General features: G+C 34.6%; 4 protein-coding genes across 5 annotated transcripts; 2 read left to right on the plus strand and 2 right to left on the minus strand.

Annotated features, from left to right (window-relative positions):
- Nucleotides 1–24,865: 24,865 nt before the first annotated feature.
- On the minus strand, nt 24,866–41,811 carry LOC128994797 (transcription factor MafK). 2 transcript variants are annotated; one of them, XM_054419575.1, is made up of 4 exons: nt 41,616–41,811; nt 39,623–39,789; nt 28,752–28,971; nt 24,866–26,685 (listed from the first exon to the last, which is right to left on the minus strand). In XM_054419575.1, exons 1-3 carry the CDS (start codon nt 41,655–41,657, stop codon nt 28,770–28,772), a joined length of 411 nt encoding a protein of 136 aa, XP_054275550.1. In that variant the 5' UTR covers nt 41,658–41,811; the 3' UTR covers nt 24,866–26,685; nt 28,752–28,769. The 2 variants fall into 2 exon arrangements, with proteins under 2 accessions (XP_054275550.1, XP_054275551.1); XM_054419576.1 differs by lacking the exon at nt 28,752–28,971.
- A 3,667-nt stretch (nt 41,812–45,478) lies between these two features.
- LOC128995867 (alpha-tocopherol transfer protein-like) lies at nt 45,479–62,086 on the plus strand. Its single transcript, XM_054420891.1, has 7 exons — nt 45,479–45,513; nt 52,412–52,484; nt 57,929–58,088; nt 58,632–58,887; nt 59,501–59,611; nt 61,109–61,214; nt 61,698–62,086. The coding sequence occupies exons 2-7, from the start codon at nt 52,412–52,414 to the stop codon at nt 61,835–61,837; spliced, it is 846 nt and encodes a 281-aa protein (XP_054276866.1). The 5' UTR covers nt 45,479–45,513; the 3' UTR covers nt 61,838–62,086.
- An 840-nt stretch (nt 62,087–62,926) lies between these two features.
- On the minus strand, nt 62,927–97,112 carry LOC128994377 (valine--tRNA ligase). The gene is made up of 22 exons (XM_054418913.1): nt 96,900–97,112; nt 94,957–95,133; nt 83,724–83,851; nt 83,266–83,430; nt 82,792–82,993; nt 82,173–82,289; nt 81,531–81,702; nt 79,471–79,595; nt 76,850–76,995; nt 74,521–74,637; nt 73,878–73,968; nt 73,368–73,544; nt 73,057–73,178; nt 72,493–72,749; nt 71,701–71,822; nt 69,759–69,914; nt 68,982–69,037; nt 68,360–68,507; nt 67,090–67,210; nt 66,387–66,553; nt 64,160–64,285; nt 62,927–63,769 (listed from the first exon to the last, which is right to left on the minus strand). Exons 1-22 carry the CDS (start codon nt 97,047–97,049, stop codon nt 63,674–63,676), a joined length of 3,138 nt encoding a protein of 1,045 aa, XP_054274888.1. The 5' UTR covers nt 97,050–97,112; the 3' UTR covers nt 62,927–63,673.
- A 1,016-nt stretch (nt 97,113–98,128) lies between these two features.
- LOC128995372 (methyltransferase-like protein 17, mitochondrial) lies at nt 98,129–118,035 on the plus strand. Its single transcript, XM_054420379.1, has 10 exons — nt 98,129–98,365; nt 100,381–100,540; nt 101,107–101,238; nt 102,093–102,363; nt 110,566–110,725; nt 111,849–111,992; nt 113,803–113,874; nt 116,174–116,312; nt 117,094–117,235; nt 117,873–118,035. Exons 1-10 carry the CDS (start codon nt 98,195–98,197, stop codon nt 117,982–117,984), a joined length of 1,503 nt encoding a protein of 500 aa, XP_054276354.1. The 5' UTR covers nt 98,129–98,194; the 3' UTR covers nt 117,985–118,035.
- Nucleotides 118,036–128,142: the final 10,107 nt, after the last annotated feature.

Here is a 128,142-nt window from a genome sequence, read left to right on the forward strand (position 1 = left end):
AATAACTGTTTAACTGGTTTGTAAACAGATCAAATAAATATCATGTTACGCCAAACGTTTGAATTAGTTTATTTATAATTTCATTGTAGATCTTCTCCCCCTCATATGTAACTAATTAATAATTTTATTTGATGTCCACTAGTCCTTACCGAAAAAAAAATGTTTTCTTGGTAGGTCCCCTTTCTAAAGGGTCTAAATTTATCTCTTTGTTTTCTACATTGGCTCTAGTGTGACAGATTTCGTCGTGCTGCAATGCTGGGTTATATTTCCAAACCAGAAATAAACTTTCCTGATATCATGTCGTTGTGTCGAATTGGAGCTCCACTCAAAACTTTTAACTCGTTGTGTTTCCGTTGTAATAAACTGTATGTGTATTTTCCTTTATTGTAATTTTGTATACAATAAATTTATTGTATTACTAAGGTGAAAAGGTAATACTCATACAGTGTACCAACATTGAATTGGCATGTAATCTAGTATTCAAGCCAGCTGGATATAATCAACTGCCACTACCTCACTAGTGCTGGCTGTATCTAGTCAGGACCATAGTAAATCATCTGTCTGAATTATTCAATATCTGTCATTTATATATTCCTACCTCATCTATTGTATATTCAGTAGCCAGCTAGATATAATCAACTGTCACTACCTCACTAATGCTGGCTGTATCTAGTTAGGACCGTAGTAGATCATCTGTCTGAATTATTCAATATCTGTCATTTATATATTCCTGCCTCATCTATTGTGTATTCAGTAGCCAGCTAGATATAATCAACTGTCACTACCTCACTAGTGCTGGCTGTATCTAGTTAGGACCATAGTAAATCATCTGTCTGAATTATTCAATATCTGTCATTTATATATTCATACCTCATCCATTGTATATTCAGTAGCCAGCTAGATATAATCAACTGCCACCACTCTAGGTACAAATTAGAATTTCCAGTCTGATAAATATTTATAAAATATACCAAAACAATAAGCTCTGTTTACTTGCAATGATGTGTTTCTAAAATATTCGTAAGGAAAACAGAGAGAGAGTGTCTTGTCAGATTTGTAAGCCTGAGTGCGATGTAAGTTAAATTCCTGGAGTGACATTTCTTAAATGCCACCCTTATACGTCCCACCTGCGCTTTATCCGGGAATAGTATCTCAACCATATAATACTATGTCAATCCTGTAAATAATACTATCACGATTCTGTAATGACACTAACACAATATTTTAACTATGGCACTATTGCTATTATGGTGACACCATTGAGCTAATACCGCAATTACAATTATGAAACAACAATAGCAATCATGAAAATACACTTTCACTATCATAATTCTACGCTTTATTCTGCGAGTCATTATACTTGTAACTTCTTAAGAGGAACTCAAGAATCACTTCTTCATTTTTAAAGATTCTTAAACGTAAACTTCATTTTATTATTGAAGCAAACTTTAACACGATTAGCTTGGGACATGGTTTTATTTTTTCCTACAACACTATAAAATTGAACAAAGATAACCCAAAAAAGTAAATAAGAAATATTTAATTCTCCATATTAGTAAACCTTGCTTTTTTACTGTAGAACTTTGATGTATCTAGAAATAAACCAGTTTGGATTTATCAATCGATGTTTATCTTTTCATTTCAATAAAGCAACAAAGGTTTGCATACCACTAATCAAACCATGTAAAGGAGTAAACATATCAGTAGATAAAGTATGGTAGAGGTAGTGTAGAGTAAACGCATCACAGAAATTATGTTAAGAGCACAGCTAACTTTTCGACATCTTTGGAGGGTCAAGAGGCAAACAATATTTTGTACCTTTGAAGATAAAGTATGACCTAACTCTAGCCATACATTTACAGTCATGTTGTGTCAACATTTTAAATGTTTTTATGAATATTTTATTTAATTACCATTTAAAAGCTGTTTGACCTTTAAACACAAGACCCGTTAATCACAAAAATTTAAGTACAACCCTTGTTTTCTAAGAAGCACAGAGATTCCTGTACAAAGATATCCTGTATCTCAAGGGTCTTGGCAAGCACAAAGCAGCGTTAATTATAAAGCAGTGTCAGATTAAACAGTTTAACAGTATAATGTGATCAACTTTATGGATGTAATTGAATGAAGAAAATGAAAATCAACACGTTGAAAACCGATTGTTAAATAAGGAATTCAACTATTAAATCTACGAAATCTTGCATTTTCATTTTCAAAGCTAAAAATAAATTAAATTTAAGTTGTATTAGGAATTCCTACATAGGTTCAATTTCCATTTCCAAATATGTTTTGCAAATGGAAAATGCGAAATTATCAACTTTAATAATTCTTTCTCGATTCAAGATAATATTTGTAAGGTGATAAATACATTAATACTTTGAATAACGTTAGAGGAGAAATGTTGAAAGTACTAGGCTATTAACCAGTATTTTTTTTATTAAGGGATTTTTAGTCTTTATATAGGACTCGAGTTAGGTTCACCGTCAAAAATAAATAGAATATTATAATTTTGCAACTTTATTTATTCAGGAGAATTGTTATCAATATTCTTTTTAGTTTGAGATTATTGTATTTTATATCCATTGAGACTCGCCCATCAATTTGATCGGATCATATTACAGTTGACCAATCAGTATGATAACAGGTGACAGACCTCACCATGGACTTGACAGTTTAATCAAGGGAGTGACTTAATCAAGTGATTAAGACTGTCAAACCCGATTACCCTTGTCACTGGGCAGGACTAGGTTAGTCAGAAACACAGTAAACAACTTAATGAGGGTTATTTGCTGATATTGGGTCGTATGCTTAAAGAAGAAAAATAATAATTAAGAATGAAATGTGTTATAGATAGTTATTTTCCCTGGAGATCTGATCTTAGCTTTTTCCATTGTTGGGTTAATTCACATTGTATATTTAGTAATCAGGAGGTCACAAATTTTTTTCTGAATTATTATTGTTTTATTATACCAAAAATATCTTACAAGAAAACACTTTCGTCTTCTATTTGTATGCCCGTTTAGTAAAGGTAAAACCAAAGTAAAAGGACGAATTTTGATTAGGGTTGTATATTTACTCTAGAATTTTCTTTTAAACATCCAGTGCTTAAATATTCCAAACCATAGCCATGCGTTTGCCTTGATAACAAGTCTAATTCATTAGCCTGTAGATCATTGCTGTCACGGTTCCACTGTATGTGCGTTCCAACTTTCTTTTTGCGATTAAATAAAGAGACAATTTTAAAACTTTACAATTACTAACCTATCACTTAACTATTATAGCAATGCAATTTAAACATGTTAAGCCTCTCTGGTCGTATGGTAGACCCAATAACACCACAAGTTGTCTGTTATTGGTTTGATGAGTTACAGACAGAGTTTAAACTTGTTATTACATCACTTCTCCGTCAATCTATAAAATTAATCACAACTGCTAACTGTTGAATATTGCTCTCACCCAGGAAGTTGTGATTTCATAAACAAAATTATATTCAACATACAATGTACTCTGTACAACATACTTTGTAAATTTGTATAGGTAAAGAGACCACATAGGATTGAATTTTATTTGCTAATTGGTATTTTTGTTAAACAAACTCATTGTTACATAAATGTTATAACAACTTGAAAAAAAAAATTAATTTGATTAAATCATTTCATGGTGCAATTTTCAACAAAATTTCAATTATTTGAAAAAAAATTGCGATTTCGAAATAAATTACACGTTTTGATTAAAATAATCTATAATTTTATAGTTAGCCTTTTCACTTACCAACTACAGAAGCTGTTATAGTTATAAAACATTTTACTGTTGTTTCTTTACATTTCATGAACTGTTGTTCACCGGTCGCTTCTGGGATTCGTGTATTAATTTTACCATGTTCTATGTTCTGCACTTAAACAATACGGTATGCAGTTTTTTTAATTCAGTTTCTCTCAACTTGTATAAAACCTGCGTTTTACTAATAAGATAGAGAGATCATATACATGTTTACAGTTATTGTATCTGGTCATTGTAATGTCTAATCACTAAATATTCTTCAAAAATAAAAAGAGCATGCAAGTATGTTGTTTTGTTTTTATTTTTTCAAGTTACAGGGGGTAAAATGCTTTAATACGCTTAGATAGCCGAATATGTGATTATGTAGAATCGTAGAATACAGTTAACTTACATAAAATAAACGTAGGGTTAGCGTTAGTTACTTTTTTAAGTTTTCGTGTGAAATTCTTCTTCATACATTTTTTTTATTTAACGTGTAAACTAAAAAAGTTAAGCTTTTCCTGACATTTTTATTTAAGTTTGTCTACAAAACATTCAGGTGAGGTCAGGTAAAGTTATGATGGAGTGGAGTCCATGAACTATACAAAGTTGGGGAATGTCACTTGAGGCTATCTAACAAGTTGTGCTTAACTGTTGCAAACTATTTGCTTTACTGGACCATCCACGTTTCAATTCAAACAATGGTAACTCCATTGATCAATATTGTTTATTCCATAACTTATTGAACGTTTTGGTACATAGTTTGTTATGGTGTTATACAACCTAAACCATTCAATGTGTAATAGTGTTTCCTATAATATAGGCCCTACCATTCTTGTAATGACAATTCAGTTGTTTAAACAGGTATTCCATAAATTGAATGCTTGGAAACTAACAACATTCGTTTGACAGTGATTTTACAGCTCTAGTCTTCATAGTAAAAACATTTAAAACAGTATATTACGTTCTAACTATGAAGTCAAACTACCAACAAATCCTGGCGTTTAACGTTTATTGGAAATCCATCAAGAGATACTAAAAAGTTTCTGGTTCTCCTGAATATAGTGGTGAAACAAATCTTTTACTTAGATCTTGTCCGCAACTCTCTGGCATATCTTGTTTAACGTTATATTGTGTAGAATTCACGGAGGAAGTGTTTAAAATAGAATTAATGATTGGTATAATTATTTGTAATTGTGAGTAAACGTTTATGTTTTGTCGCCAACTCTTTAGCTTAAAAAAGACTATATTGGTGACATGATTTTTTTTTTTACACAAAAAATGTTGTATTTATAACATACTTTGTAGGTACTTTAAAATGAATAGCATAGCTCTGCTGTGCAAATAAATAGTTTATTCTAACCAATCCAAAGAAACACGAATCTATAATTTATACGTAACATAAAGGCTATATTATTCTTCAATATTAAACAACATAACCAATTCCACTCATTCTTATTATTGGAAGAGAAAGAACAAATTCAAAACATTTACCTCTGTGAAATGAATCTGGGCAATAAATCGTTTAGTTGGAGCCTGCTGTGTATTTCTCCGCTGTTCAGGAGAATTCTTGTTCCATTACATTGGGATAATTTTCTAAAAGATTGAAGTTTTCACCATGACACATTATTGCTAAATGTCATCTAAATTGTTTTTCCTAGATTTATTACTCATGTTTCTGATTTCAAATCATCTAACTCTATTTTACATTCAGGTCAGGTCAGGTAAAGTTTTGATTAAGTGTAGTCCATGAACTATATGGAACGTCATAGTTAAGGAATGTCACTTTAGGTTATCCTATCTAACAAGTTGTGTTTAACTGTTACAATTTATATGATTTATAACTAAACAAATCTTTCTCATACCCTTTGAGAGGCAATGTAATATTATTCAATTAAATCGAAGCGTTTTGCCAATACGGGTTCCCTCCGAAAATAACAGTCAGTATAATTTGTTCAAACACTGTTTGAGGATATTTCTGGACAAACGTCAAAGCTACGAGTTTAATTCAAAATATGTTTTAGTTATATTTAATAACTGTTTAACTGGTTTGTAAACAGATCAAATAAACATCATGTTACGCCAAACGTTTGAATTAGTTTATTTATAATTTCATTGTAGATCTTCTCCCCCTCATATGTAACTAATTAATAATTTTATTTGATGTCCACTAGTCCTTACCGAAAAAAAAATGTTTTCTTGGTAGGTCCCCTTTCTAAAGGGTCTAAATTTATCTCTTTGTTTTCTACATTGGCTCTAGTGTGACAGATTTCGTCGTGCTGCAATGCTGGGTTATATTTCCAAACCAGAAATAAACTTTCCTGATATCATGTCGTTGTGTCGAATTGGAGCTCCACTCAAAACTTTTAACTCGTTGTGTTTCCGTTGTAATAATCTGTGTGTGTATTTTCCTTTTTTGTAATTTTGTATACAATAAATTTATGTATTACTAAGGTGAAAAGGTAATACTCATACAGTGTACCAACATTGAATTGGCATGTAATCTAGTATTCAAGCCAGCTAAATATAATAAACTGCCACTACCTCACTAGTGCTGGCTGTATCTAGTCAGGACCATAGTAAATCATCTGTCTGAATTATTCAATATCTGTCATTTATATATTCCTACCTCATCTATTGTATATTCAGTAGCCAGCTAGATATAATCAACTGTCACTACCTCACTAATGCTGGCTGTATCTAGTTAGGACCGTAGTAGATCATCTGTCAGAATTATTCAATATCTGTCATTTATATATTCCTACCTCATCTATTGGGTATTCAGTAGCCAGCTAGATATAATCAACTGTCACAACCTCACTCGCTGGCTGTATCTAGTTAGGACCATAGTAGATCATCTGTAGTAGATCATCTGTTCTGTTCAGATATTGAATTATTCAATATCTGTCATTTATTATATTCCTACCTCATCTGTTGCATATTCATTTGCCAGCTAGATATTCCCAAATACTAAATAATTAATCAACTGTTTAGTAGTTTAGTTGCAATCCCTATTTTAGTAGTTTTAGTTGCATAGTAAACCGTCACAACTCTAGGTACAAATTAGAATTTCCAGTCTGAATAATATTTATAAAAATACCAAAACAATAAGCTTTATTTACTTTCGCAAATGCTTTTCTAAAATATCCGTAACGAAAACAGGGAGATAGAGTCTTGTCAGATTTGTAAGCCAGAGTGTGATGTAAGTTAAATTCCAGGAGTGACATTTCTTAAATGCCACCCTTATACGTCCCACCAGCGCTTTATCCGTGAATAGTATCACAACCATATAATACTATGTCAATCCTGTAAATAATACTATCACGATCCTGTAACGACACTAACACAATATTATTTTCATTATAGTGACACCATTGAGCTATAACGCAATTGCAATGAAGTAACAATAGCAATCATAAATACCCCCGCCGCAGCAAACCTGCAGACTAAGCGAATTTCAACTCGTCTGATTACATTTTTACTAAAATATTTCCATAAATAAGACATATTATTCCCTATTTAAATAACATTAGATTTAACGAGTGCTTAGGTTTGCTGCTACGGGGAAGGTAAAGTGTTTTTTGACCATACGTCAATAGTATAGGATGAAATAAATAAATTTGCCAAATTTTATCAATATATACAACCATAAACAAGTAAACTACAACAATTTTCATTTTCTCCATAAGAATAACATGGGAATTTTTAATTACACAATTTTTGAATTTTCTCCGTGACCGTTAGGCATACAACAGCGCTTCAATATACTAAATTATTTCTTTTTTTAAGCTCTACAAAACGGTTTAGAAAGAAATCGCAAAATTTTTTGTTTTTAGGTTCAAAAATGGGAAAAACCCATTTTTACCCCATAAAACCCCCCATAAACCCCCGTTCCCATGGTCCGATTATGCTGGATCGCGAACTCGTTCAAATAAACGTAGGTTTACACGTTTGTACCAAATTTCATCAAAATCGGATCATTTTTGCTCGAGTTATCGCGCTAACGGACACACATATATATATAAATATATATATAAATATATATATAAATATATATATAAATATATATATATATAAATATATATATATATGAATTTGAACGGATGGTGTTTTTGGCCTCTAGGGACCTCAAAATCAAAAATTAAATCGGTCTCGTGTCCAGGTCTTACCATGAGTACTACGGTAATAGCTTATTCCCTATATGGGAAATTCGCTAAAAACACTTTCATTATCGCAATTCTACGCTTTATTCTACGAGTCATTATACTTGTAACTTCTTAAGAAGAACTCAAGAATCGCTTCTTCATTTGCAAAGATCCTTAAACGTAAACTTAATATTACTGAATCAAACTGTAACACGATTAGCTTGGGACTTGTTTTATTTTTTCCTACGACACTATAAAATTGAACAAAGATAACCTAAAAAAGTAAATAAGAAATATTTAAACTTCTCATATTATTAAAGTTTGCGTTTTTTACTGTAGAACCTTGATGTATCTAGAAATAAATCAGTTTGGATTTATCCATAGATTTTTTTCTTATTTCATTCCAAAAAAACGACAAAGGTTTGCATATCACTAATCAAACCATGGAAACGAGTGAACATATCAGTAGATAAAGTATGGTAGAGGTAGTGTAGAGTAAACGCATCACAGAAGTTATGTTAAGAGCACATCTAAGTTTTAGATATCTTTGGAGGGTCAAGAGGCAAATAATATTTTGTACCTTTGAAGATATAGTATGACCTAACTCTAACCATACATTTACAGTCATGTTGTATCAACATTTTAACTGTTTTTATGATTATTTTATTTAATTAACATTTAAAAGCTTTCTGACCTCTAAACACAAGACCCGTTAATCACAAAAATTTAAGTACAGCCCTTGTTTTCTAAGAAGCACAGAGATTCCTGTACAAAGATATCCTGTATCTCAAGGGTCTTGGCAAGCACAAAGCGGCGTTAATTATAAAGCGCTGTCAGATTAAACAGTTTAACAGTATAATGAGATCAACTTTATGGATGTAATTGAATGAAGAAAATTAAAATCAACACGTTGAAAACAGTTTTGTTAAATAAGGAATTCAATTATTAAATCTACGAAATCTTGCCTTTCCATTTCAAAGCTAATAAATTTAATTAAAGTTGTATTAGGAATTCCTACATAACTTCAATTTTTATTTCCAAATAGGTTTAGCAAAAAGAAAAAGGTGAAATTATCAACTTCAATAATTCTTTCACGATTCAAGATAATATTTGGAAGATGGTAAATAAATGTATACTTTGAATAATATTTAGAGGAGAAATGTTGACAGTACTAGGCTATTAACAAGTTTTTTTATTAAAAGTTTTTTTTATTACTAAGATAACTCTTTATATAGGGGTCAAGTTAGGTTCATCATCAAAAATAAATAGGTATTTTTCTAATTTTATTCAGTCAGGAGCATTAATATCAATATTCGTTTTAGTTTGAGATTATTGTATTTTATTTCCACTGAGACTCACCCACTAATTTGATCTGATCATATTACAATTTACCAATCAGTATGATAACACGTGACAGACCTCACCATGGACTTGACAGTTTAATCATGGGAGTGACTTAATTAAGTGATTAAGACTGTCAAACCTGATTACCCTTGTCACTTGACTAGGTTAGTCAGAAACACAGTAAACAACTTAATGAGGGTTATTTGCTAACATTAGGTCGCATGCTTTATGAAGAAATGAAAAATAATAGAAATGAATCTATTAAGAAAGAACTGCGTTGAAGACAGTTATTTTCTCTGGGGATCTGTCATTACCTTTTTTTGATGGATGAATTAAATAGCTTAAGTAGGCCTAGTAAAAACATTGAATTTTTTTTTAATGTTCAACACACTCGTCATTATGACGTTTTTATGTTATTATTATAAAAAAACACACATTAAAAAAAAACATTATTATTATTAGAAAACACTTTCGTCTTCTATATGTATGCCCGTTTAGTAAAAAAATGTAAAGGACGAATTTTGATAAGGATTGTATATTTACTACAGAATTTTCCTATTTAAACACCTAGTGCTTAAATATTCCCAACCATAGCCATACGCCTTGGTAACAAGTATAATTCATTAGCCTGTAGATCATTGCTATCACTGTTTCACTGTATGTGCATTCCAACTTTCTTTTTGTGAAGTAAACTGACAATTAAATAAAGATAGAGTGGTCCAACCATTTACCAATTCAGTATAATATGAATTACTCCCTACCTAATATAAATTGATTACGGAGAAAATTTAAAAACTTTGAAATTTACAATTACCAACCTATCACTCAACTATTATAGCAATGCAATTTAAACATGTTAAGCCTCTCTGGTCGTATGGTAGACCCAATAACACCACAAGTTGTCTGTTATTGGTTTGATGAGTTACAGAGAGAGTTTAAACTTGTTATTACATCACTCCTCCGCCCATCTATCAAATTAATCACGACTGCTAACTGTTGAATATTGCTCTTGCCCAGGAAGTTGTGCTTTCATAAACAATGTAATACGCAACAAATTTGTAAATTTGTTTGAGTAAAGATGAGATAGGTTTGAATTGTATTTGTTAATTGATATTTTCGTTATACTAATGCATTTTTACCATCGACAAAAAGTGATATAATAACTTAAAATTTAAAAATAATAATGAGAATATTAAATTAAATTTTATTAGTTTGTTTTATGGGAAATTTTACTAAATATTAAAAATGTTTAAATAAACTACGATATTTTAGCAAATTAAACACACATTTTGTTTTATATACACACATATACTTTTATAGCAAGCCTTTATACTTATCAACTAAAAAAAATGTATTAATACAACAATGAGAAAGTTATCATTAAAGTTTATTTAACTTTGTTACCATGTCATAGGTTTTGTGAATGTTTCCGTCCATTTTATTTTACTTTTGTTAAATTTTCTATTTTATGAACTTAACTGTTAACTGTTTTCTGGCGCTTCCGGGTTCGTGTATTAAATTTGCTATGGTCTATGTTTTCCACTAAGGATTAGTTGTATCAAATTCATGTTACTCCTAACTTTTAGAACCTAAATTTTACTAATCACAGTGAGAATATATACATTTTTACAGTAATTGTAGCTGGATTGTAATGTCCAATGAATATTTTAGAACGGTAAATGGGTGTTATTGAACGGTAAAAATAGCATGCAAGTATGGTGTTTTATTTACTTTTCCTACAGTTACCTAACAATGTACATGTTCTATCACTGATTTGAGAAAGCAAAGTGGCCGATTCGCTCATCAGTGAGACAATGTTAACATTGTCTCACTCTAATTACTTTGTCTCACTCCAGATTTGCAACGTGAAGGCACGAAATAGTGAGCGCGTAACCTGCAGGCAACGTCGTATGCGCGCGAAATACGTTGGCAGCACTGGCTGTAAATCAGCTGGTCAGCTGTTGTACTGTTGTATTTGTCACTTCACAATAAATGTTATATTAAAAGTTCACTTTTGTGTAAAAATAGGTTATGTTTCTTCACAAATTTATTTGTTTTATGGTAACAGTAGGAAAAGTATAATGTGCAACTCGAGTTCAAAGTACAATTGCCTCACTCGAGAAACCATTCCTCACTCGCCTACGGCTCGTGAGTAAGGATTTCTCTCGAGTGAGTCAATTGTTCACTTTTCTCACTAGTTGCACAAATAACTATTTCTGTTTCCAACTGTTAAGAGAGGAAATGTTTTGACATGAACAGGTGGGCGAGTATGCGAGTATGTAGTTGTTATTTTTTAGTTTTCGTTTAATATGCTTCTTCATACAAATTTTATATTTAACGTGTAAACTAAAAAAGTAAAGCTTTTCCTAATAGTTTTATCTAAGTTTGTCTACATTCAGGTCAGGTCAGGTAAGTTATGATGGAGTCCATGAACTATACAAAGTTGGGGAATGTCACTGAGGCTATCTAACAAGTTGTGCTTAACTGTTGCAAACTATCTGCTTTACTGGACCATCGATGTTTCAATTCAAACAATGTTAACCCCATTGATCAATATTGTTTGTTCCATAACTTATTGAACGTTTAAAAACATAGTTTGTTATTGTGTTATAAAACCTAACTCATTAAATGTGTACTAGTGTTTCCTATAATATACCATTCTCGTAAGATGACAACAGTTGTTTAAACAGGTATTCCATGAATTGAATGCTAGCTAACAGCATGCATTTGACAGTGATTTAAAAACTCTAGTCTTCGTAGTAAAAAGATTTAAAACAGTATATCATGTTCCAACTGTCTAAAGTGAAACTACCAACAAATCCTGGCGTTTATTGTTTATTGCAAATCCATCAATAGATACTAAACAAGTTTCTGGTTCTCCTGAATATAGTGGTGAAACAAATCTTTTACTTAGATCTTGTCCGCAACTCTCTGGCATATCTTGTTTAACGTTAAATTGTGTTGAATTCACGGAGGAAGTGTTTAAAATAGAATTAATGATTGGTATAATTGTTTGTAATTGTGTGTATGTTTTGTCGTCTAACTCTTTAGCAACAAAAAGACTATATTGGTGACATGACTTTTTTAAACACAAAAATGTTGTATTTATAACATACTTTGTAGGTACTTTAAAATGAATAGCATAGCTCTGCTGTGCAAATAAATAGTTTATTCTAACCAATCCAAAGAAACACGAATCTATCATTTTTACGTAACATAAAGGCTATATTATTCTTCAATATTAAACAACATAACCAATCCATTCATTCTTATTATTGCAAGAGAAAGAACAAATTCAAAACATTTACCTCTGTGAAATGAATCTAGGCAATAAATCGTTTAGTTGGAGCCTGCTGTGTATTTCTCCGCTGTTTCGGACATTTCTTGTTCCATTACATTGAGATAATTTTCTAAAAGATTGAATGTTCCTGTAAAATATAGCTTGATTTTAGGATTTTGAGGAAATTGAAAATCATGAGTGAAGAGTTTTTAAGGTGTATAGGCTTTTATGATATTTGTATGGTATTGTAAAATCCAATGGTCAAATCCTTGGAGTCTAGACGTTCTAACTCATGAAACAATTAAAAACCAACAAAGAAAATTTCTAATCCCACAGTATACTAGATGTTTAAAATACAACCACTTTGGTATTTGAAAAAATATTATGAGTTGGGTAAATAACTCTTCAGCGACTGTTTAAAATAACAAAACTAACATTGATAGGCAAATCCAAGATGGCCGTTGGCTTCCATGGACTCTCTTGAAATACATTCATAATAACAAACATCATTTATAATATCACATTATATTTACATTATGATCACTTTGGTGTTTGTAAAGTATTTTTGGATGATAATTAACTCTTCAGCAGCTGTTTGAAATCATCCAAGATGGCCACTCCATTTCAAGGACTCTTTTGGATCCATTTGTGATTACTAGGTGGCGTTCGCAGATGCATCCACAAAATTGAGCGGAGTCATCAAGGGTTCATATTATATTGTTTTTGTCATACTGCAGTAAACACAGTCGTCATTGATGCATGCGTTGCCGGTCTAAAGTAGCATTTTTACTCTTTAAGGAATAAAATTCGTTTATAGCCTCTATGGAGTAAAACTCAGCTTTTGTCAACTCAGTTGTAAATTTATATTGTAAACGATTAAATACGTATCGAAATATGTAACGATTCGTGCTTCATAATCATTTTAACCAGTCTCTTCCCATAGCATTCTAGCATTGCAGATACATTTATCCATTCCCACACTCAACACTGCCCACCTTTACTACTTCCTTCACCACACCCTACGTCGTGGACCTGTTTCCCCCTCTTCCCATAGCATTTTAGGATTGCAGATACATTAATGTAATTGCCAAAGACAGTTCCCACACTCTGCACTGCAAGCCTTACTACTTCCTTCACCATTCCCTACGTCATAGACCTGTTTCCTTCCCTTATCATAGCATTTTAAGTATTAGATACATTTATCTAACTGCCCAAACGGTTCACTCACTCTGCACTGCCAGCCTTTAATACTCCCTTCACCACATCCTACGTCGTGGGGCCTGTTTCCTTCCCTTCTCATAGCATTTTAGGATTGAAGATACATTATTCTAACTGCCACAGACGGTTCTCACAATATGTTCATACTTTATTACTTCCTAAGCCACTTCCTACATCGTGGACCTGTTTTCATCACTTTCCATAGCATTTTAGTATTTTAGAAACGTTAATCTAATTGCCACAAACATTGCCCACACTCCGCACTGCTAGCCTTTACTACTTCTTTCACCATTTTCTATGTCGTGGGCATGCTTCCATCCCTTCTCATAGCATTTCAGCATTGCAGATACATTAATCTAACTGCTACAAACGGTTTCCAGTTCCCTAACCCAACACTGCTCACCTTACCTAACCTTCACCTTACCTTGCTCCTTCACCTCTTCTTACGTCGCAGACCTGTTTCCCTCTCTTCCCATAGAATTTTAAGATTGTAGATACCAAGATACCTTAATCTAATCGTCATAAACAGTTCCCACACTCCCAAAAACTCGCCTGTACTACTTCCTTCATCTCTTCCTACGTCACGGACCTGTTTACCTCCCTTCCCTTAGCATTATTGGATTGCAAATACCTTAATCTATTGGTCATAAACAGATCCCACACTCCGGACAACTCGCCTTTACTACTTCCTTCGCCACTTCCTACGTCACGGACCTGTTTCCCTCCCTTTCCATAGCATTTTAGGATTGCAGATACCTTAAATCTAATCGTCATAAACAGTTCCCACACTCCGAAAAACTCGCCTTTACTGCTCCCTTCATCACTTCCTACGTCATGGACCTGTTTACTTCCCTTCCCTTAGCATTATTGGATTGCAAATACCTTAATCTATTGGTCATAAAAAAATCCCACACTCCGGACAACTCGCCTTTACTACTTCCTTCACCACTTCCCACGTCATGGACCTGATTCCCTCCCTTTCCATAGGATTTAAGGATTGCAGATACCTTAATCTAATCATCATAAACAGTTCCCACACTCCGGACAGCTCGCCTTGACTACTTCCTTCACCACTTCGTACATCGCGGACCTGTTTTCCTCCTTTTCCATAGCATTTTAAGATTGTAGATACCTTAAATCTAATAGTCATAAACAGTTTCCACACTCCGGACAGCTCACCTTAACTATTTCCTTCACCACTTCCTACGTCGCGGACCTGTTTTCCTCCCTTCCCATAGCATTTTAGGATTGCAAATACCTTAATCTAATGGTCATAAACAGATCCCATACTCCGAACAGCTCGCCCTTGATACTTCCTTCACCACTTCCTACGTCACGGACCTGTTTCCTTCCCTTCCAATAGCATTTTAGGATTGCAGATACCTTAATCTAATTGTCATAAACAGTTCCCACACCCCGGACAGCTCGCCTTGACTATTTCCTTCACCACTTCCTACGTCGCGGACCCGTTTTCCTCCCTTCTCATAGAATTTTAGGAATGCAGATACCTAAATCTAATCGTCATAAACAGTTTCCACACTCCGGACAGCTCGCCTTGACTACTTCCTTCACCACTTCCTACGTCGCGGACCTGTTTCCCTCCCTTCCCATAGAATTTTAGGAATGCAGATACCTTAATCTAATCGTCGTAAATCGTTCCCACACTCCGGACAGCTCACCTTGACTACTTTTTCACCACTTCCTACGTCGCGGACCTGTTTTCCTCCCTTCCCATAGTTTTTTAGGAATGCAGATGCCTAAATCTAATCGTCATAAACAGTTTCCACACTCCGGACAGCTCACCTTGACTACTTCCTTCACCACTTCCTACGTCGCGGGCCTGTGTCCCTCCCTTCCCATAGAATTTTAGGAATGCAGATAAATTAATCTAATCGTCATAAACAGTTCCCACACTCCGCACAGCTCGCCTTGACTACTTCCTTCACCACTTCCTACGTCACGGACGTGTTTCCCTCCCTTCCCATAGAATTTTAGGAATGCAGATACCTTAATCTAATCGTCATAAACAGTTCCCACACTCCGGACAGCTCGCCTTGACTACTTCCTTCACCACTTCCTACGTCACGGACCCGTTTTCCTCCCTTCCCATGGAATTTTAGGAATGCAGATACCTAAATCTAATGGTCTTAAACAGTTTCCACACTCCAGACTGCTCACCTTTACTACTTCCTTCACCACTTCCTACGTCACGGACCTCAAGCTAGTGTCGTCATTTGTTTATATTAATGATCCATACCACCGTTTATGTTCTAATATCTGTGGCATAATGCTATCAGCTATTTATTTATCTACTGCATTCAAAAGTCAACAGCTGATCATATGTCTTTGTTTATTATGTGTCAAATACTGCTTCCATAAGGATTACATTGAAACTTTGAGACCCAGTGGGGCGGATTCCTGAGAGACTTTTTTAACGCCATATAGATGTTGGCACTCACCGGTATGGTCTTTATCACCATGCAAAATTTTAAAACGATTGATTCAGCCGTCTAGGAGGAGTTTGCGTATTACGAAATGCATAAAAGTCGACGTATAAGAGCTTCGCTCGCTTCGCTCGCTCCGCTCAAAAAATATCCTAAGCGCGTTGTTTATATTAAAACACCGGTGTGTCAATTTTAAGGTGAAATTAAATGATTATGTTGAATGACGTATGATATGATAGCATTGTTACCAGCTGGTTATTTGGTCAGGACCACTCATTAAAATCACCTGGGTAAATGTAAAATACCAAACTGTGTAAAAACTACAGGCAGATATACAGATACCTTCGTAAGTGAGTTCTAAAACCACCCAGGTACCCAGCTATTTCTGTAATTGAATTGAAAGAACGAATCCATGTCTCAATCGATTTTTTTATCTTATAAATGCCTTTTACGAGATAACATATGAATATAAATAAATAAACATTGTAAGATATCTGACACATATTTTCTCCCATTAGCTTGTTATCGTGGGTTAGGGGTTGGAGTAACTCTGATATTTTATGACGAGAATCACACAAGCTATAATAACTTTTGAACTATGTATTTACAGCAATGGAGCACTGTTTACTTTAGTAAGAAATGTCATTGTATTTTTATTTATTTATATTTAAGTTTGTCAGGTTAAGTGTAAGAGAGGGCCATGTGGCCCTAACTTTGCCTGGTAAAATAAAGAATTTTTCATTTCATTTCATTTCATTTCAAAAGGGCCGTAACGTAAAAATCAACCAAAATTGAACCACATGTGTGGGTCTGTAGCTCTGTACACATCCACACGCAAATCACTTCACATAACCAATTTTTGGGGGTTCAGGGGAATCCAAAACGGATATTTCTACCTAAAACTCAAACTCGAAAATTTTGACGAGAACAATACTTTCTCCATATATAAAATGTATATGAGAAGAAAGTAAAAAACTAAAAAGAAATTCAATTGGCTTAGACGGGTTTTTATCAGAGTTTCCATTGTCAAATAAGATCTAGATTTGTCGAGCCTTCGTTCACTTAAAACACGTTTTCATTGACTTTATGCAGACAATAACATGTTTTTAAACCAACCCAAGCCAGTCAACGGAGATAGGGAAAGGCAATACAGGAAATTAACTTCTCTGATATCTCGTCACTACACAAAATGAAACCCTTCCCTCAACTCATCAAAACTTGTTTACTTGTTGAGTTTGGCATGACTGCACATGACCCAAATGTTTTAAACTTCCATTTCGAAAGGAAAACTCTTTATTTCATAGCGAAGCTTGGAAAATATTTTTTTTATCCAAGTAGTAATATACCAGTTGTTTTGCCCAATCTTCGCACGGATTAACTTTTAAAAATCTAAATTAAAATAAATAGTGGCCTGTACTTGTTTAGCATTTTTATTAAATTTTGTTTCAAGTTTATTAAAGATTGTATCACAAATAGATAGTAGACTAGCTGTGTACCCGTTCTACGCACGGGGATCTTAAAGTATTGAGTTGAAAGCTGATATAAAGAACAGCAGTTGGTTTGCATATTCTAAGATATGCTCGCCAAACTATTATACATAACTTCATTTTATGTTGTTTGTTGTTATTAGAACTATTTTTTTTTTATTAAATTAGTTTATGCTTAGGGATATTATTTATCATATTCCTGAATGTATTATTGTGTTATCATAAAAGTTTTAATTTGTCAAATATGAATTGGTAGACAAATCGATTTTGTCATGGCATTGGGGATGGGAATAAGACATTGGTTATTCTACTAGTTGTGTTTTAAAAACACCTACACAAAGTTTAATAAATATTTTATGAAAACTCTGTTTTAAACGAAAGCTAGATTTTAGATAATTAGTGTACTGGTGGACATATAAACCAATACAGAAAATACCAGACTCTCCTAAATAATTTATACATTTTATAATTATTATTTTCTAATACATAGAACCCATCTACCCATACAATATCAATACTTAGAACCAAAGTGCGTATAAACTACATTTTATCTTTAAATGCAACTTTTCCCTCACAACATTTTCGTATTTTTAAATCTATAATAACTAAGCTTAATAATTTAGATACAATACATATCAATACAGGTGTCACAATATTAACTACGATGAAATCGAACTACTACGATCGAAACTACGATGATTAATTGATTAGACCTTGGGAATTTAATGTGTAAACTACATCCAACTTTTCCATTAACAAGAATAATAGTTTTGTTTTTAAATAATGAACGTCATAGTATATTGAATGGACATTCCATTTCCTGTATAGCTTTGTTCATCACATTGAATAGAGTAGTGGAGGGAGGGGAGGGAGGAAAAGAGGGGAGAAAGAGGAATGGAGCAGACAATGTGGGACAAATCCTAGTGAATACCTGCATTGTTAAAATATGGGTTAGGTAAAAGTCTTACAGCTTAAAAGTTTTTTTTTATAAATCAAGTATAATGTTCAGTCATCCACTCTAAAAATAATCCAAAAAGTGCAACACTTTTTTAATTTGCTAAACTGGAATAAAATAATGAAAATTTTATTTAAAAATGTAGAGTCTATTTTAATTTTACTTCTACTTTTCTTAGTTTTCTAAAATGCTTTCCGTGACATCGAATGAAACTAAGCTAAATTATTCTACTACCATACTTCAAAAACTTATACAGAAATTACCCCCGCCGCAGCAAAACTGCAAACTAAGCGAATTTCCATATGCCTGATTGGATTTACACTAAAATGTATCCTTAAAAATAACACATTTATTGTCTATCTTATAGAATTAGTTTAACGAGCACTTAGGTTCGCTGCAACAACAGGGAGGGTCACATTAAAAACAAAACACTTTCAAACATTTCAAAGCCACTAGTTTAAAGGCTACTATTATTTTAATAATTTAATAGCTGTTAATTGTATTGTCCAGCTGGTTATCATTTTACTAATCCCGTAAACTTTGAATGCATAAAAGGCGGAACCATTAGGAAAGACCTGTGGGGCAGAGCCCTTAGGAGTTTTTTCATATCAATACTTTTTGACAAATCTGCACACTCTAAGCTTCATTTTGATGTGCCATATATGTCAATTTGTGTTATGGCCTTAAATGATGACCACAAAATCGACCTTATCGCTTTAATAATGGACCTTCTTTATAACGATAGGTCATCTGAAGACTAAAGATATTTTCTAGCTCGGTGAATTCATTCTAACAATTTACAATTCTTTAACTCTAGCTAAATATATGTTAGAACACACTTCAATCTGTATGTCTTCCATTGGTTTCTTTTTTTATTTAGAGGATGAGGAAAACATTATAAACTTTATAAATAACCAATCCAATTAAATACTCAGTGTAGATGTAAGGTTTAAAAATCCTATATTTGCTTTCTCTTTCAGGACTCCTCTAAGAATAAAACAATTTTTTTATAACTTGTTGGAAAACAACAGAAAGCTGTAAGTGCTTTATTTGGATACAAGATGAAAACACCCATTGGTATTCTATTGAGAAACCCCATTTATAAATCTTGTCTGAGCTTTATATTCAAGAGAGACTTTGAAAGTAGACAAAAATAAACAGCGAGTGGAAAACGATTTATTACATCAATTCATTAAGCTAAATTAAAAGTCAAAATTTATCTTGTGTTTCCAAATGCAAAACTCATAAAGGGGTAAATATTCTTTATACTATTTGTCAAAGTCATTAGGTAGTATGCCATGATATTATTTATTTAATTATCATTTATTAATAAATTACATTAATTACTGCAGTTAATAAATAATTAATTTATTAATTAATTATTAGTTATTTATTAATATTACTATTCAATTCTTGAATTGTGAACAAATTTATTACTTCACTATTTTTTAAGTTTTGAACTGCATGGAATACTTAGAAAATTAATAAACCATTGGTTTTTATAAACGTGTTCCAAGTGGATGGTGTTGAACTACCTTTTTAACACGTTTATTATGTTTCCATTTGTATATCTTTTCAATTGGCTATTATAAACATTCATTGCTTTTGCTTTTGCTGAATTTTTTTTCAATATAGTTATATACCTATTTCCACCTGAATAGTAAATATGTTTTAGGTTGAGATGACTAATTATCCAAAAGATTCCTTACATACTTGCAAAGCAATTGATAACACAAGGCAACTACTGTAATTACCAAAGTTGCCAGCTCGCTCAGAATTGCTTTAGCTATCTGATAACTTAAAGCTTGAGCTTGATACTCAATTTTCCTGAAAATATAGCTCTCTCCCCATAATTATCTCCATCATAATTGTAATAATGATAGCTAAAAGTTATTTGTTTTTGTTAAATCTCCAAAAGTCATTTAACACGTTCGCTACTGCAATAGTAGGTACGCAATTTTTCATTCACATGGACCAGCGACGAACATATGCGACGGCCGGTTTCCACCCGCGACGGCTAGTCACATTAAAATAGACTGCCGTCGCATATTTGCGTCGGGGTTCTAATGTTATTAAATCATTTTCACTATTGTCTTCGCTGTAGACCGGGCGTCGCGAATATGCGACATTACAAAAGGTTATAAAAAATATAAAAAAACAAGAATAAATTATTTACAAACACAATTTTAGCGCATTATAATGTAAATGATCACTGTTTTACAGGTTTTTGCCCGTGGTCTGTAAGTGTACTTTTAACCAAGTGACAGCCGGTCTATGTGTAGGATTCAAATGTATACCTCGGTCTGTGGCAATGACCGCGGCGTCTCATATATGTGACGCTCAGTAGCGAACGTGTTAAGCCATGGAGAGAATAATTTCTAAACTATTTTACCAACCCCTAACATTCTTGAAGAGGGCAACATAGTTGAGTTTGAGATCCATTGTTCAATAAAGTAAAAGTAATGAAAGTTCCTTCCGTCACATAGTCTGTAAAGAATTTTTATTTCATTTAATTTATCTACTATTACCACAGCCACCTCTATTACCCAATGTGAACCATAGTACCTCGCTGAAAAATTTATAAATTAACTTAGATCATCTGACACGTGACACGTGGCAAATAAAATGAGTACTGAATAATAAAATATATCTTTTAAGTAAAGATGGGGAAAAAAAGAAGACAGTTTTAACTAATAGATCTACAAGTTCATTACTAATGATTAAAAAGATATTTGTGAATATTTTGTTACAAATCATTAAAATTTAGAAAAACTGGGTGTAACTGTATAGCCAACAAAAGAATAAGTTTACAGGGTTCTCTCGATTAAAAGTCACATTACATTTTTAATTTATTATCACATATGAAAGGAATGAGTCATCTGGAAAATAAAACGTGAGAACATCTATAACTTTATTTAAGAATTGATGACATATTAATTGCAAGTCTGCTTTTCTTAAAAGAGGGCTTGTAAAATATTCTAGCAGATGTTAAGAATTATTTAATAAATAAGGAGTGATGTAATAACATGTTGAAACTCTCTCTGTAAATCTTTAAATCCATTACAGACAACTGGTAACGGACAACTGTGGTGATATTGGCTCTACCTTAACACCAGCATACTTAGGGGCTTAACTTGGTCAATGGAACAAGGTGAAAAATTTGTATAAATAGTTACCTTATAAAGCAGTTTTTAAAATTTTGTACATATTTGTCCTGTTTAGAATAAATTTAAAAGGTGCACACAAAAAAGGAAGAAAAAAATAAAAAGGTGCAGTATAAAAAGTTCTAAACAATCTCTCTCTTTATGCGCTTTTGTAGCACGGACAAAAATTGGTTTTGGACGTCAGGAATAAAGTTCCTTAACATCCAATCAGTTGATTGTCACCAAAAGGGTATTTTCCCAGGGCCTCTCTAGAAAAACAGGCCATGCAGCAGCACAGCTCTACGTCACAGTGGTGGATAGCTGTGCTAAAGCTGCCAAACGTAAAATCTGACTATCAGCCTCAGCCAGCTTATTTGTCGAAACATATAGGATATGTGTTGCAGTGAATCTATCCACAAGCGTGACATGGATCCTGCAGCATGGCCTGTTTTTCTAGTGGGGCCTTGATTTTCCCCCTCACAAAATACAATTTACAATTACTGCTACAATATTTTTAATAGCAGCTCACTCTATATAAAAGAAAGACTTATTTAACCTATATCTGTTTGAGTTCATGCATCTGAACTAGAACTACTCTGTTGTTATAAGCTGTTAATATTTGACTGGGTAGCTGAGTATAGTGCTCGTCTAACAATTATTAAAAGATTGCCGGTTCGATCCTGAGAAAAGTCAGTTGGTTTTTGATGGTTTGAAACTAGTCCCAGCTGTTCCTGATCATTAGGCTTTTAATACATGATCCTGGCATATGAAACAGCTGATCTTAGTCAGTAACAGCGGTTACACAGGTCATCTCACAACATTCTACCTACACTAATCCTTCACTCTTAGTTGGGTTAAAAGATGCACATAGGTGGTGTCCCCATCTAAATGATAAATAATGAGCTTAGAAGTATAAAATTATAAAAAAAGTTTATTTTTTATTTTCTGACTGGAGCCAGAACATGCAATTTAGGATAGATATTGTTCATAACTGTTGAAACATTTAAAAAATCACAAGACCCACCCTTAAAGTTGAGCCTTTTATTACCAACTAGCTGTACCCGCGGGCTTTGCCCTGTTTAACTTCTTAATTTTCAAGATGAGCTCGTACGCATGGCTCAACTTGTTTAATTGAAACAGCTGTTAAGATTCATTAATTCCTTTTAAATATGAAACATCATAAGGTTAACATGGGAAACTCCAGAGCCACTGGGGCGGAGCCGGAAAGCCCGATCAGAATAAAAACTACTTAGTTGTCCTATTTAATGCCCAAAGAATCGGTGTACCGAATTTCAGCCTCCTAGGTAAATGGGAAGTGGGAGAATTAGTGATGAGTGAGTGAGTCAGTCAGTGAGTCAGTGAGGGCTTTGCCTTTTATATATATAGATGACTCATAATGCAGCACATAGAAAATTAATTTAATATCATGCTATTAGTCAAAGGTTCAGCTTACAGCCATTAAAACTAAATCCAAGAATTTATGATTCTGAGATTTTCTTAATTACAATACCGGTCGGTACCAATAAAAGCTGTTCTCTGTTAAACAATTATTGACCGTTTAAAGATAGTTCCAATGACATTTATTTTAACAGATCTAGAGTATTACCATTGACTATTGGATACTAAAGGTATTACCTTGTTATTTATCAACAACAAAGGATGTAAAGAAAAGGAGACTAAAAATAAATCCAGCTATCATCCAATCTTCAGATAATGAAAAGCAAACAATGAAGGTATTGACTAGCAAGATTAAACTCTAACTGACAGGATTTAATTCAATTTCTGTTGCTCCATTGGTTATTTTCCGGTTTATAATTTACTATTTTAAAATGAAAATGTATGTTCAAATATTGTAGGTGAAAAATCAATTATTACTATTCAATCAATTCAAATATTTGAGACAGCAACACACTCTGGGTGCATGTTTAGAGCTCAATTAGTGCAATCAAGGCCACACTAATTTAGTGTAGCCTTGGTGCAATGGGAGTAGAATAGTGAGTGAATCCATGTAACTTTGTTACTGGCTAAGATTAGGTGTTTCTTTAGCTATCAATAGCATAGATAAAACATACTCCCTTATTAGATTTGTCATCATTATGGAACAGCTGAATCCAATTTTATTGTTAGTCCTGCACCGCACTGTAGAGTTTGTGGCTACTAGTAGCACTTGTAGCACTAGTGAGTCGGTGGCTCAGTCAGTAGCGTCGTGGACTTCGGGCCCAAGGCAGCGATGTCGTGGGTTCGGATCCTGGTCACTGCCAATAACATTTTATCAGTACAGTTCACCTTTGTACTGTACCGGCTCACTCCTTGCTTTGCTGTAAACGATCCACGCACGGGCGCTTAGTCTATGTGGACGGGCAAATGCAAGGTTAAAAGAGGCCGCCAACCTCTTTTTTTTTTATAAAAAAAAATAAATAAATAAAAATGTGTTTTTTTTACAATTTGTTTCTTGTTATTTAATTTAAAACCTCGTCAAACCAAATAAAATTATCTAATCATAAAGAATAAAAATGGTCTCCTAGTTATATAACCAAACATAGAGCACAAATCATGAAAATAACCCTGAAATGATATAAACAAAATTTTATCTACACTAGCGATCAGTGACATACATGAACTAGACACAAAAAACAAGCTACAAAATTTACAATGGGATGAGTACTCTACTTGTGTTGCTTACTCTATGTTAATGTCAACAAAGTTGAGTAACATTGAGATGCAGATGATGATGAAATAACTATGTTTAATTTTGAATGAATAATCTTAAGGCGAGTTATAGGAAAAAACCTTCGGCAAGTAATGATTCTAAAAACTACAAAACATTCCTGCAAATTAAATTATACCGTTAGAAGAATTAAACAGCTAAAGGATCAAAATGTCTAAAGATTGTTCATGTTTATGCTATAATGGGATAAATTAACTTTGGTGATAAAATTAAAACCAAAATACAAATTACTGACTTTTTTGGTTGAAATTCAAAAACACTAACTGACCCCATACAGTTCCCAAAAAACATTCCTCCATCTCCTTCATCCTATTTCAATTGAATTTTGCATTGGTACTTAGGTAATAATTGAAAAAACTTACTAAATGTAAAATATTTATTGTAAGGAACAAAAACCAAGTATAAAAATATATTTCAAATGAGTCTTAACCAAAGTTAAAGTATATAAATATTGTATTAACAACCAAACCATAATACTAAATTCTTACAATTAAAAAATAATTTGAAAATTCAAAGGGTTAAAAATTTTTTATTGACCGAGGTAAGATGCAAAACAACCTTGCACTTTAGTTCTCTTTTGACATTGATAATTTTACATCCCTGGTACACGTTTTAACGCCAGCTACAACCAAACAAATAATTTAAAATCATACATTATGAAGTAGGTACAATTCTTTTTTCCTACAGTTACCTAACAATGTACATGTTCTCTCACTGATTTGAGAAAGCAAAGTGGCCAATTCGCTCATCAGTGAGACAATGTTAACATTGTCTCACTCTAATTACTTTGTCTCACTCCAGATTTGCAACGTGAAGGCACGAAATAGTGAGCGTGTAACATGCAGGCAACGTCGTATGCGCGCGAAATACGTTGGCAGCACTGGCTGTAAATCAGCTGGTCAGCTGTTGTACTGTTGTATTTGTCACTTCACATTAAATTTTATATTAAAAGTTCACTTCTGTGTAAAAATAGGTTATGTTTCTTCACAAATTTATTTGTTTTATGGTAACTGTAGGAAAAGTATAATGTGCAACTCGAGTTTAAAGTACAATTGCCTCACTCGAGAAACCATTCCTCACTCGCCTACGGCTCGTGAGTAAGGATTTCTCTCGAGTGAGTCAATTGCTCACTTTTCTCACTAGTTGCACAAATAACTATTAAGAACAGTTTAATATTACATTAATATTTAGATAAAAACTGTACTTACAGCAGGAAAAGTGAAGTTTGTCTACAGTATCTAACATTTACATGATTTAGAATCGATGTTGTATGCCAATAATGTGCAAATATCAGTCTTAGGCATATGTCATATGCATACTAGCCTAAGGCAAATGTCATATGCATATATTGGTCTTAGACATGTCATACCACATAATGACAACAAATGTTTTGTAAAAAAGGCATAGAATAATTTTATTGCATGCGACAAATTATTCAACTGTTTCGTATATTCCAAACTTGCTTCACTTCAAGAAAGCCATCATAAACCACCGTCATCAACGGAAAAAAATTATTAAAGGCTAACATAGCCATGACTTATTAAAAATCATATTTTTATGTTTTCTATACTACACCATTCCCAAGTCCATTACAGTCACCTACATAGGCAGGAAAACATACTTTACGGATACTTAAAAAGCTGTCTTTTAAATAAATAGCTTCACTACAATGTTATCAAGTGACCCGTGATCAAAGGTTATAATCGCAAGATGGCTGTCTATCTTTTATCCATGTACTTTTCATTTAACAAGAGCATATTTGAGCAATCAAAACCACCAACACTTTCACTGAAAACTAAGGACATTGAGTTAACAAACTATCAAAAGGAATGTGTATTTTTTTAAATCTCCGCTTGCTTCTAAAACAATCTCAAAATTTAAATTATTTTAATAAAAAATCAAATAAATCCTTTGCCGGGTGCCCAAATAATCTTTGTAAACTATTATTACAAGTTATGTCAGATAGACAGCCACTATGCCACGTGTCTCTCAATCTAGTTCGGGAGGTATTGGGATGTTACGCAGCAAAGCGAACTTCTTGAGCGCAGCATAGCGAGCTTGCAAGTCCTGCAGCTGAAGTCTCAGTGAGTTGTTCTCGTCCTCCATGACTTCCATGTCTCGGTACTCCGCAGACTTCTCCGTCTCCAGTTCATCTATCTGCTCGATCCTCTTGATGCGGCAACTGGAACCACAGGATGACGATGTGAGGGAAAATGGATTGAAGAACATTTCAACTCTTTAAAGGCAATACGTCACAAAAATCAGCTTAGTTGTGTTTTCACTGAGTCACAATATCTTGAGGTTTTGTATTATAGCATTATTGAAGTAGCGGTAGTGCAATGTGATTTTCTGTACAAGGAGAGTCATTTTAGTATAAGATATGTTATCATTATTATGTGCCAATAATTTTAAAACGGCAACCTATTTGGGTGTTTTATGTTGAATAAAATTTGAAGCAAAAATTTAAAAATATACAACTAATAAGTTGTCAAAATACAACAGAAAGACTAACTACAAAACCAGATCAATTAGTCAAAGACAACCACACACACCTGGTTACATATTTTAAGCTGAATATGAATACAAAATGGTGTGGAGAATGAAGTGAGATGATCCATGTAACTCTATTATTGTTATTACTGAGTAAGATTCGCTGTTTCTTCCCTTAGGAGCGTTTATCAAAAATTTCCAAATGTCAAATGGGCCCAGTTTTAGAACCATCAAATAGTTGGAACAGATGACCTTATAATTGTCAGGAGAGCTTTATGGCCATTCAGGTAAGATTGTCAGGGAAGCACGATGGCCATTCAGGTAAACAAATATGTTTTGAGTCTGTAGAGTAGGCCTATTGTAAATAAAGCCATTCTGTAATTTAGTTCAGTGTAAATTGACAAATAGTTAAAAGAAATTGGTAAATTTACATACTCTAAATCGAAAAGGTAAATGTTGAAACAAAGCAATTTTTACTAGGATAGGCTACTTCCTCAAAACTCTCCTAACAGCTTTTTTGACTTTTGTGACTTGAAATACTTGCTCTCTGAACAAGCTATTCTACTTATCTGTTTTCAACCATGCTGTGGCACCTGGACTTCTCTTTCAATAGCAATATACCAAACATAAAAATAAAATATACCTTACTAAATAGTGTTAACATCTAAATGATTTTAGAAAATAAGTTAAACAAAAATAATGGAACCTAGGTTATTTAAGGACTTGACTCTACATTCAAGAATGTTTATTAGGATGGAAACGCAAAACAATTTATAACTTAACATCACAAGATCAGTCTACCCAATTTCTGTTAATTATTGTTTTATTCCTCGACCTACTTGTTACAGGACAGGGGTCTCCAACCATTATTTCCTCGAGGGCCACATTGTACATTTTTGGAGGGAAGGCATGTTTCAGTTTAATGCAGAAATTTAAATTTAACTCCTTCTAGCACAAACACACTGAGCCGCTAACCAAAATTCCAGATAAGCCTAATAAATTTCTTCTATGTACTAAAATTAACCCCAAGAGTTTTTTATGGTAATGGGGCAGAGAAAACTTCACAACAAGTGTATTTAAAGCGTAAAAAGAACCATAAATTATTAGTGAGAATATATAATTCGCCAACTAAACTTTCAGCTCATTTAGGGCTGCAATGCAATTTGTAGATCTGATGATTAGGATTAGGATTGACTTAAAACGTATAACTAACACAGCAGATCTGTACTTTGATGACTAGGACACTACGTTTCCTGCTAATTTTTCCATATTGAGTAAAAAAATCTCAAGTGAGAGAAATGTACTATACTCATATTTTAACACGGTAGCCGCCAGCCGACCTGCAGACTGGGAACTGTACGTGAATTTTTGTTGATTGGAAAAGACAGTGAGTCGCACTTGAATTTGGTATAAGCCGCAATTGCGGGACAAGATAAGCTGGTATTGCTAAGACCAATAACAACTTATAGTCACGAGTATTGCCACGCCCACAATCAAGGGGGACGATCACGATATCGCTGAGACCGCAATATATATATATGTCAATGAGTTTTACAGCGATCGTGGGACACAATCATGGTATTGCCAAGACTGCAAAGACTCGGGTATTCACTCAATATTTTCAATAGCCTATGCTGACTTTTTGCGGGCTGGAAAAATGAAAAAACTCTGCACGTGGGATATTACTTGCGGGCCATAGGTTGGAGACCCCTATTTATAGAACATGCACAAGGTTATTGACATTAATTTTGTTCTAACCTGTAATTTGCTCTTAAGTTAGACTGTGGCTAGCAGATCGTGGGGCAAAGCAATATTCTTAGAGATGGCAAACTGTTTCATTGCTGAGAACTGGGCTTGCAGATTCTCTAGATCTTTACGCATTACATCGTTGTCAACAGCCATCATTTCTAACTCTTGATACTCGTGTGTTTTTTCAACCTCTAGTTCATCTTTCTGTTCTATCCTTTTTTCACGGCAACTGAAATCAAATTGTACAACCCTTTGTTAGAGTTTAAAAGAGTTTTCTTTTTAAAATGATTGCTTCATGGTTTTTTTAATCTTTCAAAAAAAAACTTTTAAATTTGATGACACAGACTTTTTTCTGAACCATACAAAGAGCCTAATAAAGAGCAAAATGGTAGAATGATTTGTAGTTTTTAAGTCAAATAGTACAATCACCAATCACTAAAAATATACTTCAGCTTGAAACCTAAGCATAATAAATCACAACACATATATTAATTAACCCGGGCATGAAAACACTGATCTTAAAGAGTTGTTATTGAGATCAGAGCGACCAGCAAATTTTCTCAATAAGTTTACTTGAAAAGAAAACATATTCATTAAACATGGTCCAATGCTTTGAATCCTGAATGAAAACCTCGCCTGTGAATATCCATTGGTCTGTTATCCAGTTATAGTTATTAGTCTAAGTTAAACCATTGACTATTGGATGTTAAACGCAATACGAAGGATGTAATATAAATTTGCTCAGTTTTTAAGGATGGATAAACAAGACCAACCAACAAGCCATAGGCTAACTTATTATGTCACCAAGAAATATTTTTTAACTTAAAGTGCATAATGCTAAAAATATAAATTTAATAATCAAAATGTTGTTCTATGGAAAAAAGTGTTTTATTTCAAGCAGTTGAATGTACTTTTTTTATTATTTGCGCATCAGTAGAGTATTGATTTTTTACTTTGTACAAAATTGATTTCAGTTGCAAACAGAAGACAATATGCAATTTTATTTGAGATTATGAAATTTAATGCATCAAGCTCAAACTGGTATACAATGAAACTATATAGTCACGTGTTACAGACCTAAATTCAGTTATCTTAAAATATTCTTGCCTCGGTTTGTTCAGGTCGGAGGAGGGGGGGGGGGAGTAAGAGAAAACAAAGGTTAGGTTGGATACAATGTATAATATGCAGTTTGAGATTATAAACCCTACAAAATAATTAAATAAAATACCCTTGGAACAATTTATAAAGTTATATCCGACTACCACAGAGAAAACTTAATTAAAATTTATAATATACAAAAGTTCTCCGGCTGTACTGTAGACACCTATTTACACAATTTACTCCACAAAATCCAATAGTCTGTGGCACTATGCAGGGACGCTGAAGTGAGATCGCACAGCAATAAATAAAAGTATAAGTCTGTCTACCTTGGTTTGATGATCTAGGAAGTCCTTGGGTTAACTCGTTACCAGTTTGGGTTATAATTATTGAATCCAACTCGTATTAGTGCATTTCAGCTTCATTTACATGAATAGAGCGAGACATGAGATCCTTTGTAGGCTATACTGTACATAAGAAGCCTGAAATAACCCATGATATAAATAACAAGTGTCTTATTATTGATTATTTCATTGTAGATAAGCATTTTAATCAAATATTTTTTTGATAAGTAAACAATGCAACTCAAGAGCTTTTTGTGAATAACATTTGAGACATTTCATTACTTTATTTTAATGAGACCTTATTTACTTTTAAACATAAATCAAGAATTCATTATACTTTTTTTTTTTATGGATGACCTTACAAAATAGCTCTTTTTTTTTAGAAAGGAATATATACAGCTTTACAACAAAAAGGTATTACCGCCTAATTAAAAATACAAGTTTACAAGGTTAATCAATTTTCAAGGATAAATATACAACAATTAAATAATACCGGTAATACAACATTAAATTGAACCATACAATGTACATACCTGATCAATGTGCCTGGTAAAATAAACAAATTAATTTTTACTGTACAAAACAATTAAACACATGATAAAACAATTAAACACTAGAATTAATTTATACATTTTTGTCTTTGAAAAAAGAAGAGCAAATTATTCATTGCAAAATCAACTTTCAGGATATATACCTTTGTTTCTAAACAATCAAGTAAATATAATTTCTCAAGTTACAAAAACAATTTATGAAAATGTTGTAACTTCATACTTGTAACTTTACCAACAGGTTTTAGTTTGTCCAAATCTAACATGTCTGTACAGTTCAATTTGGCAGTTTGAAATCAAATTTACAAATTATTTAAATCACTTGAAACTACAAATTTCTTGAAAACACCTTAAATCTAATAAAATAATACATGGAATAAACTTACCCTAAGGCTTCAGCAATATTTTTTTATGTTATTCAGTAAGTTAAGATAATCCTGTATGAAAATGATTGTAACAAAACTCAGATTTTGTCAATTATAATATTAATAGACAAATTTAACTGCACTGTACTCCGAACCAAAATATGTGAACTAATACTGACTAAATAACAAATCTTCAATAATTATTGGACATAAATCCCCACAACGGGCAAGTAAAACTATGATCCAACAAGTAAATATCCTGCTACTCAGAATTCAGAGTTAGAACTAGACACAGAATGGAAGAGTACAGAAGGGGTTTGGGGGGAGGGGAAAGGGGAGAGGTATTGTAGCTGATCGGACATGAAAGAGATAAGGAATGCACCTGAAATCCAAGGTCTCTTTGTCTATCTTTCCTGTTTCCAACATATTTTCCTAAATTCAAGCTGGTTGAAATTTCTCTCCAAATAATACGTAGCTAAATAAATATATTTTTGTATTTTTCTTGTTTATATATTTTTTTTTGTATTTTCTTCCAATAAAATAAAATGTCACAATCCCACCCTTCCTTAAAAGACGAAGGCGCCTCTCTATGGTGATCTTCATGTCTAGGGTTCGTCAGGTGGTCTATCGGTGCTAACGTAGGGTCTCAAGTCTTCGATGTGCCATCTTCCAACACTCTGCCCATTTGTGTCAGCTAGTTCATAAATCAGAGATGATATTTTCCGGTTGATCACATAAGGTCCGCAATATCTAGGGGCAAATTTTTCAATGATCTCCTTTTCTTTGTTTGACTGGGTAAATTTTCTTTTCCAAACGACGTCTCCTTCCTGAAACTCCATGTGTCGTCTCCTCAGGTTGTATTGGCGGGCACTCCTCACATAAGCCATGGCTAATCTCTGTTTAACTTTTTCATGGACGTTCTTTAGTTCTCTAAGACGGCTCTGATCTTGAAGTGTCTCTGGGTTTGCAGATTCTAAATTTTCTTCTAGTGGCTGCGTTATTTCTCGTCCAAAAACTAGACTGGCTGGAGTGTATCCTGTGACTTCACTTTTAGCAGTGCGAAGGGCAAATGCAAGTTTTGGAAGACAATCATCCCATTTCTTGTGAAAATCTCCAACATAAGAACGGATCATTGTGATTAATGTCCTGTTGTACCTTTCAGTCGGGTTCGCTTGAGCGTGTCTCCTAGCATTGAAGAACATTTTAACCTGGTAAGAAGCACAAAGGTTTCTTGTTGATGCTCCTATAAACTCAGGTCCGTTGTCTGAAATAAGAGCACGGGGTATTCCAAATATTAGAAAAACTCCTTCTTCCAGATGCTGGGCGATTAATTTTGATGATAGAGATCTTAATGGAAAGAGTAGTGTAAACTTAGAAAACAGATCGGTCACAACTAAAATGTACTTGAATCCTCTTGACGTACGTGGAAGTGGTCCGATGACATCTGCAGATAGGATTTCAAATGGTGATGAGGGGAGACGGGGGTTCCCCTTAGTCCTACAGGTTTCTTCTGTTCAGGTTTTGAGACTTGACATGTAAGGCAGTTCCTCACATACGATGCCACGTCAGCTTTCATCTTCGGCCAATAATACAATTGTGATGCACGATTATATGTTTTATAGAACCCAAGATGGCCTGCACATTGGTCATCATGACATTCTCGATACACTTCATGTCGAGAATCCTTTGGAACAACAAGTTTCCACTCAAAGCGGCGATCAATTTCCGGTTGTCTTGGCCTAATGTATTTGTAGAGGTTATTTCCTTTAACCTGCCATGAAGGGTACTTTTCGGGATAATTTAAAACACTATCAAACATTTTCTGGAACCAACGATCTTTAGTATCTTGCTTTACTTCAATCAAAGCTAAGTCAATTTCTTCTTCTTGAGCTTCCTTTGTTGCAGTTCTTGAGAGTAGGTCAGCTACTGCGTTATCTTTGCCTTTCCGGTGTTTTAATTCAAAATCAAAAGCTTGCAGACGAACTGCCCACCGGGCTAAACGTCCTCTGGGATCCTTAAGGTTTGCTAACCAGATAAGACTATGATGGTCGGTATATACAGTAAACTTGGCTCCTTCCAAATATGATCTATAATGTTCAATTCCCCATATAACTGCCAAACACTCTTTTTCAGTTGTGCTGTAGTGTTTTTCAGCTCGGTTTAGAGTTCGGCTTGCATAAGAGACTACGTGTTCCCCATCCTCATAGTGTTGTGTAAGAACACATCCAATTCCTACGTCTGACGCATCACAATGTAGCTCGAATGGTAAATCAAATTTAGGGCAAGACAAAATTGGTGCATCTATAAGAAGTTGTTTGATTATGCGAAAGGATTGTTCAGCCTCGTCATTCCATTTGAACACAACATTCTTGTGCAATAATTTGGTCAATGGTGCAATTTTTGTTGCATAATCTGGTATGAATCTTCGGTACCAGGATGTGGCTCCAATAAAACTTCTAACTTCCTTCTTTGTAGTCGGTGAAGAGATGTCAGCTAAGGCAGAAACTTTATCTGGGTCAACATGAAGTCCTCTGTAGTCAACTTTGTATCCTAAATATTTCAACTCCGATCTACACAATTGAGTCTTTTCTTTGTTTATGGTTAGACCTGCAGCTATTAAACGTTCAAAAACTTCACAAAGAACATTGATATGTTCAGAAAAGGTTGAGGTGACAATGATTATGTCATCGAGAAAAACAAAAACTGAGGGCTCTAATTTCGGTCCTAATATTTGGTCGATTAATCGCTGCCAAGTAGCAGGAGCATTGGTAAGACCAAAGGGCATTCGTTTAAATTGATAAAGACCCCTGTTGGGTATGGTGAATGCAGTCTTCTCCCGGGAATCTTCTGCGATTTTGATCTGCCAATAAGCAGATTTTATGTCAATGCTGCTTAAATATCTTGCATCTCTCAGTTGGTTCAGTATCTGGTTGACATAAGGAATAGGATATGCATCTTTCCTTGTGAGAGAGTTCAGGCGACGATAATCAACACAAAAGCGGTAAGTGTTGTCAGGTTTTCTTACCAAGACCACCGGTGATGACCATGCACTAGTACTAGGCTCTATGATGTCATGTTTTAGCATTTCGTCCAATTCTTGATCAATATGCCGTTGAACATTTGGCGAAACTGGATAATATCGCTGCTTCACTGGTGCAGCGTCACTGGTATCAATACGATGCTCCACGAGTGATGTACAGCCATACTTAGTTGTCATTTGAGGGTAATACTTGTTTGTGAGCTCCAATAGTTGACCATTTTGTTCTTCTGTTAAGTGTTCTCTTGAACATATTGCTCGGTCATGACTTTGTAGTCTATTCGTTTCACAGCTAGCCACAGCACAATCCCTAAATTCCCTTATATGAACACTGTCGGAAAAGTACCATCTACCCCTAGATAGATCGAGCATAATACCAAAAAGTTTTTGAAAATCTGCACCAAGAATTAATGATACAGTAGTGTGGGGAAGATATAAAACTTCCATGATAGCGGTCCTTCCATCTACTTCTATCGGAACATCCATTGCTCCTCCAATAGTGCATGTTGATCCATCAGCAGTAGTAGCACGAGTAACACTAGAACATCTGACCCTATGTCCCAATATTTCTAACATTCTTCGAGTTTTATCTCCTATCAAAGTCCTATTAGCTCCTGAATCCAATAAACCCATTATATTTGAACCACCAATATTCACATGAAGATATGGCCTGACATCTCCTTCTTTGAAGGTTAATAAGGAGGTAATATTTACAGAACCATTGCCTAACATTCTATCCGGACTTAATCGATCTTGGTTTTGACTTTTGCGGAACGGTTGCCGGACACATGACGTTCCGCATGAGAGTTTTCCGACTCAGACGGGGTTGTTTTTGGTTGGCAGGAAGGGCATTTTGATTTTATAGTGTTTTCTTTGCCACAACCATAGCAAAATATTGTCTTTGGCTTAAAGCAATCAGCAAAAACGTGTCCTGGTTTTCGACAATTCCAGCAGGTGTATGAAGATTTTGACCGACTTGATTGATGCTTGGTTTTGTTCGGAGAGACGTTGGATGACTCCACAGTTGATATTTTTATATTATCTTTCCTCACTCTAGGCTTATATGCAAGGTCAGGTTCGAGAAGACTTCGTTGTGGTTTCATGTCATAGCGTTGAGCTCTAAGTCGACCTTTCTCAAGACTACGTAGAACAATCTCTAACTCATCAATATTTTTAACATTTTGCAAACAAAGTGCAGACTGATATTCTGGAAGTACGTTTTCTTCAATAATATCCAACATGTCTCCCTCAGATTTTGGCCTAGTCAAGCGACCAAACAAGCTACGCATCTTGGCAATGTAGACTGTCACAGTTTCTTCGGATCCTTGTTTTCTATTTTCAATTTCTCGCATTAGTCTTCTGTCATAGTCAGGATCTTGAAATGCATATAATAATTTTGTTTCAAGACCTTGCCAGTCCTCAATTCTTCCTCTACAAGACCTATAGACTGCTAAGGCAGAACCAGTAAAAAGTTCACCGGCAGCATTGAATAGTTCTCTGAAAGTCATATGATTTGCAACACGTTTATCCTCAACATCAGCCAGGAATGCACCAACACTATTGTTGTCATCTCCTGAAAATTTTAAGTTCCACAACCTAACAGGAGTTCTCTTTAGCATGATTTTTCTTGAATTAAAAGCATGATCTTCATCTGAAATTTCAGTAGACGATGATGACGAAGATGATTCTTTGTAGTGGCGAGACTTCTTCTTCTTCTTCTTCTTACTCTTCTTAGTTTTGTTCTTCAGCGGCTTGTAGTCAGCTTCTTCTTCACTGGAGAATTCAGTATCCGATGTAGTTGGTCGGCTATTCTTCTTTCCTCCACTCTTTGCTTTCATTTGAAAATTCTCATTTATCTTCTTATTTACTTCCAAAACTTTTGATTTTAATTTATGTGATGCACTCGCTCCATTTTCTTCATCCGATGAAGCATTAGTTTGAAAACCAACTAATGTGTTGCGCCCATCAACCTTATTTGAGCTCATAGATTCCATATCTCCACTCTCATTGGCAGAATCTGTCTTTTCAGAATCACTTTTAATATCCTGTAGTGATTGGCCAACAACTTTTTCAAATCTCCTTATGATATCTTTTATATCGCGGCTCAGTTTCTGACCCTCAGCCTTATAACAGTTACCTATTCTTTCAATTCTCTGATACGTGTGAAAAATCACAGCCTCTAATCTTCGCTTCAACTTAGGTACATCAGTACCCTCCAATGGTAAAATGAGAAGATTCAACATTTCAGTAAGTTTGCCTATTTTTTCTCGGCAGGCTTCAACTTCATGCTCATCATCAGTTGCTACAGGGATAGCAGAAATTCCAGACTTTTCCTTCTTCAAAAATCTCCTTAACTTCTTCCTTAAATCCTCCATCCTAATTCCAGAATGATCCTTAAAGCTCCTAACATCCAGTTCATGTTCAAGTTCACCCCTATCCAAGTGGTTGATATGAGAAGACTTGTAGATCATTTTGAAAATTTCAAATAAATGGCAATATTCAAGTAAATGACCAAAAACACATATAAATGGGACAAAATATCATAAAGAAGCAATAAACACACTATTAGGGCTGAAAACAACAATATTTACTCCTATAAATAATACAAAATACTTCCCAAGTAGTTCCTGAAAATGTAGACCTCCAATAAATATAGGCTAAGTCATTACAAGATTCATAAAATAATCAACGTTCAGTTAGGTCCAATATATTTTCAATCAATGTTCAGTTAGGCCTAATATATTTGCAATCAATGTTCAGTTAGGCCTAATATATTTTCAATCAATAGTTAGGCCTAATATATTTTCAATCAATAGTTAGGCCTAATATATTTTCAAGTATGATCTACAAGTCTTAAATAAAAATAATAACAAATAATAAAAAAAAAATAAAATAAAATAATAATAAAATATATAATAAAAAAAATATAAAAAAAAAATATAAAAAATATAATAAAATATATAATAAAATATATAAAATATAATAAAATAATAAAAATAATAAAATAATAATTCCACGTTGGGCGCCATTTTTATTGTTACAGACCTAAATTCAGTTATCTTAAAATATTCTTGCCTCGGTTTGTTCAGGTCGGAGGAGGGGGGGGGGAGTAAGAGAAAACAAAGGTTAGGTTGGATACAATGTATAATATGCAGTTTGAGATTATAAACCCTACAAAATAATTAAATAAAATACCCTTGGAACAATTTATAAAGTTATATCCGACTACCACAGAGAAAACTTAATTAAAATTTATAATATACAAAAGTTCTCCGGCTGTACTGTAGACACCTATTTACACAATTTACTCCACAAAATCCAATAGTCTGTGGCACTATGCAGGGACGCTGAAGTGAGATCGCACAGCAATAAATAAAAGTATAAGTCTGTCTACCTTGGTTTGATGATCTAGGAAGTCCTTGGGTTAACTCGTTACCAGTTTGGGTTATAATTATTGAATCCAACTCGTATTAGTGCATTTCAGCTTCATTTACATGAATAGAGCGAGACATGAGATCCTTTGTAGGCTATACTGTACATAAGAAGCCTGAAATAACCCATGATATAAATAACAAGTGTCTTATTATTGATTATTTCATTGTAGATAAGCATTTTAATCAAATATTTTTTTGATAAGTAAACAATGCAACTCAAGAGCTTTTTGTGAATAACATTTGAGACATTTCATTACTTTATTTTAATGAGACCTTATTTACTTTTAAACATAAATCAAGAATTCATTATACTTTTTTTTTTTATGGATGACCTTACAAAATAGCTCTTTTTTTTTAGAAAGGAATATATACAGCTTTACAACAAAAAGGTATTACCGCCTAATTAAAAATACAAGTTTACAAGGTTAATCAATTTTCAAGGATAAATATACAACAATTAAATAATACCGGTAATACAACATTAAATTGAACCATACAATGTACATACCTGATCAATGTGCCTGGTAAAATAAACAAATTAATTTTTACTGTACAAAACAATTAAACACATGATAAAACAATTAAACACTAGAATTAATTTATACATTTTTGTCTTTGAAAAAAGAAGAGCAAATTATTCATTGCAAAATCAACTTTCAGGATATATACCTTTGTTTCTAAACAATCAAGTAAATATAATTTCTCAAGTTACAAAAACAATTTATGAAAATGTTGTAACTTCATACTTGTAACTTTACCAACAGGTTTTAGTTTGTCCAAATCTAACATGTCTGTACAGTTCAATTTGGCAGTTTGAAATCAAATTTACAAATTATTTAAATCACTTGAAACTACAAATTTCTTGAAAACACCTTAAATCTAATAAAATAATACATGGAATAAACTTACCCTAAGGCTTCAGCAATATTTTTTTATGTTATTCAGTAAGTTAAGATAATCCTGTATGAAAATGATTGTAACAAAACTCAGATTTTGTCAATTATAATATTAATAGACAAATTTAACTGCACTGTACTCCGAACCAAAATATGTGAACTAATACTGACTAAATAACAAATCTTCAATAATTATTGGACATAAATCCCCACAACGGGCAAGTAAAACTATGATCCAACAAGTAAATATCCTGCTACTCAGAATTCAGAGTTAGAACTAGACACAGAATGGAAGAGTACAGAAGGGGTTTGGGGGGAGGGGAAAGGGGAGAGGTATTGTAGCTGATCGGACATGAAAGAGATAAGGAATGCACCTGAAATCCAAGGTCTCTTTGTCTATCTTTCCTGTTTCCAACATATTTTCCTAAATTCAAGCTGGTTGAAATTTCTCTCCAAATAATACGTAGCTAAATAAATATATTTTTGTATTTTTCTTGTTTATATATTTTTTTTTGTATTTTCTTCCAATAAAATAAAATGTCACACACGGACGTATAATTTGTAAAAAAACTCTTCTAGCGTAGTACAAACTAGAACAATTATATTATTTTAAAGGTACCAGCTGTTGTATCCGTGCTAAATGGGGAAAAGACATTGAAATAAAAATTTAGTTGCTTAAATCTTCTGAATAAAATAGGTAGCCTACGCAATCAACTTAAGAATTAAAACTGAACTGTACGTCTTATTGTTTGATAAAAAGTCTTTCTTTTAACTAGCCTAACTTATGTGGCAACCTTTTTATTGGTTAACCTGGTACTTTTAACCTCGCCTAACTTATGTGGCCTACAAATTATTAGAGGCGATGATGAAAGTATGAAAATAATGTACCGCTAAACAATTTAATTTTTCAAAGTTACGCTAGTGTAAACTTTTCTTTAGTTGAAAAACCTACTAAAATTTTAATTCAATAGGTGAAAAAGAATTGTACTTAACGTATCATAACTTTCTGTGCTGAAGCTCTACAGTAGTTGATATTGATGCCGCAGAAAATAGGTGTTTTACCCAAACTCTTAGATTTTTGTCATTAATTTTATCTAAAATCTAAACCAATAGGCCCTACTTCTTTAAAATTGCCACTCATTTGGTTCACATGATTACCTGGCTGCATAACCCCTGTTCTTCAGAGTACGCCTCCTTTGTTTCATGCGCACAATCTCATCTCGTGTCAGCCCTCGGAGCTTCAGTTGGCGGTTCAGATCTCGAACAGAGATCGTGACTAGCTCATCGTCACTTATGTCTACCACAGGACTTGGCGATAGTGGAGCCTGTAATGGAATAAAATTTAAAAGAATTAGGACCTAATCATATTTCAAAGGTAGCAGGGAAATCATTAAGTGACAATTTAACTTGTATTAAGTTTAAGCCAAACTCAAATTTATTGGATAAATTCTAAAAACACCATCATTATGGCAGGGTATTTAAAGAGTAGGCTACTAACAAACAATAATAGTATCTCTGGTACCTTCGTCAAATTAAAAATGAGTTTAGTTTAGTTAAGTTATTTATTGCCATTGAATTATGGTAGGCAGCCTGTTGCCTACGTAGATCTTAGATCAACTGATTAGTAAGCTAACTTATTAGGAAGACATTGAGGAGATGTTGAAATTACGTAGGCCTATAAATAAAAGATAGATTACAATTTGTTAGTGTTACTTGGTAAAATTTTGATTTTAGCGAATTTCTCTAAAGGAAGGTAAGTAAGCAATTTTGATATCATAACTTACATTAAGGTCATTAATTTACAGCACATTGCAGCAGGTGATCTGTATGTAGCCTAGTTCCTAATTGCGATACAATTCAAACAATAATTGACTAGTCATGTTTTGGGATAGTGATTCCATTCCCATTGGCCCTAGTTAAAGGTTAGTTTGTTGAGGGAAGTAATGCACTTGTACTTGTAAGTTACCGCTTCTCACAGAGTCACTTTAGTCAGTCACTCAGTCCTTAATTAGTTGTTTTTGCAATGAGTTGATGCATTTTGCTCAGGGATTAGCCTCACACAGAGAAGTACAGTTTCTTAACTGGGCTACGTTACTATCGACTGAAAATATCGATTCAATTAGTAAACTTTCATTTGATTTTTTCATTACTAGCAAGTTTGGTTAGTTAGGTTAGGTTATTACAGTTTCATTTTATAATTGATATAGGCTAGTTAAAAACATTTGAATATTGCATAGGCCTAGACTAAGCAACACAAGTAGACTCCTCATCCCATTATTGTTTATGATGTTGTTTGTTTATGATCAGTTATTGTTTATGATTAGGCCGTTTTATTTGGCTAAACGAGGTTTTAAATGACTGAAATAACAAGAAACAAATTGTAAACAAAACACAACCTCTACAGTTAGACGTACAGAACTAACAATAAAATTGGCTTCAGCTGTTCCATAAGGATGACAAATCTTACTAAGGGAGTATGTTTTATCTATGATGAAGGTTTACTAAACTTAACTTAATTGAATTGATATTCTCAATCTATGATAGCGTAGCCCAGTTAAGAAACTGTACCCGGAAAGGGTCCAAATATTTCAAAAGTTACCGGTATTTAATGCCTGCAACATCACTGTATGACACTCTAAGGAAACATCCATTCAACACCATCTTCACTAACGTCGCTATTTAATGAGAGGCACAGGAAAAATAATTCCTTTGGGTCACAACTAAGTAGGTAACAAACATCTTAATTAGGGGCTTAAGTATAGTGTGTAGGTAGGCTACCTTACATTTTTTCGAACCTCAATTAAAGAAGACTCAATTGGGAAAACATAGCGATGCCAACCCATCGAAAAACAAACTTAGTCAAGGTTATATCTTTACAGAGATAGCTTGTAGTAGTTTTTAATATTCATCGTTATTGGTAAGCCTAGGCATAAACCCTAGTAAGGTAATCATTGTAGTTATAACCTTAGTACAAAATTGTGATATGCGTTGCTCAGGCATAACAATATATTTAGGTCTCTTATATCATAGACTGTTGATGATTTATAACTACGGTTAGTAGTGTGTCAAGGTAAATTAATCACGTAGGAATGAAAAGTCTTCAGTAGCGACATAGGGCTTGGTATAAAAACATAACCTACTTAACACTTACAAGTGTATGTTTCCTTTCCCCACGCTTGTTTTCCGGAGCCATCGTTAAAATTCGAGAAAGAAACTAAGTATTCCAAATACGAATAACAATGGTTGAGCACAGCTTGTCGACTGGATTAGGGCAAAATTTGCAAGTCATTCTCTACGTCAGCTTCTAGGCTAGGATTGTTTTGTTGTTTCGTTCCGAGCAAGCAGAAGGCAGATGCAAAAGCAGGGGGAAAGGGGAAAGGGACTAGGGAGGGGAGACTGACAGAATCATGATGACATAATAAGAAGAAGAAGAAGTTAAAGTTTCATGCAGCGCCAGGGATAATATTCGCTTCACAAACTTTTGCACCTGGTTATCTACTATCGAAAATGTCGATTTTGAAATCGCACATATAGCAACGATAATCGATTAAAATCTCCCTCTAGGCTCTTTGGGGATGGATGGATGGATGTATTAACTTGTTACCATTCAAATTATGTAGTAAAACTTGACATGGAAATATCATTTTAATTTTTTTTATTTATTATTCATTGGCCTTGGTCATTGACTCTCTAACAGAGGAAATAGATTGTGTGTTGGTTAGTCTATGATTGTGTCTAGTAAAAAACAAAAAATGACACGCACACATAAATTGAAACTGTACATTTACATGGTAGGCAGGCAGCAGAATGTACGAAAAAATTAAAACTGTCCCAGATCCTAAGATTGTCCTTAAAGAAATCCACTACTTTGTAGTATGGTCTTTTAATTATCAAGTCTTTCAAAGCAGTTTTGATCTTCCGGTCGTCCTCGTCCAGACATCAAATACTGAAAGGGAGTCTGTTGAAAAACTTGATGGCTGACGTGGGAAAGGAATTGAACGTTCTGCTCAATCTTGCACGGGGGTCATCAAGATTCTACCTGGCTCTGTATTATAGGTGTGGATGAGACTTCTGGTATTGAGAAGTTAGTGGAACACAAGCACTTGATTTCAATCAAGCAGGCGTAGATGTAGTGGCTGCAAACGGTGAGAATTCCAAGTCTCTTGAAATCGGTTTGCAGAGTTTTTTTAAAAGGACTCCTTGGGATGATACGAAATGCCGCTTTTTGAAGCTGTAATACTTATTCGTCCACTTCAGACGCATTTGGCCCCAAAGGCAAGGTGCATTCCATACGCAATGTGCGAACGGAACAGGGCATGGTATACTATCAGCAGTGTACTTCTCAGTGACTCATTTCCGGAGGCGCCTCAGAAGACAGTGTCACTAAGTATGTAAGGCAAGCCGTGTGACAACATGGACTGCAGCGTGGTCGTTCCAGTCTATTCGGCTGTCAAGCTGAAAACCAAGGGGTGTTACTGTTGCCATGTCGTCTGAGGAGTCTTTTGAGAGGATACAAAGGAACGATATACTGTGTTTCATCCCATTCAGTTGCAGCTCATTAATCTGGAACCACGCGTTCTTGGACCTGTATTGGATTGTATATTTAAATCCTTAGTGTGGTGTAGGTTTGGCCCTCTTAGTGAAAAGAGTGGTACCTATAATCCGCGACCGCAAATAATATGGAGCTGCTGGTCTCGTCGGTGTTATTGATGAGGACCATGAATAGAAGAGGGCCCATCACAGATCCTTGAGTAACCCCTTACGGTTTACCTCCATAAAGAGCTTGCGCCTTCGAGTGTTACTTTCTGAGTTCTGTTGGCTAGGTAGATCTTGAAGGTGGGGAGAACCACACTACCAACGCCATATCTGCTAAGAGTACGCAGTAAAAAGCTCTGCTGAGGTCTCAGAGCTTGAGCTTTACAACATTTCAATTCTTTCATCTAGTGTACTTAAATTATCAAAGAAAAGAGAGCGGTATCCGATCCGTAATTTATCTAGAAATGAATTCTCGATTCTTGCAATCCGCAGTTTATATAACTACTTTAGGGTACACGCCTCAATTAAATTCAATTACAGGTTTGCACTATAATACAAGTTTTAAACAAGCATATTTATTGTAAAACACCAATGGTTTGTTACTGTTGACTATTGATGGTGACAAGGACTTGTTCAACCTAGATTATTAGATTATTTTCAGCTAAAACCATGTCACAATATGAGAAATTTGATAATAGCAGCCACAGCACATATTCTGTGATAATATTTTTCGGATGATTCAAATAGTGTGCACATTGAAGGTATCTGGACTTGTTATTGTTTGCCGCTTCTCTACGAACAAAAGAGTATTATTAGCGACATGAGTAACCGAGGGACGAAGGTTTGAGAAGTCCGGACTAACCATCAACCGGGTAGAGTTGCCGATACCAACATTCAATTAATTATGTCTCCATAACTTTATCTTTATCATTGATTATTAAATGTCAGATTGAAAAGTTATTTTTGTTGTTGTATGTCAGTCATAAGTCAGCAGTTCGAAGGTATTGTTTACAGCCTATGTTCCAACTGATCACTGAGTGAGCTGTCTAAATACTATAGAGTTACAGTATATGAAAAATATTGATATTTTAAAATAAATGGTAGTAGTTAGATGGTCAAATTTGTGTAAAAAATATTTATATTTATAATATTTATAATTTTAAATGTAGTCTTCATGAGAAGTGAATAAGTGTTTGCATTTGAGGGTTTTACAGCAGATGGAAAGGACAAGTTACAAAGAATGAGTTATTAGCAATCTACATAAATGATTCGGTCCAGTAAGAGGTGACACACTTTGGCCAGGACATGAGAGCAGTTGGAACAGCAAGTTCTTATGGGCGTTTTACTGTAAAATGTAGGTACCTTTAGAAAGAATTAAGAAATGACCTGCTTAATTGAAGGTGATTACATCAAGGTTAATTATGAATTAAAATACACTTGTTACCAACTAAGTATTATTAACTTATATCGCAAACGTCTCTAGAGTCTAGTGCATAACCAGTTTATTGTATCGGTGTGAATGAGATACTGTTATGTTTGGAGACTCGCGATTGTATCAAAGTGTTTATCAAACTGCTTACAGGACTTTTATTGTTTGCCGCTTCTCTAATAAAGATAGCCCTCGCTATAAATGCCTTCAAAACAACCAGTTATCGATAATCTACTTGTTTACTTCACTTGCCAAACAATTTATTTCAAATTCTATGCCGTTGTTTACAACCTATCTGAATCTGAATCATCGCAAGTTCGTAATAATACACATAAAGAAGATTGCAATACAATTTGTTTTTTTTTTTTACTATAGTTACTACAAGAGAATGACAAAAGAGTAGGTTAGTCACGTACTGATGTACGTCACATTCTTCCTGTTAGTTCAAAAACTAAAACTAAACCGTTTTAAGGTACCAATTGTAAAGTTTAACGTCATGCATTCAATTAATTTGCTCAAAATCCACTGACTTATAAAATATAAATTCCAAATTTGAAATAGGTACATTTTATGATGTTTCTGTCAATTCAGCAAATCTTAACATTCTGAAATTACACTGTACTGTATTTTGAACACGTCAAATTCCCTAAAATAACCTAAAGTATTTACATTTATTACATAACTTATCTCAGGCAATTTCTCTCACGCACACATCAACACCTGTACGCAATACAGACTGGAAATAGCATCCTCACATCCTAAACTTTCATGTCGTAAAAGTCTTAGCTTCATAAAGTGTCCTGAGAATAGGCGGGAGTGGCTTTCATGATGAAAAGACAATGAAACGGCAACTGGTGAGGAAACTTTGGGTTGGTCTGGAACGAAACGTTGGTTACATGGTCCAACAATGTGTGTAGGGGGGGTAACACTGGTGGTGGGGGGAACTGACAACAATGCTTGCGAGAGAGAGAGAGAGAGAGAGAGAGAGAGAGAGAGAGAGTGGGGGGGGGGTAGAAGGGGGCAACAATCTCTCTATCTCCCGCCCGCGACTCCAGTTTAGTTTCGGTTGTGTATGTGAAACAAGGTACGTAAATCGACTATTTCCAAGTGGCTATGCTTATTTGTGTTAAACTTATCTGGAATAATCAACAGTTCTGGATGTGAGGTTTTCTTTCTTTGGATTATTTGTATACAATTAAAATTATTAAATTCGTATTTGAATTACAATGAGTTGTAAAATGATAGATGTATAGGCCTACCTAATTTTCATCGACAGTAGTTTGTTATTTTTGCGCTATTCTTTGAATGGGTGATTTTAAATAAAATAAACTAATTGAAGTTACAACTTTCTAAACTTCCGAAAAACACTTTGGAAGTTGTAACTTTTTGCATGACTTATTCAGTCACCTGTATACTTCGACGAAGATTGGACATGTAAACATGATTTTTGTATGTTTGAGAATGTTGGATGCTTATTGTAAGTACGCGTAATGGTTTGTTATCCTATTCCATATATTTTATTTCTTGTACATAGGCCTACGTTTTAGTTAAACATGTTTTGACCGTAAACAAACATATATAGTTTATTTTAAGTGCATTTTACCAAATTATTCGAAAATGCATCAACTCATTGCAAAAACAACTAATTAAAGACTGAGTGACTGACTAAAGTGACTCTGTGAGAAGCGGTAACTTACAAGTACAAGTGCATTACTTCTCTCAACAAACTAACCTTTTACTCTAGGGCCAATGGGAATGGAATCACTATCCCAAAACATGACTAGTCAATTAATGTTTGAATTGTATTGCAATTAGGAACTAGGCTACATACAGATCACCTGCTGCAATGTGCTGTAAATTAATGACCATAGAATTAACTATTTAAATCAATCGAAATCAAAACAATTCAATTTTTGTAGTTTGTCCAAACTATAAATTGCATTCTCATTTATCAGACGTAAACATAAAGTAAAATACAAACAGTTTTCCTCTTGGAAATTACTGCCATGACAGTGTTATACAATTACCATTACCGCATATGTTATTGTGTGACGGTGACGGTAATATCGTAATAATATATCAACACCAACAGTGGCAATAGGTTTTAGTAGGTCATGCAATATCGAATCTCGAATCGCGACGACATCATGAAGAAAATTTGGTTTCTGAACCGTTACGTGGAAGTGTGGAAAATACTTGATGTGTAAATATAGTAAATGGACTAGTACTATTAAAAGTCGCTTTTACTTTAGAGTTTTTCAACCATTCAAAGAACTCTTGTGTCGTCGAAAAGTGTTTAACAGTTTTTTAATCTTTGCAACAGGAATTTAGTTTTCCACAAACAGTTGGATATATTAACCCTTTTTTCAACCAAGTTTGCAACGGAGGAAAATTTTAAAGACTCATTTGACAACAAATATTGTCAACAAAAATGTTATAAACATTGTGTTATAAACTCTGGTTTGTAACCGACATATGTACCTTTTTAAACAAATCGCCAGTTTCTTCTTTTAATACTGTGGTCATTTCCATCCGTAACGGGAGTTAGTGAAACAGAAGTTTTGGAACATGTCTTCGGGTGGAACAGAAACCTAGAGCATAAAATACTACTGCACAAATCGTACAAAGAAAAAACAGGAAACGCAGTAGCTGAAAACAACAACCTTCGATTAGTCGAATTAGAAATAAACGGTATCAGCAATCTGACTCATACTTTGTCACATTAGCTTGTCAACAACCCTTATAATGTCAATAACTTCTGAACCTTAATGTTTACAGCAAATGGGGCTGCACAGTTTCGTTTATAGCTAAAATGGTTATAACCTACTAAATTTTCATAAAAGTCGTTCGTTTTTGAACATATGATTTCGCCCTTATTTTTTGGAGTTTTTGGGAAAATCATCATTAAAAGACCAAATTTCATATGTTAAAACGCCTGGATATACAATTGATTACCCACCTACAGGTTTGGACTGTAGCTCTGTACAAATCCACACATACAGACACACCACACAGACACCACTTTGACAACCACCTTTTGGGTTCAGGGGGACCTAAAACGGATATACCGCTAACTCAAAGTCTAATACCTATGTTGACAAAAACAATACTTTCTCCATATAGCCATAGACTAGTCTATGATATAGCCTACTATGTATATTGGGGAAAGGTAAAAAGTTATACATTTTAACAATTTATACATTAACATTTTATTAACACGGTCTGCTGAAAAATATCATACTACACAACACAAGTAATTGACCAGAATAACTCTTAAGCACATCATAAATATTCAGTAATTTGACGTTGATTTATTCAAATTACAAGTTATTCAATTACCTACTAACAATGTATTTTAATTCCCGCTTTTGAAAATTGTAAATTATGTTTACACTCGGTTATGAAACGTGATATTAATTTTTAAAGACTACTTGAAATAACGTTTGGGAGGTTTTAGTTTTAACTGCACCGCATTTCACATTTAATAATTAGTACAATTATTGTAGCAATTAAAATTGTTGGTGAGCAATACAGCTGGATACGAACAACGACGGTAATTATTTTCTCTGAGTCAGAAATCAAACATTGTTATCAACGAGCCATAAATTGTATATGACTCTTCTGTGTAATTTAACTGAACCACAATGGTCCAAATAAAAACTGGCATTTTTCAACAATGTAAAATAAAGTTACAAACACCACAGATTTAAACAGAAATAAAAAAAATAGTCGAGAAATGTGTCAATTATATTGTACGTATTATTTACGAAATCACTATTTATTTACTTAGATAGTGGCTACGCGAGTGGCGTTTGTGTGGAAGAAACTCAACGCTCCCAACCCCTCATTTTTTGTAGATATGCCAGGGATCTCGCAACTCGCAACGTAGTCCAAGACGCTTAAAACTAGGCTAGAAACACCCCCTGCTTAGTAGTTTTATTATCAACACTAAATTTAAAAAAATTATAACCCATAGTGTAAAACAACAGTTTGCATTAAAAAAGAACCATCCCATTAGTCTAAGTCTCCAGGGCAGAGCGACAAATAAGGTTACTGGTTTGCAAGCGAAAGTTCACGTCTTGCCCGATTTTGTATGGAAGCTCAAATTGGAACACCCTGAGAAGCTTGGAAGCGGAAGCTAAAACGAGAGAGCGGATCTAGAGACTAGAGAATAGAGAGTTACGAAAGATAGAGAGAAGGAAGTGCTGAAGAAGGGGGAGGGGGTCGGAGTGCATGGAAAGTAGAGGTAGAGGTCACTTGATACACTACTATAATCCTCATGCTACTCAACACTCTCACCTATTCACTGAAAACGTACCTTATTAGCAAAACCTGACGTGATTATAATTTTTATGACACAATATTTTGAAAGGATCCTCAATTTCTTTACATTGAAGTATTTACCACCACTGTGAAACATATAAATCAAGTTCTATTTTACACCCAAACCATCTTTTTGGACACTTCTTCTTCTTAGATATAAAATGGCCTAACAGAATAGAAATCGATTGATCTTGTGTTTAGAGCGCTGGACATTGTCGGGACATTGTTCTGATAATGTATGTTATATTGTTGTACCGGTATCGTAATGATTTACGGCTTAACATTTTTACGTTGAAAATAAGACATGCTACTATAGGACTAGTAATTGACAAACACAAGACAACATTACACTGGCTACAGTTTGATAGTAATGGAATGTCTAATTTACGATAGTGTCTAGTCTATAGTCAAATGGCTCATCATTAATTATTTAGTCTTGTTAATGAGATCATTTGAAAAAAAACATATCAACACATACATAACTTACAACTGAAAGAATGATAAACAATTGTAACATAACCGACAGCGTCCGAAAATTATCTATCGTTGGAGGAAAACTCCAACGGAAAATTACGATCCAAAGAATCATGTGGTGTAATTCCGTCGGTAATCGGTTCACAATATGCAGTTTGCAATTTGCGGCGGGAGTTACCGCATGGAGTAACCACCATGGAGTAACCACTAGGCGTTGCTAACCGTTCTACTGCGGTTATTTACTCTATGTACCAGCTGTGACAATACTTGCTCAACCCTGTTCTATTTCTTGTTAGGTGAATGAACGGTCTATTTGTAGCATAGAATAGAAACATAGGTAATCTCTTTTAGATTTATCATACTGAAGACCATTATTAAAATGGTTCGTGGAGGGTGTTTTTTTGTTAATTGTAAAAATTGATCGTTCTCTAGTTTTACAACTATACAGTGAAGAAAAAAATCATAACATCCATATTTCGTCAACACTAGCACTCAAACGCCACTAACACAAATCACATGGAACTAGGCTTCACACTTTTCAACAGGATGTGTTTTATTAAAATTCAATGTTTATAGTTTTAGATAATTAATTAGCATATGGCTGAATTGTCATAATTGTATTGTATTAAGGAGTTTCTCTTAATTTTGGCTGTGGATAGAAGTTAAATAGACAATGATGGAACGTTTCAAGCAAATTAGGGAGTGAGTGTCGGTACAAGAATGGATAATGGATGAACTGTACATTAATACGATTTACGACATTTTTTTCAAAAGTGTAGTTCGTTAAATCGTCACGCTACCAACAAACTGATGATAAAAAAACGCCGCCAGTAAAAAATCAAACATCCGAAAGATAACCCTGAATTTGTTAATGGAATTTTCGCTATGTCGAAATAGATAATCGACCGGCTAAGACCGGGGAATCTGATGGAATCATCAAAATGCAATTAGCCATTAGTGGATGTGAAGGAGAAAGTAGATAGTGAATTTTCTCACATCCTTAGCATTGCGTAATCTCTCTCAACATTTGCCGCAGGGTAGCAAGTATCTAGTCGGCTGTGGATGCTGTAATCATTAGATTAGATTTAATTTATTCGACGCTAATACAACAGAGAGTATTTTAAGGCGAATTAAGTTGAGTGAAGAATGAGTACTTAATCAATTAAATTTTTAAATCCGTGTTAGCTCCTGGAGCAGATAGTTCTTTGACCAGGATCATGACTAGAATGCTAAATGATCAAGCACAGCTGTTTATGGTGTCGACCCATCAAAATGAGTCTGTTTGAAAAAAATATAAGGCCGCTAAACCTTCTGATTACTCAGCTTGTGCAGTAACCAATCAGCTGCTCAGCTGAAGTCTAATGAGTGAACGTGGTAGTATTAAATTCTATATCGAACTTTATAGATTTTATATTATATATTGATAGATTTACAACTAAACGTTTATAGATTGTACATCGTCATGGATTAACTGATGAAGACAATTACACTCTATCGTTCTGTCCTCAATTTAATTGTAAACATTTAGTCGAATCGACGCACCTGAAAACGCATTTGAAACGCACCTGGACATGATCCACAACTAAAGAGGAATTACGTTCCCCTAGCCTTAACCAACCATAATTTCCGTTCCGACACTAGGTACTGTACAGTGGATTATTGTATTATTATTATTGACTTTGGATAATACAATTTACAATAAAATCTTAAGCTCATTTTTAGCGAATTTCCCATATAGGGAATAAGCTATTACCGTAGTACTCGTGGTAAGACCTGGACCCGGGACCGATTTACTTTTTTGTTATGAGGTCCCTAGAGACCAAAAACACCATCCGTTTAAATTCATATATATATATATATATATATATATTTATATATATATATATTTATTTATATATATATATATATTTATATATATATATATATATTTATTTATATATATATATATATTTATATATGTGTCCGTTAGCGCGATAACTCGAGAAAAAATTATCCGATTTTGATGAAATTTGGTACAAACGTGTAATCCTACGTTTATTCGAACGAGTTCGCGATCCAGCATAATCGGACCATGGGAACGGGGGTTTATGGGGGGTTTTATGGGGTAAAAATGGGTTTTTCCCATTTTTGACCCTAAAAACAAAAGATTTTGCAATTTCTTCCTAAACCGTTTTGTAGAGCTTAAAAAAAGAAATAATTTAGTATATTGAAGCGCTGTTGTATGCCTAACGGTCACGGAGAAAATTCAAAAATAGTGTAATATAAAATTCCCATGTTATTCTTATGGAGAAAATGAAAATTGTTGTAGTTTACTTGTTTATGGTTATATATTGATAAAATTTGGCAAATTTATTTATTTCATCCTATACTATTGACGTATGGTCAAAAAACACTTTTTACCTTCCCCGTAGCAGCAAACCTAAGCACTCGTTAAATATAATGTCATTTAAATAGGGAATAAATATGTCTTATTTATGGAAATATTTTAGTAAAAATGTAATCAGACAAGTTGAAATTCGCTTAGTCTGCAGGTTTGCTGCGGCGGGGGTATTTTATGTATGTATCAGTTATGTTTATTTATAATTTACGGATGTAAACTAAATTGCTAATTTTTTAAATTTGATTAATAATGGTTTTATTTCTTAGTTTATAAACTCCCATATTTAAAATATTTTATGTAGGTAAGAACAAGGTAGTCATTGTCAAACACGTTATTATTATGTCCAGGACGTCATTATTCCTTTTAATATTGAATTTGTGATTATTTATCAAGGTGATAGAAAATAGATAAGAGACTATGTATTGTTTTTATCCTAATGCAAAATGTTAGCTTAGAAAGAAATATATCGTGAAACACATAGCCTAAATGTTGCTTGTGAAACGACATCTTGGAGTTCGTTTCTGTCTGTTATGCAGTGTGTATTATGTATTGTAATTTCAAACTTTAAAGTACCGGTACATATTTACCAAATTAAGCGATTCAATTAAAAGCCTTTGCTTTCTCTCTGGAATTACATTGTAAATAAATATTTATCTTGTTAGGCCCGTACAGTTATTAAATAACCCAAGAAGTTATATAAGATAGATTAATGTTAAGTACTTAAAAACCTATTTATTTTAAAAGCTATGTGTCAAAGTTCCATTTTACGGCTGACAACAATCACGTAGTATTGTATCTGTTTCAGATGGTTGCTGAGTCAGATTTATCTACCATCAGGAGCTGGTTGTCTAAACAGAACCACATCCCTCAGACTGTTGGTATGATCTTAGATTAAACACACTCAATGGATAGTTTATCATTATATTTTAATGAAGTCACGGCACCTCTACAGTATATTTCTGCCCGGCATATGTAGTACCAGTTTTCGTATTTATATCTTACAATTTTACCAACTTTAAAACTAATAAGTTCTTTTTGTTGTTTTTTGTTGTAACTGGTGTTTGTTTTCTGCTATTACATGATCTAGATTCCATAGGAATGCGGACACTATAAATGTTCGGACCAATGCCCGTGTTTGACTTTAACTGACTTTATTTTAAACATACACTTAAGTGGACTGTATTATCTGACTTGCTTTGGCGACTTATTTGGGGCTAGACATGAAGAACAATACATACATTTGAAACAATTGGTTTATTAAGGCTTTCACTCATCACAGTTAACATGAATTGTAGTTTACTTTTACCTAGAAATTAAGTGTACCTTTTATCTTACAGTAATATTTAACTTTATCAGATTTATTAGTTTAAATCTGGCCAGATGCATTAATTTCCCCAATACTTAAAAGTGGTTAAATGGACTTGGAGGAAGGAAGGGAAGTGGCCACATAATGTCTGTTGAATGTTACTGATGCTAATAATGTTCACTTATAATGTTGGAGTGATCTTACCCACTTTCGAAGATCTTTACATCTTTATAGGAAGTTATTAAAGAAAATAATTACTTGAAGCACTACATATTTACATTTACTTTAAACCAATACTTAGAAACTTTAACACTGCACCAAACAAAACCCTAGACATGTTGCTTGTCTGAGAACTTTTCCAGAAGAGAGAAAAGTAGATAAGATCTGAGATCACCCACTCCACCAAAGTTCAGGCTTTGCCCACCAGAGTTCAGCACCAATCAAACACAAAACACTGCATTACTTAGTTTACTCACTTTCCACCAGAGTAAGGAGATTGGAGGGAAATAAGGATGGCCCAAACATCCCCCCACCCAAAATGAATATTTTAAAACAAACACATAAAAAAATTTAAGCTTAATCTTGAAAAGGCAATAGACATAGTTTATTCACAGGACGAGTCAAGGTTCCACTAGCAGTCTTGATCTGCGCCACCCGAACGGTTCCATCTATGCCAGGATACACTTCGAGGACTCGGCCAATGGACCATGATGTTGGAGGAAGGTTCTTGGCTGGAAGAAGTATCATCTTCCCTTTTGGAATGGTAGTATCCAATTTCGGGCGGTGCATGAGGGTGTGAATGTATTCTCGAGACCATCTCTGCCAAAAATCCTGAACACTTCGGGAGATAAGCTGCCATCTCGATCGAAAATCTATGGGTTGGTTTGACAGATCCTCTTCAGGGCGACTTAAGAGTAGAGGAGCACCCACAAGAAAATGGCCTGGAGTCAAATAATCAAACCCATCGGAAGGGCTGGATGACACTGGACACAAAGGACGGGAATTCATGATAGCTTCTATTTTCGCTAATAGAGTTGAATATTCTTCAAATGTTAAGGGACGATCTCCGATTACTCGTTTGAGGTGATGTTTCATTGATTTTACTGCGGCTTCCCAGGAACCACCAAAATTCGGAGCTGATGGAGGGGTGAACTGCCAATTGATGTGACGCTCTTCACAGTAGGACTTGATTTGGTCATTACCCTGTAGTAATACATCTCTAAGTTCTTTCAGTTCCCTGGCTGCACCCACAAAGTTTGTACCTAAATCACTATACATAGTAGCTGGCACCCCTCTCCTTGAAATAAATCTGTCCAAGGATGACAAAAAGGCTGCAGTAGAGAGATCACTGACTATATCTATATAAACAGCTCGAGTACATAGACAAACAAACATAACTACCCAACATTTATAGGTTTTAGCATTTCTCCTTCTACTCTCTTTACACACAAAAGGACCCGCTAAATCTACACCAGTGTTTACAAAAGCTCTTGTCATCTTAAATCTACAGCTAGGAACATCTGACATGAGTGGTTCTAAAGGTTTAGCTCTAAACCTATAACAATTCATACACTTAAATACAATACTTCTTAAAAGATAACGTATTCCAGGAATCCAAAACTTTCTTTGAATAAGCGATTGCATTAATTGTGCTCCTCCATGTAAGGTCAACTTATGATAGTATAAGCAAATCAACTCCGCTAATCTACTCTTTCTGTGAATCAAATAAGGATGTTTCCTGGCACTTGAGACAGGAGCTTGAGCTAGGCGACCCCCCACCATTAGCAAACCCTCTTTACATTCAAAAGGAGTCAAATGTTGTACATGAGTGAAAATTTAAAAACGTACGTTTTCATGTCCCTGGCATTTTACTTCGTAGCTACTGGATTTGTAGTTTATTATTATGTGTTTTAATATTTTTTGGGATGGGGGCAACATGTTACACACATTTATTTGGTTTTAAATAGGTTCTAGGTATTTTTTTCGTATTTTTAAAGTCTCGAAATTCACGACCATGACGTGTCCCTAGGGTACATTTTCCAACTTTCACGCTGTTTTTAGACTAATTATTCATGCAGCAATATATAAAGCCATATTTTTATGTCATCAATGGTTATTAAACTTACAAAAAAGGAGCATATTATCATTTTATTGTCATTGCAAACTGACTACCATGACATAATAAGTCTGTCCCTCGATTTAGCGTCACGACCATTTGGGAAAATTTTTCAACTTTGGAGCACGACAGTGGCAAGCCTCGCGTTGATGGAGTCAGTTGGTTTTAGAGACTAGTTCGGGGTGTACGTCAGGATTGTAGTGCCGGTCGTTTCGAGTTGAAAGGAGGAATTACAAGATTAATACAGGAAAGGTTGTGTTTTTTGTAATTTTGGTGTGTCCATGACCGTACATAGTCATTCGATGAAGTAGACATGGTGTTAATTTTTGTTTATAAGATATTTCAATTGCTAGATTAACCTAGAAGTCCACTTTGTATCCTCGAACATGAGGTGCAGAGCTACCGCCAGAACAGAGCCAAATAACACGTAATTTCACGACCAAAGTTTCACGACCATCGCGGGTTTTTTCACGACCTATCCAGCCTTATGGATTATAGTGTGTTTGGTCGTGACAATAACTTTAATATAATTGTAATTTGAACAGTTTAGTTCAATTGAAACACATATTTTTATTATAACTAATAGTATAATTAAAGGATTGTTTAGAAAGATTTAGATTTTTTATAAAATTCACGACCGTACCGCTTGTCCCTGACCATCACGTTTATGATTTCTGTCATAAAAATTTCAAAAATTAAAATATCGTCATATTTCAATGTTTTATACACAAAAGAAGCACGCCTCTATGCAAACATAACGATTTTTCGGGTCTCAGGTAAGTTTTTTCGGAGTTATACAAACTTAAAAAGATATTATTGGCTTTTTTCAATTTTTTTGAGTTTTTTATTTTTTTCTAGAAAGACCAAATATACTAAAAGCTCAGTGACCTTTTTAATGTATAATGGTCATAAAAGTAAATTAGTTTATAGCAAAACATAGTTATAAAAATAATATTAACTATTTTTAATATTCATTTAAACGTCTGTTATGGTCGTGACAGGATTTTGTGTTTTTCCACTAAAGATGCTCTTTTAAAAAAAACTACCAAAGATATTGCGTTACCATGGACATTTTATGAAACTTCAAATGTTAATGAAATCCAAAAAATAATAAAAGTTTTGAAAAAAGGGGAAAAAAATTTGCAAAGTGTGTTTCCTGAAAACGTACGTTTTTAAATTTTCACTCACATATCCTTTAATAGGTTTATTACTCTTAATACTGTTAATTTCTGAGGAGTAGTATTTGCCTTGTGTGAATCTAATAAGTACCTTTAAAGAATTGCTTAGTTCTAAATGAGTGAGCTCTCCAAACCTTCTTTTATTTACACTTGCTTTAACATTAGACACAAATCGCATAACATAACCTAAAACATGTTGGACCTTTGTCAGCGAAGAACATGATTGCAATAATGATTCTATAATACAATCATTATTTTTATCGGGGATCTCCTGAGTACTACTACTACTACTACTACTGAACTACTATATTCCCTTTTTGTTTCTGGAATGTGATTAACACATTGATAATCACTACGAGGCCACTGACTAATGTCAAACTTTAGGAAGTTTGGTCCATGCCACCAAAGGTTATGATCAACTAACTGGGTAGGTAGTAACCCTCTTGAAGCAGCATCAGCTGGATTGGTTTTTCCCGGAACATGTTTCCACATAGAAGGAGGTAAAACTTCTAGAATTTCAACAACTCTGTTACATACATAGGTTTTAAGTTGATGGGGTGGTGTATGTAACCATGACAGAACCGTACTGCTATCAGTATAACAGTTTTACTTAGTTTACTCACTTTCCACCAGAGTAAGGAGATTGGAGGGAAATAAGGATGGCCCAAACAATAAAGTTTACACTAAAGTTGAAAGATACCTTAGTTGATATTAATACAATTTTTTATAAAATATAAAAAACGGGCGGCAGAAAATACAAAAGGATAAGTCCACTTACAGCATCCAAAATCTTCTTTTTACACAAATTAGCTAGCTCAGTACCTAGATTTCTTTACCATGTTACTCGAATTGCACAACAAGTTTAGCCTATAACCTAAATGAATTGCTTCTGCTTAGATTTCCTCGCATAGGTTAAGTTGCTTGTAATAATTAAATTGATGAAATAAGAAATAAAATCGAAGAATACAAAGAAGCTTATAGCTGAAGTAAATATCAAGATTACATTAAGTAAGACAGAATATTGGACTTCCTGCTTGTAGACGCACGTGATTATAATTTATGAAGGTCAAGCAACAAATTATTATCCAGGGATTCCCTGTTGTGCTGTGTATTTAAAGTAACCAGCAAACAGTAATTAATCATTAATTTATTTGTTGATAACGTTTAAATATATTTATATCTGTTCCATGAAATTAATGATTTACAATCAATGGACTAAACCTGGATGTTTTGGTACTTGACATATAGGTAACAGTGACTTAAACGGCAACCATGATTTCTTCTACTTGACGTGACATAGTAGATGCTCGATCCATAGGATATCTAGTCTATTGATGGAGATAGCAAAAGTTCCCGGAAGAAAGTTCAAGAGGTGTTTTGTCATGAATAATAGCTGAGCTCCTGCTGAATAATAGGAGCCCAGGAGCTAAAGGAAAAAATCCACTGTTTAATTTTCTTTCCGAACACACACCATCCTCGTACATATCTGGATATATATTTTACTAAATAATTTTATCACGGAATCAAAGCAAATTTTTTATTTTTCGCACCTGCAACTAATGGTTAAAGTGAAATTTTATTTTTGAAGCATCAACCTTAGCTTTTTGTCTGGTAATCAAAGGGTTGCTGATTTGATGCTGAGAACTTCAGTTCACTGTGTACTAGGGAGTAGGGCGTGAAGGATATCCATCACACAAATCTAACATAAGTTTCTGCCTTCAGATGACCTCCTACTATCGAGGTTCCTTCACGTCTGCGATGGCAGCCTACAACGCACCAAAGCAGTCATCGAGCTGTTCTTCAAGCTGAGAACAGAAGCTCCAGAGTTCTTTGCCAACAGAGATCCCACGTCACCCCGCATCCAGTCTATTTTCAACCTTATGTAAGTTTTAAATGTGATATTGGAATAGTAAAAAAAAAAAAACTGTATGTTTGACTGCATTAAAGTGAAAAAATATGTAGTTGTGAATGGTTAGTGTTTGGTATTGTAAAATTTGATGTGAAAAGTCACTCATATAATAGATTAATTTTTGGCCTGTATGTTTATATGTTTTTATATCAATAGTTTATGGTAACTATATAAAAGACTATAATATAAAAATTTTGCTAAACATTTGTGTGAGTAAAGGAGATGAGATGTTTAACTGGATTAGGATTAGCAAATACAGTTGTGAGAAGCAGACCTGTTGCTGGTTGCCAATAGTGCAATCATGAAAAATTTTATAGAAACCGGTAATGATATGGTATAACTTGTATATTTTCTTGTATATTTTTTTAACTTGTATATTCCTTGTATATTTTCTAGTTCGCACATATCATTGACTATTGGAAATTCAGTAGCGGCAACTCTTCTTAATTTTCTTAGAACACTTTTGACTCAAAACCGTTAACTAATTATGATATAAAATTTACCGTTACTCAACAGAGACCTCCTACCTCTGCCAAAACTGACCCCTGAGGGTTACCGATGTTTCCTCTACCGTCTCTCGGACACCAACCCAGACAACTTCCACTACACAGACTATGTCAAGACGTTCTTCATGGTGGGAGACACCCGTCTCAGGACAGAGAAGGAGTTGGTCGCTGGGGAGGTCCCGATCTTTGACATGACTGGGTGGTCCCTCCGTCACCTCACCCGCATACCCCTCCCCTCCCTTAGGAAGTACATGCAGTACTCCCAGGTCAGTTTTTAATATTTAGTTAGTGAAAAAATTTTTGTTTTTGTGTTATTTAAATGCAGGATACTGTACAAACATTCCCACGGACCTGGAAAGCCTGTGTTAAAAGGTTAAAAATTAGGGAAAAATTCATAAAAAGTCATAGAAATTGTTCTTACCGTTTAAACGTTCTTAGCAATATTAAAGGATAAAATGTCATAATAAAATACCTCAAGTACTGGGACATTTTTACAGCAATAGTTCTGGGAGTTACAGGGAAATCAAATTAGGAATAGTTGTGGAAACCTTGAATTGTAACTAAAATACTCGTTACAGTAGATAATTTGATGATTGTGCCTTTAAGTTTGAGTAATAAAAATGTTAGTAAAGAAAGATATACTTTTAAGTCGATGAGATTTGATAAGTGCACATGTCTAATATAAATTGCATTGGCTGATATAAATGGTGTTACTAAAGAACTTTGTATCGGAGTTATTGACTGGTCTAAAGGAACGATTGATTTGAATTAATCATTATATATATATTTTTTTTAATACAATTTGTTCGGTTAGCAACACTCATTCTTCTATATGGTTTATGCCAAGTTAATTTTGTTAAGCACTCTGTTTTTCTTCAGGAAGCACATCCTGTAAAGCTGAGACAGATTCACATAATTAATGCAGTTCCTATTCTGGACAAAGTATTGTCTTTCATCAGACCTTTCATGAAGAGTGAAGTTGCAGCTATGGTAAGTCATCTTTTTTGATAAATTAAGTTACAATGCAGCTAGTCTAACAAATAAATAAGTGTATAAGCCTTTACTAAATATAATGTATCTTGAGCTACAGTGTTAAAGTAGTCTACTTTAAAGCGGTAAGTGTTAACCAATATTTCTCTTATTTTCATGGATTGTATAGTTAAATCAAAACTGCACAACTAAACTACCGCTATAGTTCCTGTTCCTAGTGATAAAAATTATTATTTTGAAGGTTGAAACTTGATTAAAGATTTTAATATACATTTCATATAGTTTACAGCAAATTACCATAATGATTGTGCCAAACAAAATCAAATCATAGTCTACCATTAACTGAAATCTCTGAGCTAAATGTATGAGGAGAGTAGGCCTACCCAGAAATAACGAGAATTCAAAATACATATTTATTTACAAATTATTTACACTTCAATTATTGAAAGCCTTTAAAATGCCTTGTACCAACAGTTTTTCCACTGTTCAAAACAATTTTTGAAGTCATCTTGATGGCCTCCAGCTCCTCTCTCTTTTTTTTCACTTCTTCAAGGGTATCCAATCGTTGTCCTTTCATACCTCTTTTCAAGCAGGGAAATAGGAAATAATAACACAGAACTAGATCAGGTGAACAAGGTGTGAGGGGTGCCACGCCATTTATAGCCAAAAACTAGCGAACATCGAAGGCTGTGTATGCATGTGCATTGTCATGGTGGTCATAACCATAGCACCTCGACTCTCATACCAGTTATCATTTTAGACAAAACATTTGGGTCAGTACAAGCTGATGTTTTAAAGTGTGACAAGTTAACACTCGCCAATACTTTTTAATTTTGACTGTCAACCAAAGTCTTAGGAACAATCTTGACAGTAACCCATTTCATTCCCAAATTTTCTGTTAAGATTTGCTGAACCGAGCTCCAAGATAATGCACTTATCTCTGCTCATTGATAAATTTTCTGTCAACCGTCTTCAAGCACCAGATCCCAAAATTTTCCAAATTTTTGTCGTTTTTGGCAGTTGATGGATGTCCAGGACAATATTTGTTTTATTAGAAATGTCGTCATTTTTAAACAAGTAGCCTAAACCACTCAGATTTAATTTTTTCCCCATAATGCCATGTTCATGTTTCTAGTATTGTTTTTGGGATGGCAATTAAAAGTAAATGAGAACAACGTTTAGCTGTGAAGTATAGTTATCTACTTGATAAAATGCTAATTTTAAACGACACTAGAAAAATTGCACAAACAATAACCGTCACATTCAGATGAATGAAACCAGCCAGCTGAACAGCAGCAGCGGCAGCAGTACTGAATTGGCAGTGAGTTGCATTATACATGCCCAGCGGCTGAAAGGCATACTATATAAGCTCCGCCCATGGCAAACACTATTCATGTTATTTTTGGTTACCCACTCGTAAACCATGGGAAGTAATTACTAGAATTTTGTTAAGTATGATGTTGAAAACTGATGATCTAATTTACATTTTATTTTCAGATGCACGTCCATCCAGTTGGGTCAGACAGCTTGTATAAGTTTGTACCAAAAGAAATTCTTCCTGAGGAATATGGAGGACTCGCTGGACCTGCCAATGATATTAAAGGTAAGGAAAAATAAACAGTAGGCGAGTACTGTACTATGTTGATGAATCAGTACAGATCCATTCCAAAATACCAATAAAATCATATTTTCATTCATGTTTGATTTCACTTGAAGTGCTTTTTTTTCTTTCTGTTCTTTCATACTAGCATAGACGCTGACAAAAAAACATTTTTCACATTACCTAGTTAATTTGTAAGTCCATAAGTACACCAAGAAGACCCTGAGGAAGACTCAAGAATTGATAGAAGGACCAGATGGAGAAAGATTAGCCAAATTGACAGCAAAGCAAGAAGATTTGGAAAACAGGAAGAGGTGGAGGCAACTTGTTGGTGATGCCAAATACCACTTAGGGAACCATAGGAGTAAGTAAGTAAGTCCATAAGTATATCAAAGAGTTTAGATTTTAAGAGGGATATTCGCATCACTGATACTTATATTTCTCACACTATTGTCAAAGTATTAAATGTATTGATATTATTTTCAGAACGGTGGAAGAAAATGGTAGAAGCCGAAAGAGAGTGGTTTCTAAAAGACGAATGGTTGGCCACTGAAAGTAAAAGACTGGGAAAAAGCAATACAACCTCACATATGGAAGGATCATTCCGTTCTTTGACAATTGATTGAAATCAATCAAACTAAAGTATTGAATAACTGGTGCAATGTGTTTTCTTTTTATAAGGATTGATTGACTTGAGCTAGTATTATCTATTTATTTGTTGTTGAACTGATTATTTTGTTTTATAATAAATGTTTGGAAAAATTATGTGTTCTAATACACCCTCTAAAGCTTATAATTGTGGACTGTTTTATATGTATGGTTATAGGATTATAAGGATTGATAATATATTAACTTGTTGTTTATACTTTGCAATAAAACTGTACACATGTAGTACCAAGATAATTAAAGAGAAAATTCAATCAATAGTTTAAATAACCCCGTCGCAGCAAACCTGCCGACTAAGCGAATTTCCATTTCTCTGAATGATTTTCAATTGAATCTATTTACGTTTAACGAGTACCTAGGTTTGCTGCCACAAGGAAACTGAAACTAATAAAGTGTGTTTTAGTAAAATATTAATAGCTTTGTATAAAATAAATAAATTTGCCTAGTTTGATCAAAATATATCCATAAACAAACAAACTTCAACATTTTCAATATCCTCCTTAAGAATAACATAGGAATTTTAAATTTACAATTTTTTGAATTTTCTCCGTTACCAATAACCGTACAAAAACACTTTGATATACTAAATTATTTGTTTTTTTAAGCTCTTTAATATGGTCTAGAGATAAATTGGGAAATTTTGTGTTTTGGGGGTCAAAAATGAGAAAAACCAATTTTTACCCCATAAAACCCACCGGAAAACCCCGTTCCCATGGTCCGATCATGCTGGTTCGCGAGCTCATTCAAGTTTATCTTGCCTTACACCTTTAAACCAAATTTCATCAAAATCGGACAAAAATTACTCAAGTTATCGCGTTCACGGACACATATACAGTATATATATAAATCTATATATATATATATATATATATACATATATAAAAATTTGAACGAATGGTGTTTTTGGCCTCTGGGGACATCAAAATGAAAAAGTAAATCGGTCCCGGGCCTAGGTTTTACCGTGCCACCTACGGTAATAGGTAATAGCTACTTCCCTATAGGGAAATTCGCTACAGTAAAAGGCAAATAAGAAAAATTCCAAATGCGAGTTAAATCTTCATGTCATGTTGCTTTATTTCAACATTTCAACATTCACTAACCTCTGAGGAGTACTCAGTACCCCATAAAAACATAAATTACCACATAAAAACCACAAATAAATAAACTTAAAGATAAAGCTAACTAGCCAATAACATATAATTATCCATTTAAAATCAAAATAAACAGATCACAAAAAACGTTTAAGTAATAATCTCTATTGTATTTTGTGTCAAATAAAATTTTGAAAGCCAAAATAATAAAAAAATAAATGTAAATGAATTAATAGTTATTTTGTATGAACTAAAATGTTTTTAAAAGGCCACAAATTAAACTATTTTAGTCAATAGGCCTAAACTTTCTCTTTCGTACTAACTTAAAACTTTATTTACAAGTAAAAAAACCCAATAAAACATTCAAAATTCTCTATATACAAGATATGTATACAAATTATTACTATTAATTAAATTATTAAAAAAGAATAACTATCTAGGAATAATTTTATGAATCCAATAAACATATTTTATCACTGCAAGTAAAAGCGCGAACTTCCAAAAAATGTAAGTATGAAAAATTTTAACAATTCAAGTTTTTACCTATCACAAAATCTTTGCAGTATACTTATCAAACTTTCATGTTTCTGAAAAGTTTTAAAATAGAATCAAAATCTCATATCAGGTTTAAAAAGTAAATGCTTGAAGATCAAAGCCTAAAGGCGTAAATTGAGCGATTCAAAATACTGACACTTGACTCCAAGTTTACTCCGCCATCAAGCGAAGTGATGCCATGGAGTCTATTAGACGATCTAACTCCCCTCTACTAGTAGTTAGTTTTTCAGAGTTGGACTGTCGAACCTAGAAAAAAGAAGGGAGTTCAAATATCAACTAACGATGAATGAAAACAAATAATCAATTTATTATCCTAAAAGAAGAGTGGTTTCTATCTGTGATAGTTCTGGTTAAAAGTATAAACTATTGAACACAGCCATAATATAGCCCATGTTTTTAAAATCTCCTCAGGCTATGCCCTGTAGACGTCCAAAGTATAAAGCTCAAGTTTTTAGAATTAAATATTGCTTTGTCTCCATGGCAAGAAAAAGAAAACCGCTCTTTTTTTGCACTTATTTCAATCTCAGTTCATAGAAAATTCACATATGTTTCTAAAATGTATACGTTAACATTATGGTTTGTTACAACAAAAACTATTATTGATTTCAGCTAAAAAACACAAAAATAATACTTCACCTCTTCAGGGACTTTGCTCTCGTAGTCTGGCATAGCGATGGTTTGTTCCAATTTTGTGATACTTTGCCTAAGGAACTCTTCCTTCTTGCTCAACTTGCTAAGCTCTTTTGCTGGATCAATCAGACCCTAAAATATAACAAATTAAATTGAATTATATCCATAAAAATATATTACCAGATCATCAACGTAAACAAAAATTCAGTTGACAGAAACATTTTATTCAGAATGCTTGAGAATATTTATACAATGGACATCACACAAAATTTAACTAGATTATGCCTTTAGGCTGGCATAGTCTACACACATGCAGCTACAATAGCTGTCTAATATAAATTAAAGTTTCCAAAAAGCTGCCATCAAGGAGAATCAAGATAATTCAAATCTGACACTCGTGCCGTGTTCAGAACTTCCCCCACCTCTATTCTAACTGGTCCTCACCACCTAATGACGCTTAGTCTTGTCATCGTGAGCTGCTTCTGTCAAATATGAATTGCATTCTATGAATTCACTTACATGAGAATGTGAATGACATTGAAATAGCAGAACGAAGAAATATACTTGGCAATAGCATTAATATTTATCTCACTCCTTATCAGCTTCAACAAAACTAGTGATGGGCGCATCCAAGAAAATGTTGGTACACAGATAATCTTGTACATGGATACATATAGTCTTGTATATGGTCACAGGTAGTTTAAGTTTAATATACAGGGTGAATTTTAAATGAGTTCCCCCCCTACTTTTTTTTACATTTCTTAAGATATCAACTTCGGACCACGTCAGATTATTGTAGTGTAGTAAGTACTTAATTTTTACTGGATAAACATTTTTGGCCGCCATCTTGGATCCGCCATATTCGATACAAAATTTTTTTTCAAATGTAAAGGTAGGGTTGTGACCCATTGTTTCAAATTAGAATTTTACGTTGATTACACTGCCGCAATTAGTTTTAAAAAATCTTGATCCGTTCTAAAGTTATGAGGACTTTTTATAACTTTATTTTTAGCCCATTTTAACATTGTGCATTTACAAACTAAGACCATAATCTCAAAATAGTGCTAGATAAAGATAAGTATACACCACCATTCATTGTCGACCTATTATTACTTGGTTATGACGGATTAATTTTTTTTCGGCCGCCATCTTGGATCTGCCATTTTGAGATGTGATAAATTAATTTAAATATGAAGGTGGTGTTGTGACCCATCATTTTGAACTACTTTTTTATGCTGAACTCAATGCCGCAATCCGTTTTTGTTTCTCAGGCTTTCTTGATGAAATATTAAAATTATCTTACTTAAATTTCCAATATTTCAAAAAACAAATATGAAAATGCAAAACAGATTGCGGCATTAAATTCAGCATAAAAAAAAAGTCTGAAATGATGGGTCACAACACCACCTTCATATTTAAATTAATTTATCACATTTCAAAATGGCAGATCCAAGATGGCGGCCAAAAAAATACATCCGTCAGAACCAAGTGATAATAAGTCAACAATGAATGGTGGTGTATACTTATCTTTATCTAGCACTATTTTGAGATTATGGTCTTAGTTTGTAAATGCACAATGTTAAAATGGGCTAAAAATAAAGTTATAAAAAGTCCTCATAACTTTAGAACGGATCAAGAACTAACTTTAAAACTAATTGCGGCATTGTAATCAGCGTGAAATTCTAGTTTGAAACAATGGGTCACAACCCTACCTTTACATTTGAAAAAAAAAATTTTGTATCCAATATGGCGGATCCAAGATGGCGGCCAAAAATGTTTATTAAGTCAAAATGAAGTACTTACTACACTACAATGATCTGACGTGGTCCGAAGTTTATATCTTAAGAAATGTAGAAAAAAGTAGGGGGGGAACTCATTTAAAATTCACCCTGTATGGACACAGATAGTCTTGTACATGTACACAGATAGTTTTGTACATGGATATAGATAGTCTTGTATATGGACACAGATGGTCTTGTACATGGACACAGATAGTTTTGTACATGGATATAGATAGTCTTGTTACGGTCACAGGTAGTTTAGTATATGGACACAAATAGTCTTGTACATGTACACAGATAGTTTTGTACATGGAGCAGATAATCTTGTATATGGACACAGATAGTTTTTATATATGGCACAGATAGTCTTGTATATCATCACAGATAGTCACTATTAATTTGATTTTAAAATACATCACTATGACAAAACACCTGTATCTAGATAGCTGTACCTTTAGGTTGATGTGGACCTCACACTTCTCTGAGATGGTGAGGATGGCACACCCAGTAGGTGGAGTGTCGCAGAACTCCAGTCTACTGCAGTACGCGAGGGTGGTGATGGCCTGAGAGAAGCGAGATAGACTCTCCTTGACACTGGGGTCACTGCACTTTATAAAAGCTGTAACATACAGATAAAACATCAAATAAACTGGTCGGATACATAGCTGAGTCATCAACAATTGACTATTTTAAATTCATTGAGTAATTGCTAAATCGGAGATGCATTCAATTATCAAGTTATAAGAGAAACAGAGATACGTAATGGCCAAATCGGTTATCTAAAAAGCAGACATACTTTCTCAAGCTATCAAACAATCAGGGATTCATTACTAACTTAACAAAATCACTAATTTCAAATTTACTTCAATAACCTGTATATATGGTGGATTCTCAAACCAAAATTGTCAATGCACAATTTCTGGCAACCTGTAACTGACAGTTTTCTGCTATTATATGTCCTTGTCCTCATCTCTCAGTACTCTTGGAGATTTTAATCAAGAGATACAATCACGCCTTCTCTTCTAAAATGCCTGGTGGTAAAATAATTCCATCAGCTAAATTTCTAGCTCTACACTAATCTTTATTTATATTCAGCTAAAAATCTTCAAGTAAATTTGTGTCACTGTGTTGATTGATTGATTGTTATTAGTTTACCCTCAGTCTTGGTGTTCTTGGGCAGTGTGTAGTCGGAGCGTGCAGACCTGACACTGTGAATCACCTTCTGTACAAACTCCATCTCTTGCTCCAGCTCAGGGTTCCTCCAGCGGTAGATACTCTGTAACCCACAACAAACAGATAATGGGCTGAATGTTTGAAACCAAGGTGGGGAAAACGAGAGAAGATATAAGATTTCACAACGAATCTACAGTAGACTCCCTCTTATCTGGACTCCTCGGGACCGAGGCCAGTCCGGATAACGGGTTTTCAGGTTAAACCGACGTCCTCAAAAACTTGTTAAAACAAATCGTTTACTGTGATATTCCACTTAAATTTAGGAGAGCATTGTATTTAGACACGTGATCACTGGTCTCAAATATTTCCCACGAGAACAGTCGTTTTAGTACCGCCCAATTCCTGCCGATCTAGTCCGGTTAAACCAATGTGTTGATAAAAATTGTCCGGTTAAAGAGATGTCATTCCCGCCGAGTGTAGTCAGGTTAAACCGATGTCCGGTTATAAGGTGTCCGGTTATAAGGTGTCCAGATAAGAGGGAGTCTACTGTAATGGCAATGGCAATAATCCAACCGCAAAGGTGGAAGTGGAAGTGTTTCTAAAAAATCAGTGTGGGTGCCTAAAGGTAATAAAACATCTAATTTGGATGATAGATTCTCAAACAAATGAAGGTTCACTGCTGGAACTGTACCTTGGAGTTGGAACTACATGTTTCATACCTCAAATGATTACATCTCCAGGTTGAAACCTCTAGCTTCTTTATATGACACACCAGACACTTGCACAAAAAAAAAAACTCAACATTTGATACCGGTCAACCAGTCAGTCGTCACAAAACTTTCAAAGGGGTTTTATCGTATCTTTACAGGAAGAGGGTTTTATATAAATGAGGTTGGGTTCTGCAACTTTAGGTAAGATTCTGTTATCTTCAGTTATGTTAGGTTAGAACCGAACGCACCTTTCAATAGTTAGGTTGAACCACAGCTTCGTGTACATGATAAATGGGAAAGGGCACTCTTTAGTTTATGTTAGGTTTGTTCCCTAATTAAATGTAAGTCAAACAATTTATATCTGTTCATTACATGATATAAATTGACTATTTTCCTGTTTGCAATACAGTACCTTCATTTGCACAGGGACAATTCCAAGTTCTTTTTGAAAAGACCCGTTTGCTTTAGGTTTAATATGAATTGCTAGAAATCTCGCCAGAATGAAAACCTAAATACTTTGATAACCAAACATATGCAGTTACCTGTTCAGGGAAGGGTGCTACGGCTATGCTGACAGCCCGGGGGATACCCGGGGGGTGTGGCAGTCTCTGGTACAGCTCTTCTGTAATGAAGGGCATGAAGGGAGCCAGCAGTCTCAGTCCACAGTCGAGCACTCTGAACAGTGTGTGTCTGTAACAGGATCACTTGTGTATAGCAACCAAGGTCCTAGATTCAAATCCAGCCAATCACCTATGTTTTTTTGCTAAGTGGTAATGCCACGATCCTTTACTCCTAGCCTCAAGTAATGTGTAAGACAGTTCTACAGGGCTATAGCCTAGAGTCTTAGGATGTAAAGGGGTAAAAACTCTCAAACATGATACATAGAGAGTGATTAATCTGTAGATAATGCTTAGCATCAAGATTAAAATTCTTTATATGATAGTATACGTTGTTCCTGTCTCATAAATTAAGGGTCAATCTTGTCCATCTCTGGCAAAAATATCAGGGTGTGGTGGATAAAATATTTTATCCATTTCAAACAAAAAATAACCAAAAACTAACAATCAATGAAACAAAAACGGAATTGATAAGAATCACAACCACAAACTACTATAACATATGATAACTATGTAATTGTCAAGTTAAGTGTAAAAGATTATTTACCTCGCAGCTTTGACAGCATCCTCATTTCCACTCGCAAACACTGGTTTGAGGCATTCCTGAAATTGAAAAAATCACAACTTAAATGTATTTTAAAGAGACAATCAAAATACAGTATTTTTTATGTAGGGCTATAAAAAGGCTGTTTAATGATGAAATATTCATTAAGATAGATGGTTTGGAGACTCCAAATGTATCACAAAATCAGTTCACAGAGTTGAAGCCCTTTTTTCTTAAAATACACATAAAATGACAAAATGTCTATGATAGCAAATACTTAGTAAAAGATTAAGGGTTTGAATTGGAAACTGGATTATGTAAGTTATGTTCATTATGGAGCACATGTAACAAATAACCTCTTGATTAGTTGATTTATTGACTGATTGTGCACATGTGGACCACCATATCTCAAGGTGTTTCAACCAAAGTGTATGTTCCTTGCACACCATGTGCTGCTTCAGAACTGATCAAACACCAGGTACCAAACTGAAACATTCTACCTATACACTTTCTGAGACACAGATGTCTAGTGTCTTGTCTACACCTCCTTGCATCAGCTCTAACTGTCATTAGATTGTTAAGATTACCAAGACCTGTATTATGTTTGAGTCCCCTCCTGTTTAGCCTCTTCCTTAAATAACCTCTTAATTTGCTTCAAGTTTGTACAACAAGCCCAAGGCCTATATGGATGAGAAAATGCAATGTTGAGGAAAACTATGAACAAATAACCAAACATCCTTTACTGATATTTATTGCACCCACATATTGGATTTGACATACCAGGTAAATATCACAGAGATCATAAAGCCAGAGGTTGTAGCAGGCCGTGGTTGCAGACGACAATTCGTAGCGTTCAAAGGCTTTGTTGCTGATTTCCACAGCTGCTGATAGTCGACTGAGCATCCACAGGTCTGTGCTGCTCTCTGACCCAACGAGCTGGAATTGATACACTTTCCCATTAAAAATATACCAAGGTCTAGGTTGGGATGATTCCAAAGTTGTGAAATTTCAATCCCAGATGTAGTCAATGAAACAAAGTGGTGTAAAATTAACTAGACAAGTTTATTACATTATTTACAAAACAATGTTACATTCAACGTGTATGATTATATTTATTCCAATGGTATAACAAGATGAAGTTTCATGAAGTTGTTATGTCACAGTGATAGCAAGAGATGATCATGATGTTAATGTGAACGAAGAAATCAATCACTATATAAAGGCCCTGAAGTTGAATCTTGTTAAAATTAAAGTGCTCAAAACAACTAGCAAGTGTGTAAAAAATTATAATCTGGAATCATTATAGAATCCTAAGTCACAAAGTATAAAGTTGTAGTGTTTAAATAGTGTACAACTCTTAATACTATTATTATTAAAAGGTTTGGGAAACAGAACTGTCCAATATGCTCATTCCTAAAATATGAATTATTTCAAAGGTAAAGTCGTACGAGTAAAATCACATATTTTAGGTTTACAATAATCTTGATACATATAGAGAATTTAAGCTAATGGTTTCTCTTTTAAGTTAAAACACAAGAAAATTTACTTACTCTGAAGGCCTGACTCCCAGAAAGCAAATAAAAACAAACATTTATGAGTCATATCAGGTAGACAACTTAAAGCACTGGGTTTTGCTACACATGTGCTTGCTATTATGTAAGTAAAAAGAATGGTAGAAAAAACACAGAGTAGTAATGAAAACTTTTAAAAACACCAATCTAGTTGTAGATTTATCGTCTTTGGGCAACTACATGTATTTTTACATGGTCATTGCTCAAGACCATGAATCTGAGAATGGAAGTCAGTGAACACTAATACTAATCCTGATAATAACTTAAATATGAACCAACCAACAGCTTTAAAAGCAATGTACAGCACAGACATGCAAAATCATAAGAATTGGGATCTTCATGCTCCAAATTTAGTTATTATTTGAACAGAATAGTTTTGTTCTTTCAATCTTAACACTGTTCCATTAGTTTGGACAAAAAATGTGATAACTGTAGGCTACTTATAAGAAAGCTTGAGGATTTTGAAAGCAAAATAAACATGAATATACAACCGAATAGGCTATGATTAGAAAAAAATATTTTGATTTAAGGACTAGTTGATCCTTATTTTAAATCTTATTAAAAAAATCCAAAACACAGCTAAGTGTTTCTTGTTTTGTACTTTTATTTAAGACTATGATTTTAAAAAATTGTTTAAGGGATTGAACCAATAATTAATATTAAAATATTTTACAAACACAAAGGATCTTAATTCGTCGGCTTAAGCGGCGGGTGTAATCACTGAATTCTCAATCTTCCAGTAAGAACCACACCAAACCGTTTTTTTTTTTTTACCAACTTGATCCGGCTTTCACCGGGAGACCGAGAAATCGGTGAAAACATAAGATACATAAATTTGAAGCAAAAAACACAAAGCAAATGTGACAAGCAAACCAAAGCATAAGTATGCTTACCGGAAATCTCCCTCTACAAGAACCACCCCCACCTTGGCGACAAGCCCGCACATGATTGGCCCACCGCGAGAGGTGCGGCAGTCGCTGTGCGTCCCATGTACCTCGCGTTACCTCAGTGTACGCAACAATGTCCGCCTCAGACAGCTGGTGGCCGTCGAGGTAACTGTGGTTGCCGAGGTAACCGTTGAGAGCCGTCCTTACACTATCCCCACCACCACCACCCCCACACACTCCGATACGAGACAGTACAGCACTTACGTCACTACCAGCCGCTATGTCACCCGTCAGGTACGTCAGCGCGAACTTGACCGCGTTCCACAGTTTGTTGCAAAAGAAACGGTAACCCTGTACCCGGAGAATGTCCAAGTTTATGTCTCTACCTGAAAGAAAATGGAGAAATTAAAGAGTGGATAGACATAAGTAACAGGCAGACTTCCCATGTATATGGTGTAACGTGGTTATTTTTGTTGATGAATTTTTAAATACAGATTCACTACACGTTAAGGGTGTAATCTAAAACACAAGCCCAGGGTTTTAAGGATTTTTAAAGTATATCGTGCTTATAAACTCAAACAGGAAAAAGTCTACTCTTGCAGAGAGAACAAAAAACATTTTTTTGTATAGTGTATAGTGTTTAGTGTTTTTGTGTTCCTTTTGCTAGGATGGACTCTTTCCAATTCAAGTAAACCTGAATCAAATCAGTACCAGCAAATTTTATAATTTTATCCTAATCAATAGAACTATCATGCTTAAAACCTGTGACTATTCTTTAAACCAACAAAACTGGTCCTTGTCTGTCTTTAGGTTAAATTCTTATTCACAAAAAGCAAGCACAAAAATAGTGTTATTTATAAAACAGCACAAAAATATAAGTAGAATTGTTTTATTACCTGCTACCTCCTGTTTTTACACAATGTTTGAAATAAGCTAAAGCCAGGTTCAAAGGTGCTGACTTGGAAAAGAAACTTCATCATTTTGAACTGACTTAGTTTTATAAAGTACAAGCAGTATGCAAGAAATAAAAAATCTTACAAATACGTAAAAACTCACCCTGTGTCATGTACGCGCAGAGAGCAAAGCGCAAAGCATCTGTGCCACACTCAGGTATACCATTGGGATAGTCTTGTTTCTGTCCGGCACGCGCCTTCTCCACCTCTTGTGGGTCAAGGTTGCTTTCCAACAGTTGGGCATATAGCTGGTCTAGAGTCGCTCCTTGTATCACGTCCATTGGGTCGATCACATTGCCCAACGATTTACTCATCTTACGGCCGTGGGCGTCTCGAACGATCGGATGAAGAAACACCTCTCTGAACATTGGCAATTATTGACTTTCCAGAATACCATAGTTTTAAACTTCATAGAAAACAGTGGGAATTGTACATTTAAAAAATCTTCATGATATAGTAAATATTTTTTACCTCTAGGACACTGTTGATTTTTAACCACTTATAGAAAAAAACTCTAATACTTTAACTACTTTGCTTATCAGACAGCAAATTAAAATTCTCTAAAGACACTACGACCAACTGTATTTAACCAGCTGGCTATCCTCCTATTTTTAGACAAGCATTTTTGGATGGCCATTAAACTATTTGAATTTTTTTTTGTCCTTACTTGAAAGGTAGCTTGTTGAGCAATCTTTGGCCAAAGAACACCATTCTGGCAACCCAGAAGAAGATGATGTCATGTCCCGTTTCCAACAGAGATCCTGGGTAAAAGGCACGCAGCTCATCTGTCTGTGAAAAACAAAATATCTATATCTTTTACAAGACTGGCAAAGGTTGTACAGAATTCATCATTGAGCAAAAGTTCTAGATGATATGTTTAACTTATTAATTACAGAATCAAGGAATGTCAGTGACTTGGGTGATTGGGCAAAAGAACGCTCTCCCAATGGTCATAAAAAAATAATTTACTAGACTTACATCATCGGGCCAGCCAAATATGGAGAAGGGGAAGAGGCCAGAAGAAAACCACGTGTCCAGCACGTCAGCATCCTGCCTCAACTTAACCTTGTCTACGGAGACATTGAACTTGGCTGCAGCCTTTTGTAAAGCTTCCTCCTCACTGCGGCCAGTTACCCAGTAGTCGTTGTCTGTGTCCTGAAAACATTAAGTTGTAGTTACACATTGTTTCCTTACAAAGGGATGAAAAAAATTCAAATATTTATAAATTAGTTAATAGGCCTACACTGTTTATTTACTACTGGCATTTTTGAAAATTGTATAGGCCTAGCTTTTATTGGTATTTTGTCGTATCTGTAAGAATTTTTATATTTTAAGAATCAATTTTTAGCACATTCCTCTTCATTAAATTGATTGCATTGAAGCAATTTTTTAAATTAATGAGTTATCAAAAAGTCATGGGCTGTGATGGAGGCAATTTGATGTTGTTTTATTCTAAAATGTATACTACCAATGTATGTCAACACTTACATTGCCTGGTTTGACAGAAGGATCGTCAATTGTGACGAAATAAGCAGGGATACGATGTCCCCACCATAGCTGTCTGGATACACACCAGTCCCTGTGGAAAAACATTAAATAATAATGACAAGTCCTAGGTTCTCCAGAGTAATGCCAATGGGAGTTAGTATAAAGTGGCATGTCACTGACCAGTAGCTATTAAATCATTTTTGAAACTGTGCTGCAGGTATGCAATGAATTTAAGGAACGGGTTTGATTACCTGCCCAAAAAGCATGGGTTTGTACGCCTTGCCCAAAGAATTTGAATAGCACTCTTTCATCTCCTATAAAAAACGTCAATCAGTGTAAACAAAAAAGGAAATTGAATAACAAGCTAAACTTTGTTACAAATTATTTAAATATTGTCTGTGACTCAATGCCACATGTAGTAGGCTAAACTGTCTCTAAGAACAGACAAAATTTATATATAAATATACAGTAATATCAACAGTTATCAAGAGTTTTTGTATAATTTTTAATCCTATAAAGAAAGAAAACTGATTAGATATAAATACAATACCATAGTTGTTTACCATAAAGTATGACAATTCTGTGGTTGAAGCGAGTTTTAACTTTGAATATCTTAGATTGACAAAAACAAAAACCCAAGTACCTGATGTTGTCCATCCAGTGGAACCATGTCTTGGTATGATACTCGGGAATAATCTTGAGCTCTCCCGTTACAACTGCCTCTTTTGCTTTCCGAGCCATCTCATCACACTTAATGTACCTGAAAACTAGGGATGGTCAAGTCTCGAAATTTCGGGAAATTTTTGGGAAATTTTAAATCTCGTTACACGAGACGAGATTTTTTTTTGGCCGAGATTTTTATCGAGACGAGAATAAAAAAAAAAAAAAAAAGATTTAAAACGCCTGCAGAAAGTCAATGCAATACCCGCAATACAGGAGCGTGTTGTAGTTGCGTTTCCTTTGCGAAGGCGTTCTTATTTAATTAATTCTTTAAATGTAAATATTACTTTAATTATTTTAATAATATTACTTTAATAACATTTGAGAAGTTTTGTTAAATGTAAGCAGTGTGAGGAATGTTTATTACTATAAAAAGTCAAAACAAGTACCTAACTATTTTATAAAAATTAATATTGCTTTTTATGATTTATTTTATTTTAGGATAAGTTGAACTCTATCCTAACTGATATCACTATGTTTCCTATACTCTGATTATCGAAAGAATGTGCCTTGCGGAGCGGCCGTGTGACGACCGAGTTTAGCTACAAACATTCTATTTCACAAACTTGTGGAAACGTAACACAGAAGGTTAGAAATTTCTAATAAACTGTGTTCAAATAGTCAGTTAAATAAGTTTTCAGCGCATGTTTTAAATATTTTTTATCTTAGACATTAGACATTATTTATTTGCACATAACATTCTTTTAAATGTGATAACATATAGAACAGGTGCATTGTCAAAATCGAGCCTAGACTAGAAAAATACAAAGTACAAAGTAACAGGAAAAAATACCTAGCCAAATAATGTTAATACAGTACAGTAGTTAAGCAAATTAAAAACAAGAAATTAACTCAAGGGATGGTTATAAAATTCTTCTATTTTATAAAACGCACGTTCAAGGAGTCCATTTTTCAATGTTTCTTGAAACTTGTTTGAACTCATTATTTTATAATATACCGGTAGCTTATTATACATTTTTAAACCTGCATACAAAGGACTTTTTTCAAATAAGGTCAAACGGTGATTTGGTAATCTGAAAATTGTTTCGTTTCTTGTACTATAGTTGTGTGTGAATTTGAATGAATCCGGGAGGTTATTTTTTATATTGTGTATGTAGTTTAATAATTCAAATATGTATAGTCCTGTGAGTGTTTGGATTTTTAAATTTTGAAAATGTAATTTACAAGGACTTCTGGGGTGGGAATTAGTCATAATTCGGATGATTCTTTTCTGAAGTCTGAAAATAGTTTTGAAAAATATTTTCTCAGAGCCTGAAAATTAATTTGAAAATAGAAAATAGTTCTTATTCCGTTGAATTAATATTTATAGTTATATTTGTAAAAACACAAATTTGCAAAATTTTAATTCCGATTCGTGTTTTTACACATATAACTACAAATATTTATTCATCGGAATAAGATACAAAATATTTAAAACATGCTCTTAAAACGTGCTTAACTGATTATTTAAACACCGTTTATTAGAAATTTCTAACCTTCTGTGTTACGTTCCCACAAGTTTGTGAAACAGAAGGTTTATACTAAAACTCGCTCACCGCACGGCCGCTCCGCAAGGTACATTCTTTCGATAATCAGAGTATAATCGTAGGCATTTTTAATAAGTTAGGCGTGATTAGTAAAAAAATGTTATGCTGATGTTTTTTAATAAAAGATTGTAAATATTCTTGCCTATTATCATTATTTTTGTATTTAAACAGTCATCTAACAATGTTACAAAATCAGGTAAAAATTTTGAACGTGCATTTCCCGTTGTGTATGAGAAGGGAAATCCCGTCTCGATCTTGTCTCGAAAGTTTATGAGAAATAAAAAATCTCGTCTCGTCTCGTCTCGAACTAAAAATCCAATCTCGTCCATCCCTACTGAAAACCCAAATTTGGTATGTAAATATGTTATTTTTACATTGTGTCATTTCATTAAAGTATACTGTCTCTCATTTGGGCACCAGGTGAGGTCGTAGAATATATAAAAAAAACATATCTAAGCATCTCTACTTTTTTTAATAAAATAACAAAGAAGGAACTGCAACTGATATACCACTAACTCACCTTGAGAGTGTTCTTTTGTTGTGTATCTATTGGCCCTTCGACTATTATTTTCTCCGGTAAGCTAGTTGAACTCTATTCCTTTAAAAAATCCCTGTAATTGAATATTGAATATAGACGTTTGAGTATGTATTGAATATCCTCCAAAAAGCTCTGAGAAAATATTTTGCCTGAACTTCAACACATACCATTGTGACTTGATGAGAGGTTCAACAACATCCTTGGATCTACTACAGATTGGCACCACCATTGGATTATCCTTGGTTTCCCTGTAGAGTCCTTTCTCCTTCAGAGCCGCTGTCACTGCTTTCCTGGCCTCGAACCTTTTCATTCCCTGTAGCAAAGTGTGAAATGTTGTGAATCAACACTAGAGATATGCGAGCAGCTCGATTTACAAAAAAGCATAGCCTAAAAAAATGGAGTAATCGAGCACCAAGTTAAAAGGTTTAGCTGAGCTGCCTTTTTCCAAAAGCTTGGCTCAAAAGTTGAAAAAAAAAACTCTAATGGGCAATAATTTTTTTATAATATATTCAAAAATTTAGTTTCCAAGCAAACGGCTAGTATAAAATGTTTTCAGGAGTGGAGCATTGGCATTGACCCATTCCTAAAATATATTGGTACATATTTTTGTTGGAACATAGTAGCAGTAAATTTAAATTTTGTTGAGTTTATAATAATCATGATACTAGTAGGCTACTAAAGAAAATAGAATTTATATACCTTCACCAGTGGTTTTGTGTTTCTCTTTAAAGTTACAGTATACTAATATAGGTTTAAATTACCTGTTTTCTGTCAAAACGATCAGTTTAGTAGTATGATGACTACAGCTGTTTCGTGCTTAAAAAATAGCACATCTTCAGGTCTAGAATGTCTTGCTAATCCCTCATGTAGAGTTCGTCAAAAATATAAACAAATAAATAAACGGGACACACATACGGATACGACACACACGAAAATACATTTAATAAACTGGTCGACCAGACGCTGATTCACGAGACACGGCGCCGGTGGAAGGTAAGTCGCGACTGTCACGTGTCGGCAGCGTTGACCCCTACCCCTGTGTTATCCTTATCTCGCTCTTTTCTTGTCTGCTTACTGGTGATATGGATGGCGGTGTTATAAATAATGTTGGATTCAAATGACAATTTCTCGTTCAGGATGTTTTGTGGTTGACTTTTTGATGCTTTATAAATTTTGAATTCTTCAACAGTGTCCATGTAATGCCCTTTGTTGCAAAAATGTAATACTTCTAAGTTATTATGTATGTTGGTGTAATTGTGGTTGGAGGATATAAGATGGTTTGCGTAGGCTGATTTTGAGTTTTTCTTCGGTATGTGTTCTTTAAACCTTGTGGAAAATGATCTTACTGTCTGACCTATATAAAAATTAGGACAATCATCACATATCAATTTGTAAATTCCAGTTTTATTAATTTTATCAGAATCTGGTTTAGTTCTCTCAGTGATTATGTTTGAAAGTTTGTTCTTTGTTTTGAAAGATACTACGACATCTCTTTTTGCAAGTTCGTTTGTTAAGGTGTGGTTTAACACAACACCATAATCTGCACTGATGTATCTTTTGTTGCCTTGTGGTTGGTTCTTGGTTTTATTCTGTTGTTTATTAATCAGTTTATCGATTAGGGAACTGTTGTAACCATTGGCGACTGCAGTCAACGCTGCCGACACGTGACAGTCGCAACTTACCTTCCACCGGCGCCGTGTCTCGTGAATCAGCGTCTGGTCGACCAGTTTATTAAATGTATTTTCGTGTGTGTCGTATCCGTATGTGTGTCCCGTTTATTTATTTGTTTATATTTTTGACGAACTCTACATGAGGGATTAGCAAGACATTCTAGACCTGAAGATGTGCTATTTTTTAAGCACGAAACAGCTGTAGTCATCATACTACTAAACTGATCGTTTTGACAGAAAACAGGTAATTTAAACCTATATTAGTTTATTCAGACGATCTAGAGGCCATTCCATCATGAAGTTACAGTATACAAGAATGTACTTACTCTAAAGGCCTTACTCCCAGAAAGCAAAAAAAAAAAAGTCATTGAAGTCATTTTTAGTCATTGCAGTCAAATATAATATTGAAGGCACTGGGTTTTAAACTAGCTAACAGCCATTTTTAGTCATTGCAGTCAAATATAATATTGAAGGCACTGGGTTTTAAACTAGCTAACAGCCATTTTTAGTCATTGCAGGCAAATATAATATTGAAGGCACTGGGTTTTAAACTAGCTAACAGCCATTTTTAGTCATTGCAGTCAAATATAATATTGAAGGCACTGGGTTTTAAACTAGCTAACAGTCATTTTTAGTCATTGCAGTCAAATATAATATTGAAGGCACTGGGTTTTAAACTAGCTAACAGCCATTTTTAGTCATTGCAGTCAAATATAATATTGAAGGCACTGGGTTTTAAACTAGCTAACAGTCATTTTTAGTCATTGCAGTCAAATATAATATTGAAGGCACTGGGTTTTAAACTAGCTAACAGCCATTTTTAGTCATTGCAGTCAAATATAATATTAAAGGCACTGGGTTTTAAACTAGCTAACAGCCACACCTGTGTTTTGATATGGAGTGATTAAAAAGAACGGTAGAAAACACTGAATAGTAATCAGAGCTTTTTTAACCATTAATCCTGACTTAGATTTGTCTTCTTTGGGCAATGCCTAAGTCAAAATGTGTCATAGATGTGGTTGCTGAAGAAACTTGAATACAGTATCCAATCATAACTTATAACTTAATTTTAACCACCTAGAATTTTTTTACTGGTCCTAGAGATGTAAAACACTCACATTGAACTCTTTACAATCGCCGACAATCACTCCGTCCTCGTTGATGACTGTTAGGAATGGAAGGTCATGTCGCTTCCCTACCTCATAATCATTATGATCATGAGCTGGAGTGATTTTAACAGCACCTAACCAAAACAGAAAGAAAATACTTGTTAAAGGGTAGGCCAATATGTTAGGAGACAATGACATATTATTTGTTTGTATGTATGAATACAATATTTTATTTTCATTTTTGGTAATGTCAAGTGAAATCTTTTTTAACTTTGACAAAAAGTAAAAAAGTAGTATCTCAACAATACTAACTAACAAAAATTCTGTGTGAAGGCCTAGTATTAGTATTTATTCCCCCTTTTCCTTTTTTCTTAATTTACCGAAAAAATTCACAGACTTCTTACAATTTTTTGTTATTTTGCACCAAGTGTGGGGCAACCCCAAAGTGCGGAGCTCTGTGCGGCCGCACCTTTCTCACATGCCTAAGGCCAGCTCTGGCTACACTGATAGCTCTGCATCAATGCTAAAATTAATACTCCTCTGATAAGTTAAATTTAGGGATGGACGGGTCCCGAAATTTCGGGAATTTTTCGGGAAAAAAATATTCCCGATTATCGGGACGGGATAACATTTGATTCGGGAATTTTTCGGGACGGGATTTGGTCCGATCGTCGGCGATTTTGCCGCTTCGCGAGTGCCGATGACGCCGCTATTGCGAGCGATAGGTCCGCGAACGCAGGAGACGAAGTCATTTCGACGATTGCGCCGTGACCGCGATTCATGGACCGACGATCGCAACGTGACCACGAGTCATAACAACGATCGCGCCGTGACCACGAGTCATACCGACGATCACGCCGTGACCGCGAGTCATACCGACGATCGCGCCGTGACCGCGAAGTCCTACCGACGATCGCGCCGTGACCGCGAGTCATACCGACGATCACCCCGTGATTGCTGACTCATACTGACGATCGCACCGTGATCGCGAAGACATACCGACGATCATGCCGTGACCGCGGAGTCATACCGACGATTGCGCCGTGACCGCGAGTCATACCGACGATCATGTCGTGACCGCGAGTCATACCGACGATCACCCCGTGATTGCGGAGTCATACTGACGATCGCACCGTGATCGCGGAGTCATACCGACGATCATGCCGTGATCGCGGAGTCATACCGACGATCATGCCGTGACCGCGGAGTCATACCGACGATCGCGCCGTGACCGCGGAGTCATACCGACGATCATGCCGTGACCGCGAGTCATACCGACGATCACCCCGTGACCGCGGAGTCATACCGACGATCATGCCGTGACCGCGGAGTCATACCGACGATCGCGTCGTGACCGCGGGGTCATACCGACGATCATGCCGTGACCGCGAGTCATACCGACGATCACCCCGTGACCGCGAGTCATACCGACGATCACCCCGTGATTGCGGAGTCATACTGACGATCGCACCGTGATCGCGGAGTCATACCGACGATCGCACCGTGATCGCGGAGTCATACCGACGATCACCCCGTGACCGCGGAGTCATACCGACGATCACCCCGTGACCGCGGAGTCATACCGACGATCACCCCGTGACCGCGGAGTCATACCGACGATCATGCCGTGACCGCGAGTCATACCGACGATCATGCCGTGACCGCGAAGTCATACCGACGATCGCGCCGTGACCATGAGTCATACTGACGATCATGCCGTGACCGCGAGTCATCCCGACGATCACCCCGTGACCGCGGTCATTTTGACGATCGCACCGTGACCGCCAGTCATTTCGACTGTAAATTGTTACCCATTTTTTGGGTTTTTTATAGATCAGTGCCACAAACGGTAAAAATTGATTTCGTATGTCTTTTTTGGTTAACTGCAATACTCAAGACTTTCTTTCTATGCACAGAAAAAAATCCCGTCCCGTCCCGTCCCGAAAATTGGGAAGGAAATAAAAATCCCGTCCCGTCCCGTCCCGAACTAAAAATTAAATCCCGTCCATCCCTAGTTAAATTACCAGTATAACCCAGCATTACATTGAATGCTGAAATGATCAACAAACCTGTCCCAAAAGACATGTCAACAAAGTCGTCTGCTACGATGGGCAAGGTTCGGTCGCAGAAGGGATGAGTGACCTTGCGTCCATGAAGGTGAGCGTAGCGTGAGTCTTGTGGGTGAACTGCTACAGCTACGTCTCCTAACATAGTCTCTATCCTGGTAGTAGCAACTACGATCTGCAAAGTACACAGTAGGCCTACAGGTTACACAATGCGGTGTTAAAGATACAAGTAAACCATGTTGTTAAAATTACTGAGGGTATTTCTTATCCCCATAGGTAAAAATCTAATCCTGTTGAGGAGAGACTGTATCTAGCAATTATCATTTACTCGTGATGGAAAATTAATTACATAAATGAAATCCAATTATCTTGACCGACAATGAATCTTGTTAGCAAACATAGGATACCTATTGTCCTTCACCCTTTGGATAACAATTCTGAGAGGTGGTCTAAACTTGTACCCAGTAAAGAGAGAAAGCTATAGGCACTTTCCCCAATGAGCATTGTAGTGGTGTGTTATACACTGTATCTCAAATCTGCATATTCCAAAGAAAAGAATTAAATTCAAAGTTCTATTTGTTGAGTTCAATAATTGAATTTTGAAACTCAAAGTGGTTGTAGACCACCTAATAAGCCTGATAATACCTCTTCATCCGATCCCTCCACTTTGTAAGCAAACGACACAATGACACCAAACTCCACAGGCTCATTGTATCCTGGGATGTTCAACAGAGTGCGTCCTGGAATCTCCTTCTTGTCAACCTACAAACATAAATGACGATTGTTAAGTAGGTACTTATTGCGATGTAGATAATATTAAAATGACCTCTTGCAAAGGAGGGAAAATATACTAATAATAGATAAATTACAAGAGATATAAATGACACCTAAGCTGGCACTTGGCCGATCGCTACTAGCATCTAGTTCAAAAACTTCATGTGCCGTAATGCGGGTTGTGTCAACTGTATAGAAATATTTAAAAAAGTATGGAACTCCTTACATTCTAATACAGTATCTTCAGTGGCTAACTACATTTTTCTGAATGTCTAAAACAGGATATATAAGGATGAAGTTTAATAGAAGTGGTTCAGTTAATTTACATTCACTGGAGCAGCTAATCCAAAATTACAACACAACAAAAATTTTTTAGCGATCCCTGTTCACTTCATTTATGAGTTGAATGGGTTGTTTCTCCACAGCACAACATTCATACAACAAAAACATGAGGGAACTTATTCAAGAAAGATTAGGACTTAGGGCCTACCTCAATATCAGAAATAGCAGATTTCAGTGAACAAGACCAGTTGACGAGACGGTTGCTTCGGTAAATGTCACCGTCGTCATGCAGCCGGACAAACGCCTCCACGACTGCACGACACAGCTTGGGGTCCATTGTGTACGCTGCACGATCCCAATCCAGGGAACTGCCTAGCCGCCGCAACTGCTCGTAGATGTGGTCTCCTTTTCTGCGATCAATGATTTTAGGTTAAAATTGAAGGTTATGGGTATGGACAGTTAAAATAGCTTTCTACCTAAAATACAAACTTAAGGCTTATAACTCAGTTTTTTTTAACTATTCTGAAGTAGGTATAGTTTATGTTAGATAATTAATAAATGGTATCAGCAATCTGACACATAAATTCTCCCATTTGCTTAACCACCTACGGTATTTCTTATCAAACAAAACTAAAAATAACACATATATTGATGGGAAAATTTCTATGACATTATGACTTACTCCCTCTTCCAGGCCCAGACTTTGTCAATAAACTTGTCTCTGCCAAGGTCATGTCTTGTCTTCTTCTCCTCTCTCCAAAGCTTCTTCTCCACGACGACCTGAGTTGCAATGCCTGCATGGTCACATCCAGGATTCCACAGAGTTGTTCGTCCTTTCATTCTGTGCCTGTAACAACAAAGTCTATTTCTAAATTATCGATAACAAACAGTCTTCCAGTAGTTTAAACCTGTTTAAAAGGCATTTGTTTCTCGAATTCCTTTAAATTGTACTAAATATGATCCTTAAGCGTCACGCAAAACATTTGACTAATGTGCAATAAGAGATTGCCTTGCAATTAATTTATAACCAAACATGTCAAATGCAAATTTAACCTCTTTCAAGTTTTACCTAATCCAAATAGTGTTGAATTAGTTAGTTTACAAATATTGGTTCAACGATACTGTATCGTACACTCTTACCATCTAGTGATGCAATCTTCAACTGCGTTGGTGAGAGCATGCCCAAGATGTAACAGCCCTGTCACGTTGGGAGGAGGGATGACCATGACAAACGTGCCATTTGGGTTGGGCTCCAAAATACTGTTACGCTGCAACCTCATTTATCATTAACACAATTTACCCAATTAATATAATTTATTTAGCCCCACATTAAATATGTTTAAAAGTTCCAACCAATCATGGTATCCATATGTACCGTATTTAATGAAAAGATATTTTTGCTATTTTTTTTTAGGTTATAATAAAGGAGAGTTAAGACGAATTGTCTGAATTTATTGACAAATTTCACCAGTCCTTAAACTATGAGCCTCCAACAGGGACACAAAAGAAGTGTTTTACAGTAGAACCTCTTTTATCCGAACTAATTGGGACCGGGGGTTCGGATTACAGAACATATTGTTGTATTTACATAAAAATTACTAGGGAAAAGTGAAAAATGCTTTATAAAGTAAAATAAATTGTTTATTTAATACAATAGTAAACAGGGAATAAACAGTACTGTACATTACAATAGAAACAACTACGCTATGTATACCAATAAATACAGTATCCAATAAAGAACTACTGTACTGTATATAGAGTACAGCAATGAGGCGTTCGGATTAGTGGACGTTCGGATTACGAGGGTTCGGATTAAAGAGGTTCCACTGTATATAGTTTAAGTTCAAACATAGTTGAAAAAGTAAACAACTACCGTATGGTATGCGTTTTCAGAAGCTAATAATGATTACCACAAACATGTGAACTATAGCATGATCCACATATCTATGAGTATATCCAGGAAGGTCCCAGAGGGCGCACGGCCGAGAGTATTTTTTTTTATACCTAGTCTATCTAAAAATAAAAAAAAAATAAATAGTCACAGTTGATAAAAAAAACTCCAAAGCATTGTGATTCTGAAGTTCATAAGAAGAAATAATTGTTACGAAATCTAAACTATTTTTCAGAATTACGTATCAATTTCGTTTCAAAATTGGTAACGAACATTGGTTATACGGGAGTAGGCTGTAGGGATGTTGACGTTTACGAGCGCCCAAGGAGTACGCATCGTATTGCCACTGCACTGCCACTATGCTGGTTTGGGCTCGGCACTACTGATCAGAGTGATTAGGGGCGCATGCGTGCTAGACATTGTTACTACCCTTACCTCACAAAACAAAAGTTATTAACTAATCTTTTGATTAGTTTACAACAATCTGCAGGATCAAGTTAATAAGTTGTGTTGAATATTAATACAACGATGAATTTACCATTAAAATTAACCAAAAATATTAATCTCAGTTTGCATTAGAAAAATTCAATACCCTCCAAAGCACCAATAATGCTGTCATTTTCTCCTCAGACCTAAGGATCGACGGTTGGCCGGAATATTTCTCTGTTTTGCTTTGGAAATATATAACCTAGATCACAGATAATATAACCCCTACTACAGATATCTGGCTGAGGCCGCTAGGCCGCTGCGGCTGAGGGACGTGCGGGGAGGGAGGAAATAGTTACATTTTTACTCGCAAGGTGTCGTGAGCGTCCTCGGTGCGGTGCAGCGCTGTGCCGTTGCCGTGCCCGTAGCCGTAGCTTACGTTGTCTGACGTGTTGTCACGTCACTCTACTACCGCGTCAGTGCTGGAGAATATCGGTACAAACATCTAGCTTGCTCTTGCTGATAACAAGACGACAACTGAATAGAAATATTGTGTTCACTAATCTCTCTACATGACACTTCATTATGTCCTAAGTTTCAGTCTTAATTTAATTGCAATTGTCAGTCTTTGTTCCATTGCACAGCTTAGGTGGATTTAGGTTTCGCATTATTATTATTATTATTATTGGAGGTTCTTTCTTGTAATTACAGTAATTTGGTGGGCTAATGAAAAATTGGAAGGTATAATATCTGAGATAGCACGGTTGATTGTTATTCACTTAATAATTTATGTGATTGATTACATTATCTTTGAGTAGACTGACCGTCATTCGTTTTGAAATAATGCCGGTTATACTTTACAATTGCTCGGATTCGAGCAACTGGTGTACTAGTTGTTTATAATAATTTAATAAAGGTTTTTACTTTTTATGCTTACATATTAAATAGTGGAGAATTCAAACGTTGTTGAGTGCACAGTTACATTTTTACTCGCAAGGTGTCGTGAGCGTCCTCGGTGCGGTGCAGCGCTGTGCCGTTGCCGTGCCCGTAGCCGTAGCTTACGTTGTCTGACGTGTTGTCACGTCACTCTACTACCGCGTCAGTGCTGGAGAATATCGGTACAAACATCTAGCTTGCTCTTGCTGATAACAAGACGACAACTGAATAGAAATATTGTGTTCACTAATCTCTCTACATGACACTTCATTATGTCCTAAGTTTCAGTCTTAATTTAATTGCAATTGTCAGTCTTTGTTCCATTGCACAGCTTAGGTGGATTTAGGTTTCGCATTATTATTATTATTATTATTGGAGGTTCTTTCTTGTAATTACAGTAATTTGGTGGGCTAATGAAAAATTGGAAGGTATAATATCTGAGATAGCACGGTTGATTGTTATTCACTTAATAATTTATGTGATTGATTACATTATCTTTGAGTAGACTGACCGTCATTCGTTTTGAAATAATGCCGGTTATACTTTACAATTGCTCGGATTCGAGCAACTGGTGTACTAGTTGTTTATAATAATTTAATAAAGGTTTTTACTTTTTATGCTTACATATTAAATAGTGGAGAATTCAAACGTTGTTGAGTGCACAGGTGTACTGCGATTGGGGTTTAATATATTTGGACTTGTCTATATAAATAAAATTACAGTTTTGTCTGTACATTGCTTAGAATCATGCAATTTTTGGTTATTTATTATTAGCTTACGAAAAAGGTTCCCACTCATTGACGATTGATGGCACTTCAAGGACAGTTGTGTAAAGTGCAAAGTAAAAAAATCACAACTGCAGTGGGTGATCGTGGATGTTGCTTCGGATCTTGGAATATATTTCTGATTTAACTGTGATCGTAACATAGGTTTAACTTACAGATGTAGCTAAACTCGCTTTTCCAATGTGTCACTTTTGGTTTCTACTTACTTACATTTCGACAACGATATCGGTACTTTCCCTACTTAGGAAGTAAAACTACAAACGTCCAAAACCCCAGATTTGTGCGTTTTTTGTCACATTTCCTCCGAATGTTTGCTAGATATGTGTACCGATTATCGTTTACAGATTACGTAATCTTTTCAATAAGAAACCTTTGTTTGGATGAAGGTGGTTTCTTCAAACTGTCATTAATATGTTAACATTAAAAATTGCTTAAAATAATGCTATTAATGGGAAATAACTTTTATTTTCGAAAACTTAAACAAATTTTAAACCAAGGCAGATTAATAACTTCGGTACTGCACCACATCAAGTGAAAGTTTTTTTGAGCAAACCATAGTGAGTTATTAAAGCTTTACGTTGTTACCGTTACATGTTACATGTTTTGTGGCCTGTGTATTTATTTATTTATATATTTGCCAACGGATTAACACCTATAATACAGTTTGATTAGAAGGACAGTTTGAATTGGTCGTAAGTATTATAGTTATTTTCTTAAATGTAAACGTTGGTTTTTGGTAATGCAACTTTTCCTTAGAACCGGTGGTAGCAGTAGGCCTAACAATCATTTTTACGTACAAACAAATCACTATTTACAACGTTGTTTACAACTAGGCCTATAGTTATCGTTAGTGCGGCGCCTTACTTCTTATTAAATTTAATTGATGTCTTACTGTATAATTTTTGCGTTTTCTGTCTGTACTCCAAAATGTTAGTTTATGCTATGAAAATGATAAAACATTAGTGAAAGATTTTTTTAGCAAACCATCATGAATTTTTAAAGCTTGGCGTTATCAAACGTATGTTTTGTGGACTGTGTATTTATTTACTTACGGTATTTATATATTTTCCAACGGATTTACACCAATTTTACAGTTTGATTAGGCCTAAAAACTATTATCATAAAATTTGATGGCACTATCAAAACTTTCAAAAAAATATTTTGTTTGTAATTTGCTTTGGTTAAAGCGTAGCAAATCCCCTAATTCAAATCTGTATTTGTGTGTGTATGTCTGTTGGTAACGCATTAATGACCTTATTTCTCAGTGTTTCATGGAAAAGACAAGAGCACCTTTGTTAATGAAAATTTCAACCCGAATAAAGTGTGCAGAAGTGAGGTTGAGGTAGGATTTTAACTACTTTTAACCAGTGTGAAAAGTAACTTTCGATTACAGACCTACCATAGGGCTATGCGTCATAGATGTATAAAGCAATTCCTTTTATCATTAGATATAAAATATGGACAAACACGATCGGGTGACATTTAATTGCGAAGCATTAGTTTTGGCTTTGAAACTGTCAGATATTGTATTTTCGAAGGTTTATATGTATTCTTTTACAGTAATAGTTTTGCCAGCATATCTGGAAAAATGCACACTAAATATGCAAACCAACTCCTGTTCTGAATATAAGGTTTCAACTTACTACTAGATTCCCGTACGTAGAACGGGCAAACAGCTAGTCCAAAATAAAAATAGTTTTCTTTGTTGCTTTCTATGAGAATAGTGTGACACTATTTTAAATCATGACTATTACAGAATATTGTGATTTTTCTAACCTACAAAACAGTTGGTGAAAGTAAACATCTGCTTTTAATGACATTTATTTGTTAACATTGTAGTTCTAAAAGTCTGACCTTGGACTTTTTTAAACCCTTTGCGGTGGAGCTCTTTTGACGTATCTGCACCAAACTTCACATAAACTATCCTTAAATAATGCTTAATAATGCCAGAAAGTTTCATTATCAATTATCAATTATCAATTAGTTAAGATGGGGACGCCACTATGTGCGTATTTTAACCCAAATATGAGTGAAGGATGAGTGTAGGATGAGTGGCGCGATCTTGTAGTCTTGTTAGTGACTAAGGCCGACATGTTCCTTAGACACAGCTGTTAATTAATAGCCCATACAGCTAATGGCAACTAAGGGACCTACAGTTTATAGTGGAATCCGAACCACATTTTTCCTTGTAATTTACGAATTGGTCTAATTATCAGGATAGTACTGCGGATAGTCGTAGTACTCACTAGTGCGGACGTTAATCCACACCAGGGAGCATCGCATCCACAGTGCATCCCTATAAATATCCACAATTCGTGACCTCCTAGTAGCTGGATTACAGGACGACGCCACCCGTCCCAGTCATTACAAGCTGTCTAGCGATTTCGGAGTCCATAGGGCACATACATACATAAATACTTTGCCAAGAAATTGTTCAATCAATTTTTTTTTTGTTTTTTGTTTTAGAAGTAGAGTTTTAAAGATGAATAAAGTATGGACTGCTGCTTAGAAATGTTGCAAGAAACCCGTTTATTTTGTTCAACACATAAAATTTGTTTAATCTAGCAACAGAAGCTCTAAACGAAATTATGTATTACAATGGTGATACTGTACACGTATAGTTAAACAATTATTTTTTGTTAATCAAACAATTAAAGTTTACACGTTTAAATTGTACGTTAACTTGAAATATAAAGTTAGGCTGTAAGTCTCTTTTACTTAAAAATACAAACTCTCACGAACTGTTTAAGCTAAACTTTGGAACTTTTTTTAACAAAGTCGTATTAAACCCAATTACAATGGAAAAACACTATCACTGATGTTATACAGTAGGCTAATGCTAAAACAATAGCATTAGCTTAAATGACTAAACTTGATAACATGTACGTTGTTCACAAAGAAGTATTAAGATTTTTTACTCAAATATTTCTTTAATAGAATCATTTTATAATATATACAAATAGCTTTTTGTAGTGATTTCCGCAAAACTATGAAGATGCAATGTAATACGGGCAGAACTGTAAAAACATTTTTTTTTTTAAATAGAAACTACAAACAAAGAATTGATAAATTGCACTTTACAGTAGGCCTACATTAAATAGGATTTCATATTGTAAAATTGCATACACTTTTTACGATAACAATTGCGGTTTTGACATTCTTTTACGAAAAATCAAGCCAAAGATTAGGATAAAGATTCCTTGAACTGTAACTGGTAAACTATAAATAAAAAAACATATACAGTGAATAGGCACACATAGTTGAAATGATTTATCAGTACAAAATAATAACCCTTATGTACACCGTTATACAGGGTATTCTTTTTACAAGTTTCAAGAACATAAATATGTACGTAGGGACAAATATTTGTTATTGTTTAATTTCCTTCCCGACTCAACGAAGGAACTACAATCAAAAGAAATAAATAAAAACATATAATCAGCTTAAACAATTTTCAAGGCGTCCTCAGTAACCTTTTCCTTTGTCAAAGTAGCACTGGCTATTAAAATTCTCCTAGACAGTAGACACTAAACGTGATGGAGGATACGCATTGTGTCAATCGATGTGGTCTTGAGAGATGCCGTGGTCCACTTGCATTGCTTATATAAAAGTACTGTACTCTAAATAATGTGAAGAGTAAATAGGACTCGTGTTCTTCACAACCATTGTTTGTTTGCGTTGGTTCACTTAATAATCTTCTCGTAATTTTTAACAATCTATCTACAATTCTCGTTTTGTGGGCTATCTTGTTAAAATACTGTTTGTAAACGTAACGGGATTTCGACACAGTAACTATTAATTCGGAGGAAGGAGCTTTTAATCCTGAAAAAGAATCAAATCAAATCAAATCAAATCAAATTATCCTTTATTCATTTAGTATACAATATACATAAATAGCGTCAATACAATAATCGTGATAAAACAAATATCTTAAAACTAATGTACAAGAGTCAGTGGAAAAAATATTTTACCTTATAACAGCATTTACTACATAAAAACTTAAATAACTGTTTCTTAAACGACTTAAGGGAAGCTACAGATTTAATCGAATCAGGCAGGTTATTGTAAAACTTAACACCAGAGTAGTGGGGAGAAGATTCTAAAGTTGAGGATTTATGTTTAGGGTATAAAAGGCAGCTTTTGTGTCGGGTATTATAATTATGATTGTCCGAATTAACAGAAAATTTAGAAATATTTTGTTTCATAAAAATTAATAAATTGTAGATATACAGACTGGGAAAAGTAAGGATATTATTGTTTTTAAATGTATTTTTACAAGAACCCCCAGCTTTGATAGAATAAATTGTTCTAATTATTCTTTTTTGCAATTAAAAAACTTTTTTATTTTTGTCGGAATTTCCCCAAAAAATAATTCCGTAATTGAGAATAGGATAAACATAGCCATAGTATACCATCATAAGAGTAGAAATATCAACTGATCTAGAAAGAATGAGAGTTACAAAATATGCTTTATTTAACTTTTTGATGACGTCTGTTATGTGAGTTTTCCAGGTTAATTTATGATCTGCTGTTATTCCTAAAAATTTGGTGGCGTTGGCAAGGTTGCAAGATAGAGTGGTGTTTTCGTGAGAAAAATTGTTATTAAAATAATTTTTTTTAAAGTTCATTAAAAGAGACTTGGATTGATTTAGTAAAAGTCCATTAGCTTGAAACCAACTTTCCAGCTTTTGGAATTCTTGTTTGATAAGCTGTGGAAACATTGATTTATCTGGATGGGTGAAGATAGCAGAAGTATCGTCAGCAAACATAACCAATTTAGAATTTAAGGTCATGGGCAAGTCATTGACATAAACCAGGAAGAGTAAGGGTCCAAGAATGGACCCTTGAGGTACACCATCTGTGATTAATCTATAATCAGATTTAATTCCCAGTGACTGCAAATTTATACACTGTTTTCTGTTGGATAGAAATGAAACCAACCATTTACTGGTCCTGCCCGATATACCATAAAATTGCAACTTCCGAATCAGTATATTATGGTTTACACAGTCGAACGCTCTTCCAGTTTGATGTTGGGGAATGTTTTGTGAAGAATCAGAAACCCCCCCCCATAAACCCCCGTTCCCATAGTCAACTTATGGTGGTTCGCGAACTCTTTCGAATAAACGTAGGTTTACACGTTTGCACCAGATTTTATCAAAATCGGATCATTTTTTATCGAGTTATCGCGCTAAAGGTGCATTGTCACAATAGTTCTATGATTGTCACTGGTGCGGCTGTAACTTTGGACACTGGAGCGCCTGCTAGCATTGTTTTCAATGGCACCGTTGTCACTGACGCGTCTGTAGCCGCAGTCGTCTCGTCTCGGGGAAAGGGGAAAGGGTTGATGATTTACGACTGCGATAGACAAGTCGACAAGTGTATGAATACAAAACCTAATAAGGTTTGTTGTATTCATTGACAGTAAACCTAACTAAAAGTAAAAACACCAAGTTGTAAATTTAACGAACTACTTTTTTGTTTTACCACATTATGGATTTTAATATACTAGTGGCATGTAATGACATTTGTCCCTACAAAGCTTAAATTGTAAAACAACTACGAATCAAATTATTTATTTGTCAAGATGGATATGCCTGTACACCATATATTTATGTAAAAGGTATCTCTGTTTGCTTTTTACACATTGACTGTTTACAATTAACATAAACCCGGCAACAAGGCTTAAAATTAAACAACACGCGTGCGTGGTGTAGGTGTACTCAGTAGTGTCGGGTAGGTCAGTGTACACTTATTGATTTTTCGGCGAGCAGCAGAGACAGAAGCAGAGGCACTATCACAGCGTAGTAAGGTCATTACCCCTCCTCATCCCCTGTCTCTCCTCTGCCCCCGTACCCCGCGTGGTGTGCAGTGCTAGCAGCGCTCCTAGATGGTGGCGGACAAACTACGCTGTCTTAGCGCAGCACGTTGCCGCCATCAGCCAGATATCTGTAGTAGGGGTTATATTATCTGTGCCTAGATGCAGTACGACCATAGATTAAATATAACCCAAGTCGACTTCTTAATTCAAATTTTTTTAATGTCTAGTTCATGTTGGTGACACTGGACGTTAGTTTTGACGTAATTTTGTTTCCATTGTTTTAGGGTTAGTTCTATGATGTGTGTTTCAATTTCTTTTAATATAACCAGGAGACGACCTATTGTTGATGATTAGATCGTTTTATTTTAGATAAACTAGGTTTAAACCACGATTACTAGAAAAATACCGCTATGGATCATAAACATAAACAAATGACGTTGTTGGCCCGAATCCTATACTAATAGCATTGAACATATGTTTTGGCAGTTCCATTTAAGCAATGTTAAATCATGTTTTTTTCGGGCCAAAATTGTCATTTGTTTATGTTTATGATCCATACAGGTATTTTTCTAGTAATCGTGGTTTAAACATAGATCAAACATACTAGGTACTATTAAATAACAAGAATTGTTTTCAGCTAATCCAAAATGATGACAAATCTACTAAAGGAGTATGTTTAATCTAGGGTATCACGTACTGTTTGGAGATCATGTTTTTTGGCCTGGAATTGGAATCAATGGCCATGTTTTTTTTTTCAGGAATGCTCGGTGGGTTGAGTTGTTTTGTTTCAGTCCCACAAGCGTGAGCATTTGCCAAAAGCATAAAATTGACAAACAGTGTGTCCACAGCTTGTACAATTGTACAAGATCTAGTACATTTTGATATTTTCTTGTACCCTAGTACATTGTTCACTGAATCTTGTACATTTTCCTTCAAAATCTGTTTTTATAAAAATTGAAAAATACACGCAGTTTGGGGGATTTTTAAGTTAATAAATAACAGTTAGCAACTCCGGATTTTCATATCTTGGTTGAATTGTAAAGACCACATGCCATAACTTACTCTATGTAATTTTATAACAATAAATTACCGGCTATAATAAAATACATAGATAAGCAAATGTACTGCCTTAATGGATTTCTCATTCTTATGGAACAGCTGAAGCCAATTTTATTGTTATTTCTGCCGCGGTGAACTGTAGAGGTGATGTTTTGTTTATAATTTGTTTCTTGTTATTTCAGTTAGTTTCTTTTAAAACTTCGTTCAGCCATTAGCCAAATAAAACGATCTTATCATAAACAATAGCTTGTCCCGTAGTTATGTCAAACAGTATAGCGCAAATAATGAAATCAATCCTAAAATAATAGAAAAAAAATTTCGTCGATACTAGCGGTCAGTGTCACCGGACATGAACTAGACACGAAAAACGAGCCTCAAAATTTACAATGGGATGAGAAGTCTACTTGTGTTATGAAAAAAGTCAGAATTCTGCATTAAAGTTTAGTAGGCATTCACTTCTGAGATTAAAGTCAAATTTAACAAGAGGGCGTTCCTCTTTATCAAATAATTAGAACAATGAGTTTTATGTTATTAAGTGTGAAGGTGAGAGGAGACCTGATTAATTTAATGGTTTTATTTCTATGGGGGAGCGTCAAGGTGCCACCACAAGGATAAAAACGTCAAAGAACTTTGGTTAGTCTCTATGGTATAACACAGAGAGCCATATAAAGTAGCATTACTCTATCTTTTGTAAGATCTTGTACCTACATTAGGAAATCTTGTACATTTTTCAGGGAAATTTAGTACAAAAAAGTGGTACCCCTGTGGACACACTGTTGACAAAAGTGTTTAAGACGGCATTTTGTTAAGGCTATAAACAAGTCAATTCTTAAAAAAAACTTGCAATGATTCCAACGAGGAGTGGTATTTAAGCAATAAACTTAGGTCAATGGGCATGATATAGTTTTTAATAAAGGTTTGAAGGAAAGTAACTGTGACCAGACTAGGGGGCGGAAAATTATTTGGGCCTAGGGGCGCAAAAATGCTAAATCCGGCCCTGAGTATATCAAGGCCTTGGGGTCGTGATGGTACCTAGAGCTGACATCGTGGACTTGTTGCAGTCCTTTGGCCATCATCAGAGCACTCAACTATAGTGGTAGTGGTAGTAGAGAGAGAGAATAGTGATAGAGTAGTAGTAGAGTAGAGTTTAAGTGCTCTGTTGCTTCTCTGAAAATGGCCCTCTGCAACGAGTCCAAAACATCACCTCAGATTATCTGTAATTTTTAACACAGTTCACCTCACCTCCCCCTACCCCGAAGTCTAAAAAATATTGTAGGCCTGGTTAGTTGTGACTGTAGAATCCTTTATTCGATACAAAATAAGCCTAAAGAGATAAATTTATACATGTATTGGCAACGTTATTGATGTTAATTGCCAAAAATTGTCCGATGCATTGTACACAGCTAAACACAATGGAGTATGATTTAAGATGAATATATAGGCTACCTAACTCACCCCATACTCTGGTTTAAAGAAGCCTTCCTTCTCCCACCAGCTGTACCATGCTGCTTCTACATATTGTGGACTATAGGCATCAGGCATGGGTCCTGAAACATCCTTCTTTGTTCCTGGAGGAGTATCAACATTGTAGGAAATTGTTTCTTTCTTAGGTTCTTTCTTCTTTTCTTTTTTCTGTAATGTAAAACATAGGCTAGAATATACAATCTTTACTTTTAGTTTTAAGTTAACACCTTGAAGATGTCTACCTAGTGGTAGATGTAATAGGTCTACCGTTTAAAAGTTATCACAATACCTTAACGTGATTTTAAGTTACCCTAAAGTGGTGTCTAGATTTTGATCACAGTGTTGGTGTCTTCGGTCCATAAGACCGAAACGGTTATGTTTCGTTTGTAATAACGGTAATGTCTGTGTGAAACATTTTCCCGAAGATGACTTTAGTTTTGTGGAAAAGTACAAGAATAAAGACAATGGTTGGTGTAATATAGACGCAAGAGGCCAGTTTTAGGTGAGAATGCCATACCGGTACAGACTTTTTCCCAATTTACCTTTGTATATTGATACACAAAAAACGACAAAGAGAAAGACTCCTGAAGAAAGAAGACAAAAGGAAGGCAAAAGTATAAAGAAGAGTCAACAGGATGAAGAAATTTGACTAGCAAAAGAAAACAAAGTCGGGGACTTAACTTCATTTTGCAAGAATTAAGGCTGTATTTTAGCACATATAATTAATAAATAAATAATAATAATAATTTGACACGTATTATTAGCGTCATTTTGCACATTAGCCTATAACGAATGTGGAAAGCCATGAAGGCCTGGCTTCTGATATCGTTTCCACAATGGCAAACGCATTGCTACCTATTTCACAGAAAATAAATTATTCAGTCAGTAGGCCTTCAAACGAGAAATGAAAACTTAAAATTTTGCCGTAGCTACGTTATCTAGACTTATGGTTTGTCAGGTAGGCTAAAACAAAAATATGAATATTTAAAGTTTGAAAATAATATTATTTGGATATTTTTTAAATTTACTCTTTCATTTGTAATTGGAAGTTTTATGAAACATTTTCACATTCATTGCAATTATTACAATACGACAATAAACAGGCTTACAAGCAAACAAACATTAGGCCTATTTTAATACAAAAATCACTGTTATATGCCATTTACATATATTTCTTTCATTTTACAGAGCAGTGAAAACAGCTAAACTCTCATATAAGTTGTAGCCTAGCGCGTGTGAAGGCGGACCCAGAAGGGGCGTGATTGCGGCGTTGCCAGTTAGAACGTTGCGGCCTTGTATTAAAGGTGGCTGTGAATAAATACTAATATAGGCCTAGCCTATAGTGGTTTCAAAATGGAGTAAGGTGATCTGTTTTTATAGTAGGTATTTTTTCTTACTTGAATATTTAAAATTGAAATGGCCACCATATGAAGGTAGGTATTTTAAGCCAAGTAAGTTAAGGAGATGAGTGTAGAATGAGTGGCACTATCCTGTAGTCTTGTTTCTGAATAAGGCCATGTTTCTTGGACTTTGGACAGGACTGTTTTAAATAATAGCCACTTCCAGCTGTGTGTTATAGCCCTGCCATATTAAAATCCCAATTAAGTTAATCAAGGAGCTTAGAAATTAGGCCTAGGCCTACTATCATCGACAAATACTTTGGGTTTAAAATATACAAGACTGAGGTATGAAGTACCGTAGGCTAACTACAGGTTTCGTTTAAGTTGTTGGGGCATAGGCTAGGCCAAGAGTAGGTCTAAGTTATTGAAAAATTAATTTGAGATGGTGGATTTTGCCTAATCGCTTTAGTTAAAATATTTATATTCACCATTTTATCAACAATCAACAGTAATAATATGAGGATAAGTTTTTAATGCAAACGTTGTATACCTACTATGAAGCATGGCACTACAAGGACTAGGCCCTATTCCTACCTCAGCTTTTTCCTTGGGCTGGTCACCTTTCTGCTGATTGGTTTCTTGTTTTTGTTTAAACTTTTCAAGTTTTGCTAATCTTTTTGCCTCTTTTTCCAACTGCTTAGGGGTTTTCTGAGGCAATTCGCCGTTTTCCGCAGATTGCATCATGTTAAACACAAGTAACTTTTTAGGTTAGTGACAAAATTGCTCCTCAACAATTTCTGTAATCTGTCGACTACACAACGTGTCACCTCCACCTGTCCTGTCACGAAACTGAAACTGTCATATGTTTCATTGTTTCTAATATTTTACTTTTACAGACCAGAGGAAGAACACTGAAATGATCAAATATATATATAAATCATATACTATCAATTTTACACTACCACATTGGCCTTGAAATATGATTTTATTTTAAACCACTTCCTAGGGACAATAGATAATTTATTAATCGTTCAGTAATTACAAAATTACAGTAATTACAATAGATTTCGTCAAACAGAATATATAAAATAAAGGCTAATTTTTAAAATCTAGATCCTTGATCCTTGTTTATGAATTTAACATCAAATTCATTTCTTATCAGTGACCCTTTGCATGTCTCTATATGCATCTACATCTCCAAATTAGTTCGTTTCAGATACAAAGTACAGTACTATCTTATGTACCTAGGCCAAGCTGTCCTTTGTCACTCGCTGGGTTTTATATGATCCTGGCTTACACTGATCCAACAGAACAGATCCAACGCAACAAAGCGGTTGACTCATTGTTCATTCAATAATCTTCGCCTTAAGAATGCATGAAATAGTCTTAAATACGTGAATCGGTGTCATAAAATCTAATCCGACAAAATTTAGTTCTTTAATCATTCTAATCTCTTAAATTCCAACGAACATGAGAATAAACCATTTCAAGACGTTGGAGTTTAATATTTAATCACTACCGGTAGTTACTAAACCAACGCCAAGCTACCATTGACCTTTTCAAAGAATGAAATGATTCTTGTTAAATAAATACGGCCAATTTATAACGGGAGGCTTTGTTTTACTTTCATAATCGATGGTTAAGAAAATTGCATGACACAGTACGGCACAGTAACAGCGTAACATTTTGCCAACCCAGCAAAAAGGAAATCCCAACCCCAACAGTGACAAGTGACAGCTGCAGCTGACATTGGGTTTTTACTTCACACTTTATTTACTTTTTTTTTTAGTTTTGAGTGTTGACTGTTGAGAGTTGAGAGTTGAGGTTATCTTCTTGTTTATTGTTATTAAGAGGCCCTAAGAGGGTAATGTTTGTTGAACCGGCGCTTGATGCTCGAACTGAACGGAAATATAAACTTTTACTTTAGTATTTATGTTGCATTGTTAATAGAAAAGATGAAATATCAATTAATAAGTGTCAATAATATGTATCTAAGATCAAATTCTCTTTTAGGTCTGTTAAAGAAAAGAGTAGGCCTATCATGGTTACAGATTAGGAAAGTAAGTTCCTTTTTACACTGTTCTCTACTAACGCTCTGGGGTACACTTCCATATCTGTTGGCACGAACAACCTAATGAAAATATCGATCGATATATTGATTATTCGGTTAGTTAGGTTAACCTAATAAGGTTAACCTAACCTAATTAACCAAATGATATATCGAATTAAACAATCGAATAATCATTATTACTCATTCGGTTGTTTGTGCCAACACCCACGCAAGTGGGTGGAAATGTATGGATGTATGGGGGGGGTGGAAGTGTACCCACACCCTGTTTACTGTCTAAACTTTAACCATATTAGGTTGCTGTAATACATTGTACCATCTTTGTACAAACGGGCTCACTTCAAGTTTTCATTGAGGGAAAACAACACATAGTCCTAAATAAGGCTGCACTTTACTTTAGGTCCTACTACACTCATTCGAATGAAAATATCGTTTATTTGATTGTTTCATTCGATATAGGCCTATCATTTGATTAGTTATCATTTGGTTAACCTTAAACTAACCAAACGATATATCGAATGAAACAATCGATATATCGATCGATATTTTCATTCGAATGAGTGTAGGACCTAAAGTAAAGTGCAGCCCTACCTAACTTAACTCATAAGTTAAGTTACTATCAAGTGGACATGGTTTTTCTAATAAGTACAGTAAAGTTAAAATAATATTGGCACTTTTAACCATACACCATACATCCATGTTGCAGTGCTTTCACATAACGTAACAAAAATCCTGCTAACCAGGTAAAATCTTAATTTATCCCGCTAAGATATAAACTTAATATGAGGGAAAATCCTATTTTATCCCGCATGAATTTTCTCGTTCTATCCCGAGTGATTTTTTTGACATTTTATCAAGATTAAATGGCTTTAAAAACCTTGCTATGGCAATTTCCTGAATCAATTAAGTAAAATAAGTAGGATGTTTTTTGTCTGGAAAACAATGTTTATAAAGAAAATCAGACATCAGATCTGAAAATAGCGTTCTATCCCACATCTTGTTTTAATCCTGCACATAGTCTAAAAATCCCGTTTTTTGGGAGAAAAATCCTGGGTATCGGAACCATGACATAGCCCCCACAAAGTAGGCGCCTAGACATTGGTCAAGACTTGTTTGTTTTTCGTCATTAAACAAAACCATCAATCAGCTCAAAATGTTTTCAATGTTTCATGCTCAATTGTAGCAACATCAAAGGTGCAATAAATGTGAAACTCAGTTAATGATTCTACAAAACACTAAAGAAACATATTACACAAGTCAAAACACATTTGTAATCACCACCATAAAATTAGCGTTTTCGTAGCTTTGTTGTTGAATAGGCCTAGGTCTAAATATTTGGAACCCTCATTGGTAGGTACCAACTTTTAACAAAATAGTCACCCATAACATTATAAGAAATTAAGTTACCTAAAAAATAAAAATAAACCTCTCTACCTTTACAACAGATGTAGCCTTTTGGGTGGACCACTGAATACAAAATTTGAATTTTGTTGCAAATTTTTAATTATAATTTTTAACTTTATATTGTGCATTTTTAAGTCATTAAAGCAGACAACTCCTGTTCGGGTGTAGCTGACTTGATTGACACTATTTGGAAGGACATCAATCAAGTTCAAGTAGAACCTTGATCATCAATTGTTCAGTTATACCATCTTCCATTTTATCAGACCCACCCTATGGACCATCGAGTACCGTGAGATCATGTTCTTATGGCATTTTATGGCATGACTGTACACAGTAGCATGTGTCTGGACAACATATTTTTTCACCCTTAACTGTTCTTATGTTTCCTTGTTTCTCACCGCACACTGCATGCCACCTGTATTTACTATTAGTAATCTCTTATTTTTCAGTTTAGGTCAGATAATTGAGATTATACTGTATCAGGCCTAGCCTAAATCCTTTGTATTGTAATTCCTTTAGGCCTAATCCTCTAGTTATTTGTGTTCCTGTTACTGTAGGCATGCTCATAAACAAGTTTTGTCAAATTGATGGTTATTGTTTTAGATTACAAAACAGGAAGCGTTATTGCCTGAGATGGATTTAAAAGTGAAGGATGATATTGAAAGCGAACGGATAAAACCAAGAAAACATCCAGGAGTTCTTAAACAACCTACTTGTTCACTGCCTGAAGATATTGTAAAAACTGTCAAAATTCTTACAGAAGGTAAGTTAATGTTATAATTTTTTTAATAGGGTAGTTCATTATGGAGTGTGTTAATTGTTTTCTTCAAATCATTTAATAGCAGTCATGTTGGTTGGAGAGAAGAGAGAGTGGTCTTGGTTTTTAAGTAACAGGAGGATTGTGTTCTTTTGGTGTTTGGGTGCCATAGTGTTGTGGAAAATATGAGCAGTAAAAATTTTGTAAAGACATTAATTTTAAATTTTTACTTTTAATTTGTAAATGATTATTTTTAGTTTTTTTCCTGTCATTCAGAATGCATTTACCCAATTAATAATTGATTGCCATTCAAGAACATTTCCAAGTGGCAAACCACAAATCGCAAACAATAAGGCTATAGCTGCACAGCAATAATGAAGGAAGAGATTGAGAAATGTTTACAAACTATATCCATTAATGTTTGTAATGACTTAGGGGCCAATAATGGTTCTAATTATTTTCAGATCGACAAATGGTTCAATCCCAAAATTTCCCACAGGAACGTCATGTTGGAAATCTCTCTTTACTTCAAGCAACTTTCTTCAAACATTAACATCGCATTATGATTTCAGATCATACCATCAAGCATTTACTAGACGATGCAAAAGTGCTCACCAACTACTTATATAGCCGTCATTATCCCTGGGAGGAAGAAGATTTACGAGAAAGGGTAGCCAGTTTTAAAGAAAACGTAAAATCCAGAAGTAATTACTGTATTTTTAAAATTGTTGCATGTTTCTTTACTCAAAAATTAGTTGATAATTTAGTATCGATCTTAAACTACCTATCTTTCCATCAGAAGAACATTATGGGGGAGAATTTTATATAATTTGCTGGAGATTAAATATATCTGTGTGTGTGTGAGCAATTAAAACAATGAGGTAATTATGTTTTAAACATTTTTGCTACCAAGACGGATGTACGAATGATATGATAGGTTACATACTTTTTTGTCCGTCTTCAGTCCTGAATAAAGTCAAGGGTGACTCTTTTCGGGTCAGAAATTACCAATTTTCAACCCAAAACATCAAATTGGTTGGTCCATAAATCCGACAGAAGTCTTCGTTATACAGTAACACATAAATACAATACACGTTGACACATATTTGTGAACTTGATGTGTCAACGTGTATTTATATGCTATAACGAAGACTTCTGTCGTATTTAGACCTATGGATTAACCAATTTGATGATATGGGTTTGAAAATGGGTAATTTCTGACCTGAAACTAGTCACCCTTGACTATATTAAAAAGTAAGGACTGAAGACAGACAAAAAGGTACGTAATCTATCATATTGTAATTATGTTCTTAGGGAAGCAACACTTTGAACTATGTTAGAGTTAGACTAGGACGCATTTGTTTACCTCCGTTTAGAAGATGTTTTCCCATTAAGCCTACATCAATTAATTTTATTTTAATGTTGGAATTTTATTAATGAGCCTCTTGAGAACCGTAGTTGACTTTTTTGTATCTCATTATGCTTTATGACACTATTTCTTTTATCATTAAGTAGGTAGATATTTGATTCACTATAGCGTATTTATGTTATTTTACAGTGCCTCCACTACCCGATGATTTCACTGACGACCAGGCTCACCACTATAACAACTTAGTGAAGGCCAGTGTTGCTAACCTTATGAGCAAATATAACTATAGGTGGAGCCCTCTAGATTTACAAGAGTACTCGTCTATGGTGTATTTGATGGCTCGATCCGCACCTAATTACGCTGCCGTCATGAGAGTGTTCAGAGAAATCGCAATGCTTCACCCAGACTACAAACCTGTCAACTTGTTTGACTTTGGGGCAGGAATAGGATCTGTTTCATGGTCAGTATATTTTTTTTAGTTTCCTTAAGCTGTAAATTTCTTAAATATGAATTCCCCCTCACTTGACCATAAATATAGATTGCACATTGTTACATTTTTCGGTTGAGTTTTCTCTTATTTTTCATAAAATAGGAACTGTTTGTCTGTGGTTGCCTTACAATTTTACTCATAAAATATGTAACTGAGATCAAACTTTTTTGTAATACTAGTTGTAAATTTATCATTATAATAATTGGATGTTAGGTTAGAGTTTTTTTTTTTTTTACAGTACCGGTACCTACATCCTGGGCGTCATATCAGAATTGAGGGGGGGGAATGGTCACAAATATTCCATTTTGGTTTTTCCATTTGTAATCTTTAGGTCTTATTGACCTAAAAATTCTGTAAGATGTACTGGGCGTCATATCAAAATTGAAGGGGGAATTGGTCACAAATATTCCATTTTGGTTTTTCCATTTTTAATCTTTAGGTCTTATTGACCTAAAAATTCTGTAGTTCAAATCCGCTTCAAGAAGTTATTTGCCAAATTATTCAATGATTGATGTCTTTCTATTCTACTTATGATGCATTTAATTTTCCTCTTTCCTTAAAAGTTAGGGAGGGCCACTGCCCCCCATTGTTTTTGCTAGTTTACCTGAAGAAACTGAGAGTCTATGGGTTAAGAGATCCAGGGTTGCCACCAGCCATGAAAACCTTGAAAAGCGTGAATTATGCGTGAATTTAGGTGACCATGAAAAAGTGCGTGAATTATGCGTGAATTTCGTCATTGGACCATGAATTCTCAAAATCATTATTAACAATTCAGCCAAAACCCCTAAATGTGCTGAATCAAATACTCCGTATTAAAACCATTCTCGAAATGAACACCGAGATAAAACGTCAAAGTGGGAGTGTCGAGATAAAAAGTTTTGTTGCCATGGCACGAACAGAAACGATTGCGTAGTTTATTCAAGGTCAAATCCAATCGCAACCGACGTCAGCCGAGTAGTCTAGAGATGGGAATTATCGTTGTTTTCCGGCAACGGTTATAACGATAACGCAGCTGCCCAATAACGTAATGCGGCAACCTGTTATTTCAATAACGATTGCCAACTCGTTGCCGCTATAAACCGTTGTCCGCCGGTCGGTGTTGCTGTTGCGGCGTTCAGTTATCATTGTCGGTTGATCAGTTCAGTTTTCAGTTGTAGTCGGGACTCGGGAGTCGGGCGTTGCCGCGTTGTCCAGACAGGATGCGTTATTCTAGTTCGTTTCAGAAGTTATCGTTGCTCTGGTAGCGTTGCGGCAACGGCACTAATGGCAATGCATGTTTTCGTTTTCGTTGTCGCGCGGCTTTCCTGCAACATTGTGTAGATAGATACGTTATTATAATAACAGGGAGTTCTCTTCAACGTGTTGCCGCGATAACGTTGCCGTGGCCGCAACACTGTTATTCATCCTGTTATTCCTGTTATGTTTTATAACGCCCATCTCTACCACCGAGTTATTGTCTGTGCGAGTACCGATCTACCGATAAAATCGATGCTTTCGGAGCTAAAACATCGATCACATCGATGTTTGTTCCGAGTTTCTCGTCTGTTGTCTGTTCTCTGCACTGTAACAGCCAATTAACCTAAAACCAATACAATTCAGTTACGGAAAACATCAATATTTCATATTTCATTACTTTTGTTGGCCTAAAAGACCGATGTAACAAACCAAATCATCGGTTCGGTAATCTACCATCGATGTAAACAAATAACTTCGAACATCGATAGAAAAGACATCGATGTTTCGAAAACATCGACAATCGGAATTGATGCTCGCTCTCATTCTCTACTCTCTCTACTCTAGTGTTCGTGTGGAAGGAAATACAGAGTAACCATAACCTAAAAGTTTTAAACTGATCTGAAACTTAGAAACGAGTCAAACGTTTGAAGTAGTGGTGGACACTGGACAGTAAGATCACTTGTTGCACTCGTGATTCAGTTTTGTGCTTCTTATAATTGATTACCCAACACTCAGTGGAACAAGTGTTCAGATTAAATATTTTTTATTACTGATATATTATACTTCCGATACTTTACAACGTTAAAATAAGAAGTACCTTGCCTTGCCATAAAGGTCAAAATGGCTTGCGCCGGCTGGAACTTAATCGTCTTCTGTGTTTGTTTTGGTCAAATATGTCGTCATTTCAAACTACTGTCAGTGTTGAGTAAATGTGTTACAACGTGAGATTAAGTTTATTTATTTAGGCCTAAGTTGCAAGAAGTCAATGTTGTGCTGAAAAATGGTGATTTCGTTCTGAGGAAGGTAAATGTAAATGCTTTGTTGAAGCATATAACTAGGTGTTTTCAGTCAATACGAATCTAACTAAGTTTTTAATGAGATGTAAATTTAATTAAATAATTGTTTTAACTGTGATTTAAACCTGTGTAGGCAAATAATAATATATAAACTGATCCAATCTGAAGAAACATCCTCCTAACTAAGTTTATTTTAACCTTTTCTGTAATGTAATTAATTATTTTTTTATTACTTAATGTAAGTTAGCCTATGTCTAAACTTACATACATTCCATTACTTTTGTTTCGTTCTTAGCTTTAACTAAATATTTATTTACATAATCTTACCTTTTTAGAGTGTTTTTATCAGTCAGTCGGTAACCTTTAATCTTCTCAATAAATAAAAGTTGGTTCAGGCCTAACTTAGCCAAGATTCAGTTTTGGATTACAATGTAGGCTAGCCTACTGTGTTACAGTATAAAGTAATAAATTGCATGTGCGTTTTAGTAGGCCTAGATATGGCCCATTCATTACCAAGTTAACCGTTTCTTGATCATGTTCTTAACATTTGTTTTTATAGTAGCCTATTATCTTAATTTGATGTTTAGACAGTAAAGTTCTAGGCCATTGCTGGATTAACTAAGTTAAACCTGTTATGTTTGGATGCAATGTTTTTTAGGTTAGGCCTAGACCTAACTACCAATCCGACTTATTTTTTTATTTATTATTTCTTCTAACGTTTGAATTTATCATTAGGCCTATGATGTTGTTAAATCAGATGTTTCAATTTTTTTTTAATAATTACATCTTATTATCACACACAAGATTTTTATTAATCCTTTTTCATCTGTGATTTTACTTTTTTAGACTGGATAAATTATATTAAATTATTATTTTTAACTCTAAAATAAACACATGAAATGTGTTTTATTTGATAGTAGCACACAAAACTATATATTGTCGATAAATTAATGTACAATTCTGAACTAGGCAACACTCTTTTATGGTGAAATTGTGCGAGCATATACCCCATGAATTTTTCAAAACTACCAATGAAAACCTTGAATTATGCATGAATTTTTTTATCTCACTTTGGTGGCAACCCTGAGATCACTTCTCTAACTTCTAAAAGAGTCCTGTGCCATGTCAAAAAAATCAGTATCTGTTGTGAGAACAGTTTATTTCATAACACCTGTTAATTTCTATTAATTATTATCATATGTTTATTTGTTATACTATGTTTGTAAAAAGGTAAATAAAGTTAGTTGAGTTTGAGTTATGACATAAAACAGTGCATTCACTTAATTCTTAGTAAAATAGTACATGGTGGCAGCGGTTTAGAGCTATGCCTCAGAAGAAAAATCCAAGAAGGAAACAATCTGACTATGAAGATAATGAAAATGAAAGAAGCAGAGAAAATGAATACAACAATTCAACTAAGAAGTCAATCATTGTATCAAAAACTCATTCAGTTATTCAGCCTCCAGCTAGTTTCTCCTTTGTACCAGCAGATTGGCCAAGATGGAAAACCCGATTTCAAAGATATCGGTCAGCATCTGGGCTATCTGAAGAGTCTGAGAACAAACAAATCAACACTCTTATATACACATTAGGTGAGAAAGCTGATGAGATTTTTGCATCTTTTAATTTAGCAACCGAATCAACGCTAACATTTGAAGAAGTCTTAGATTTATTTGACAAACATTTTATTCCACGGAGGAACTTAATTTTTGAAAGAGCAAAGTTTTTGAAGAGACAACAAAAAATTAATGAAACAGTTGAAGAGTTTATAGTTAGTCTCCATTCCTTGGCTAGAACCTGTGACTGGGGTTCACTTAATGATGAAATGGTGTTGATGGTACTAATACTGGGTTTAAATGATGAGAAACGTAGTGATCGCTTGTTGCTAGATCCCGAGATGAATTTAGACAAGGCCATTACAGTAATAAGACATGCAGATAACGTAAAGAAAGAGAAGGCAGATTTATGTGATGAGAAAAGAGTTCAAATTGAAGCAACTACGTCATCGAGTTCCTACCAAAATCAAGGATATAGGTTTCGTCAAAAGAAACAAGAATACCCAGCGCAATGTATCTGGTGTGGTTATAAACCGTCCCATCCAAGAAGCACGTGTCCAGCAAAAAGCGCAACATGTAACTTATGCAAAAAGATTGGTCACTTTTCGAAGGTCTGCAGATCTAAAGAAGCACAGGAAGTAACTGACGAAAATGAAGTAGCCTAAGTGAACTTGGACCTTCAAATAATAAAGTATTCATAGGTACACTTGGGGATGGGTCAAAATGTAAGCCCTGGAAACTAGAATTAGTATTTGAGGGAAAACCACAAACATTTAAAATTGATTCAGGGGCAGATGTAACAGTAATTCCCCCTGGCATAGTTGATCCAAGTAGGATCCAGCCGACTCTAGTTGAGTTGTTTGGGGCTGGTAGAACAAAATTAGAAACTGTAGGTTGTGTTAGAGCTAATATCCAATACAGAGATGTTAAAATAAATCACATGGTATACGTAGTGAAGGGACTCATAACACCCTTGCTTGGTCGTCCAGCAATACAGGACTTGAAAATTTTAACTTTTGTTAATTCAGTTGCAGAGGTAGACAGTGACTTTTTTACCGAATACCATGAAATGTTTAGTGGTCTGGGCGTCATTCCTGATCCCTACACAATAGCACTTAAGGATGGCGCAAAGCCATACGCAATAACCACTCCTAGGACAGTACCTTTACCCCTAATGTGTCAAGTGAAAAAAGAACTAGAAAGTATGGTACAAAATAATGTAATCACACCAGTTGAGCATGCTACTGAATGGTTCTCAGCAATGGTAGTAGTGCCTAAATCTAATGGAGATGTCCGCATATGTGTTGACTTAACAAAGTTGAATGAATCCATCCAGCGGTCTTATCATCCGATTCCCAAAATTGAAACGTCTCTCAGCTCAATCTCAGGAGCAAAATGGTTTTCAAAACTTGATGCAAACAGTGGTTTTTGGCAAGTCCCCTTAAATGTAAATTCCCAGGATCTAACTACTTTCCTTACCCCTTTTGGACGTTTTAAATTTCTCAAACTTCCATTTGGAATCACATCAGCACCTGAACATTTTCAGAAATGCATGAACAAAATCTTAGACAACCAGTCAAATGTCGCAGTCCATATGGACGATATTCTGATTTGGGGCAAAACGAAAGAAGAACATGATACAGTTGTTCGGCAAGTACTTGAAAAGCTTAAAAATGTAGGAATGACACTTAACAAAGACAAAACTGAGTTTGGGAAGTCAAGTATTAAATTCCTCGGGCATTTCCTCTCATCCGATGGAATTTCTGTTGATAAAGAAAAGGTTTCCGCCATTCTCAAAATGGACTGCCCAAAAAACGTAAAAGAACTTCAAAGGTTCAATGGGATGGTAAACTTTCTTGGTAAGTTTATTCCTGACAAAGCTAAGATTTTGGCCCCAATGAATTCACTACTTCAAGCTAACGTTCCATGGATATCGGCATAGATAAATCATACTCCCTTAGTAGATTTGTCATCCTTATGGAACAGCTGAAGCTAATTTTATTGTTTATTCTGTACGTCCAACTGTAGAGGTTATGTTTTGTTTACAATTGTTTTCTTGTTATTTCAGTCATTTAAATCATAATTTAACTAAATAAAACGATTTAATCATAAACAATAACTGGTCTCCTGGTTATATAACCAAATAATAAAGCACAAATCATGAAAATAACCCTAAAATAATATAAACAAAATGTTGTCTACCCCAGCAATCAGAGTGGACGTACATGAACTAGACACAAAAAACAAGCTTCAAAATTTACAATGGGATGAGGAGTCTACTTGTATTGCTTAGTCTATGATATCGGGTCCAGAGCAGGCGAAGGCCTTTGATGAAATAAAACTCATTTTGACTAACTCTCCTTGCCTAGCCATTTACGATGTAAATCGGGAAACAATTATCTCCTGTGATGCCTCGCTTCAAGGACTAGGATCAACTCTTTCTCAAGTTCAAGGTGATGGTTCTATACGACCAGTATCATTTGCATCCCGAAGCCTTCTTCCTTCTGAAAAAAACTATGCAAACATCGAGAGGGAGGCTACAGCTGTTGCTTGGGCATGTGAAAAGTTTCAAGAATTTATTATTGGCAAGAGAATAACAATACAAACAGATCACAAACCACTACTTCAAATTTTGAAATCCAAACATCTTGATGAATTGTCTCCAAGAATTCAAAGAATTCGATTGCGTCTCATGAGATATGATTTTTCAATTACTTATATTCCTGGAAAGCAGCTTCTAGTTCCTGATGCTCTTTCAAGAGCACCTCTCCCATTTTCAGGTACTGATGACCGTGAGTTAGAAGAAGAAACTCAAGCGTTTGTTCAAATGGTTTTGTCGTCCATCGATATAAACGACTGCATAGTTGCTAAAGTATTGGAGGAACAAAATAAAGATCCGACTTTACGTGAACTGAAAAAAATAATCATCCAAGGTTGGCCTTCTAAGACATCATTACGAGATGACCTAAAACCGTATAATTCAGTTAAGGATGAGCTAAGTGTTGATAATGAGATGATACTACGAGGTTCAAGACTTGTAATACCGCCAGCTCTGCAGTCTTGGGCACTTCAAAGAGTACATGAAGGTCATTTTGGAATCACCAAGTGTCGTTTACGTGCAAAAGAGTCAGACTGGTGGCCAGGAATTTCTTCAGCCATTGAAAGTATGGTGAAATCATGCCCTACTTGTATTAAACATTCAAGGAACAGTCATGAACCATTGCTTCCCACACAATTCCCTGACAGGCCATGGAAAACACTTGCGATGGATTTGTTCAAACTTGAAGGCGTTTGGTTTTTGACTGTGACAGATTATTACTCCAGATATTTTGAGATAGCTGAATTAGAGTCATTAACATCACGAGAAGTAATAATGAGATGCAAAGCCTTTTTCTGTCGACACGGCATTCCAGAAGAAATTAGGTCTGACTGTGGGTCTCAATTTCAAGTCCTTGAACATTCAGATTTCAAGACATTTTCCAAAGTTTATGGCTTCAAGCATATAACAAGTAGCCCAACATTTTCCCAAAGCAATGGAGAGGCTGAAGCGGCAGTGAAAATCGCCAAAACGATTCTAAAGAAAAATGTGGAAGACCCTTATTTAGCGCTTCTAGCCTATCGAACGACACCCCTCTGGAATGGGTTCAGTCCCTCTCAGCTTCTTATGAACAGGCGATTACGGAGCACATTGCCTCAGACAGGACATTTGCTTTGTGGAAAACCAGATCTAAAGGATCTTAAAGGGAGAGAAGAAACATATCGTGAGAAGTACAAACACAACTATGATAGAAGGCATAAAGTGCAAACTCTCAATCCTCTTCATATAGGAGACCCAGTTTGGATTGTGGACCTCAGAAGACATGGCAAAATTGTGAAAATCCTGGACAGCCCTCGTTCATATATTGTTGAAACTGATAAGAGGAATGTGAGAAGAAATCGATTCCACCTCAAACTTGCCCCTTATTTAAGAGAGGAAAACCGTGAACAAAATTTGTCAGCGAATACACATCAAACAGAACCATACAACCGTCTAAAGAGAAATATACACAAACCAAGCTGGTTGAAGAACTTTCAAACTTAAAAGGGAGGATGTTGTGAGAACAGTTTATTTCATAACACCTGTTAATTTCTATTAATTATTATCATATGTTTATTTGTTATACTATGTTTGTAAAAAGGTAAATAAAGTTAGTTGAGTTTGAGTTATGACATAAAACAGTGCATTCACTTAATTCTTAGTAAAATAGTACAGTATCATATTCTTGTAAGCCCATTGAACTTAATTTTCCTCATATCTGAGCTCTATCCTTAAAAAAACCTTATCAATTAAATTTCAGGCAAGTTTATAAAATGTCCTCTTTCAGGGCAGCCAAAGCATATTGGGGAGACTCGTTGAAGGAGTTTGTGAACATTGACAGCTCCAACAGTATGAATGAGTTATCCAGTCTCATCATCAGAGGTGGGAATCCTGAAATTGAGGTTCCTCTGAACGTTTACTATCGATCCTTCTTGCCTTCCCAACACGTGAGTTGATTAAAACTTTAAGTTTTTTTGTGGTTTTGTTTTGAATAGAAGTTTATACATATCTTCTTCCTGGGTGTCTATTAGGTCTTTCCGTTTTCTTCTATCCTTCCAAATTTCTCTTCTTCTACCCTCTGTCATCTCACTACTCTCTTATGCTCCTCTTCATCTCAACCATCCACTTTCTTTTTTTAAATCTTTTATAATTTGTAATTTGCTTTTCATTCTTTTTCAAATATGTTTTTTTAAGAGGTTGGCAGCCTCTTTTAACCTTACTTTTTTCCTGTCCACATAGGCTACAAACCTGTGAGTGAAAATATCCAGAAAAACAAGAGTGAAAGGATGAAGTGTGCTGATAAAAAGTAGTGGCAGGTACAGTACTAGGATCCAAACCCAAGACATCGCTGCTTTGAGCTCGAAGTGTGTGGGACTACCGAAAGAGTCACCGACTCACTCTCCTCTATCATCATTAAATCCAAATCCATTACTTAGGCATTCTCTCCTCAGATCATCAATGTCCAAATCATCTTTATCTTATTCTTTCTTTCCATAATTTCTCTCTTATCTCTTTATTAATGTAATAGGAGTTTTCTTTGTTAGTAATTGGCAATGGTTCTCCATAAATTAAAAACAATTTTGATAGTGGCTGCAGTTCTGCAACCAACGTGATAACTAAAATCACCTCATTCACTGATATTTATTCATTACTTAATTATATTTCACTACTCTCACTTCTCAGCACTTTCATGTAAAAGGTAATTATTTGGCTTTTTCAACTACCTGCCTCCGATTCTTTCTTTTCTGTTGGTTCTTACATATTTGTATTTAAAATAGCTTCATCTCTCCTTTGTCAATTCCATCTCAAATTTCAATCATCCAACCATTCAATCTCAATCAACCATGTGTCGTGTTATATCTATTATGCCATTTTCCATTTTATTTTGTTGGACTAAAGATTTTATTCTTGATTAAAATCATACAATCTTTTTCTCTGCCTGGTGTCCATCAAACGATCTTATAGAATCTTAATCCATAGAGTTAAGGAATCATTTAGACAGAAAATAGTTTTCAGTTCAAAAATCTTACTTAAAAAATATACCACCAACTAACTGAATGTTGTTCACAGCGAAAGTACAGCATCGTGGTGAGTGCACATTCACTGCTAGAACTGCCTAGCCGGGATGCTCGTCTCAATACCCTGCTGAATCTTTGGCACAAAACACAAGACTTCCTGGTCATCGTGGAACAAGGGACCAAGCCTGGCTTCAAGGTAATGCCAAACTTCCTTGTAGTTGTAGGTATCCCATCCACACAGATCAGCTGTAGACAATTTATTTTATGATTAGTAACACATGAGTGTGTTGACCGGTGTTGACGTAGTATGCTTATCGTATACTCTAATATGAGGTGTGTCTAGGGGAGCAAGCTGGTCTAGTGGTTAGAGCGCGAGACTTTGGTTCCAGGGGTCCCGGGTTCAAATCCCGCCAAATCACCAATGGATTTTATCGAAGTGATAATGCTGCAACCCCTAGATCTAGCCTGGAGTAATTTGAAAAACAATTCCGGGCTCGTGCCTAGCGTCCTAGGGGGGAAAAAAGGAGGTATGTCTGTCTGTGTTTGTCTGTAATAGGCTATACAGGGTGTCCCGTAAGTAAACAGCGAAACTCCAGGAAATGGTTATAAGTGTTCTCGGAATATTTTCATAAAATAAGCCGTTTTTGAGTAGTTTAAGTTTAAAAAATTAAAATGGCCACCATTTTGAAATTTTAAGTTGAATGAAGATGATTTTTTTTCTAACATGGGGCTCTTCTACCTTAACATACATACCACTATTTATAAAGATTGGTTGAAAAAAATCCAAAAATAAAAATGTTTATGTAAAAAATACAAAATGGCAGATATCTTGTTAACAAAGCGATTTTGGAAAAAATATTATTCTCGATTTTCTCTTTATTTTGACCCATAGAACCATTTCCCGGAGTTTGGCTGTTTACTTATGGGACACCTTGTATATCTCGGAATGCAGCAGAAGGATGTTGACTAAATTTTGGAATTAGGGACTTTTAGCCCTAAAAACGTGGTTGGTGACAGCCACTACCTCAGGTAAATTTGTATTTTTTGCTACACAACTCATTTGAAACTTAAAAAGTTAAAAATGTATCATAAGGCCTGTGGGTTGCGAAGTAACTATGTTGGTTGAAAATAACAAGGAAATAGTAAACAAAAGACTTGTCACATGTGTTTATAATAAGCCATCCACAGTATACTAGCAAAATTAAAAATATGGTACTAAGGGAATTACATAAGTTGTAACTATTGAGCAAGGATTACACTGAAGATTATTTGATATAGGTGAAAATAGATCCAATCAAATAGCCTACTGATTATTTTACTCAGCCCTCTCCCTCCAAAACTTAATCCCCGAAGTACTGAGGCATTCCAAGTAAACTAATTATATCTGGGGGTTTAATTGGCATAACAATATTACCATATGATAAATCCCAATGAAAAAAGATAGAATCTCAATTTCTTTAGAAATAGTAGCGAAAAAGTGAAAAATTGTTATCACAATCTATTTAGAAACTAATATGATTTTGTTTGTATAATATTTTTATCTGCTGTCATTGGTGAGTGTAAAAGTCGAACAAAGGGGTTTAAATTACTAAAAGGGAGAAACATTTGGTGCGAGTAGCAGTTTAACTTAAGCAAGATTATAAAATCATATCTTATTTTTGTTTAATTGCATACTTTTACAATACAGAGTTGTTATTATTTCATTGATAATATGTCTATCGTTTGTTTACGATATTGTTTTAACGATAAAACATAATTAACCACAACCAAGCAAGGCTTGGTCCCTTGGTACTTTCTTGTTATATACTAACATTAAAATTACCCTAACTGGAAGTTTGTCATTTTAAAATTATTACTACCAATAACCTGAGATCGAGTGTCCCTTTATTATCAGCGTTTGAATCACCATTTACTCATAGATAGTTACTACTCATAGTCAACACAGCTATTAAATAAGAGCAGGGGTACACTATGTTTAAATGTCCTTACGCCTTATTTTTTTACAGGTTATTGTTGAAGCAAGAGATTTCATTCTTTCATTGGCCAATGAAAAAACTCCAGCTCATGTTGTAGCCCCAGTAAGTTAAATAATCTAGACTTAAATATAAACAAACATGACGTGTTGAGAGACCAATATCCTCTAAGGGGTGTGTTTTCCACTAGACACTCTTGCATAGTTGTAGGGACAGCCTGTCTGGGGGTGGCATGGCCCGATGATGGCACGCACCGGGAGTTGGGTTCAGAAACTGTGAACGGCAACCAAGGCAGCCAAATACATCAAAAGAGTAGTGGTGCCCATTCCCTACTGTCCTGCCAATATGAATTAGAAAAGGTCTTAGCAGGAGCAAACACTTAAATCCGTCCGTACCTGTAAACGATAGGTAATTGATTTTTAGGGTTCTGCAGTTTGGTTTTGATTGTATCCTTGTATCTTTTGTTAATCTGGTTTTAAATAGATTGATTTGAGCCCCTACTTGGCGCAAATCATGTCATTCTAATACATGGACACAGTTAAGTGTACGACAAATGAATGAAAGATGTAATTAGGTAACCTCAGTCTACTATCCCCCTGAATCTGACAGCTACAAAAGGGAGCTGAGGCATGGAAAATATGATATTGTAATCTTTAAACCCTCTTTCTGTACTAATTCAAGTGGAACAGAATTGTGAAGAACCCGTATAGTATAGAAGTGTCTTGTGTATGAAGTGTCCAGTGGCTAATATGTTTTTAAACACTCTTGAATTTTGTAAACATAAATCTATAACTTGAAAATATAAACTTAAATACAAAGTTGTAAATCAACCTGTATTCATTCATATTCTCCATAGGGCAAAAGGGCAAAACTACACCCAAATTGCATGTTATAACACATTTTAAATGTACAGTAGTTACAAGAGTCGTATCATATTCTGTAGACACATTTCTAAACTTTGTATTCTTTAGATTTTCGTCAAGGCAGTGTTTATAAGCAGAGAAACCAAAATTACTTTATTTTGATATCTAACCCTATTGATCAATCCAATAATTAAAACATGACTTTACTTTCGAATAATTTATTTTCAACAAATTTTACCTACTGGGGGTAACTATAATAAACCAAACAGAATTATATTCTGCATGGCGGGGTATGGCCCTTGAGGGAACCATTCCGGCATTTGCCTAAATGAGGTAAGAAACCATACAAACTCACCTCGGAATGGTCGGTCCGATAGTCAGACCTCCCGAATGTGAAGCAGCTTGATGCTACCTCACTCGGTACAATATTATTACATAGCAAGATATCTAATACTAATTTATATACTATATAATACGTAATACTAACTAACACTTAGAAATATACCTACTAATACTACATAATAAACTCTTCATTTCTTTCTTCTTATCCAGATGTTGTCCACTGCTTCGTATTCTCCTAGTGCAACTCTTTGACTTCTTTGGCTTCTGCTACTGTTTTCTGACTAGCTATTCCATTGCTAGTTCCTGTTAGTTGCTCTGTGACGCTTCTTCAATTCTTGTATTTACCTTGTTTCTCTTCATGTATTCTTATTGTTCCTTTGATTCGAAAACATCACTTGTGTATTCGTCTTCCCTTACCCGCAACTATTGAACATTCAGTTCATTTCTCTTTTTCAGTGTAGTTATTCATGTACCTTTTCCTTATATCACTTTCATATTATTGTCTTCTGATTAATTCCAATTGTTTAGTTCTCATCTTGATTTTGTTTCTTGTTTTGTTTTTTTCTTTTCCATGACTTTTCCCTAACTTTCTAATTGCACCAACTTTTAGTGTAAATAAATGGTTATCTGTTTCCATAGAAACGTCATTATCTACAGGTTGTTCTGATGTTTTTATTGAGAACCAGTTTTGTTGTTAAAATTATTAGAGCTTGTATCCTATAACAATGCTTGTTTTTGCCCATAACAATGTTATTTATTATAGGTCTACTTAAACCCATCATTAGTAGAATAAGTACAAAATACAAACATAACACTACACATTTATACACATTTTAGGAATAAAAGTTTTAGTTATAGACAATATGTTTTGCAAAACATCCTAGGTGTCATAGTTGGTTTCTAAAAGGTTATATTCAAGCCTCCATTTTTTATTAATGAAATTACTTCAGCAATGGTTTTGTTGAAAATTTCTAAAATAATTAGTAATGAGATTTGTTTTACATTTACATTGGCTAGATGATTATACAGATTTAAATTTTAAGTCTTAAGCTGTCCAGATAATCTTTTATTGCTTTAGCCACACTTAACAAACCCAAAAGCTTGACTTAGTTACTTTTGAGGATGAATTACAAGTAGGCCTACAGACATTGTTAAGAGTCTTTTTCACAATTTTACGCTGTTTACTTTTTCTTTTCTAGTGCCCCCATGAAGAAGGTTGTCCCAGGTACCTACGAGGTCCATATCCTTGCCATTACCAAGTAAAGTATTTTGATTTACAAGTGGGAAAGAAGGAAGAAATAAAAAAGGAGCTGCTGTCTTATGTGATCATTAAGAAAGGTGAGTTTGTCTTTGTTTTTTGGAAATCCTTTCATTATAATCTTGTATGGTGGTAAGAGCTCTGAATTTGTTTGTTTAGGACACTGCAGTTGCCAAGAAAAAATCTCTGAACTAGGCCTATTCAACAAGTTATCAAGACATCTTTCCACCTGGAAAATTGTGTTTTTGTTGTGGAAATGCCATAGAGTAGTAGGTTTTTAGTTGTAGTAGGTCATTTTAAAATTTCTGGTAACCCTAAATAATATTTGTTATCGATTTTAAATTTTGAAACAACTTACAGTTGGACATTACTAATCTATCACCCATGAAATTTTAAAACAGAAGCATCAAATGCACAAGGAGGCTGTAAAATATCAGTTTACATAGATGGAACTGCTGTGATTAGGTTAGAATAGATTTAGATGAAATTTTAGATAAGGCTGACACATTAGGATGCGTATTTTAAGGTGAAGATGAGTACAGGAATGCAGCTGGTTTTTAACCTAGGAACGTTCAAAAGCTGATCATCGACAAACGCATCGAGTTTTCACCGATCAAAAAGTTACTGACTTCTCAGAATCAAACTGGTGAATTTCTAGCTACTAGTAGCCTAAGCGAGCACTACATTCAATATATCTCAGCTACGTAGCTACTCTTTAGCCCAGCCAGTTAAAGGCTCGACAATTAAAGGCAGCTGGGTTTAGTTCAGAACCCTCATATATCTTATGACTCTTTATAAGTTTTGGTTATGTGCAAAAAGGTTACAACGTGCCAGATTACCTTGGTTGAATTGTCTTGTCAGGTGAGAGGCAGCCAGGCCCTGAGAGCGAGTGGCCAAGAGTCGTGCGACCTGTGCTGCAGCGACACAACCACGTCATCTGTCGCCTCTGCACACCTCATGGTGACCTGCGTGAGATCATCTTCACCAAGAGTAAACATGGCAAGTAAGTCTGAGCCTAGTACATTTCATAGTCATACTCATTGTTCTTAGTTTATAATATAGGTTGTCATATTAAGTGTGTTGGTCCAATAACGTTTTACAATATTTTCATTCAATCAATGTTTTGAATTTGGTATAAACTAGTAGATTTTTTTATGTGTGATAGAATAACTCTTTGTATTTAGTTTGAGTCAAAATTAAAACACAAAAATAAAACTGTATTACCTCATTGGTGGTCGGTAAAATAAACGACAACTCTATATTGTCAGCCCGCGAGATGACGGTCTTCCTTAAGCTAACATCTGGGTTGTCGCTGAATAAGGCACATCTTACTTGCATGGTTTTATTCCTAAAGGTTTATGTAGAGATAAACTCTTAGGCCAGTTTATCTACATTGATACTTTATTTACTTTTATACTTTCCAATACCATCAGCACTTTTATGTGTTATTAAAAAACAGTCAAAACTTGGTCTTCATACTATCTTACATTAATTTGTTAGATATCATTAAGTGGTAGTTTTGTAAGATATGACATATGGGTCCAAAATCGATCTTACTCATAATCAAACCAGCAACATTCAGTTTCAAAGGAGAGAACATTGAGACAAATAAAACACTTCACTCCACATGTTTTGTCCAGGGTGTTGTACAAATGTGCCAAAGTAACCAGCTGGGGAGATAGACTACCAGTCAAGTTATCTCCAGTAGACACTGAGACTGAGACACAAGAAAGTGGAGATGACGAAACGTGATGTAGCCTAACTGTTGTGCACAACATGTAAATAATAGTATAGTAAAATGTAAGTCACAAAGTGGTGTTCACATTTCTTTTCCTTCTTCAATTCGAAATAAAATGTCTACAGAGTTGTTACCTCTCTGTAATATCTTGATTATATACTTCATGTTTGACATGTTAATTTGCTTGTCTTTGTTGGCAACATGTTAATCATACGATGATCTGAAATCTTTGTAATTCCACCACTATGAAATAAAGCAACGCCATTGATCAACCAAGTCACTCCACTTCCCCAGCCCCATGTAAACCCTCACTTCACTGCCTTAGTTATTGCCGAGCTCCCATCCTTAGGACTTTGGCCCTGTTGGTCGTTAGCACAGTATTCAACCGTTGTATTACTGTTAACTTTGTAATACCCGTACAATAAGAACAAGTCAAGTCAAGTCAAGTCCCTATGAAGTAAATTTTCATGCTCCTGTAGACACCAAGAAAAGATATTACATAAGAAAGTGGAAATAAAGGCGGCACTCGATGTACTTTGACTTATTTGCATAACTAACAACCTTTAGTGTAAATAACAGAAAAATAATGCGAAGGCCTTAAAAGCTGCATTTCACATGTTTATCTTTTCTCTAATTTCCCCTCCTTTGCTTCTTCTTTGGTTTAAAAAGTTTGCAGGGTTTTTGTGAAATTCTATACTATAAGAATTTTTTTAATTTTGTAACATTTACATTTGGTGAAATACAGTGTAGTATTGTAAAGATTAAAATTGGGTAAGTGAAAGTGGATAACAAATTAATTAATAATTTTTTTTCAATATGAGCCAGTTAAGGGGTTAGGATGTACAATAAACTGTTAAAGTATGTGGTGGTGGTTTTTATTAGGGCAATGCATTGAGTCAGACCAATTTAATACCCCTCTTCTGTTCCCTAAAAACAACCCTCAAACCCTCAAAAGAAAAAAAAATCCTAATTTCTCTTAGTACCATTTTTAGAGCTTAAAAATAAAAATCATTTAGTATATTGAAAGGTTTTTCTACGGTTAGAAAGAAATTCAAAGCGGAGAATAATTCTTATGTAAGTAAACTGTTGTAGTTTGCTTGTTTACGGATATATTTTTATTAAACTTGGCAAATTAATTTATTTTATACCAAGCTAAAAATATTCTACTAAAATATAAAAAACCCACTTGATTACCCTCCCTGTAGCAGCAAAACCTTGGTACTTGTTAAGCATAATGTTATTTAAATGGATTTAATTGAAAATCCAATCGGGCAAATGGAAATTCGCTTACTGTAGTCTGCAAGTTTGCTGTGGCGGGGGTATATTTATTTATGAACTTTTCTCAGTTATATATTGCTGTTATTAACTATTTGTAAGCACCAACGGAAAAATTAGGCTACATCTGATGTGCTTAAACAAGAACATCAAACTGTACACATAAAACATTGTTGTAAGCATAGGGGCAAATTACAGGCCATTATACAAAATGAGTTTTGAAGTTGTTACCGGCGGAAAGTCTCGATTCCCTCGATTTTTTACTCAGTTAACCAGAGAAACTGGTAGAGAAATGTTTCCCCTTTGTCTAAACTCCTTTGTCAAGGTAAGTTTAAATTAAAATTTGAATTAATTTTTATTGTCTTTTTTTCATTTGTAACTGGGAAAGGCGCTACTGGTCTAGTACATTTTTAGAAAGAAGGAAATTGTAGTTACAAGGTGTGGTACTTCCATCCTAGGGGATTTCATTTGATTTTTTTCACCTCAGCCTTACAGCTACAGCTTTTTATATATTGTTCAATTAAGAGAAGTTTTACAAATACAAATCATATCAAAATTAAATGGATAAAAAAAAATTGATGTGATATATCCATCAAACTTTTCTGATATTAGAAAGAGTAAATTAAGATCCAACCCCATAAGCATTTATGATATTATTATTAGATTTTATTACCTTAACATACTATCTATTGGGGAAGATGAGTGAAGGATGAGTTTTGAATGAGATGACATCATTGTAACTGAATGTGACCACCTTTGGTTCTCAAGTCAGAAATATGAATTTATCAAAAGGAAAGCCCAATAATCAAGGACAGTTCAGTTTTGATCCATCAAAAAGGTTATAATTTTTATCAGGATCGGCCCCCTGATCTTCTAATACTCACACAGAATAAGTAGACACTAGGCTACTATATTCTGTGCTACTAGGTGAAGGGGAGGTTGCATGAATTTAGCTCCTTTAAAAGGGGGTTTATACTTTGATTATCAACAATATAGCTTAAAAAACTCATTTAGTTTTATCATCATGGATTTACTGAAGACAAATTGAAGGTATATTTCTGTTTGGTATTTATTAGTGTGTATGATGTAGACTATATTCTGGTTGTCATATTTTTTTACTAAACCAGTTAAAAACTATCAAAGCAATAGAAAAAATCTATGAATAAACGAATAAACTTTTATTATTTATGATAAACATATGTTTTAATTGTCGTGGACAAACTTTCAATGAGGGAGTTGGAACATTCCTTGTTGCTTTATTTCCGTGATGATTTAAATTCAATGTTTACCTATGATCATACAAGGTGACAGCGCAGCACGCAGGGTGAGAGGGGGGAGGGGTGGTAGGAAGTGAGTAACTCAGCCATTACCTTCTATAATCATCAGGTACCTACTTGTGATTTGATGTAGTGAAGACGCTACACACTTTAATTTGTAAGTCTATTGTTGCAACTTAGATATTTAGTGTTTAAATACGTTTTGATTTTTCAATAAAACTGTGAAATATTGCTTGGTATTGTAATTAGATATTTTGTTGGGTGGTTTGAAAATAATATGCAAAATTTAAGCAAGGAAAATATTACGTAAATGAAGGAGAATGATTTAATTTTTTCTCCTAGAAAATGGACTGGGTGTTTTTGGAATATTTTATACTTTTTAACTAGTTTGACTGTTTTAAGACTGATTTATTTTTTTACTAGGTAAAATGTTTTTTAATAAGTTTTGTCTTCTAACAATTTGTCTATACAGGGTGTCTACCTCTTACAGAAGTCAGTGGTCTTTGTAGAATGTTCTGAAAGCTGTATTTATTAATTAAAATAAATTTTGAAGTCTTAGATTTTATCATTTACAGTTAATTTATTATCCTAAAAAACTACAGATAATTATGGAAAAGTTATATTCATTTTTTATTAATTTGCCTATTAAAATAAAACAAAAATAAAACTATACTGTACATATTTTGTACACTACCATAATTTATTCATAGGGAATATGACAACCCATATGGGTAATCTATATAAATAAAATTAGAGTTTTGTCTGTACATTGCTTAGAATAATGAACTTTTTGGTTATTTTTACATTTCATAGGTCAGAGAAACCGAATCAAACCTTATCTCAATTTCTGTCTGTCTGTCTGTCTGTCTGTCTGTCTGTCTATCTGTCATTCTCTTGGTAACGCTAAAATACGCACTTTATTACAACTACTCCTCAATAACTATAGCACTGTCCCGCCTGAAACTTATTTTCCAAATACTATACATATATGAGATGGTTTTAGACGTATTTCATCGAATATGAGACAGTTAGATATTTAACAGTAAACCCTTGAAAATCAAGTTTTTGTCGATTTTTGACGTGGAATTTCTGGAAGCCCATGTTAACCTTATGAGAAATGAAATTATTGAATCTTAACAGCTGTTTCAATTAAACAAGTTGGTTCTGTTCTGTGATGTTCAATAGCATTAAAGTTACAAGGATTACCAACAGGGTGCAGCACTAGCACTATTATTTCTTTTACATTTATGACAACAGCTAATTTGCAACCTGGAGGCGAGTGAGCGTAGCGAACGAGCTAACCTGAAGGCAAGTGAGCGTAGCGAACGAGCTAACCTGAAGGAAAGTGAGCGCAGCGAACGAGCTCCAACATACAGGTGAGTGAGCGTAGCGAACGAACTTCAACCAGGACGTGATTGAGCCATGCAAACGAGATCAGATAGTAAAAATAAAAGTAAGCCTACCGTTATAGGATCGACCGGCAGACACAGAGGTAATTTAACCTTTTATTGATTGTCATACCGATCCGGAACAACAAAAAACAACATAAAATGAAGCTATGTATAATAGTTTGGCCAGCATATCTTAAAATATGCAAACCAACTGCTGTTCTTTATATAAGAAGGTTTCAACTGAATATTATAAGATCCCCGTGCGTAGAACGGGTACACAGCTAGTTCATTAGTAAAAATACAAGATTCTTCTAGAATGTAATAGGAATAATCCAAGTGTCATGTAAATTCTTGGATTGGAATTGCATTTATCTAGATTCGATTAATCATTTTAACTCTCATATAACAATTTGTACACATTGATATGGTATACTTTTCTGTTAAACAACATAGTTTGAGCAAAACCATTTATCTAAAGCCAGTACCTACTAAAGTTTAAAATCAAATTAAATTCCACATTATTATATCACTATTACAAAGCTATTACCATACTAGGACTTCAGTGTATAAATAAATTGTATAAACAATTGAACAAAACACTTTTTCAACTTATTGTTTCATTATGTGTACTTTATTTTTTTTCAACCATCTAATTAAAAAAATTCCAAAGTTTTGTGTATTTACATAGCCTACATTATATTTCATCAAACTCTGCAAAATAACTATTCAACAACAATTTATTAGATTATTTTTTTCACTTTTTAGCATTCCACAAACTTGTGTGTATAATTATTTCAATTTAAAAAAATTGGGTTTGGGTGGAGATAAAACTCTACATATTTTTATTGCAACTAGATGATTCTTTACCCAGGACCGTTCATAAACAATTTGAAAATCAATAGCCTTTGTATAAAACGAGTGAGTACTACAACTATCCGCAGTACTATCCTGATAATTAGACCTATTCGTATATACCAAGGAAAAATGTGGTTCGGATTCCACTATAAACTGTAGGTCCCTTAGTTGCCATTAGCTGTTTGGGCTATTAATTAACAGCTGTGTCTAACGAATATGTCGGCCTTAGTCACTAACAAGACTACAACATCGCGCCACACATCCTACACCCATCTCCATTCATACTTGGCTTAAAATACCTACTATGTATGGTCGTCATTTCATTGAACAGTATTAACAGTAAAGATATATATTTTTTTTATTCATTAATTTATTTGATAAAAAACTTGGGAAGTTGATAATGTTTTAGCTATCATAATTAGTTTTATTTTAATCCTAGACTATTATTAAAAATTTTCCTCCTTTTTAAAACGGGTTTTAATTTACTATATGGGTATAATTCTTACACTAGAATAAACAAAAAGGTCTTGAAGTATGCATGTTATATTGATCCCTTACACAGCAATTGTGAATTTTACAACCGTGGGTAGTAAAAAAAAAAACAAATTTTGTGATGAAAATCTTACTCAAATTTTAGAAATTCTTTGTAATCTGTCAAGGACTTTTAGAGATACAGTTTAGTGTGGTTAAAAACAGAACAGAGAGAGAGCAGAGATAAAAAGAGATGAGAATCGTTGCATGACTCCCTTCATTTACCTCAACATTGTCTATATTAGACCTCTGCCACTGTTGCTTAAGCACTTGTTATCTATCGGTTTATCATCTTATCTGATTTCAATTACAAGTTGTTCTGATAAAATAAGAAAAAACGTTGGTATTTAAAGGTCGAACATGCACTTACATTAATAGTTACATTGCAGTGATTAGTTTGGACAAGATTCACCAATATACAGTCTTTCTAATATTTACTACATTAAACACATTTTTGTTCTTCTAATACCAGTTATTCCATTGTCTTGGCATTTGATAAATAGTGTCAATCGTCTTGGCCTATATGGTTACTGAAATAGCTGCACAAAAATAACTGTCAATCAGTTTTTCAAGACTTCCAATTCATATTTATATAAAAAAAATCATATTTAAACCGTTATAAAGAAAGTTGGTCAGCAACGCTTGATCTTTGAAAGTGAGCTTTATAAATAATTCAAACGCAAGGGGGCAAAGCCCTTAAAGGAGATTACCATTTTCGTTACCATTCACAGGTACACTGAAGAACTACACCTCAATCGTGAAAATTCGTTTAAGTAGGGCAACTGAAAAAGGTATGTTGCAAAGAAAAACTTTAATACTTTCTTATTAAATGGCGACCATACAAAGTAGGTATTTTATGCCAAGTATGAATGGAGATGAGTCTATAAACTGTCTATAAACACTATAAACTGTAGGTCCCTTAGTTGCCATTAGCTGTATGGGCTATTAATTAACAGCTGTGTCCAAGGAATGTCGGCCTTAGTCACTAACAAGACTACAAGATCGCGCTACTCATCCTACGACTAAGGTTAGTGACTATTGTTAGTGACTAAGGCCGACATTCCTTGGACACAGCTGTTAATTAATAGCCCATACAGCTAATGGCAACTAAGGGACCTACAGTTTATAGTGGAATCCGAACCAGATATTTACCTTGGTAATTACGAATTGGTCTAATTATCGGGATAGTACTGCAGATAGTCATAGTACTCACTCGTGCAGACGTTAATCGACACCAGGGAGTATCGCATCCACAGTGCATGCCTATAAATATCCACAATTCATGACCTCGTATAGCTGGATTACAGGACGACGCCACCCGTCCCAGTCAAGTATATTGTATGTGGTCTGTAAAAATTGTTCTCAACACAATAAAAGACAAAAAAATATTTTCTTAGTTATTGTTGGAAGTTAAAATATATTTAATTTTACAAACATTTTCTGTATGCAGTAATACACTAACTCATGTTTCATCAAATAATAATAATCTTGTTCTTCATCCCTGAATGGTCCTGGGTAAAGAAACGGTAGATCTTACTAAGGAAGATAAACAGGTTTCACCCCATTCTAAACTTACCCTACAATTCATATTTACCTTAAACACAATATAAAAACATAAAGTGTGTCACTGTTTTACTTGAGTAGGTAAGTGATAAAGTCTGGTATTCACTTTACTTGCAGTAAGTTACTTACAAACTCAATTTGCTCCAGTGACCTTTAAACTGTCAATCAATGCAGTTTGTCGATAAACTTAACTTACCTTGCCGCCTCGTCTTTGTAGCATCCGACAATCCATCAAACTGGTGATAGCTAAATAATGTCTAGTCTGGGTGGAACTAAATGTATGAGATACACTTTGGTTTGGTTCAGAAAGACATGGTTTGATAAAAATGGCTGTATTTGACCCCTATAGAGACTTTTTCCAAACAAATAACCATTTCTTACGGAATAACTAGTTTTGAAGGAGTATTTATTTAGCATTTTTTTTAACATGGATGGAAAAATACATCCCATTAGTTTGTTGGAAATAAGAAAGTAGAATACATATGTAAGTTTTTTTATTTCTAACAGCTTAAGAGCACAGGTTAAAAATGCATTGTACTCTTGATTCTGTAAACAGACAACAGTGTTTTAGCATTACTACAAACTGTAAGCGAGTGTATATTAATGTGCTGTACCGTGTAGACAATAATTATATTCAAGCCACTGCATAGTTTCAACCAACTAGACATGACATGTGAGTACAAATCTACCACCGAATTGCCTTCGTGACAGAAAAGTTTGAGTCACAAGAACGGCTCTCGGCTCTCGTTGTTTGTCCGCAGTTTAATTATTGCTAAGTTAACGTTTGTAACTTGTTCTGTTTCGTATTACTCTGAACTTGGAGAAAAGTTTAATCGCTCGAATGTTTCGGTGTAATTTAAACAGTTCATGAAAAGGTTTTAAGCTGTGCCACAAAATATAAAAAAAAATAATAGACCAATAATATATGTTACATTACGTTACGTGTGTGTTATGTTAGTAGTAAATATGTTTTGAAGAAAGGGTCAAATATGTTACATTACGTTACGTGTGTTATGTTAGTAATAAATATGTGCTAAATATGTTTTGAAGAAAGGGTCAAATATGTTACATTACGTTACGTGTGTGTTATGTTAGTAATAAATATGTATAAATATGTTTTGAAGAAAGGGTCGAATTTCCCTTTCTTTCCCCAAAACGATTGAGGTTTCCTCACAATTTAAGCTCTGGTCTTTGAATATTTTAACTTATCTTCTTTGAGCACAGTGTCGTCTGTGTAAACTTAAAATTACTCAATTGCAAAAACCTTTAACACGATACAATTTTGGGCTTTAGTTTGTTTGCTTTGGCTATATTATTTATTTAAACGAGATTCTCTATTGCTAAGCAAACATTCCTAAATTGAGTTTACTGTTAACTCGTTATACATGAAATATTTTCTTAAAATCTTTTTCAAACAACAGTTAAACAAAATGATTTCAAAAATACAGTTAATTTCAAAAATACAGGCCATTTTCGATGAAATCTAATTTTCCTTTATCTTATGTGTTTTTATGCGAAAATAACCATTAAAACATCAAAAGATCAAAAAAGTGAAAAAGCACCTGGAGATACCATGGATTAGTACAAACATACCTAATTTCATCAAAATCGGACTACACTACAGGTGTGGTCTGTAGCTCTGTACAAATCCACACATACGGACACACACACCTACACAGACATCACGTCCAAAACCATTTTTTTTTTTTTTTTTTTTTTTTGTTCAGTGGGACCCAAAACGGATATATCTACTCAAAATTCAAACTTTAAAATGTTGACGAAAACAATACTTTCTCCATATACTATGTATAGGGGGAGAAAGTAAAAATACAACGGTATTTTATGTCGCGAATCTGTAAGCCAAAGTAAAATGAGTGCTATAAATCGGAGATCAAAAATTAACTATTTTGCGTTATAACTAACGAAAATAGTTGCCTTTTTTAGATAACGGCATGAAAACATTCTCGCTACAAAAATATAACCCATCCTTTTGTTACTGTTAACATTTTAGTTGATAAACTGAAACTCAGTTAATAGTTTCAAGTGCGCTATTGCTATTGCGGTGCCGCTATTCGAAATAGTAGTTTTCATTACTAGTCTCGAAAGTGACTTATTGCGGGGAGAGATTGCATTTACGCACGAGGCGAAGCCTAGCGTGGAAAAAGCCATCGAGCCCCGAAATGGCACTTTTGAAACGAGTATTCAACATTATTTTTTTCATTACGATATCAAAAAACTAGTAAACAACATGAATATTTTTGTTTATTCAACTTAGTACTGTATCAAGAAAAAATCCGAACTCATAACGCTGAGTTTCCATGCTTATATCTCGGCACATACGCATGGAAAGAGTTATTACCGTGCAGTTATTAATGCAACAGCAAATAATGCAAGAACAAATAATGCAAAGCTGATCAGTCTGCACCGCAAAATACCATAACGGTTACTTTCCGTGCACCACAAATGCACAGAAAGTTAACGTTAATTTTGCCGCGCAGTAGTGAGAATAACCTAGTGAGAATAATTTTCTTAGCTCATTTTACGTTTAGAAAGCGTACTTTCGTGTGTAGAGTAATGAAAAGTAATATTGTATGGACAATCAAAGATTTTAAAAACTAAACTTGTAACGTTTTTTATTACTACTGTGCCAGTATACAAAAAAGTACTATTGTATGGCTAATCAAAGATTTTAAAATTTTAACCTGTAACGTTTTTAAGTACTAACGATTATTGTTCTTTTAATTTAAGAATCGAAATCCAAACTAAATGTCTGTATGGTTGAGAACTCTAGCAGCGGTTCTTTGAACTAGACATTCCCGCGATGGCGGTACCAAACGCGGTACCAGCTGTTGATTTCCCTCCAACGCGCAAGTCACCTTCAGTAGTTCCGCAAATCTCCGCGCGGCAGCGACACTTGTCAACAATGAGTAATTTGAATTTACTGTTTACTCAAGTTAAGTTATACATAAATACGTTATGTCTGGATCTCCCTTTCCAACAAATTAACCGTGTACAAACAAAAATTGGAACGAGTCACTTTAAGTTAAGATAAAAAAAGATTAGAAATACAGTATTGGAAACCTCAAAAATGATATGTTTAAATCTTATTTCATCTGCTTGTACAGTAGTTACTTTTCACATTAACTTACAGAAACTCCAAGAAATTCTTTGTGGCTACTAAGATATCTTCTAAGTAATAATGCCATAATAATTAGGATCACGAACGCCATTACGGCACACAACACAAGAGAATTGTCTTATAAGGTACCTGGGTGCCCTT

The sequence above is a fragment of the Macrosteles quadrilineatus genome, unplaced genomic scaffold (genome assembly GCF_028750875.1).
Source record: "Macrosteles quadrilineatus isolate MER2022 unplaced genomic scaffold, UCM_ALF_1.0 Scaffold_5__1_contigs__length_97177068, whole genome shotgun sequence".
NCBI lineage: Eukaryota > Metazoa > Arthropoda > Insecta > Hemiptera > Cicadellidae > Macrosteles > Macrosteles quadrilineatus.

Excerpts from the sequence above, each read along its gene's own strand:
- LOC128994797 (XM_054419575.1), bottom strand. The coding sequence starts at position 41,657 with ATGGCTCCGGAAAACAAGCGTGGGGAAAGGAAACATACACTT. Across the intron at positions 39,790-41,615 it reads GGGAAAGGAAACATACACTT|GCTCCACTATCGCCAAGTCC; the intron begins GTAAGTGTTAAG and ends ATTCCATTACAG. Across the intron at positions 28,972-39,622 it reads AACAGGGGTTATGCAGCCAG|TTGCCGTGAAAAAAGGATAG; the intron begins GTAATCATGTGA and ends ATTTGATTTCAG.
- LOC128995867 (XM_054420891.1), top strand. The coding sequence starts at position 52,412 with ATGGTTGCTGAGTCAGATTTATCTACCATCAGGAGCTGGTTGTCTAAA. Across the intron at positions 52,485-57,928 it reads CCACATCCCTCAGACTGTTG|ATGACCTCCTACTATCGAGG; the intron begins GTATGATCTTAG and ends TTCTGCCTTCAG. Across the intron at positions 58,888-59,500 it reads AGTACATGCAGTACTCCCAG|GAAGCACATCCTGTAAAGCT; the intron begins GTCAGTTTTTAA and ends GTTTTTCTTCAG.
- LOC128994377 (XM_054418913.1), bottom strand. The coding sequence starts at position 97,049 with ATGATGCAATCTGCGGAAAACGGCGAATTGCCTCAGAAAACCCCTAAG. Across the intron at positions 74,638-76,849 it reads CCTCTCATCAAGTCACAATG|GTACATTAAGTGTGATGAGA; the intron begins GTATGTGTTGAA and ends CCTAGTTTTCAG. Across the intron at positions 73,179-73,367 it reads TATTTGGCTGGCCCGATGAT|ACAGATGAGCTGCGTGCCTT; the intron begins GTAAGTCTAGTA and ends TGTTTTTCACAG.
- LOC128995372 (XM_054420379.1), top strand. The coding sequence starts at position 98,195 with ATGCTCGAACTGAACGGAAATATAAACTTTTACTTTAGTATTTATGTT. Across the intron at positions 101,239-102,092 it reads AGAAAACGTAAAATCCAGAA|TGCCTCCACTACCCGATGAT; the intron begins GTAATTACTGTA and ends GTTATTTTACAG. Across the intron at positions 113,875-116,173 it reads CAGCTCATGTTGTAGCCCCA|TGCCCCCATGAAGAAGGTTG; the intron begins GTAAGTTAAATA and ends TTTCTTTTCTAG.